The sequence below is a fragment of the Varanus komodoensis genome, unplaced genomic scaffold (assembly GCF_004798865.1).
Source record: "Varanus komodoensis strain SLA01 unplaced genomic scaffold, ASM479886v1 scaffold5, whole genome shotgun sequence".
In the NCBI taxonomy this organism is placed as follows: domain Eukaryota; kingdom Metazoa; phylum Chordata; class Lepidosauria; order Squamata; family Varanidae; genus Varanus; species Varanus komodoensis.
In genome coordinates this window covers 55,612,994-55,756,568 of record NW_025336087.1, presented here as the reverse complement: position 1 = coordinate 55,756,568, position 143,575 = coordinate 55,612,994, and the positions used below count along the sequence as shown (strand labels likewise).

The 143,575-nt window shown below is 43.8% G+C and overlaps 2 protein-coding genes across 2 annotated transcripts; both read right to left on the bottom strand.

The window, feature by feature from the left end:
* Positions 1-22,376: 22,376 nt before the first annotated feature.
* Positions 22,377-47,831, bottom strand: LURAP1L (leucine rich adaptor protein 1 like). Its single transcript, XM_044446592.1, has 2 exons — positions 47,470-47,831; positions 22,377-23,120 (listed from the first exon to the last, which is right to left on the bottom strand). Exons 1-2 carry the CDS (start codon positions 47,734-47,736, stop codon positions 22,743-22,745), a joined length of 645 nt encoding a protein of 214 aa, XP_044302527.1. The 5' UTR covers positions 47,737-47,831; the 3' UTR covers positions 22,377-22,742.
* Positions 47,832-71,709: 23,878 nt separating this feature from the next.
* Positions 71,710-88,048, bottom strand: TYRP1 (tyrosinase related protein 1). The gene is made up of 7 exons (XM_044446492.1): positions 87,685-88,048; positions 83,221-83,543; positions 81,126-81,330; positions 79,403-79,570; positions 75,774-75,953; positions 73,156-73,302; positions 71,710-71,915 (listed from the first exon to the last, which is right to left on the bottom strand). Exons 1-7 carry the CDS (start codon positions 88,046-88,048, stop codon positions 71,710-71,712), a joined length of 1,593 nt encoding a protein of 530 aa, XP_044302427.1.
* Positions 88,049-143,575: the final 55,527 nt, after the last annotated feature.

Here is a 143,575-nt window from a genome sequence, read left to right as displayed (position 1 = left end):
CAAAGGAACAATTGCCCTATGTTAGGGTTAGGGATTTTCACCAGGCTCGGGTTAGGGTAAGAAAAACTAGGTGTCCGGGGACAATTTTGATGGTTGCATTGGGCCGGGAATGGGAAGAAATGTTTAGCTGTGCAAAAAACCCAACCCTGGGAGGATTTTTAAAAAATCGCATGGTCTTCAATGGAACAATCGCCCTATGTCAGGGTTAGGGATTTTCACCAGGCTAGGGTTAGGGTTAGAAAACCAACGTGTCCAGGCTTGATTTTGATGGTTGCATTGGGCTTGGAATAGGAAGAAATGTTGAGCTGTGCAAAAAAACCAACTCTGGGAGGGTTTTTAAAAAATCGCATTGTTTTCAAAGGAACAATCGCCCCATATTAGGGTTAGGGATTTTACCCAGGCTAGGGTTAGGGTAATAAAAACTGGGTGTCCGGGGACAATTTTCATGGTTGCATTGGGCTGGGAATGGGAAGAAATGTTGAGCTCTGCAAAAAAACCAACTCTGGGAGGGTTTTTAAAAAATTGCATTTTTTCAATGGAAGAATCGCCCTATATTAGGGTTAGGGATTTTCACCAGGCTGGGGTTAGGGTTAGAAAAGCTAGGTATCCTGGAACAATTTTGATGGTTGCATTGGGCTGGGAATGGGAAGAAATGTTGAGCTGTGCAAAAAACCCAACTCTGCGAGGGTTTTTAAAACATCGCACTGTTTTCAACAGTACAATCGCCCTATATTAGGGTCAGGGATTTTCACCAGGCTAGGGTTAGGGTGAGGAAAACTAGGCGTCCGGGCACAATTTTGATGGTTGCATTGGGCCGGGAATGGGAAGAACTTTTTAGCTGTTCAAAAAAACCAACTCTGGGAGGGTTTTTAAAAAATCGCATTGTTTTCACTTGAACAATCGCCCTATGTCAGGGTTAGGGATTTTCACCAGGCTAGGGTTAGGGTAAGAAAAACTAGGTGTACTGGGACAATTTTGATGGTTGCATTGGGCCGGGAATGGGAAGAAATTATGAGCTGTGCAAAAAACCCAACCCTGGGAGGGTTTTTAAAAAATTGCATGATATTCAATGGAACAATCACCCTATGTCAGGGTTAGGGATTTTCACCAGTCTAGGGTTAGGGTTAGAAAACCAACGTGTCCAGGCATGATTTTTATGGTTGTGTTGGGCTTGGAATTGGAAGAAATGTTGAGCTGTGCAAAAAAACCAACTCTGCTAGGGTTTTTAAAAAATCGCATTGTTTTCAATGGAACAATCGCCCTATATTAGGGTTAGGGATTTTCACCGAGCTAGGGTTAGGGTTAGAAATCCAAGGTGTCCTGCCACGATTTTGATGGTTGCATTGGGCCGGGAATGGGAAGGAATGTTGAGCTGTGCAAAAAAAACAACTCTGGGAGGGTTTTTAAAAAATCGCATTGTTTTGAATGGAACAATCGCCCTGTATTAGGGTATGGGATTTTCACCAGGCTAGGGTTAGGGTTAGAAAAACTAGGTGTCTGGGGACAATTTTGATGGTTGCATTCGTTGATTTTTTTTTTTTTTTAGGTTGAAATTTTTTATTTAAATAAAAACAAACTACAAAAGTTACATAAATGCGCAAAATTTTCAACAGTACAGAAATAGAAAAGTACCCCATCCGTTATTTACATGGTATTAAAATGCCAAATGTACACACATTTACAGGATTCCCAAGCTTTACAAATCATATTTACAAAAAGAATGTTCTATGGACTTCTCCTTGACAGGTGGATGCCATGTGCCTCACAACATGTGTGAGCAGTTTACGTACATTATGTGATCGGGCATGAGCCCCACTCAACCACGGCCACAATTTCCTCCACCGACTGGGCGGCATCCTCCTTTTTGCCTCGCGGCTCAACCAAAAAATCTTCTCTTGGACAAATTTGACTGAGCCGGCCACGTCAGCCACCTTTTGTTTCTTTATCTCTCTGTGGCGTTGGAGGGACAGCGCCAACAGAACGTACAGATTTATCAGCCTAATTGTGGACCACGGCACAGTCCAGTACGTCTTGGGTGCCGTGGTCTCTCTCCACCGCCGCTTCCTGGACACTGTCCTCCTGGGTCCCTTCAGTGGAGGAGTGGGTTCTGTGCCAGACACGACCGATTCCCAGTCCTGGGAGCCCAGGTCTGGCCAGTCCAGTGCTTCAGACACCGCCTTCCACGTGGCGTGGAAGTGGGGCAATCACTGACAAAGTGCCTCACTGTCTCCTTTTGCACCGTCCCGTTCGCGACAGCCCCGTTCTTACACTGCAGTCTGGGGCAGGCCTGCGCCCTCTCGGGAAGCCAGGGTCTGGTCCCTTGCAGGTCATACACCTGATGATACAACCTCCACCTGATGTCCCACAGCCGGAACGGAACCCTCCTGTCTTGAAAATATTCTATCGGGTAAGTCAGTTCCCTCAGGTATTGAGAGAGGCTCTCCCTCCCCGCATTCTTGACGACCTGTGGTCTGAAATAGGCCACCTCTAGCAGCTCTCTATACACCGCTTGTTTGGTACTCCGCAGGTCCCCCCGGCTAGTACCAAACCATTCTGCATGGACTTTATGCTGCTTAATGAAGCTGTAGAGTTCTCTCAGATATTCGGGCCCCGTGCACCGCATCGTGGCCAAGAGGGTAAAGTCGAGGGTGTGCTCCCCCCACCAGGTTTCCGCCCACGGTTTACCCACCCAGTGCTGCGCAAACTGAACAACCCACATGTGAGGTTGGTCCCCTTCCTCCTCCCATTGAGCATATTTACCAAAGTTGTAACTCAGGAAGGTGGTGAACATCCTCAGACGGAGAGCCGGGAGGTCCAAACCCGCCTGGTCTATCTGTCTATAGGCCACCGCCCTCGCCAGAGGGAAGGTGGCCATTCCCCAGAGGAATTTGAAGAGCTCCTTCTCCAGTTCCTTCATCACGGCTCCCGGAGGGGGGTAGACCACCGCTATGTTGTGCGCTACCGGCAACACGTACGTGCGTACATAAACCGCCTTTTGATACACGGTCAGTTGCCACTTCCTCCACATCCCAATTTTTTCCTTAAACTTTTGAAGCCAAGCGAACCAGTTCCTCTTCCACCCTTCCTTGGCTATGGAATAGTAAATCCCCAGAATCTTCACCTCCTCTACCTTCTGCTCATTCCTGCCCTCTCCCTCTTGGTCTGTTTCCATGGGAGCAATCTTAAGCTGCTCGTCCTCGGGGTCAAAAGATATAAGGTAACTTTTCTTCCTGTTTATCTGAGAACCCGAGGCACGTGCGTACGTATCAAAGATCCGCTGCACACTCCTGACCTCTCTGTCGTCATTCAGGAGCAGCGAGATGTCATCGGCATGGGCCACGAACTTGATCCGTATGGGAGCACCGGTAGGAAGGGCCGAATGGATCCCCGCTATCTCCTCCTCGAGCTGTATGCGGCACAGGACAGCGTCCAGAGCCAATACGTAGAGGAGTGGGCTCAACGGACATCCCTGCCTTACTCCTGATTGTAAATTGATGCGACTTCTCCTGTGTCCATTGATCTGGGGAGTGACGGTGGCTTCGGCATACAGCAGTTTGAGGAACCCAACATAGGAGGGTGGGAGGCCCTTCCATCGCAGAACCCTCCACAAGAAGGAGTGGTGGACGTTATCGAATGCCTTGCTCTGATCTAACAGGAGAATCCATCCCGCCCATTTCCTGTCCCGCACCAACTGGAAGATCTCCCGCATTAGACAGAGGGAGTCTGTCATAGCTCTCCCTGGCACTGCACTGGTCTGGCACCCCACGACCAATTTGTGTGCCACGCTAGCCAGTCTCCTGTTCAGTATCTTCGCTAGGAGGCGATAATCCATGTTGGTCAATGCTATGGGCCTCCAATTAGCCGGCAGCGTCAGGTCCCCTTTCTTAGGGAAGAAAATCAGAGTGCCCTGATAAAAGGATTCGATGAGTCACTCTCGGGCCAGTAATGAGTTAAACACTCTTGTCAGAGGGGGGACGAGCCATTCCCGAAATATCTTATAAAATTCATATCCCAGCCCATCTGCTCCAGGGGCGGAATTTCCTTTCGCCGTCACGATGGCTCGCCTCACCTCTTCTTCTTCAATAGGTGCCTCTAACATCTGACTCTCCGCTTCTGTCAGTTTCCCATAAAGAGAGCCTGCTTTCTCTCTGGGAATGTCCTCCAAGAAGCATTCCACCTCGCGGGAGTCAATGTCCTTAGGAGCGAAAAGCTGCTGGTAATACCACCCCATGATAGCAACATCTCCTGCGGGTGGAAGGCGACCGCGTCTCCTTCCTTCTCTCGCAGACCTTTCATCTCTATGGGTGTCTTTGGACTGCGAGCCTTCGCCCACTCCTCTACGTCAACAGCGGAGCCCTTTATAGAGTGAATCTCTATAATCTTTTTTAGTTTATAATAATTTAGAATAATTATAATCTCTATAGTTTAGCCAGTTCCTCCTTTGGGTGTAGTGGAATTCTGCGATGACTTTCCTAGACCAGACCAAAACCCCTTCGTCGTATGGTCGTTCCTGATTCATTCTGCTGCGGCACTGTAAGAAGTGAAAGACGGCCTCCTGGTAGTGCTGGAGTCCTCGCCTATTCACCTTAAACTCATACTTGCGGCAGCTGTTCCTAATCGCCCTCTTGGTCCTTTCCCACCATTCCAGTAACTCATCGAAATAGTTGTCACGCAGGGTCAACATATTGGCCAAAACGTTAGCCATGTTGTCCCTGCAAGACGCGTCCAGCATCTTGGGTCTGAGTCTCCACAGGGGTCTGCCCCTAGGGTATACCTGCCCAAAGCTCAGCTCGACAGCCAGAATGGTGTGATCTGACCACGGGGTGACAACGATGTTGCATTTCTCTGTCTTGACCTCCTTTGGGGCTCTGAACCGGTCTAACCTGCTTGCTGTTTTCCCCGAATAGTAAGTGAACCTCACCCCATCTGTAGTGGGAAAAGTATCCAGAAACGCCTTCCTGCAAGGCACAGGGAAGAAGTTCAACGAGTTAGGCACCTCCAAGTCTTTATCCTGGAGTCCTTGACTCATCAGAATTTTTCTAGGTCCCTTTCCTCTGCACTCAGGGCCAGTGCTCTGCTCTGAGCGGGGGAGTTGACCGCACGAATCCTGTCGGATACTTTAGTCCTATTGTTGAAGTCTCCCGCTATTATCAAATGGCGCTGCATGAAGCAGAAATTCTTGAGGTTTTCCCAAAACCCTTTCCTCCGGGAACTATCGACAGGCGCGTAGAGACCACATAAGCGAAAGGGCCTCGAGATCTCCAGGCCATCTGCCGACAAATCTTTTAAGGAGAAATCGATCACGATCAATCTCCCCGGGAGGGCCTCTAAAATGTTGTCAATATGGAGATTATGTTTTTCCCTAAATAGTACAGCTATCCCTGCACCACGTTCTTCTCCATAGGACCACACTGACGGTCCCGGGGACCATAATCTCTGAGCGTGGCTCCTCTGCTGCTCATTGCATATGTGCGTCTCCTGTAAGACCGTGATATCATAGGGAAGCTTAGCTAGTTGTGGGATGATCTCCTCCCTTCTCTTTGGTTGCCGCAGACCTCGTGTGTTCCAAGTTGAAAGGCTAAGTGTTGCCATAAGTGTGAATAGATAAAGGAATTGGTGCGGTCTATCCAGTATTCAAGGAATTGTAAAAGATCTTAATCTGCACCACTTCCTGAAAGACACGAGCCCCGCTTCAATGGGGACCGCTATCCTCACGTCTCAGTTCTTGTTCCGCTCTCTCTGAGGAAACTTCTACCTCCTCGGACAAAGCCCGAGGTGTAGCTCTACCGTCAAGTGTGGGTTAGGAAGGGTTGTCAGGAGGGTGGAGAGGGTGAGGTGGGTCTGGCGTGAGATCTGGGGTAAGGTCTGAAGGAAGGTCAGAGGGCGGACCTGAGGGAAGGGTTGAAAGAGCTTGGACCTGGGGGGGCGCATCTGGGGGGATGGCCACTAGGGTAGTGGAGGACGAGGAATCTGCTTCCAGCAGTGTCTCTGCACGCGGCTGATCACATTCCTGAGATACCGCTATCAGCATGCCATGCGGCACAGCCCCTTGCTCAGGAAGATTGGTCTCCTGGCGCCCTTTCCTCTCTTTCCTTTTGCCGTGTACCCTTTGCTCTTTTGGCGGGGTGCCTTTCGGACCTCCTACCAAATCATCTTCTTGGACACGTTCACCCCCCAATGCGCCATCCACCTCTATTCCGTCCTCCTCATCCTCTCTCAGAAGATGGAACCTATTAGAATTTGCTTCTACGCTCTGCGAAACTCCCCTCCCTGCCGTACCAGCAGGTGCAATGTTCTTTCCTTTTCTCTGGGAACTGACTACTTTCCAGCTCTGATCTTCCTGACGTGTGTCCATGCCCTCCAAATGGTTAGCCCCCGTGCTCATTTCCCGCTCTCCAGCACCCACTCCCTGGGAATCATCCACATTCTTCCTCATCATCTGCTCTCTTGCCCAGGCCTTCTCTCTGCCCGCCTGTGCCATCTTTTCCGCCTTACTTAGCTTCTCGGCGTCTTGCCAGTTATAATAAGCTTGAGGACACCAGTAATATGTATGGCCGGCCTCCTCACAGAAATTGCATCGGATGCCCCTTTGGCAGGCGAGCGTGGAGTGCCCTTTGCCACAGCAGCGTGAACACAACTGTGTGGTGCACGTCCTCCTGTAATGTTCATAGGAACCACAATGGTAACACGCGGAAGGTTGCCCGCTGTACCTGGTGATTCCACGTTCTGCTCCCAGAAAGAAATACTTCGGGATCTTCCCTTGCCTGTTATCCTGGCTCTGATTTTTAAAGGACACCACACAACGGTACTCGCCCGTCCAAAAACCCTCCTCATCGATCCTCTTATATGGCCCATTCAGTATCACAGCATACCTGGAGACCCACCGGGCCACATCCTCCTCCAGGATGGTGGTGGTGCAAAAGATCACAGTCAGGATTCTGCTATCATCCTTGAAGAGGGGGGCTACCTCGAAACCTTCCAATAAGGAGGGGTTCGCCCTTTGTGCCGCTTTACACTTTGCCCAAAATTTCCAGTAGGCTAGCTCAGAGGCTAGACACACGTCGGTCTCCCTAGACCCCGGTAACTGAATCACAGCCACGACCTGTTCTTTTTCAATCTTTAGGACCTCCCTCATAAGAGTCTTTGTCAGATAGATCCTGGTGTCTCTGTTGGGGTCAGATCCGACGTATCGGAAGCGGACCACAAACCTTTTTCGGGGGTCCCTTGTATCTGAAGCAGCCTTGAGGTACTGCGCGATGTGCGCATCCTCCTCTTCCTCAAAGGCCGCTCCAAAGAAAGGGCCTCCCATCCTTCTGGTCTCCGGTTCTCTCTGATTGTTAGCAACACTGGCTTATGTCTTGGGTCTAGGTAGAGTACCTGTGTGTGTTTGTGTGGGTTCCCGTTCGGCAGCATTACTCACTCCATCCCGATCCCGTCCATGCAAAATGTTTGTACTAATAGACTCCGTACGCAGCTTTTCCTTCCCACCCCGATTCGGTTCCCTTTGAGCACCCTTGGGCCTAGCCCCCTTGTCCATATCTGTCAAAGAGGTCTGCTGCCTTTGCTTTCTCCCGATCGCGGATTCTTCATCTCTCGATGAAGTTTTCCTCTCACTGAAAGCAGAAACAGAACCACAAGGCCCAGTATGGTGTTCCACGGTTTTCCCTGCCTCAATCCCCTGCCCTTTCTCACTCACTCCCATCCCTTCCCCAGCAGCAGAACCCGTCGCTTGACTCTCCGTCCCCACCCCTCCTTTAGCACCCCTGCCCTCACTTTTGTTTACAGGATTATGTAGTCGTGGCCTCTTATTTTCGGCCTCCCCCATCTCTCCCTCTGCACTGCTTAGAAGTTCCTGATCCTGCCCCTGTTCCCCCTCCTCCCCCGTATCAATATCTGAGAGATTACCACCCCTCTTTTCTCCCTTCTTCTGAACCTCTCCCCCTTCCCACTCCCTCGGCATTTTCTCTGAGTGTATCACCTCACCGATTAGAGGGGGTGGCACCGAAGCACACACCCCCAACCTTTGGTCCAGAGCTGTCTCAGCCATCGGGGAAGCCTCCCTCAGCCGCGTCACATTCGCTACCGTTTGCATCTCGCTCGGTGGGACTCGCTTGCTCCTCGGCCTTTCCTCTTGCTGTTGTTTCTTGATCTTCATCCTGTTCTGCAGCATTATGATCATCTGATCCAGCCACTCCTTAAACCTGTCTCGTGTCATCATGCTCGATGTATCATAGAGACATTCCCAAAAAGGTGGGGATTGATGTTCTCGAGCCGTGTCCCACGTCCTTTTTATATCTTGAATGATCCTCACCATATTCTTTTCCTCCAACCACTCCAAGGGTCTAGGCTGGACTTTTTTGGTTTTTGTGGTTTTTGTGCCAGCAGCAGCCTGTACACCGCTTGTGCGGCTAGCGATTTAATAGCTGCCTTCTGCTTGTTTGTCTTCGCTTCTGCGACGTACAAGCCAGCCATCAGACTCTTCAAAATCTGTGATGTTTTGTCGAGGTGTTCCCATACTTTATACTGAGCCAGTTTGGTTAAATCGTTGGTCTTTACCGAGGAGAAGGCCAGATGCGCCACCATATATCCCCACAACTTCAGCATGTCGTTCTCAGCAAACTCTTTGGGGATGATGATGTCACCTACCCGATCGACAGGTGTGTACAGGTTTCAGTCCAGTTCTGTATGATCCCAAACTCTCTGGTCTTCCATGAGCTATCGTTAGTCTCTGAGACTTCAGAATCCCCCAACATCGACAGGTCTGTCTCCAGGTCCGTATTATAAGCACGGATGTCAAAATCCGAGTTTATCTCATCCCCCGAGGAGTGAGGGATCCCACCTCGGCCCACTCCCTTCCCTAAACAAAACTCCATGTCGCTGTCAGTTGACGACTCTTCCCCTGAAGAGAGTCCCATCTCCATCTCCTCTTGCCTCCCGTTCTCCTGTTGTGGCAGTGGAGACTCTCCCCTCCGGTTCTGCGGTTCAAGGTTGCGACTGGGCGCCTTCCCCGTCTTGAGTCTAGAGGCTGCATCTGTCACCCAAGATAGAGGCTCATCATGGGTTATAGCAGAGGCGTCTTTTCTCCTTACAGGGAAATCGCTATCCTTTGAATATTCCCCCTTGTTCATCCTTACTGGAGATCTGTCACGTTCATTGTCCTTTAATTCAGGCTTAGACAATCTTTGGAGTGATGAAAACTTTCCCTTCCCATATCTTTTCCGTCCCTTAAGTGTTGCACACTGGCTCATTTTCTCCTCTAGCACAGGTCCCATCTGTGCCTGTCCAGGACATGCCTGTGTCTCTTCTCCCATTTCTTGAAAAGACAGGTTTACTTGTGGATTGGAGTAACTGTCCCAACAGAGAGAACCTCTTCCTCCTAATAATGCTGTCAACATTTTATATTGTTGCTCCAGTGCTATCCTGATAGGCTCTGTCTGTTTCAATTTTTCCTGAAGCTCTTGCACCCCTTCTTGAGTCTCGCTGCATCTAATTTGCATCTCCACCTGCTCCTCTTGCAATACAACTGCCTGCCATCTCTCCTTCAGAGCATCCAGCCGCTTCTGAACATCAGCTTTAAATGTTTCATGCTGCTGCTGGTCTGTGACAGGGACTCCTCTCTCTTGCAGCATGTTCCCTGAGTGCTCATACTGCTCCTGGACCTCCACCCCCATGTCCCCCTTTCTAGGACCAAGAACCCGTTGCTAGGGTCTTAGTAAACATTGCCCCACTCCCATTGAAACAGTAAACGGCATGGCCTGAGGCTGTTGTGAAATTTTCTGCAGCACGTTTCCTTGTTGCTGGGAAAGGAGGTTGTGGGGGGGGGGGCTTTTTCTGCTTCCATGGGGTTCTCCTTTGCACATTCCTCTCTCTGGGCATGGGGTAAAGATTCTCCACTGTCCACCCCACAGTATTGTCCACTTTGGGTTGTCTGTACACTTTGTTTTAAAGCGGAAAACTCGCTCTGATTTTCCTTTACAGCAGCAGCCGGGACAAGCCCGGGCTTGCCTTTTAAAGAGCCGTTGTCCGATTCCAAGCTGGGGGGGACCTTTTCTCCGAGTCTTTTAAGAGAAACTACGGGGTACCCCCGATTCATTCCACCATCCAAGGACTCCCCAGAGTTGAGCCTACAAACACTGACCTGGCTTTGATCATTTCTCTTCCCACGAGTCCTGGAAGCAGACCTTCTTTGCCGAAGCTCCAACTCGCTGGGAGCAGACATGCTGGGCTTGCTTTGTGGCAGAGGCAGCTGCAAGCCTGGTTCCTCTGCACCCAATTTCTGTCCAAAAGTGGGGTTCCCCAGGTGCCCCTCTTGCACCTCTGGGTCCCCCATGCTCTCTCTGACTACCCCAACATTTTGGGGCTCAGCAGTCTGAGAATTTGTACCAAAAGTAGCCGTTTTTGTAATCCCAAACCAGGAGCTCCTCCAACATGCGACTGCACCAGGGTAGGGTTAGGGTTAGAAAAATGGTGTGTCTTGGTACGATTATGATGGTTGGAATGTCGTTAGAATGGGCAGAAATGTTGGATGTGAGGGCAATCTGGCTGCGGCATTTGTCACCCCATTGGTCGCCAGGGTTGATTCAGCCAATCTGGCTGGCTAGGTGGGTGTCTCCTTCCTCCCTCCCTTTTGCACGTGCGTCCCTCCTGAAGCTGCGCACTACTATCCCAGATAGGAGGAATGTACCATTCTTCGGTCCAGGTTATACGACAGCTGTGCTCCCCTGCTAGAACCTCCAAAAAAGCTCTCAAGGCCCATTTGTGGGAGATGGTAGGGTAGTCATGCTTCCAAGACTCGAGACACATCCAAGTGAGGCGCTGCATGTGTCGGTTTGCCATTCTAAACAAAAAGTCTTCCGGTTTGCATCATTGCGGAGCGGCTGTGAATATCGGCGACTCTCGCTATCACGCCGATGTTTGTTTGGCAGAGAGCCGTGGGAGGCTCCTCCGAGCCCTGTCGCAGCAAAGATAGATTGTCCAGGCACTCTTCTAATTGTGCGGGGCGGCGGCGCCATATTTATTGGAAGAGGCTCGGGCTTTTCTCAATTGGACAACACAGGGGAAAGATAAGCCCTCTGCAAGTCATCGACAGCTGGATAATTAGCATATTTAATTAGCTGAAAGTTCATCGGACTGCTGGGTCAGCATTTTTATCTTGTTTTTTTCTATATCACCCATGAAAGAGCAACACAGCTTATAAGTTGGCATAAAGAAGAAAGGGGAAGCCCTTTGATGGAGGGAGGAATCCCCCCCCCCACATTGTTCTAAGCGGTGACTGATTTGGGGGAGAGGAGTGGGCGTTCTTTTTGAAAGTTTGAGGTTTGAGAGAAAGACCATTTTTTCTCTAACATCCCCAGGGGCCAAGAATCAGAATAAATCATTATTTTGAAATAAAGTGATAGATGATAAAAATTACACTGATTGGCCATTCTCTCTCTCTTTTTCTTGGACTCTTGCCAAAAACAACTGGACTTTTGCCAAATTGGAACAGGCAATTTTCTTTCCTGAACAAAAGATTGTAAAGAAAGTATGCTATTTGCTGCCACCCGGTGGCTACTTCAATATAGCAAGTATTTTTACTCTCTCCTATATTTTTTCCGCTGCTGTCTTGTAATCTTTGCTGAAAATTCTTACCACTATGAAAGAGCTAAAGACGACACTCCTGGCAATACAGGAATCCTTATCAGCTTTGCAATTATCCCAAGAGGCGATGTTAATACAAAGGAAATCTTTTCAATTGAACAAAAAGAATATTTTGATAAACTTGATATTTCTTTTAAGGAAGCTTTGGTAGATGTACAACCCAAAATTGAACAGAATATAGAAAAAATACAACCAGTATATGAAAAATTTGAAACCGTGAATAAAGAAACAAAATTAGCAGAACCAATAAATAAGGTATCATGGGATTCACTTGTTATATTAGAGAGAGAGAGAATCGATTCTAGCAATCAAAAGAAGGAACATTTCCTCCTGGGAAAAAAGGAGGAGGGATGGATCCTGAATTAACTACATATTATTTAGAGGAAGAAGAAACAGGAAAGATTGATTTGCAGCAAGAAAGTCAGTTATTGGAAATGAAAATTGATTTACAACAAGTGCTGCACCTACTGAAAACAAAGCAAGAAATAGTGAATATTGATTTGCAACAAGAAATACAGACATTGAAGAATACTGATTTACAAGAAGCACTACAGCTACTGAAAACAAAGGAAGAGAGATGGGGAAGGGGTGTAAAGAAGAAAGGAGAGAATTTCTTGTTTTAAAAAGGAATGATTTAAATGGGTTGGTATGTTCATATGTAGTATGGAAAGGCTAAGTTATATGATTATTTTGTTCTTAAGTTACTATACTAGAAAATTATTAATGTTGGTGTAGGAAAAGTTGTTCTTTCTTTCTTTCTTTCTTTCTTTCTTTCTTTTTACCCATGGAAACTTCTCTGTATCTAAATGCAGTGAATTCTGAAGGGATCATAAGATACGATCTAAACTGAGCTAAGAAATATAAGAAAAGGGAGTTGATCTTTTTCTTTGCTGGTGACATAAGGGGTAGATACAATCGAGATATGTTAACAGGGTGCACCAGGCTAGGGTTTGGGTTAGAAAATTTTTCAATGAAACAATCACCTTATATTAGAGTTAGGGGGGTGCACCAGGCTAGGGTTAGGGTGAGATAAAGAGGGTGTTCTGGCACGATTTTGATGGTAGGAATGTGTTTAAAATGGGCAGAAATATTGAGGTGTGCAGAGAAAGCTACTCAAGGAAGGCTGTTAAAATATCGCATTGTTTTCAATGGAACAATCGCCCTATATTAGGGTTAGGGGTGTGCACGAGGTTAGGGTTTGGCTAGAAAAATGGGGTGTCCTGGCACGATTTTGATGGTTGGAATGTGTTTAGAATGGGCAGAAATGTTGACCTGTGCAGAAAAGGCTACTCAGGGAGGGCTTTTTAAAAATGGCATGGTTTTTAATGGAACAATCGCCGTATATTAGGGTTAGGGGTGTGAACCAGGCTAGGGTTAGCTGTAGAAAAACGGGGCGTCCTGGCATGATTTTGATGGTTGGAATATGTTTAGAATGGGCAGAAATGTGGACACCCCATTTTTCTAACCCTAACCCTAGCCCGGTTCACACCACTTATTCTAATATAGGGAGATGGTTGTATTGATAACAATGCGACTTCTAAAAAGCCTTCCTTCAGTAGCTGTTTCTGCACAGCTCAACATTTCAGCCCAGTATAAACAAATTCCAACCATCAAAATCATGCCAGGATACCCCGTTTACTAACCCAAACCCTAGCCTGGTGCACACTCCTAACCCTAATATAGTGTGCTTGTTCCATTAAAAACCATGCAATTTTTAAAAAGTCTTCCTTGAATAACTTTTTCTGCACAGCTCAACATTTCTGTCCATTGCAAACACATTCCAACCATCAAAATCATGCCAGGACACCGCCTTTTTCTGACCCTAATCCTAGCCTGGTGCCCATCTCTAACCCTAATATAGGGCAATTGTTCCATTGAAGAGAATGCGAATTTTAAAAACCTTCCTTGAGTAGCTTTTTCTGCACAGCTCAATATTTCTTCTCATTCTGAACATATTCCAAGCATCAAAATCATTGCGGGATTCCTCATTTTTCTAATCCTATCCCAGTGATGGTGAATCTTTCAGAGACTAAGTGACTAAACTGCTACCCAGAACCCTCTTATTTATCTTACAGTGCTAACACTCCAATAAAGCCTGAAAGCAGCCAGTCAAAGTAAATATCCATATATATCCTTGGACGTGCAGTGACCAGCCATGTGAAAGCTCGGACAAGGGCTGTCTAATGTTTTGCCTCTTGGGACCCCAGTGCCTGGCACCACTACTCCTTTCCCAGCATGCACAAGGCCCCAGGGTGCGCTGTTATCTGATGCTCGGCTGCTGGGGCGATGCTGGGGCTTCTTGGGTCGTTTGCTGACTTGGAGGGCTCTATGTGCCCATCGTGGCACACGTGCCATAGGTTCGCCAGCACTGTTATATATGGTTCAGGGTAGTTTACAATTCCATGTAAAAATTACCAGTAAAATCCAATAGCAAAACTTACTTACTAATTAAGACAGCCTAGCATTAACATTAAAACCGGAACTCTCAGCAGCCCCACTCAGACCAGACATTTTCAGAGTCCCAGCCTGTGGCTCTGCTCATCAACTGCTCATGGTGAGCCACCAGTCTTTTCAACTCATCAGTTGGCCAACCTTTCAATTTATCAACTTGTCTGTGAGCTTCAATTTTTTATGCTCAGCATCTTAATTTAAAGGGGCACCATTTAAAAAATAATCTCTGTGGTTACAAAAATAAAATTTAACCTTTGCGGCGAGAGCAGAGGTTCTTAAGAGCAATCTTGCTAATGACAACAAGGGTGGGAGCAAACAGTAGTTCCACCTGTTTCCTGTGCCTTCTCCTCCACTGTTTCTCAGGGGTTGCCATGCTCCAGAGAAAATGCTGCAGACGTGGGGGCAGAAAAAGCCACTTGAGTTTCTCCTGGGTTTTCCAGCCTTCTGAGATGCTATTCACTTGGAATCAATTGCAAAATATGACACTGGAAAGGATCCTTTGCAGCAGATCCTCCAGGCTATGGGTTAACCTCAGTGCCTGGTGAAAATCGCAAGTTGTTTCATGTGTTGCGAGAACCTGACCAGGGTATGTGAACAGAAGTTAACAGGTTTCCTATGCTTTGCTTCTGAACCATCTCCCTCAGAATAAACAGAACTGGAAACCTGAACATACTCCTATTCTCTACTTGTAAAATTAAATAATTTTATAGAGCTCAGCTGAATGAAAGGCCAAAAATAACATGCTAGAGGTCTGAAAGTTTTGTATTTCCAACAGTGTGGTGCCAGCTCCACACCCTTTCAAGGTATTTGTTTTAAACAGGGTTTCAGATTAGATCTTGACTTATCTGGAGATTGAAAGGCATCACTTTTTAATTGTCTCATTTTTACCTATTGAAATATCCTTTGGTACTTTTTGGCTTGGTTTGGTGTATTCTCAATGGTACCTAATTTAAAAGGCCAGGTTAGTAATTAGTTGGTGGATTTGTGCCTGAATATATTATTTGGTGGAACTGGAAAACTTCCAGAAGCTGCATGGTTTTCTAAAAATAAAATAAAGGAAGACAACTTTTCCTTTGTTTGTGTTGCCCACTAGATTTTGAGAATGTATAGACTCTGCCAATTGGCTTGATTTTGTTGCTTCAACTCATGAGCAGAACTTGATGATAGGTCTGGATTAGATAGGACATGAACAAGAAAAAGCACAAACCCTTTTGCATACGCATTGATAAGCATATTATAGTCATGAAAGTGAGCATTGTCACAACAGCCAATGCTGCATTGCTTCTCCAGTGCACAGATTTTTGCCTCAACCCACTGGTCAGATGGTTGCATGGTTCCCATGGTAACATGCTTTCTATGCACCTGCACGCTCAGCATGCATTCTGGGAAGTTCTGTGAGCAAATCCCCATCAGCCCTGCATTGCTCCCTGTGGGCCTCCACTGCCCCTTCCAGAGTGGTCCTCTGAGGCAGGTTCGTCCCCTTTTCCCTCCTGAGTGTTCCTGCATCCCTACAATGCTTCCCAGTGCCTCCAGCCCCCAATGGTTTGTTTTAAAATTATAATAAAATAATCGCTTTTGCTGCAATGCCCCCTTCTCCTTCCATGCATTGATTTGCTTTCTCGTGCTTTCAGAGAGTAAACACAGTGAGGGCACATTCCTCTGCCAATCCAAACAAAGGGAGAGTGTTGTTAGGGAGCTGTGGGTGGTAAGGACCAGATGCCTAGAGCAGCCCCTTCCACCGCTGCTCTTTCCTTGGGACTCTATGGTGTTTTCTCACCACCAATGCCAAAATGGAGCCCCTGGGCAGGGTTCGGATAATCACTTGTGGAATCTGTCCTTCCAGAATCCATGGACTTTCTCTTATGCTTGGCCCAAAGCAAGGTGAGCCAAGAGGAACTCCCTAAAAGCCTGTGGACCCATGGTTGCACCACCAGCAACCTTCCCCGTCAGAAGCGGCCACAGGATGTGAAAGGGGGGCATCGTGAAAAGCTGCTCCAGCCACCATTCCAGAAACTAAACTTCTTCCCCAGTCACTGCTGCCAGTGGGCACTGAGGAATGATGCCACTGTACAGCAGGCAGGCCTTGATGTCTGGTGAGTGCCTGGGCACACTCACGAGAAACTTGGACTCTGGGCAGCTCCAATGCCATCTGGAGTCCAGGAAGCTGAAACAAGGGAATCCTCACACATCCCTATTCCTGGATCTGGGTATCACAAGAAGCCGCAGTGAAGTGTGGAGACTTTAGATCCAGCCATTGAATCTCTCCATGGCTAAAAAAACCATGATGGGTTTCTAACAACATAACCACAGCTTCTTGTAACATGCAAACTCCAAGCCACAGGTAACCATAATGTAGATAACCTTTGCTGCCCAGAAAGATTTGCAATAAGCATATCACCCAAAGATGGCGAAAGGCACTTTGTGCCACAGGAGCTGCATATGCCTCCTTTGATGATGCTGGATCACTGAGCACCCATAAATTGTGGGTCCTCAAGGAGCATGCCTGGCCATCCAGAACTATTTTAAAGCAATCAACTATGGAACAAGGACCACCTGCCAAAAGCATCTTCGTCTTGTCCAGGTGGGACTCAATATATAGGTCCTTGCTGAGTCAGTTTCAGCACTTCCATAGTCTCTCTTGATTTAATGCTGGATGTGAAGCAATGAAACAAGATAAAAAGTGAGTTGGGTGGGGGTGGGGGGGAGAAAGCTGATGATGGTGGAAAAGATCCAAACTCTGCAGTTTGTAACAATCTTAAGATGCAGTGCAGTTGATGTTATACAAACCTAATTAGTTTAGATCTAAACTAATTAAGCTACTGGGACAAAAGGAACAATGACTGCTTTTCCTGAAAGCCTGCATTTATTTAGCTTTGCCTCCAGCAGAAAGCTTAGCCTTCATTTTCTCCTCTATTTTACTGATATTACCATTTCTGCCTTGTTGTTTTGGACCTCTGTAAGATTTATCCTCCCTACCTCCAAAGTTCTAATAGATTTTGTTTTGTTTTGTTTTATATATTATTTATATTATATTTATATAGCAAGTAAGTGCTGCTTTCCCCAGTCATGAACAGATACAAGAGCATCTTGAGTGGTCAATCCCAAATTGTATTTTGAAGTTATCCATTATGAACAACGGAAGAATAAATCCAGCAAGGCAATTGTCTGAACTTGGGCGAGGGTGAGACAGATTCAAATACCCAGTCAGCCATGAGGTCCACTTGGCAATCTTAGGCTAGTAACTTTCTGCCACCCTAATACCATGATAAGAACATAAGGACATATGAAAAGCTGTGCAGGATCAGTCCAAGGGTCCGTCTGGTTCAGCACACCATACTCACAATATGTGGCCAGACCAGCTGCCACAGGATTGCTCACGCAGGATGGGTGCAAGGCCTTCGCCCTTCTGAGGAAGGAGGCAGCACACCACCAGAAAGTCTAGTAACCACCAAAAGCCGCCTCCTCCATGAATCTGTCCAATCCATTTTAAACGCCATTCAAATTGGTGGCCATCATCACTTTCTTTGACAACAAACTGCATAGTTTAACTATGCATTCTGTGAAAAGGTATTTTCTTTTGTTTGACCTAAACCTTCTACCAGTCACTTCATGAGATGATCCCAGGTTCAAATGTTATGGAAGAGGGAGAAAAATGTTGCAATTTTCTCAAGCGTGTGCAGTCCCAGTTGTTGTAGCTGCTCCTCATAGGAGAGCTGCTCCAGCCCCCTGATATTTTTTTTACCCTTTTTCCAACTCAGTAGTGTCCTTTTTCTGGTAAGGTGACCAGAACTGAACGCATCATTTTAAGTGCAGTTGTACCCAGTGGTTTTTTTTTGTGAGAAAAAAGGTGCCGGAACTCATGAAATTATTTACCTTTCTCATGTAGTCAATCACTGTACACACACCCACACCCATCAGTTGTGTAACGAAACATAACAGTCGCGGCCCGCAGTAAGCACTCAGCACGCGACCACACGACCGATCACAAGCCAAGCAGCGCCATCACAACCAGCGCAGACCAAGTATGCATGCATCGGATTTGACACACAAGCAGCCCGCACGCACCATTTTAATGATTTTGCCGCCGACCTGCTACGCTTGACAGGGCGATTCAAATCCATGTGGACCAAACATCAAATTTTCAAAAGTTACTTTCAAAACTTGGAAAATCTGTTGAAAAAAGGTGCCAGAACTCTGTTCCAGTGCGTTCTATGACACAAAAGGCTCTGGTTGTACCATACCAAGGATTTGGTGAATGGGGCGGCATAAAAATGTTTTAATAAATAAATAAATTTGTATAAGAGGAGTAAAATCCTGGCAGTTCTATTTTCTATTCTGTTCCTAATTATGCCTAGCATGGAGTTTGCCTTCTTCACAGCATCTGAGCACGGGCCTGACATTTCTATTGAAATGCCCCGTACTATCCCAAGATCCCTTTCTTGCTCAGTCACTGCTAGCTCAGACTCTGTCAGCCAATGCTTGAGGTTGGGTTTGTTTGTTTTGAACCCCAATATGCATTACTCTACCCTTGCTGATACTGAACTGCATTTGCCATGTCGATGCCCATTATCCCACCTTGGAGAGATCCTGTTGGAACTCCTCACATCCCCTTATGATGGTGAACTCCTTTCAGCTTGGGGGCCTCTCACCGGCTGCATTCCAGGGGTGGGTGTGGATGAAGACAAAAAGGGGAATCCAGGATGGGTGGAAGCTCTTACTGCCAGGAACTGAGCACTGAGTGAGTGTAGAAAGTGCACAGAAGCCAGGAAGCCACCAAATGACTCATGGTTGGGGGAAAGTGGTGAGGCTGGAGAAGGGGGCTTGACCATCTCGGAGCCCCAGGCTGGATTTGCCCCGCAGGCGTGAGGGGCTGCACCCCTGACTTAAAAGGCTGAGCACAGGCTATGCTCCCAGGTCCATTGCCCTGGGATCTCCAGGCAGATCTGGGAATGTCCTCTCCCTGAAATCCTGGGAAGCTGCTGCCAGTCAGTGTTGACAGAATAGGCTAGAAGGGCCGATGGACTGATAAGATAAGCTGCCTGTGCTGCTACCTCATAAGACAAACCCATGTTCTGCTTTCTCGGTGCTCAAATGGTTGGGTACAAAAAGTGAGGCCTGAAAATAAAGCAGAGATGTAAAGGCCTTTGCTGCACATCTTTCCCTTTTCACATGCTCCCCCAGTCCCTCTTCCACCGCTGTTTTAGTCCAAATGTGCTCTGGCTGCAGAGGAAGCAGCCTACCGTTGTCCAAACACTGCAGTCCCATGCAGGCACATCCGAAAGCAAGCGCAGCTCCCTTCCATACTGCCAAGGCAACAGCAAATTTGTGTGGCTCCTAACAGCAGCACACATTGCACCCTGCTTCTAGCAGACAGAAGCTGTTTCTGTGGTCAGAGAACATCTAATCTATCTAAAAAAAGCAACCCCCATGCTTAGGCACTGGGCATATTAGCCATATTTGGGTTGGGGGGTGGAGAACCGCCGACAGCCTGGTTCATCAGCCATCATTAAAATGTTTCAATAAAGATAGGATGTCTCTCAACAGACCATATCTACTTTCAAATCACTAGTGTTAGCAGAAGCCAGAGCAGTCAGGTTTCTGCGATTATTTTTGTGTGCACAGCTAGATGAGTTTATGGCCATCCTCCTTTAAAATACACTCATCTTTAGGCCTTAGAAGATAATGCTTTCAGTAAAACAATCAACTCTGTTATTTAGACATCAGGACTGGCCATCCCAGGAGTGGCCTGCTAGCATAAAATATATGCATGAATCAGAACCATCCTGCAATAGTTTTTTTTAAGTGCCCAGACTTTGTGCAGCTAAACCAAATGTCCTCAAAGGGAGCAGAAATAGATCAGACTTACAAGGCTTCCAGGTGAGCAGGTGCGGGGGCTCGAGGCCACTGCAGGATGCTCTTCTGCCCCCCAGCCTCATATCTGCCGTCTCCACTCATCGGTACTTCCTGCTCTGATATGTCTCCCTGAACAGCTGCTGTGAAGCACAGGGCTGGATTTGCGGCTGTGTGTGGTGGCCTCCACACTCTTTGCTCTGGCTTCCCTATGGAAATGCAGGGCTTCCCTGTCTTCTTGGAGACGGAGGCCAAACACAGTTCTCCACTATAGAATTACATATTTCTTTACAAGATTGTTATACCCCTCCAGATCCACTAATATTCCCAAGCAGGGAACAATAAACAAAAGGAAGCAACATGACAATTCTGACTTAAAACAAAAATGAAGCCTTAATGTCTAAACATTACATGGGGGGCCTACAAAGAAGTTGCGATGTGGTACACATTTTCAGGGTGTTGGTCAGCCTTGACTTTTCCCAGGATGTTGGAGGGCTGTACCAGAAGGCTGAGGCTGCAGACCCAAATCCAGCCCCATGGAGTTCTCCCAATATCCACACCACCTTCCTCCAGTCCCCCTTTCCCCTGACTACCAAATATTTGGCAGTGTTCCAGCTCTTGTTAAGCTTTTTGTCCCTTCTGAAAGGTCTAAAATGTCTCTTCTAAGGCCCAGCCACTGTCAGTAACAGATCTAAGCTAAATGTGGCTAGCATTTGGGGGACTTTAGCTGCTCCCTTTTCGCAGTGCAGCCCTGGGAGTGAAAGAGGTTCAACGCCCTTGCTGGTTCAGCACTCTTCCCCTTCCCCCAGGAATGTCCCGTTTAGAAAATGACCCAGCAAATAAACCATGTGACAGAATGGAAATGGCATGTTCACATACTTAAAGAGCTCTACCCGCAAAGGAGCCACGTGAAAACAAAGAGGCTGTGCTTTAGTCTCACCCCACAGCCAGCAATGGGATCCGGCTGGTTTCCTTAGGGCATTGATGAAAGCCCACGATGGGAGACTAGGGTATGGCCAGATGCCCCTGGTACAGGGGCAGGCTTTTTTTTGCAGAGCCGCCAGAGGGCTGTCTCAGTGGAAGGCATCCTGCATTGGCAAGGCAGTCCAGTCCAAGCCCTGTTTTAATATAATGAGCCAGAAGCACTGACTGTCTCCCTTCAAGCGTTAGCACCTGGGCAGCAGTCTGGACAGGCCGGCACACAGGGTCACAGGCTTCCATGGTCCAGGGAGATGGGCTGCATTGCCATTTAAATAGTAGCATTTTGCAATGTTTGTAAAATTTGTACAAAAATGTGTAGCTTCACATCTAAATTAGCATATGTGTTGGCATGCAAGTCAGTGTCCTCTCTTTTGGGTGATGCATTTCCTCTTCTTGGGAGATTTGCCGGTGGCATCGTAAGCCTCATATAGACACCTGCAGGATTTAGAAGCCCGGAGAGCCAGTGTTCTAAACTGCGCTGTGTGCACATGTGAGTCAAAAGGGTTCCCACTGCAGATGCTCGTCCTAAACATGTGGGGAATGGAGGAAGTTACACCTCAAAGAGGGCATGGCTACAGGCATGGTCTTACCACCCAGTTGTACTCATGTTGCTTCTCCATGTGAGTAACTCCTGCACCGGGTCTAAGACGGTGGGTCAACTAATTTAAGTTTCAGCTGGATGCATCTAAGCTCAGAAATGTAGACTTAATGAAGGTCAATTACATTGCCTAAGATCTGGAGGCTCTGAAGCAGAAATGGTGAATAGGAACACAAAAACTTCACTAAAAGTTCTGTCACAGCTGGGGCGGGTCAAGGCACCAGGAATTTTTGAGCAGGACAAAGTGACACGTTGGGTGGAAGAGACAACAGTGATGACAATAAGCCAGTCTACACATTTAAAAGGTTTTACACATTTTTAAAAATAAAAGCATGCTTTATAGCTTTTGGAATGCTAATGAGAAACATGAATTCTTGAATGCCGTTCTATTCCTTCTAGTATATCAGAAAATGATACTGTTTTAGCTTTCTCTTTGATATATTAGATTTCCCTGTCCTTCATTCTGGGCTGGTAAAAACTCAGCAAGGCATTCTTGCAAAAGACTTTTGTGAATGTGTGTGTTAGATTTATGTAGAAGGTGTGTGACCTTCCCCTCTGACTCCAAGCCACCTAAATCACTGAATCCCCAGTATTAGGATATTTTCCTAGACACTTCCCAGCAGAGTTATGGAACAGCTGATAGTTTTTATTCAGTCTCTTCCAGATTCAGAAGCTTCCTTTTGTTTAAGGTTTTTAGACTGCACACCTGAGGGCCAGAGTTGTCCTGTTATTATTCTACATAAGATGCTCTAGAGCCTTTTCTGGCTGAGAAACCAGGTAAAAGTGCTAATCATTGCAATCAACAATATCAGAATAATCAAAAATGCTATTAGTCAAGAATACTTAAGTCTGTAGATAATAGAAAGTGATTTATTGTCAGTCAAGTGTAAAATTCAGTAAATCCTCATTTTCACGCTTTGCATTGAAGATCAAGTTAATTTCCCTCACCTTTATTTTTTTTAAAAAAAGAATCAAAAATAGTATTATAAAAGAGAACAGAGAAATCACAGCAATAAATTATGACGACGAAAAGATGAGGAAAACCACTCAGGAGCGGAGGGCAAGGGAAATCTAGGAGTGATGGCAGAGAGATAGACTTAAGCAGATTTAATTAAAATAGGTTATCTTTTATAAAGGTGCTTTAAAAATGCTTAAAACAAATAGCAGCATAGAAGAATCATAAATACAAGTGCACATGTGTCTCTTCTAAAGTTTCATCTTATCAACCAAAACAGTAGTACTCGTCAGACTCAATCTTGTTATGTTTATGTAGGGACTGAGGGTCATCTACGAAAGAAGAGTCACTGAGCTGGTCCATGTCCGAAGGAGTGCGCTGGCCTGGGATGTCATCGGCCAAAGTGTCCAGGTAACTCCCCACAGATATTCCATCTAGTCCGTCACTGCAGTCTTGCAAGCTGTTGTAGCTGCCTCTCAAAGAGGTCTCCTGACTTTCCAGCAAACTGCAGAGACTTCCACTCAAGCTGCTGCCCCTACTGGTAATGGCTCCTTTTTCTTCCATTATCCACTTAATTGATTCAATGCTTTCGTTGATGATCAGTAGCTGTCGCATTAGCTTGACATCAGTAGCTCGCAGATCCACCTGAGTACAGAAGAACAGCTGATAATCAGTCTGCTCAAGAATGTAGAACTTAAGCTCAGGGAAAAATCAGGCCCTCCAAGAGTTCCTCTTTCCCCCAGCCATCAAATGCTTGTTAGTTTCCCAGCTTTTATGCAATTTTTCACATTCTAAAAGGCTGAAATGCTTTGTAGTTACTGGCAGAGTTTTATGCTAAAACAGACAGGTATTTTTGCTGTTTTGGACACATCCCCCAGAAGAATTTTTCCCCCAAAAGTTTCTCTGGAATCTGGTCAAGGCCATTTCAATCTATTGCATCTGGAAACACACATGCAGAATTTTACAAGATCCAACACTGAATTTAAGAAAACAAAACAAAAACACCCCTCTCCCATGCACTATTACAAGATAGGGGATACTTGGCAGAACAATACTGCAAGTGAGAAGAATTGTTTTAGATCAGAAACAGAATAGGAGTCTGCGATGTGATGTGACTGCAAAAGGGGCAAATTCTATTTTAGGCTGCATTAATCGAAGTATCACTTCCAAATCATGTGAAGCACTAGTTCCCCTCCACTCAGCACTGGTTAGGCTCATCTGGAGTACTAGATGTTTGGCCACCACAATTTAAGAAAGACACAAACAAGCTGAAAAGGGTTCAGAGGAGGGAACAGGGATAATCCAGGGACTCTGTGAGAAGAGACTGAAAGAAGTGAGCATCTTTAGCCTCAAGAAAAGAATACTGTGAAGAAATATGATAGCACCCTTCCAGTACTTGAAATGCTGTCACAAAAGGAAGGCCAGGGTCTCTAATTGATCATCTCAGAGTGCAGGACACAAGAATACAAGGCTCGTATTACAGTGCCAGGTTCCAGCTAAACATCAAAAAGAACTTCCAGTTAGAGCAATATGACAATCTAACCAATTACCTAGGGAGGTTGTGGGTTCTCTCACACTGCAGGCTTTTTAGATGCAACTGGACAACCATCTGAGAGGGATGGTTCAACACGGAGACCTGCACTGAGCAGGGGTTGGACCCAATGGTCTTCTTGGCCTCAGTCAACTCTACTATTCTGTGATTCTATCAACAGTGCAGTTCTGCTTGGGCATGGCTGTTTACGGAATTCCACAGATTCACATTTCAGATTAGCAATAATCAGCTTCGTATACCTTTGGCAAAATGAGGACTGTTTGTTCTGTGAAAATATATGCACAGGTATTTGAGCTGTGTCAGGGATGACAGAGAGTAGGATAATCAGAATTGCACAGGGCCTGTCTAATTAGTTCTGTTTCCCTGTAATTTATCAGTTACATTCTCTTTACTGTACAAGAAGCAAAAATAGCCCAGTGCTAAAATGAACATTCCACACAGCACTCCTCCCTTCCTAAGCTAAGCTCTCCAGGGTAACTGCTTCCATGGGTCACTAATAGTTAGCAAAATGCCCAGCAAAAGCTGGAACGTGTGAAAGAACTGTTACGGGTGTGAGGGAGGGCCAGCGCAGGCCCCAAATGCCTTCTTTTACTGCCTGATTTATTGATGAAGGTGGCAATCTTATACATGCTGACTAGGTTGTAAATACCAGAGAACTGGATGGGACTCTTCTGAGTAGACAGGTATAGGATTGTAGCACTGCACATGATTTTCACCTTGCCTTTCTCTCCCATTTAATGGGATTTGCAAGGTGGCTCATAGCAAAGTATTTAAAAACCCGATCAATAAAATCTGGAACGTCCACCAACGCTGGTACTGCCCCACCTACCTTTCCTTAGCCCATCTCCATCATTTATTCTCTTGGTCCCTGTGGTTCTGTTTCCGATCCCCCCTGGCTTCTTCCCTTTGGCTTTTGCCTCTTGCCTCCCCTATTTAGCCTGCCCTATCTTGCTTTGTTTTGCTCTTTCTTTCACTGCATGTGTGTTTCAAGGTTACCTGTTTCTTTCATCACTTCTTTGCCCCATCACTCCCATCTACACGGGAGGTGGAAGTGGCATCCCACCTACAGGAGCCTTCAGGGCCTTCTCCTTGTGTGCTCAGTCCTACTGAGGGAGGGACAGATGTTATGAATGAGGCAAACAGCTGTGGGCCAAAGGAGGGGATGTGGTTCACACCCCCTTTCCGTCACCTGCCCTTTAAGGTGGGCCAGTGGTGATTCTCCTTCTGTCTGCTTTCTGCAAGGCACTTCAGGAAAAGAAAGCCATGGGATGGTTCTAGCTAGGGCTTATATCATGCCATTTCCTTGACTCCTCCATGGTGCCTTGCACTCATGACCCTGCCGTGCTTTCCCAGTGCTGCCTCTGTCTTTTTTCCTTCCATCAAGGAAGAAAAAACAATGAGATGCACAATGCATTGTACTGGCTAGTCCTAGGACACCTCCATCTGGAAGCAGGCACAGACTCTCTTATACAGAAGACTCTCACAAGCAAAAGGTGGCACTCGTGATCAATTAGACCCTTCCTTCCCCAAAGAAATGTGGATGGAAGTATGTATCAAAAAATAAGGCTCATGTGCAGACAGGCACATAAGCTACTTCTCATTACTGCAAAATGTATAGAAAACCTAACCCATCTTCTGGGTCTCTAGGAGCTTGTTTGCAATGCTAATGAGAAAAAATCTGAATATCTGCATTTTTATTTTCAGAGAACCAAGGTCCTCCTAGACCCAACAGTTGGGGGACTGTGTTCAACACACCTTCACTGAACCTCACACACGGGTGTCTCTGTGTAGGAGGCAACTTTCATAAATAAGGATGTGGAGAAAACTGATTTCCAGAAATTGGATGGCATATTCTGCAGAACTGAAAAGATCATTCTTCAAAATTGAAGAGATCATTCATTTTTGCCACGTTTTGCACAGGGGTGTGTTTCAATTTTCTGAATGTGAATCAGCAGCAAGTTTGATTAAACCAAAACAACTTGAGGTCTTTAGTCAAACGCAAACACTGAAAAATACACTGTCTCCAACCAATAGCATATATAATTTATTAATCATCCAGTGGCATACCCCATTTAATGATTAAATCTGATCCAGTAAATACTGAAGACATGTTGATATTCTAAGTGGCTTTAGCCAACAAAGTTTCTTTTAAATGAATACCATCTATTGTGTACTACAGCCTTTCATACAGTTCTCTCCAGCCCTCTGTTTTTCTATATATGACTATAACATCTGCATTGTACACTCACAATGAGCTGGAGAAAAAAATAATAATTCCAGACTGGGAGGAAGTGAGCTCTTTATCTTGTTTTGGCAAGTTGCCTTTTCTTTTTGCATATAATTCTTTCCATGGAGTCTTTTAAAATCTCAAGTCCATCAAAATATCCTGAATTACACAGTGCCTCCTTTCTTAAATGCACTGCTGCAGTGGTTTAGATCAATGGTTCCTAAGCATTGACCAAAGGACTGGGGCATTCTTCCTCTTCCTCCACAATTCCCACAGCTGTTCTATTCTCTCCTCGGTTTGTATTGCCCTCATGTTTCATGAACCCTCCACAATGGTTTCCTCCATCGCTTTCCATGCTCCACCCTCGTCTTCTGTGGCACCCAGCCCCCCTTCCCAGGGCCGTTGCTTCATCTTGCAGCCTCGTTCATTCTTCCTACTCCCACTGACTTGAAGCCCTTTTATAGTTGCATAATCCTACGTTTACACTCTGGATCCAATTTGTAGTAAGATATACTGGCTGGTATAATTCAAGTTGGGAATGGGAAGAGTGATACCGGTAAGAAATATCTGGTTGAGATACCTGTGTGCTTCTCTCTTCTCCCTTCTAGCGCATCACCTCATCAAAGGGGATGACTGGAGCCCAGCGTTTTGCCTGGGAGTTGCAGAAGAGCCAGGCTGCATCAAAGCAGAGGCTTATCTAGCCCAGCATTCTGGTCACACAGTGGGCCACCAGCTCTCCCCAGCAAAACCAGAGCAGGACAGGAGTGCTGCAGCAGCCTCCTGCTCCCCAGAACCTGGTGTGCACAGCCATAGTGGCTCTGATACCAGAAGTTGCATGGAGTCCTCAGGACTTGCAGCCCGAAAGCTTTCTCCTCTATGGCTTTGTCCAAAGCCCTTTGAACACTGTCCAGATTGGGGACCATCAACTACTTCTTGTGGAAGTCAATTCCATAGTTTAACTATGCTCTGTGTGAAGGAGTACTTTCTTTTTATCAGTCCCGAATCTCCCACCAGTCAGCTTCATGGGATGAGTCTGGTTTCTAGCATTTTGAGAAAGGGAGCAAAATGTTTCCCTATCCACTTTCTCCACAACTTGTATCATTTTGGGCGCCTCTAACGTGTTCTTCCCTCCCTGCCTTTTTCCTTAACTAGAGAGACCCAGGTGTTGTAAGCTTTCCTTACAGGGGTTTTGTTCCAGCCCCAGGTACTGTGCATGTTTCTAGGCATTCATTCATTCATTCATTCATTCATTCATTCATTCATTCATTCATTCAAAGTTTTTCTAAGCTGTCCCATTACTAAAAAGTCTCTGGGTGGCTTACAAAGGACAAAAAAACCAAGAACAAAATCCTTAACAACAACCATTGTGCCAGCCTTCATCCCACCTACCTTCCTGCCATGTCAGGAACTGGAATTTGCATCCTATAAGCCAAAATAGAGAAAAGTACATCTTTCAGAAATATCACTAGTATCAGTTCTGAATTTATAATGCCCTTGTTGGTGTTCATATCACTGATCTCCATGAAAACAATTTTTAAGTTATCACCAGCATAGCTTCAGCTACTCTAATCAGGCCATGGATCCTGAAATACATTTAATGGCATTGTGAACTATAACTGCAATTATATTCCCAACCTATCATTATGTTAGAAACAGAATGCTATTGTGATTAAGGACTCACCTTTCCTGCCCCAGCTTGCAGAAACAGACTTCCATACGGCAAATAGTGATGCACAGCATGATGGGAAGTCATCATCATTATCTCCACCACCACAAAGAGCCACCCAAGTGCAAAGGGCTATCCTTAGGACATGGCCAAATTTCCTCCTTTGTTTAATAGTAGCTTGTGAGCAAGGTGGGTAGTTTCCCAATTGCTCACCTTGCTCCCAAGTCAAATACCTACCAGCCAGTGAAAACTGATCTACTTTATAGCATGACCCTACACATGTCAACTTGGAAGCAAGTTCCATCAATTTGCTTGGGGGAACTTTTTATGGCGATTGTCGTAAGAGTGCCAGTGTGCCGTGGTGGTGAGAGTGCTGGACTGGAAAACTGGGAGATCCAGATTGTAGTCTCCACTTGGCCACAAAACTCACTGGGAGACTTTAAGCCAGTCACTCACTCATAGCCTACCCTACCTCACGGGGTGTTTGCTCTGAGGATAAAATGGAGTGGGGGAAGCCACTGTGTGAGCCACTTCAAACAGGAAAAAAGCAGGATACACATGCAATATAATATAAATAATATTACAACTGGGAGGCTTAAATTTCCCCTCTCTCTGTAATGTACTGCCACTGACTATAGTGATTGCCATGGCTGGCATTTAATTTAAGAAATCAACAAGGTGATTAGAATCGTATCACATGCAGGTGGGCTGCTAATCATCAAACTGGTTAAAACTGCCTAAACAGCGAGAAATATACAATATTTTAAAGAAAGGAAACTGCCTTGTTTTCATAAGATTATGCATGATTTTTACAGTACTTACTCCCAAGTGTATCTAGAAAATGAGCTGTATTGTTGGTTCTGTGCCATATGTGGCCTGAGGTTTATAAAAAAAAACAAAACAGAACTGTACAAGTTCAATGCTGAAGTGCTGCATGCAGTCAGCCCTGCCTGCTGTTTACTCCTAGCCTAACAAAATAATTTTGAAGTACATTGTTTAGTGTTGTTAAAGTCAAAAGTGGCCAGTAGGTAGGAGCTTTAGACAACCTGGCAATACCACCTTGGTGCAGGATTTTTAGCATGCACACAGAACTGCTGAGCCGCTGGGCTCGTCAATCGAAAGGTCGACAGTTCGAATCCGCAGACAGGGTGAGCTCCCTTACTCTGTCCCAGCTCCTGCCAACCTTGCACTTCGAAAGCATGCAAATGCAAGTAGATAAATAGGTACCACTTTGGTGGGAAGGTAACAGCGTTCCGTGCACTTCGGTGTTTAGTCATGCCAGCCACATGACCACGGAGACTGTCTGTGGACAAACGCTGCCTCCCTCGGCTAGGAAACAGAGATGAGCACCGTCCCCTAGAGTCAGACATGACAGGACTTTAATGTCATGGGGAAACCTTTACCTTTACCTTAGAGGTTCCTGGTGTACATAGCCTCACACTATCATTTCTAACTGCCTTCCTGGTCTTCTACAATAACATGAGAAGCTGCCAACAACACAGGAGGAGTCAAACTTCAGTTTGTCCCCACAACAGATTTGATCCCATTCCCAGGACAGGGAGCACTGATGGGGGAAAGAGATGCAGTATGGACTTGTGGCCTAGAATAGCTTTCTCTAGTTTGATTACAACTCCCACTGTAGTCTGGAAATCATAGGAGTTGTAGTCAGACACATCTGGAGCTTTGGAGAAGCCTAGAACATCTTGCCTTGAACAAGAAGTACTTTACTAGCTTCCTTGCCCCCAGCATAACTGATCGATGGGATCAAGATGAAACCCAAATACCTTGTGGGGTTACAGCCTTTAGAACTTGGTGCAAATGGAACAAGCGCAAGATTATAACTGAAGGAAGCCTGGTTCAAATCACCACACAGCCATGAAGCTTAATGGCTGATCTTGGACCAATCGCTGTCTTTTAGCCTTGCTTACCTCACAAGGCTCTAGTGAGGATAAATGGAGAATGGGTGATAGAAAGAACCATGAATGCTGCCCTGGACTCCTTGGAGAAGGGCCAAGGTAGAAATTCAACATATAAACAAGTATATTTCTTAAGCGCTGATTCTATTTCAAGAGAACCTAACAGGTTGGACATGATGTTAAACTGTACCCTGGGCAGAAACGCTCATCTTGGAAAAACTCTAGTCAGCCCATCTGTAAGCTGCTCAATACTTCTAGATGCCACAGTACAAAGTTGCCTCCTTCAGACAGGATTAATCTCCCTTAGGGGAATTACTATATCACACTCCTGATAAAATGGATGGTCTTGGTATTTCAGTCTAGACATAACTGGACTGCATCCAGTTGTTTAAACATTACCACTGGAACCAGTTTAGTAAACAGCGATGCTGAAGTCAATTCAATTTATGTGAATCAACAAAATAGCATCCTATTCAGTTTGTCAGCTACATAAATTACAACTCAGTACCAGATGTATTTTTACAGAAAGAACCAGACTCAAATAGGTTCATATTGAAATACATAATTTTCATGGTACAGTTGTTTATAATTAGAAGTCATGGGCAACACAATCTTTCAGCTCTTATATTCAAACAGCCAGATTATGAGAAATCATAGCATGATCCAATCAAAGTAAAAAGAAAACAGAACAACCCTTTGATTTCAGGCTGTAATCCTGAACAGACTTTCTCAGGAGTAAGTCCCCCACCAAGTAACATGCATAGAATTACAATGTTAAGCACACGTTACATTGTCCCATTGAATTCAGCTGGAATTAAAAGTGCTTAACTTGGTTATATTGTGTCATTTATTTATTAAGTTTACTAATAAGTAAAGTCATTATTTAATTCAAGTAAGGGGCATATGACATCATTTGTCACTGTCATTGCTATATACATTTGATTCCTGGTTCTTGGTTCCTGGTTCCTAACCGAGCAGATCAGAGGAAGCTGCCTCAGCTGATCTCGGGGCTCTAGGATACAAGCAGCCAAGTTCCCAGGGAGTAAGGGACCAAGGTGAAAAAAGAGGAGGAGAAATTCTCCCTCGCCTTCTCTTATTCCCCCTCCCCGCTTGTTCCTTGTAACACACTCCCATTTACTGGTAGGACTGGGTCACTAACACAGTGGAAGTGTTGCAGTAGACAAAGGCATAGGCAAAGGGGTGAGGGCCCCAGATAGTCCAACAACAGTCTTGTCCAAGAGGCCGTGTGCTTCTGAGCGCTACCACTGAAGTGGCCCGATGACTAGCTGCAGCTGTGTGGGACAGGATGCTCAGTTTGGTTCCTGGCTCCTAGCTGAGCAGATCTACAAGTCCTTGAAAGGCCTTGTAGGAAGGCAGGATCTAGTCTTGATCATACCAGATGACACAACATGGAAGAACAGGCTCCAGAAGCCAGATTCTGGGTAGATATCAGGAAAAATTTCCTGACAGGGCAGCACGACAGTGGAACCAATGACCTAGGGGAGTTGTAGGCCCTTCCTCACTAGAGGCGTTCAAGATACGACTGGCCAGCCATCTGAGAGAGATGCTTTAACCCGAAGGCCTGCACTGAGCAGGGAGTGCTCAGTGCAGGCCTTCTGGCTCCTTCCAACTCTACTATTCTATGACTGTATTAGCTAATATAACGTATTTTATACTATTTCATACATTTTACCATGTATAAGCCACTTACAAAATTATCCTCAGGATCATTTTGGATTTATGAGATAATATGCTATGTCCTTTACAGTGGCAGAATAATTTTCAGATCCAAATCTCATCAGCCAAGCAAACTAGCTAGTCAATGTATCAATAATACAATGGCACATCCTTAAAAATCACATTACATTTCATTTATGCGAGCTCACATTAGGGCTTCACTCTAAAACGTGTTCTGAAGACAGCAGAACACTTGAAAGCTTTCAGATGTGTGGATTTATAAGAAAGAAGTTAGTCTGATCATGTTCAGCATAATTTCTAGCATCACATTTCCAGCATTCCAGGTTTACTCATGCACAGTGATCACTCAAGAGCAGCAAAGAATGCCTAGCACAGTGGGATCTGCCACTGAAGGCCAATCCCTAAAGACCATCCCTATCACCCACAAAACACAACACTTTTGAGTGGCTTTAGATGATGAACAAGCTAGTGAGAATACAGCCAGGCCTCTGGATTTGGAAGAAAGGACTTATAAGTCAGGAATCTGAGAGAGCCTGAGCCACAACTTGGTTGCTATTTTTTTTAAAACAGGGAACACAAGTAAGTGGTTTTGAGAATACTGGTTGAGTATATGTAGTCTGCTAGGGCTCATTTACTGGCATGAAGAAAGGACAGGATTTGGCAAGCTGTTATTTCTGCACACATGGAAGGGCAAAGAAGGCCTTCCGAAGAACTTTGCATTAACTGCGCAACACGCAGCTGATGCTAAGTCTGATCTGAATCAGGTCCACCCAGCTGCCTTTCCATCGCCACCAGCAGAAGTCGTCTTCTTTCTTTAGCTCCTGCTGGAAGGGAGTTGAACTTAGTTGGGGAAGCAGCTGCAGGCCCCACATGCTTACTTAAAGCTTTTAAAATGTCACATTCTGCTCTATGGTATCCATTTAACACAGCATGCCATTTAAACCAGAGTCTACAAAACAGAGGAAATACTACATTTGAACACGGTTATCACTAAATTTGAATGATGGGCATACACCAGTAAGCTCTATTGAGTCCCAGTGTTTTACTTGGAGACATTTAAGCATATATAAAACAATAGAAGTGGAACATTCCCTATTTTGTCTGTATTCTGCTGTATTTTATTACATGTTTCCATTCATGATGTTTATCAAAAAGTTAGCACTTTATTTTTCTATTGTAATGTTTTTATTCATGTCTTATCTATATTGAAAATATTTCTGACAGCACACATACATAATTCCTATTTTTATGTTTGTTTTGCATAAAACGGTGTAGATTTTCCAAACTCTAACAGCAAAACAAAAGACAAGATGTGGACCCTTTTGGTACAATACTATAAATATCTACACAGCAGTACATCTCACTGAATTCAGTGGGGCTTACTTCCAAGTACATGGGTACCGGACTGAAGGATTGTGGCCTTTGTTTTTTAAGAACTATTATTTAGTTAAGAAATCATGTAGTGAATGTGATTTTCTCCAGTATGGATCATTCTGGGGTTTTCCAGAAAAAGTAGAACTGGAAAATTTTCTAGTGCTCTAAACGGTGCTACCTGATTTAGCTTGCTAGCTTGAGTCATTTTAACTCCCCAGCACACTTTCTCCCTCAATAAGCATACACAATAGCTCATACTTAGTAATAGAACTAAAAATGTAATCCTTGTCAATTTTATGTCCAGTTTAAATATATCAACATTTTTCCCAGTACAGTTGGAACAAAATATTTGAGCCAAAATATTTGCTTTGGAAAAAATTAAATTAACCAAATAATAAAGTTTAACTGTTAGATTCAAAGCACTTGGTAAACATTATTTTATTGGAATATTTGTTTAAAAAAAGGGTAAGGCAGTTTCAGCTTCACTCACTTTCTGCACTGTTCTCAAATTGAGAAAAATATGATTCAGAACAACTAGCGGAACGTCCGGTTTTGCTCAAGGGTGCACATGGACCTAGTCTGAACCAGCAAAGCTCTTCCAACGCTCTTGAGCGAAAGGGACAATAACCATAGCCTTCGATTCAGTTCTCCTTCAGATTGTTATTGGGGAATGTTAGCAATGGCAGACAGAGGAAGATGATGTATAAATCCGGACCAGACCCAACCAGGAGCCAACTGCACTGTTCCTGGAAGGGGTTGCCATGCCGTATTTTTCAGTGCCCCCCTTGGGAAAATGAGTACAAGCATTTGCATATGTTTGCCCTTAGAAGAATAACTTCCAGAAATGCACAACCTATATGTAGTTCATCTACCATGACTGACTGCAGTACAACAGCCCAGAAAACTACAGGTATGTATGGTATGGAAAAATGTCTATGGAAAAATACAGCATTGGGGAATTTTCTGCCCCATCTCACTGATCATCACTGCTCTTGCTTGTGTTACAGGGGATTGTAGAAATGGGTTATAACAATACAAATAATGAATCAGCAGTCTGGTGAAATCTGGATTAAGTGTAAGCACAGTCAGATCTTGAATATCATTCTCTCCAGCAAGTGTACTCGAGCAGAGCAGGGCAGGATATTTCAGAAGGCATTCATTCACAGAGTCGCCATTAAGTAGGAGACAATTTGACACCATGTAGCTACAAGACAGGTATATGCGCACCCGTGTTCTGCAGGACGTAAAACATGGTGTGAAATACCTAAGGTTGAAGCTGCAGCTGTATATTCACATGTTATACTTATGGAACCCAGTCCAACAAAAAGATTATCCATTGATGTGTGCTAAGCTGCATGGCTTTCTTCCTTACTTACCCTTAAGTTAACTCAGGGGCCCAAACTGGATCAAAACCCTAGCATGGGAGTGGGGAGGCTTTAATGCTCCCCCCCTGTAATCCTTATTGTTATAATTTAGGGGCAAAAAGCTCTTTGGGCCCATGGGCACATCTGACCCTTCGAAAAAAATCTCCTGAGAGCACCATGCATTTCCTTGGGGAGCCCTCCGGTTTCTCTTTTCTTACTTCCCTCAGCCATTTTTTGGTAGGCCTTCACTGATTTTAATAGAGGTTGAAAACAGGTTTCTCTGCTTTAAACAAAAAACAAGAGGGTGAGAAACAAACACCCCACAGAAGAGCTTGTTGCCACAACAGACAATTACAGATTGACTTTAATAGGTGTAGAGGAAAGCATCGAAGTATCAAATTTCACGGCCAAAACAGACATTTCTTTAAAGAGGTAGTTAGCGTCTTTAAAGTAGATCTAGTTTTATTTATTTTTATTCTCGAGTAAGCAAGAGGGTATGAGCTTTACAATCCAATCCTGATTAGAGGGCCTGCACATGCAATTTCTATTGCAAATTTTTTGTTGTTACGTGCCATCAAGCCATCTCTGTAATGTATAGAGCAAATGGATTACTATTTTGCAATAGAGATTACAGATGTGAGCCCCCTAATCTGCTTTGAGCCTGTAGCATGGGGCAGCAGAAAAGGAATGCTTCCTTATACCCCCACCCCATGCTAGAGTCCACAACTGCTGTGCACTCAATAGTAAAAGTATAATAACAACAATGCTTTCTGTTTTGGCTCTGAAACATCCAAGAATGTGAAATCAGTACAGCATTGAAATTTATGGCCTATTTACAGCATGGACTCTGTATGTATGTATGCATGCATGCATAGATGAGATGTCTGTGATGGGATGCTATACTGCACCAAAAATGTGCAGGTATAGATAGTTAAAGGCACACAAAATACTTATACATTTTAATTAATTCATAAAGTGATGTGGAAAAGGGATCATGTAACAAATGTAAGTTAGCAGAAATGAGAAACTGAATGGAATTGAAATTGACAGGTTCATCCATTTTTACTGAAGACCCTTCACTCCACCACCTTCTTCCTCCACAACGGTCTCCCCTAATCTCAGTACCGGCTTTCTGGTACCCTGCCACGTGCCCCCTCTTTTCTTTGCCCAGTCACAGGTATTTCTGCACACCACTTTTCCTCCTCCAGTCCTCCTCCTCTCTTTGATAATCCTGCCGGATCTTTCTTATCTCTGCTGCCCCTCTCAATGGCCACAGTATACAAGGCGTTTGCTCTTCCAGCAATTCAAACTGTGTAGGAAAGCAACAGGCTGGAAAAACTGGCTGCAACTCCACCCTTGTCTTGGAATCCAGGGAGAAGAGCAGGCATTCTTCCATCCCCACCCACACTTTTATGGGCTTGGGTGGCCCCTACATGTTCCCACAAAGATGTGGAACACAGCGAAAACAAAGTGCAGCGCAGCCCTTAAAGTCTGGAAAAACCCACTGATGTCAGGGCTCACATGTAAAGTCAAAGATGTAGCTGAAGGCAATATTCAGATTATTAAAATCTGTATAAAAGGTTACTTAGTAATAGGTGAAAAATATAAACAGGGGCTATTTCAGGACTTCAGGGATAGTAGTCTAGGTTGTATGTTATAAAAGGCAAATGTCTGGCATATGGGACCAGGAACATCACCAGAGCCTGAAGAGAGCCAGTGAAACTCAAATGTTTCCCTTCCCCTTTCATGTCCTTGGAAAACAGGGATGGAGCTAGTCAGGTGGACTGGAAATCTTCAAAGCTGCCCTGAATTAGTACAGCTGACACTGCAGCTGTTTAATGGAAAGCAGGAGAGGAGCAAACTACATTGTCGCACACATTTTTCATCATGTGGAAGCAAAAGACGCGCTCAGAAAATCCCAAATACAAATGTACTGATGTTGTCAGACATGGTAACACAAGTGTAAACATTTAGGTCAAAGCCCAGCAATCAGAGGCGGCTGCCGGTGTCAGAAAATTTCAGGGCAGATGGTATGTGATAGATTCATTATGATGTGCTCTGGACATCTGTCTAGAGCAGCAAGACTGAACTGCCGCTGAACGAGATAAACATTCAGGGAGATCTCCTTGAAACCTGCACATTATCCCTAACTATCTTGCAAAATAAACCTGACGCTGCCGGTTCACTGGAGTCAAAGCAAATGCTCCGCAAGGCAACATGTGTGGCCTGCGTGGGACACCTTTTGCTTGTGCCTGATTTTGGATCGGTAAATGAGGCCTCCGAGCTGCTTATCCCTCTTAATCTAATGGGTTTAAAGCCTCGCACTGGGGACTTGAGAATGTTCCTTCACGAGAAATGGCTGAATTCAAGTTTAAAAATAGATGTTCACGCATATACACAAAGCATAGCTGGAGCGTTAAATAGCTAGCCTGCAGGGGTCTTCTGATGCACAAGGAAGTCATGTGGACCAAGTTCAGTATTGGGACCCTGGAAGCCACAAGCCTGCCAGCTTGGTGGCTAGGGGGTACTTGTCCATGCCTTTGCTGCTATGGCTGGGCCTGTTTAGCTTAGAAAAGAGATGAGTCAGGAGAGACATGGCAGAGGTGTACAAAATGATGCATGGGGTGAAAAAGTGCAGATTGTCATTAGCATATTGACACCAATACCCGTTCTTTCTTCCTCTTGCAAGGAACTCAAGGCAGGCTACAAGTTCTCCTCCTCTCCATTTCATTCTCACAACAACCCTGCAAGGTAGGTTAGGCTGCACGTGACTGTCCCAGTGAGCTCCATGGCTGAGCGGGCACTTGAACCCAGATCTCCCAGGCCCCCAGACCAGCACTCTCAACACCACACCAGTTTTCTGCTTCCTCATAGTGAACCAGTCGCCCCATGAAGCTTTAGCTTTAGTGGGCGCTTCAGGGCAGAAAACAGAAAGCACTTCTTAAGAAAACACTGCTAGAAAAGCTACTGCTCGTCCCCGGTCTGGATGGCCTTAAAAGGGCAGTGGCCACATTTCTGGACGAGAAGGCTATTAATGGCTCTCCGCTACCTCTCGGATGCCAGGCAGGAGGCCTCTGCAGGCCAGCTGCTGGGGAACCAAGGCAGGGGGGGAGCTGCTGCACTCCCGTCCTGCGTGTGAGTCTCCCTTGCACAGCCGGCTGGCTCCTGTGTGAGCAGAAGGCTGGGCTGCGGGGGCCCTGCTTTGATCTCGGGACAAGCACCAGCCGCCACTGGAGACCTATTAAAATTGCATTGCAGAGGAAATAGTCGTGCTACAGCCTTCCCCAACTTGGTGCCCTGCACATGCGTTGAACTACAGCTCCCACAGTCATTGGCCAAGCTGGACAGGGGTGTTGGAGGTTCTCTGTCCACATTATCTGGAGGGCAGTAAGCTGGGGACAGCTGTGGCATCCTGTTCTCTTTCTGCTTCCAAGGTCACCTCAGTGCCTCTCCTAGGGCAGTATTTTGCTGCCACCAGGTGAGCATGGCAAAGGCTGGTATCACTCCGGCAGCCACGCAGGTGGGTCACAAGAGGCTGTGGGCGCTCCTTTGCCACTGCTGCTCCCATGGTTGGCAAGCACCTTGTTTCAGCACAATGCACTATTCGGGAGATTTTATGGCATCCCGTGTGGTTTCTCCCACACTGCTCTACAGCCACGCAAGGTGGGGAAGCATCCAGCCGTAAAAAGCATCAGTTGGGTCACATGCTCTCTAGTCAGGATACTGCTGTGTAGAGGAGTGGGCTTCAGAGCACCACACCCCCTGCTTGCAACTAGAACATGTTGCAGACATGTCTGTGCAGTGCTTCATATCCCCACACGCTTCCACAGCTTCTGTTGTGGGGAGGGGGGAGGACGACACTCCACTTGCATGTGCACAGATTGCACCCATGCATGGTGCATGCAGTCTTTCCAGGCGTGAGACTATGTCAAGCGGCCCATAGCGCTCAGTGGTATACAGGCAATTTGGTTGTGCCAATCCCGCAAGGAAATAATCCTTCATCCCAGCATCCCCATTAAATTAAATTCAATCACCATTGCTCTACAGCACATCTGGAGAATGTGTGGCCTCCAGCTGTGGCTGCACTCCAACACCCATCAGCCCCAGTCCAAATGGCCAATGGACAGGGTGATGGGAAGTGGAATTCCACAATCTGAAGGGGTCCAGGTTTCCCACTGCTGTTCTATAGATTTCTTGAGTATCTGCTTGGATCATGGGGTTTCCAACATTTGGGGGCCGGTGGGCACATTTGGAAAGTCAGCAAGCCCAGACATCTCTACAAAATGGCTCCCACAGGAGGCATGGTTAGCGCTTAATTACAGGCTATGTGTCAGAGGTGAGGTCGGAAGCCCAATGCACCAAACAACTCCTTTGACCTCAGGGTTTTTCCTGCTAACAGAAACCCATTTCACAGAAGGCAAACTTTTTCTCCTCTGCCAGCCGACTCATTCCTGCACCATTTCTCATACTCTGGATCACCAGCTGTGCACTCCCTCCCACACGCACACAAACCCATGCAAGCAAGCATGCAAGCTCGTGCAAAATCACAATCACTCTTTGTCAGCATCCTGCAGATCTGCTCCTTCTCCACTGTCGGCTTCCTGGTGAGCAGGTGGCCCACTTTCACGATCCTGGTAAATAATACCTAGCTTGGAAGTGTGCTAGGTACATCTGAGTGTCCATTTCTGAGTGTCTATTTGGTGGTATAGCTGAGCTCATGGTAAGCACAAGTGCTCATCTCAGGAATGGTGATGCAGGCAGGTTACAAAGAGTTTCAAACTTCAAGGTTACATGAAAGCAAAATCTACCCTTTTCCTTTCCTGCAGAGACAGCATTTCAAAAAAATCACAAGGAGTGCCCATTGTTCACCAAATAGTTCCTTGGCTGGATATGCGTATGTTGTTCTTTCCCAAACAGATTTTCAACTCTAAACAAGACCTTATGGAAATTAAGGGACCAAAAATGGGGGGAAAATTATATTCCCTGCAATAATGTTTACATGGCGCTTTCAACATTACTGTTGATTTATATTGCCTGAAGTTCAGAGGCTTCAATTCAACAATGCATTAAATAAGTATAAAATAATATTAGCTATCACATTCCCCATGACTTTGAGGCGCATTGATCCGGGCTCTTTAAAACACATTCAGCTGCTTTTAAGAGCCCAGAGGAGAACTGTTGTCTTTCCTTCAAATATTAGAAACAGCTTCCTTGAAAATGAATGCCATATAAAAACAAACAGAATTTAAAAGGTCACTGCTACTTCGGGGACATTATGGGCTCAGGGGAACAAAACCAGTGATGAGAAGTATTTAAAAACCCACACACAGCTGTAAAAGCCAAAAACAAGCCCCAAAAGACAATATTTCCAATGCATTTTCACATTAGCCTCTGTACCATGGGAAATTCTTCACTTGCTGCACTCATGAGAAAGGCACAGAAGGCCAACCTGTCTCCTAGCTTGCACAGGGCAGGACCAGAAGAGGTAAATTCTAACTGCACGAAAACAAAACTGATTTCCAATTAACTCCCAGGCTTTTAGTAAGATTTACAGCAGGGCTGGGGAACCTGTGGCCTTCCAGATGTTGATGATCCGGAACTATTATTCCCATCATCCCTCCCCACTGGCCAGTTTGACAAGGGCTTCTGGGGAATGAAGGCCAACATCGTGTGGAGAGCCTCAGGCTGCCTGGTCGTGATTTACACCAAGCGACTCTTCTGGCAATGGCACAGAATGGAGTCTGCGATAGCAAGCACCTTCCCTTATCGCACAGACCCCTACAGGGCTTCCACAGGGCACCATCTGCTTTGAGTCTGGCCATCCAGCTTCACATGGCCTGCGCCAACCTCTCCCAACCTGGCACCATCCTGATGTGATTTCTACTCACATCAGCCCCAGCCAGCATGGCCAATGGTCAGGGATGATAGCGGTTGTTGTCCAAAGCTTCTAGAGGGCACCATGTGGGGAAGGCCAGTCCGTTCCATCCGGCAGTAGCTCTCCAGGGTTCCAGGCAGACAGCTCCTTCTCATTGCTTGCATTCTCATAGTTGAGAGTTGTCAGGGACCGTATCTGGCTTTTGTGCAAATTTGCATGGTGTTGGTTCTACTTTTGAGTCATGCCTGTTCTCAAGGAAAGAGGATGGCTTTTCCCTTCTACCTGTGGGATTTCTAAGGGTGCTGGCAGTCTTTTTCTCTAGGGGAACACTGTGGGCTACCTGTCTCGCTTCCTTTATGACATCATCAAACTACTACAAAAATATACCATACCATACCTGTTAGGCATATAACAAATGAGAGTATGGGTTACTGCCCAGAGCTTACCTGTGATTAGACAATCGTGTAACATTTTATTTTATATTTATTTATATTGCGATTTATATCGTGCCTTTTTCCTTCAAAGGGCTCAAGGCAGCTTACATCATCTCTCCACCTCCATCTTATCCCCACAACAACAACCCTGTGAGGTAGGTTGGGCTGATAGTCTGTGACTGGCCCAAAGTCACCCAGTTGGCTCCATGGCTGAGCAGGGACTAGAACCCAGATCCTCTGAGTCCCAGTCCCATTCTCTTAACCACTACACCACCCTGACTCTCTCCCCACCCCCAGTTCATGCTTTGTTCTATTTCGTCCCCTGCTCCCTGCCTGATTAGTTTTAGACAACACAATAAACCACACTTAAGACTAGAATGTGGATTGTCACTGAACTGTATATTGTTGTTGTTGCTGAAATGGGGTTCTTGTGTTGTCTGAACCCAGTGGAGATAACAACCCATTATGAAAAAAACACAGATCATAATCCTGGGCTGTCTTCAGGGGTTGTTTGTGATTAACAAGCTATGGTTTGTTATGCTGCTGGGTTCAGACAGCAAAATAATCTGAATTTCAACAACATCCTGAATTTCAACAACAACCTGCTCTAAACCCTTAAGTATGGATTATCATGCTGTGTGGATCCAGTCCTTGAATCATAAATACAGCTTTTGAGATTCTGCAGTGCTGTCACGTATAGTGACGAGATGTTTTGATCACCACCTCTGTAGCCTGGAAAACAATCCATGGTTCTGCGTTCAAGCATAACACCCATTGTTAAAACTATCCAAACTTCACAAACTAACAATAACCAACGGGCTCTCTTCCTGGGTTGCTCAGAGGAAAAACCAATAGTTTCAGGTTTGCATGTACCAACAACCTAGGATTCAACAACACATAGTCCAGGTTGTTGTGATGTGTGAACTAGGGTGTATCCGGGGAAAAGGAAGCACAGTCACCTCTATTACTATCGTACCAAGTTATTCTTCTGAGAAAAAAGAATTGTGTACAAAAGTGTTCCCTGATCTCTCTCTCGTTCTCTCTCTCTCTCTCCCCACCCCAACAGAGAGAGGGAGAGAGAGAGAGAGAGAGAGAGAGAGGGAGAGAGGGAGGAGGGGGCATAAGAACTAATGCAAAACAATCATGTTTCAAACTTATTGAACAAACAACTCTAAGAACATGGTTAACTGAAATTCAGCCCTCCACCCCCCCCCCCCGAATGATAACATTTCTGCTTATTCAGTTGCCCTCTTACATATTTTAATACACATTTCCTAGGAGACTTTGCATGTCTTCAGTTATTCCATCCATAGGCCCTTGCAACAAAACTACTAAAGAAAAGTAATACTAGTTGCCAGCAATGTGATGCAGCTGCAAAAAGGGCAAATGCTACTTTGAGGTGCATTAGAGAAGTATTACTTCCAAATCATGAGAAGTAATAGTTCCCCTATATTCTTCACTAGTCAGACCTCATCTGGAATACTGTGCCCAGTGGTAGGCACCAAGATTTAAGAAAAGTACAGGGAAATTTAGAAAGGATCCAGAGGAGAGCAACAAAAATGATCCAGGGTTTGAAAACACTGCCCTCTGAGGAGAGACTGAGAGAACTGGGCATGTTCAGCCTTGAGAAGAGAAGCCTGAGGGGGGACATGATACCCCTCTATAAGTACCTCAAAGGCTGTCACAAAGAGAAAGATCAAGATCTCTCCTTGCTGATACCAGAGTGCAGGACACAGAATAATCAATTCGAGTTGTGATGACCCAGATTCAGACTAGATATCAGGAAAAGCTTCCTCGCTGTCAGAGCAATACGACAGGGGAACCAGCTGCCTAGGGAGGTGCTGGGCTCTCCCTCACCAGAGACATTCAAAAAGAAACTGGACAGCCATCTGAGTGGACTGCTGTAAGCTGGTGTCCTGCAACAGCAGGGGGGGTGGACCCAATCGCCTTCATAGCCCCTTCCAACTCTACTGTTCTATGATTCTAATTAGTAGAAACACACAGTGTTAAAGTGTTAATGTTTGACTGTGGACAGAAGACCAGGAACACTCTACAGATTCTTAATGCAGCCAAGGCAAATCAGTGTTTATATTCTAATTTAATACATTCTCAAGGGAGAGCTAAAACTATCTTTCTATAGTTTGGATGTAGAAAAAGAAAAAAAATCTGCAGGTCTTTTGAAGTTCAGAATGTTTCACAACTCTTCACAACAGCAATTAAGGTTTGGGAAGTAACAGGTCTACTTACTTTCCCTAAACTACTCCTACTAGTACTGCACTGCAAAGTAAAGTAGTGCATAATGAATTTTCTGGGGACAGACATGTGGGAAGATATTGTGATAGGGAGAGCCAGAACATAAAAGCAGGTAGCTGAAGTTATTTAATTATGTTAAATATTACTATAGTATAATGAAATCGCATAACTTTTTAAAAGCTGTCCATCCCAATGCACTTGCATCCCTGGGCAGACAGTAAAAACCAGGACTTCATATAGAGTGACATGTGTATTAGTGCTTGCATGTTTTACCTGATACCAAGGCTACTTCCAAGTTACAGGACCTCCAGAAACATGTGGAGGGTTGGGCACACACGCTTGCTTCCATGTTCGCCTCCCTGATGTGTGTTTACCTGCTAGCAGGGCTATGTCCAGGAAGTTACAGGCCATTCAAATTTTATGGCAATGCCATGTTAGGTTCCCCAGGGTTTGTGAGAAAACTGGAACTACTTCTCAGATGCTGTCATTGTTGCGAGAGGGGCTAGGAGCATGAGAGAGCAAAATGGCAGTACCTGTGCTTGTGGGTGCTCAGTGCTGCTACCTCTCACCTTCCTAAGTAAAACAGTGAAGGCAAAACCAGGATTGTTACCCCTAGAGGAGTTCACATTGCCATAGAAAAGCAAATAGTATCTAGGATGAATCCAAAAGAGACAGTGAGGGTGTGTGTGCCTGAAGCAAGCTTGAATCACATGTTCTAGTTGGCAAGTGAGGTGTTACTACTGCAAGATAACAATGATCAACAGAGTAAAAGTACAGAACACGGGCGCCTGCCTCAGAGGTCTATGAGATTCATGCCTTCGCAGGTTCTATAAGAACATGCACATTTACTTTGAAGTTTATGCATTTGTTACACTGATAGCGTGTCTTTTCCTCCAAGGGGCCAAAAAAGCATGGCTCCTCCTCCTCTCTATTTCATCTTTAGAAGCATCCTGCGAGGTAGGCTGGGCAGAGAGTGAGCCACTAGCCCAAGGTCTCCCAGTGAGCTTCATGGACACTCTGATCCTAGGCCTCACTGATTCCCCACATGTTGTATGGCTGGCCCTGGAGGGGAGGGTGCCATCCACCCAGACCGGCATTGTTTCTCAGGGGCCTTTCAAATGCCTCCAGAAGCGTCTAATGAGGCAGGAATGTCATGATGATCAGTCGCCCTCACAATTTGTTCCTGTATGTCTGGTGCTCAAGGTACTCTGCCACTGAAGATGGAAGTTCCACTTTTCGGTTGTCAGGGATAATAATCACCGACAAAACCAGACTTTCTTCAACTATATCACTGAACAGGAAAGCAGGAGGATAGCACACATCTGTGTGTGTGTGTGTGTGTGTGTGTGTGTGTGTGTGATTCCACAAGCACAGCTGTCTGGGGCTCAGATGTCTGCTGCAATTCAAAAACCTGGATTAGGTCTGGGAAAGCAGGCTGCTATGGGCTACTGCAGGGGTCCCAGACCAGCCCTCCAGAAAAGTCGGCTTTCTGTTCCCTGAGCACAGATTATTTTGTGCTTACCCAGCGTTTGCATGTTCCTCCACTCTAAAAGGTTGAAACGCTTCTTCTAAAGTTTGGTTGCTGGCAGTAAAGGATTGCAGCTAGAACATGCCAGCCTGTTTTGCATGTTCGCCGTACTCATTTGCCTTTCGTCAGACCCATCACTGGAATGCTACTCGAGAGCTTTTCCAAAAGTGAATATGCCCCTCAGGCAGAAAGAGACTCGACAGCCCTAGACTACTGGATTGGGGGAATGTTCCTTCCAAAGGAACCTTGAAGCCTGTTTATGTGGTAGATCATAATGTGCTGGACTGGGGCAAATTCCTTTCATTAGGCCAGTCCTCACTGGTGGGACTGCCTATGGCTTTAGAGAGATGTTTACTAAGTGTGGGTAGAACCTACAACTGGCCAGGTTTACTGGATAAAGGAGTATGCTATCATCTCTGCAGAGTACGTAGCAGCCGAGTAGAAAACTAGGCTGCCTAAATGCCACCAGATTGCACATTCCACCGCATCTCTCCTCAGTCACAACACAACATGCCTCTTCAAAGCTAGCCTCCGAGAGCCACTTTCAACAGCTCAGCAGTGCGCTATGGCGCAATCTGGCACCTGCTGTCCTGGCGGCTGCACTGTGGCAGCTTTGCTGAGTGTGTGTGATCAGGGCAGCCGCCTTGTGCATGCTCTCCAGGTGCTCCTTTCCGCAGCATGCGCCAGTGAGGGATTTACCAACTCAAGTCATGCTGAACGGGTCGAGCCAGGAGGGAAGGGCCTTGCTACACCACACGCTCCACCACATCTAGACACTAAATAAGCTGCTCATCTTGCCATCTGGGAAGGAATGGAAAATACATGTAGCAGCAGCAGAGTGATCAGAACTGGTGCTGTCTGCGTGGGCAAGAACAGGTCAGCCACACCCCTATTTTCTGGAAAGAACAAAGCTATAAAAAGTAAGACTGAAACTGGCAGATACGATCCAGCAAACACAGCAGGTGAACAGCCATTTCCACAGGGACCCAGCCAGCAACTACTCTGGCCAGAGAACTCCTTTAAGGAGGGGTAAAAGACAGTAGGCCAAGCGTCCTGCTTCTGCACACCTGATGGTCTCTTGGAAAGTCTCTCTTCAACAGCTCTTGCTCCCTCCTCTTGCTCTTCCTGGTTTGCAACAGATCTGGCCAATTAGCATACCCCCCATTACCGGGGGCTTGCTCAGAAACCCGCGCAAGGGGTGCTGTTGCGAATGCAGTCTGCGCTGTGTTCACAGCGTGGGCTACGCTCAGTCTGCGGAGAAAACACTGGGGAATTGTACTTCCAAAATAGTTCTGAGTAAACAGACAACCTGCCTCAGAAAGAATGTAGAATGCATGCATATTTTTATGGGAACTATTTCATTTCTAAAACACAGGCCAGTGTTTTGCAAAGTAGAAGGCAGTGTGGCTTTAAAAACAAGATGTGCCATTAATGCACGGGGAACCTGAGCCTATCGCAGTGTTGAACTCTGACTCCTGTCAGCTCCAGCCAGTAGGGCTAATGCTCAGGGATTATGGGAGCTGTAGTCCAACAACTTTTAGAGGTTACAGGTTAAGGAGTACTTTGGGAACACTGTCAGCATCCATACTTTTTGCTCTTGTGTTCCTTTGCAAAAACGTCCAGTCATCTCACATGCATTATTTAACCTCACATATAAACTAATGATTTTCAAAGGATACGTATAAACAGGGCAGTTCTGCTTAATTCCATGTTTAAAGGAATTAAGTGGCCCCAGTGAACTAAGAGCTTGGCTGTGGTTGTTCAGCTGAAAAGAAAATATACTCTGCATATGCCCAGTGACCTTTCTTCACAATTACATCATAACATTCCAGGAACTAGCCATGGTACTGAGAAGAGATTCGAGATTATGACTGGGTGCAAATTAAGGCCTTGAGAATAGTGCAAGAGACAGACAGGGATGGAGCTGTGGGAGTACAGTTCATTTCCAGAACCAAAGGGATGGAAATAAATGAATTCCAAATTTAGACAAAAAATAAGTTGGCAAGCCTCTTAAGTTGGGAAACATCTGACTGAAGAAACAGCCCTCTCTTTAAATAGTTTATATTTCCATTTTGTATTGAGCAGAAAACTGATCTGTGATAAGAAATGTGCCAACCTCATCCTTAGGGAGTATCCCTTGTTTTTGAGGCATGTATTCCTTTTGATAAAAGCTGTATTTTATATTAAGGAGCTTCCAAGCTTGTGATAATAGAGTAAGAGATCATGTTCAGTTAACCACCACTGAAAGATTATGCCAATAAAAGACGCAAATTCATGACAAACTGTAGTTAGCCACGCACATGTGCAATAACAGACACATAAACATGCATGGGGCACGGCTCCAAAAGGATTTCCGATATTCCTGAGTCTAGTCTTTTGGAACAAAGCTGTCTGTGTGGCAGTCCAGGAGCAAAAGTGTCATGTGGAATGAGAATTTTCACACCCCGTTCCCACATTTTGGATTAGTCTGCTTTCCCCCTCAACTGTTGCCCATAACTCTTCTGCATGCAGGTAGCTTGCTTTGCCTTCAAGTGCTGAAAGTGAACCCCTGTAATCACAACTTGCTTTTGCACCTGCAGTTAGCATACTGATAATCTCTCTTGAGGCTCCTCACTTCTAAAAAGGGAAGAATTGGGCTTCAGGGTTCAGGTTGGCAGCACCCTGTAACTTTACGATACAGAAGTCTGGCTATTAAGCAAGATGGGTACACTTCAGATCACGATGACTCCGAAAAAAAAGAAAATCTTTCTGTACATGCTCAGGGGTAAACTGGCTATTTCACTGGCATTCCAAAGGGAAGAGGGAGAGTATCCTGCTCCAAGCCCTACATTTTAAGCAGTCCTAGTTCGAATCAAAACTGAAGCATCGCTGAACAGGTTGCACCCCGTTTTTTTGTTTCTGAAAATTATGATCTGGCAGAGAAAAGTGAGCAGAAAAATGAAGGGGCGGGTCTGAAATGTGCAAAAGAATCCCACGTATTCGAACGCTTCCCAAAAAAGCAAAGCGAAGGCTTGCAGGGTTCGGCTAGGAGAGGAAGTGGTGAGTAGTGGTCACCCCAGCGGCCACCTCGCTGCCTGCCTGTGCGTGCGCGTGAGAATGCTACTCACCATTTCCTGCCTGAGGAGGTGAAGTTTGGTCTCCAGTCTCTCCAGGGCGCTGGAGTTGCCGCTGAGTATGGCGGCTCGCGGGGGCACCAGGGCGGCGGAGAAGCCGGTGGCGCCAGGACCGCCGCCGGCTTGCTCGCGGTCCTTCTCCCTGTCGCGGGCGACGGCCGGCTCCTCCCCCCGCAAGGAGCGCACCAGGCTCTCGGGGACTTTGCGCCCCAGCTTGAGCTCGATGTCTCGGAGATCTGGCAGCAGGGCGCAGTCTTCCATGGCTTGTTAATCAAGCAGGCTTTTCGGATTAAGGGAGCTGCGATCGGCGGCGGCGGCGGCGGCGGCGAAGACGAGATCCAAGCCTTCAGCCGCACCGCCCGGCACTCGCCGACTTCTCCATGTTAGCCCCGTTTAGGTAATCCGCCACAGCAGCGCCAGTCAGAGGCGGGGGCGGGCGGGAGCGGAACCACAACAAGCCGGCCAGGTGACCCGCCGCGGGAGACGGCCGGAGTAGCCGCCGCTCCTGCTGCTTTCCGGCAGCAGCTGCATTATCTGGACTGCAAACTCCAGCCGTTGGGGGGTTGCATGAGCAAAACGCCCAAACCAAACAAAAAGCCGGAGCACAATGCGAGGCGGACGCGCGGTCAGGCGGCCGCGGAACGCGGGCAGCGCGCAGTGGAGACTTTTTCTCGCGCGTGTGTCGAGTTGGCGCTAGCCGTGCGCGGGCAAGCGGCGATCCCCCTGGAGGATCGGGTGGCAAAACGGGGCTCACGAGATTCGCTCGCTCGCTCGCTCGCTCCCTCCCCCTCCCCCGCCTTTTCTTTCCAGTGGCCTGGTGTTATACTGAAGTGAGCGTCCCGGATTAATAGGAGCTCAGCCCGATGACCGCTTTCAGTGCGCGCCTGTGCGTAGAGCTCCCTCTGTATTCCCCAGCAATTATGCAAGCGCTGCTCTTCCTCGCCGAGGCAACCGGACTGGCTTGGCGATATTGCCAGTTCCATAGGAGTCGTTGGCGTTCGCCTGAAAAAGCCTGAAACTTTAAACCGTAGTGGCAGGTGGACCTGAGAAGGGACAACCTTCTACCGTAATGTCTAGACAAGGAGCTCCTCCGCGGCTTCCCCAGACCCGCGCACGAAGTGGGGGTTTGCTGCAGACGATCTTCACCTACCTGCCTGGACGCGACGGCGCAGAGGGGTCCCTGGGTAATTCAAGCCCTGGACTTCACGGCCTTGCGGGAGCGCCGGCTTTTGCAACTACAGCTTCATTCCTGGGACGTTAGAGCTGGGCAGGGAATCTGTGGTCCGCCAGTGTGTGGGACTCCAGTTCCTAGCAGCCCCAGCAAACTCAGCCATCGGTAAGGAGAAATGGAAAGAGAAGTTAATTAGCAACAACAGCTTTCCAGGACCCTAAATTCGAGCAGAAGAGAATAGCATCTCTCTGCTCTGAACACCAACAGGCACACATTTTAAATGCTCTTAAATCATGGAACAAGCACAATTAAGGGAAAAATGGAGACTGGGGATGCTTTAGAATCCTTCAGCTGTAGTTTTGTTTCCAGACTCCTTTTTATATATATCTTATATATATATCTTATATCTGCAAACCCTGAAGTCCCCTGCAGCTTTGGATAACTCACTTTGCAGTGTGACCTTTCAGAAAACGAGTTTGCAGTTAGTGTATAAGCAAGGCAGCTAGCTGGAGACCCTCCAGCTCCCTCAGCCTAGCAAATAGTTGGGGTGCTGGGAATTGTAGTCCAAAACATCTGAAAGGCAGCAGGTTGCCTATCCCTGGTGTATAGGATCTAATCAGTATGTACATAGGCAGTGTTATCTACATAATTAATAATGATAATACTTTGACTACGACTAATATATGCACAGCAATAAAGGGAAATCAACTGCTGTAAAATGTAGAATGTTTTTAATGTTCTTTTTTTCTCTTACTTAAATTGGACATGGAATTATAGACTTGGAAGTGATCTCAAAAGTCATTTAATCTACCCACCTTCTAATGCAGGACCTGGTTTAGCCAAATTGATCTTTGCATTTAGAATGAAATATTGCAAACAGCACTGGCAAGTATGGGAATTAAAAGACATCTGAATGAGGCATTTAACCCTTTTCTCTTGTCCAGGCCCTCTTCTGGGGTGGGGGGGGGGGAGAAGAGTCCTTGTTAACCCTACTAAGTGCTGTGCAGTCTTGTACACCATTTTCTGACCTGGTCACCCAGCCCACCAGAATAAAATGGAGCGAAAGACTCATAGAGCTCCTGTGTCTGCTGGCTGACATCTTCTAATGTTCTGCAGCCTCTCCTGGTCAGCCTTTCTCAAAAAAAAATCTATCACATTCTTTGCTCCTCGCTTATAGCCTACCTTATCCCAACACTTTCTGTGCTGTTTTTCCAGGTAACAAAGGCTGGCCTTCATTCAGAGACAGCTGTCAGTGTGACTTCTTTCTTCCTAAGGAATGCTGCAACGGGGGCCTGACACAGGGCAGCACATGGGTGGGCAGTGGTAAATGGATGGTCTGCAGATTTCTGTATGGCCTTCTCTCACCTCCCTAAGGGATTGTGCTCCTGGGCTGCATAGCTCAGAGGCACTGCCCTGTGATCAGGGGTCAGGAAGCCATATTGCGTACCGTTCCAGATACTGACGCCTGTGGGCCTGCCACTCCACCGATATACTGGCAGCTAGAAACATTACCCTGATGGAGGAAGTACACCTGCCTGCAGGCTCCCTGGTGTGACAAGCCTGGGGGAATTCCAGAAACATCACTACCACTCCGGAATGAAGTGGTGAAGAATGGCTAAGGCCAGAAGGGGCAGGACAGAATCCATCCCATTATGTTAACAAAACCCCCCTGCAAGCAAAAGCTAGGCATATCAGAAAGCAGGCCTCGTCCCCGTCCCCCCCAAGTGCTTCTGTCTAGTGTGTTTGTTCATTTTAACATTCTAGAAGGAACTGGAAACATCTGAAACAGCACCCTACCTAAAATATAAACTGGCACATTCCACTCAGGACTATTGCACTGCTAGAAGGAGGGTGGCTGTCTATTGCTTCAGCAGTATCCTTCTAGAGCCCAAAAAGACTGACAACTTCAGTACTAATATACATAATGTTTGGTGTGTAAGAGTGAAGCGTTAATTAAAGGTAAAGGTTTCCCCTTGGCATTAAGTCCAGTCATGCCTGACTCTAGGGGGTGGTGCTCATCTCCGTTTCCTAGCGGAGGGAGGCAGCGTTTGTCCGCAGACAGTCTCCGTGGTCATGTGGCCGGCATGACTAAACACCAAAGTGCACGGAACGCTGTTACCTGCCCACCAAAGTGGTACCTTTCTATCTACTTGCATTTGCATGCTTTCGAACTGCAAGGTTGGCAGGAGCTGGGACGGAGCAATGGGAACTCACCCTGTTGTGCACATTCGAACCGGCAACCGTTTGATCAACCAGCTCAGCAGCACAGTGATTTAAACCACTGCACCACCTGCTGTCCCAAAGTGTTAATACAATCATGTTGATATAAAAAGAAAAACCTGCCCCAGAGGTCAGATGTGTGCAGAATGCTGTTCTGTGCACACCTTTCCAGAGCGGTGTGCCTTAATTCCCGTGGCACTGCTCTATCACATGTGAATCTGGTGTTGCTGCCATGTAGCTCTTTTCTGAGGTTTCCCACATGAACTGTCTGCTAATTGCTCATCAGGAAAGATTTCTGGCCCATCAAGGAGCACAACAACTGAATTCTTCCGTGTGCCTGAAATCATTAAAAAGGCATTGCTGCTACCTGTACATGGGTGACAGACCTGAGGGCCTAATCAAACCTCCTTCGCCTGCTGTCTTTTCTTCTTCCACTTAGGCTGAAGAAAAAGGATTCCCCTGAATTTATTACATGAGTGCTGTGTGATAGGGAACGTGGAGCAGGGTCACAGGGGCACTTTTCGCTGCTCTTTAAGAGTAGCAGCTGATCTGCTTCCTGCCCCCACCGCTGGCCCCGCCACAGGGAGGCCTCAACCCACAGGGATGGAACATAATATTGTCTTTGTCATGGAGAATGAAAAACCGTAATCCAAAACATCACAGGGCAGCTAATCTCTTTACATCATCAGGACACACGCCCATTGTTAAAATAATCTGCAAGGCTACCTACGTGTAGGGACAAAAGGACATGTGACACTTGTGATGACTCCATCTTTTTTTTTTCTTTGTTCAAAAACTAAAGAATAAGACCAGCACATGTACCTTTGCTTGTAAACCTTTGCCTCTGTGCTCTTTCTCTCTAAATATTACTGACTGTCAAGTTTAATTTCTTTAATACTACCCAGAGCCTATGGGAATGGGGCAGTACAGAAATATTAAGATAAATGCATATCACCCCCCCCCCCACACACACACACACATTTCCCTGCTACATGGGTTGGCAGTTGGACTGACCAGTGGTCAGGGATGACAGATGTTGTGGTCCACAGTTTTCTCACCCCGTCTTAGATAAATCAGAATCTACCCTTTGTTGAAAACTCCCATTAGAATTAATGGGCTGCATTGTAGTGGCTTAGAACAACTTTGATGCCAAATTATCACAGCATGCAATTATCTTAACAGGAGAACAACTGCTATCGATACTGGAATGAAGATAGCATCTTTTTGTTCACGCTTCTGACAAGCACACTTTCAAGGAAAGAAAGAACACAACAGAAATTGTCAAAAGAGGATAAGAGAAGGGAAATTAATTAGAACGAAGGACTGATAACATGGTAGTTAAGCAGGGGTTTATACACAGCATCTAAATTATATTGTCATTCTCTGACGGGTGCTTCTCTTACCATAATGTCAGCCCTTTTATGTCTCTCCTGTTTTCTTCTTGTGAGGAACTCAAAGCTGTTTCCATGGTTCTTCTTTCCATGTTATCCTCATAAGAACAACACTGCGAGGTAGGCTAGGCTGAGAATCAGTGACTGGCCCAGAGTTACCCAAAGGGCTTCTGAGGCTAGTGGGCCAAGAACCCAATCCCTCAGGTCCCCAGTTCTACACTCTCAGCACAGTACCAAGTCAGCTCCCACAATGACAACCTCAGTTCTGCTGGTACAAGATCTTCAGCCAGAACCACACCACACATGCACAGGACGAGTGTCACAGGAGAAAGGGAAGCAAGGACTTCAAAGCACGTCAAAACTGCAAAGCACCTCTTAGGGGGAAAAGCCCCTCTGGGTGGGAACCCCAAAACAGCCTAATGAGGATTGAGTCAGAATGCTGGCTGATGGTTTGTGGGGGACAAACCAATGGTGCGGGGGGAGAAGGGATGGAATAGAGTAGTGGAGATTGTGTATGGCAGAAGCAGGGATTGTGTACAGCAGAAGCAGGCAAGCTGTGCCCTGAAGATGTTTTGGACTACAGCTTCCATAATCCATGAGCACTTTGCGATTTGCCATTCAAAACATCTGGTGTAGACCAGAATGCCTACCCTGCTGTACAGGAAGCACTTCTCATTTTGTTGCTGCTTCCATATGTTTGTAACTATTCGTGACATTCCTGTTGCCTCTAAATACTGAGCACTTCCAAGCATTTTCATTTGTAATCCTAAATACATATGAGTTTCTCTTTGTTGCTATTTGTGTAAAAGCTTGGAGTGGGGTAGAACATGGAAGTGATCCCCTTAAAGTCAGATGAAAATTCTAGCCAATGCAGGCTTTACATTCTTGTCACATCCTTATGAGGCCTTGTTATTTTGCTGAGACGATTACTCTTGAGGGAGTTTCACGATGATTAGTCCAGGTTCCTAACACTCTTTTGCTAGACATGATCTTACAAATCCAAAAGTGATCTGACCATTCCAGCACCAACCACCACTGCAACCCAATCCCTGCTTTCTGTAAGCCGTCCTGAGGCTGCTGCAAAGGATGGCATATAATTGTTTAAAACTAATTTAATTTAAAAATTAAATTAAATTGCAGTCCTAAGCAAAGCTAAGGCAGGACCAAACCGCTCTTCCCCATGCGGGATTCACAATAAAAACTAGACCTGCCATTTAATAAAATAAAGTAAAGGAAGATGTAGGAATATAAATGTATAAATGTGCAGTCTGATAATGAGCCTGGGTTCTGCTGGCATTTTTTTCTAGGCTGAGCTCCAAAAATGGAAGTGAACTTTCCTGGAGGAATCTGGTGCAAGCTGGCGGGCAGGCTGATGGGTGGCAGGAGGGAATTAATCTCCCTTCAGACATATGCATGTGCCCCTTCCAGTCTATGAATCAGAAGGCACACTCTGTTCTAGGTCTGATTGCATCAGTACCGGGCTGCTGCATTTGTTTGGTCATTACGTAGTCAAGTCCCACCATGCCTTGCTATTGGCTCTGTCAAGTAGGCATTGCAGTCCATCAACTCTGGAGAGCTGCATGTTCCACACATTCTAGCCTTATCTAGTGAGGCTTCAAAGTCCTGCATTATTTGACCTTGTTCATCCTGTATGGGTTTTTTGCCCTGAGCTTTTCTCCCATTGAGTGTCTCCACTTCAAACTGAATTCTGGAAAGTTCTTTGAAATGGAATTAATGTGAGGATGAACCTACCTGGCAGAAACATATCTTGACCTAATGTTAGGAGGCATACAATTCCAGGGAGGCTTTTCTTACCCCCTTTCCCCTTTAACCTATTGTCTGTGTCCGAGAAAATCCCTTTTCTTTGGGGTCAAAGATTTCCTCAGAGAATGGCCGAGTTGATATTTAACCTGACATTACATCATGCTGAAATGGATATGGGTTAGGGAAAAAACCTTCTGGAGGCAGCCACTGTTTCTCAGGTCTTTTTATTTTTATTTTTATTTTTCCTGAGCCTTGCTGTGTGTGTTTCCTAATTACATAAGTTTACACTTTTTAAAATAGTGGCTCAGATGTAGCCACATTTGAAAAAGAAGAAATTCAGAACAGAGCAAGGCTCCAACTGTACATGGGAAAGTCCTTTCTAAACCAAAGTCAATGAGTGTTTAGCTAAGGCTGCTTTCAAAGAAGCAGTACCTCCGACTGGAGTCTGACTGGCAAGCAACTTTATACAGTACACCAGCCCAAATGGGTGCCTGTAACCCTCCTAACTCAGAGGATTTGGGGCACACAATACTCTTCCCTTCTCCCACAAAGCAGCTCTGGGGTTGATCTTGTGACCTTGGAGTCACAGATGGACTCTAGCAGCCACAGGACTATGTCCCTAAAATACAAATTTTAGTTGTGGGCATACAGATTTGCTGAATCCATTCTGTCTATATTTCATGGATTGTCAGGTCGTGTTGTTCCATCATCTGCTCCTTGACTGATACTGATTTTTATACCAGATTTTCATTCTCCTAGTGCTAATTTGCATTCATTTCCATGTGCGTTGGTTAATATGCATTACCACTAACGCACATTAGCACAAGTTCCCCCTTCAATGGGAAAAATAGTGTAGAAATAAACAGAAGCTGTATAATTTGGAAAAGACCAGTCCACTCTGGCATCCTTAGGTCAGATTCACAGACATCTGACCTCATTTGAATCAGTTGCAAATTTCATTTTGACACACAAAGAAGACAGTTTCATCTTTTAAGCAAATAGTATCTTGTCCAGACTTCCATAATTTGTGTGGAGGGCTTTTCTCACAGTTTCGATGCTTCATATCCTAGGAAGAGCAAAAATTCACCCAGAAAACCTTTTCATAAGATACAATATGTTCTATCAGCTTAAGGTTTCTAAAACAAGAATGAAGGGGTGAGATTGCAATCTTTGCAGAGACAAAACAACTAATTATTGAACAGGATTGACTTAGCTTAGGATTCCCAGTACATAATTTCAATGAAATACATAAATCTATATAGAGCACATATGAGCAACTCTAAACCACACTTCACTATGCAGCACAGCGTTATTGTAATTAGACCAGCAAGAGTTGCTGATTCAGTTTCTTCGGTCTGATCCTTTAGCCTGTTGTTGCTGGCTTCTGTTGTGGGGGTCCGCTCTTACTCTCTAGTTGCAGGTTGCTTTGTCTGTCTGTTTCTTTTCAGTACTGCACTGTTGCCTTCCCGGAACTTCCTTCTCAGCTGCACCCCTTTACTCTCTTACTGCCACCTCCTCTTTCCCAGCCCTTCCCTTCCTAGCACCAACTGTAGTTTTCAACCTTCCTTCCATTCTCCTTGCTCACCTTTATGTGTTCCTCTCACCTTATTCAAGCCCTTGTGGGACAGGTATTACCTTATTAGACAGGGGCCTGTTCTAAAGTGCTGGTATCGGCCTTGAAAGTCCTGAACAGTTTGGGTCCAGTTTCTTGAAGGGGTCCCTCTTCACCCACACAAACTTCTCTGGCTCTGAGCTCAGCACTGAGGCCATGTATATGGGGCTGCAGGACATGAAGATTAGGACAGTCCCAAAACTGATCTCCTGCTTACACAACACTCTTCTAACCAATGGCTCCATCATTGGAGGCCTTCAAGCAGGCCCTAAAGACTCATCCGGTCAATTATCAGCCAATAACTGATTTAGGACTCTGCTGTGAGTATTGTACAAAGGGTGCTCTCTGGATGTAACTATTCCTTTTGATTTTATCATTGCTGTTATTGTTTTATTATGCTTAATGGTTTAACATTTGTTGTATCATCATTAGGAAGATTTAGCCTAAATGGAGGCATATGCATCTTTTAACTAAGTATATGGTGTTGTTGCATTGGATCAATACACTTTGCAAACAGATCTGAGGAACACAAAGAAATCAAGCAATTCCCTTTTCTCTTCAGGCTCTGTTCCTCATTCTGCAGGGCATCTGAGTCCCCCAATACACTTTTTGATCTGCCTTGGTGGCCAGGATCTCTTACTTCTCCTCCCACCCCAGGCCAATTCACTTCAATTCACATATGTGTACCACGCAAAGTATTCCAAGTATTTATCCTAATTTATACAGTCCACCCTGCATGAAGTTCAGCTGAATGTATAGATCACAGGTAACCCTTTTGCTTTCCATTATATGAGGTGATCTGGAATTCTCTCTGTCTCATTTGACCTTCCAGGATGACTCACCCACTTGATGCTGATGTCTTCAAGTGATAAACACACCTCTATGAAAGCAATCCTTAGATGACTCATCATGCCTGTCAGGGTGTCTTCTGGATCAAAGAGGAGAATGCTATCTGGATCAAGAATAGCCAGCCCATCCAGACTTGGAGTCAAGCTTTCTGATACTACTGCACTGGTGGCTGAGAAGTCAAAAAGTAAATCATCTCTCTCTCTCTCTCTCTCTCTCTCTCTCTCTCTCTCTCTCTCTCTCTCACTCATAAATCCTTGGGGTAATTCAGCAGGGTATAGTTCTGCCTATGGCATGACTTGGTCAGCATACTCAGCAAGCCAGAATACCATAGAGCTGGGTAAGATGAGGATATTAATAGGAAGTTTTACTGTGGTGATGTCTGGGAGGATTTGAAATGTGTGTGGGAAAAGGAGCTCAGTCTAGATGCTCTTAGTAGCAAAGCTACCTATCCCTTTATGATGTGGGCACCAAGACAATATACATGGTATAAAGATGTGTGAAGGAAAACTTTTCCTTTCTCTACAAGGCCTCTATGCTCCCGAAACAACTTTTCATATTGCTACGAGTGAATGACGTGAATATCACATATTGACGTGAATGAACTGCCTGCTCATCTCACATGTCGCAGTGGGGTCTGACTTCTAAATGTTTAGCAACAGCAGCAACAAAAAAAGTTCTTTCCCTTCTGAGTTAGGTGTAGGGTGGCCACTTAAAGAAATGGTTTACCACAAAAGATGGCACTGATTTGCATAAAATGTGCATATGCTATTCTATATGTGTATGTTAATATTCATAAATAATTATTTATAAAATAGAAGTGCAGTACATCTTGCCAGAGTGCAGATGACTGTGTCCAGGTGACCTGTGAACACTTTAGGGCCAAATGAAACATTCTTCTAATCACACATAGTGATGCTGGATGTGATACATTTCCTTACTGCTGTGTGAACCTGGGTGAGCCTGATTTGGATTGGGAATGTGGTACTCGGGGATGTACACTAATCCCTCTGCTGCTTTTGTTTGTTGGGCCGGGGTGGAGGGTGAAAAGAAAAAAAGTAGTTTGACTCAAAGGGATTCACTGTCTGTGCTTGGAACACATTTGGTTTGCTCCTCTGTTTGCTGTTGAGGTGCAAACTCTTGATGAGTGAAAGTTCTTCTGGCTGTTTGTCTTTAAACTGGCTTTCAACTAGAAAGGTGCCTGGGTACCCCTCTAATGACTGACCTCTGTAAAAGAGAACACAGAGATGGAAGAAAGGCGGTGGGAGCGGGGAAGGTAGGAATGGATTTTTGTGTGGCAGTGCAATTCTGGTACTGCGAACAGGGCTGTCTTAACGCATGGGCCTGATGGGCACTTGCCCGTGGGCCCCATACTAATCTGGGTATGTTAACCCTTGGAAAATTGGAAAACTTCCAAAATTAACAGTAGTTGTAGTTGTCGTAGGGGCCCCAGTACACTGCTTTGCCCAGGGCCCATAATGCTGTTAAGACAGCCCTGACTGCAAGCAAATTACTGGGCTGACTATGCACTTGGGGGCATCCTTGTTCCCCTCATTCAAAGGCCTTCTGTCTGCATCCAGATCCAGTTGGTGGATATTGGGGTTCTAGAAAATGAGAGCGAGTGAGGGCAAGACAGAACCACCTGTGTTCTGCCTACTCTTGTCTTACAGGACTAAGCCTTTCATCTGTTCATGAAGAAACCTTAAAATATGAAGGCTATTTAAAATGCAGGATGCAGAAGGAAGAATTCTTACATCCAGAAATTGACTTTCTTAAAAACATCTCTGTTAAAAGATGGCAGATGTATCCACTTTCTGAAATTAGCTAACACCTATTACTAGGAAGAGGAAAATGATGAGTTCAGGAATGGGATTTGCTGGGTTGAGTTAATGTTTATGACTGGACTCTGTCATCATTAGCCATAAGAGATACTCCTTAACTCTGACTCATATTGCTGAAATTAATGGAATCCTTTTTAGTTTAAAGAAGAATGTGTCACAGTGATATATAAAGTGTAGAAGATAGGTGGGATCTCGTTCCTGATAGCTAAGTTGATCCAAGCTACTATATAACTTTGAGGAAACAACATTTATTACTTGCTTTCCTTTTGGGTTTTGTGTGTGTGTTCTCATCTAGAACAAAAGACAGAAGTCTGCTGAAAAAGCGGGGATGAAAGAACTAATGCATACCCACCTTGAATGTTCCTATATCTGGCCTTGAGGCGATTCACCACCTGGGAAGGGCGAGCTGTAACTCCAAAGGCCACGAAGATCCTTATGTGTGTTTGTTTGTTTTCCGATTTATACCCTGCCTTTTTCCTACAAAGGGCTCAAGGCAACTTACATCATTCTCCTCCTCCATCTTATCCCCACAACCACAACCCTGTGAGGTAGGTTGGGCTGAGAGTCTGTGACTGGCCCAAAGTCACCCAGCTGGCTCCATGGCCGAGCGGGGACTAGAACCCAGATCGCCTGAGTCCCAGTCCCACGCTCTTAACCACTATGCCACTCTGGATCTCCGGTGTTGTCAGAATTACTTCTGAATAAACACCCCAGACCCTCATCTGATACAGCACAGGCTTGCAATTCTTTGCAAGTAAGTCCCCTGTCGCACTTGCAGCTTGCAGCACTGCCTGCCCTGTGGAAGGGCTGCAGCTAAGTCTTGCTCAGTCCTGGAATTGTTTCAGCTCCATGTGGCAGGGGTGGGTGCTTCAGAAGACCACACGGCAAGGAGACGGGGTGCTCCAGGGCAGCTGAAGCCTTTCTCTGTCAGGAGTTCTCTTCCAGGCCATCCTCAGGAGCAGATCCACTGGCTGGGATGACATCAGCATGCAGTTGCTGCAGGCAGATTGGGAGCCCTTCGTATTGAGTGGATTTACTTCCGAGAAGGTGGGCAATGATCCTCCTGAACTCTGTTCAGACAGCATGCAGAACATCACGGGGGGTGGGGGAGGATTTTTGAAGGCAGGGTTCAGGGTTGAAAGGATCCTGGGTAAACCAGTGAGACCCCTCCTATGTCTGTGAAGCCCGGCAGCATTGCCTAATGCTGCAGCGTGTGCCAAGCAGCTTGGAGCTGCCATTTCATTTCTAAATATTTTCTGCCTTTCTACATATTCTGTTAAACAACCACTACATGGCACCGTGATAAAACTGCAGTATAGCAGATTCTCCTCTTTTCCTGAGGCCTTCTGTACCCGTTTGTCACAATTTAACATTTAATGCCTATTTTCCCTCATTTTAAAATAACCCATAGAAAAGGACAGAAAACTCAAGAGAGGCCCTGGAGGACTATTTATTTATTTATTTACCGTTCTTGTATCCCGTCCTTCATAATGTCTCAGGGCAACAATGAGATTGAGAAAAGACTCCGCAACTTCCATAAGTGAAGGATCGCACAAGCACAATAAGTCTCAAGTAGAGAAGACATACTGTGTAGCGTGACCCTTCCAAGGAAGCCTTCAGGTGTTCAGGCACACTGGACTAGCTGATTACGCGGATGCTGACCTTGCCTTCATGAAACTGGACCTGAACTCTGAGCTGACCAGATCTGAGATTTGGCAACCATAACATCGAATATCCCTCAAAGGCAAGATGTGATATCACTATGCTCAGACTTACCTACTCCAGTTCCAGTCTGTGGGTTGCTGCATGTAATGGTGCACTCATGGGAAGAATGCTGAATATAATGAGATTACAACAGGCATTTCTTTGACTAGAGGCTACCAGGAAAATATGGGCATGGGGGTGGGGGTAAGGGGGTAACCTGAGTTTAGAGCAGCCATGTCTTCCTGTGAGCGTCTACCTTCTGGAGGCTGTTCTTCTGAATGCCACCAATTAGAAGTAGCCTTCAAGTGTGCAGCTGATTTATCAAAGGCACCAAGTGATCACCACCCAGTGGCTGTCATTGCTTTAATTGAATTCCTGTTCCCTGTATTGTTCCATGCCCATGGCTTTGTACGGCATTACAGAGTGTGAATGAGTATTGTATTCCTGTCATTTGCTGTGACAGATGGCATCAGAAAGTACTTCCCCTCAGCCACTGCTTGCATCTGTTTCCTGACTCACTGACGAGCAGAACAAAAGAGGACCATGTTTGGAGACACAGAGGGGTTTGTGATCAGCGCAACTTTTTTGAGGTGGAATTGTCTTAAAAAGGAGTGGTAACATGAGAAGTGTCATTCCATGGGCAACAATGAATGGATCCAAGCTAAAATGTCAACACAAGACCTCAGGCTGTAATCTGAAAGGAGAATGGAACATTACTCATGTTCCTACCGGCTGTATTTACCAAGGACAACATGGGTGCATTTGTGCTTCACTTTCTAGACAACCAGAACTTTTTATTCATATAATGGTTTGGGTCCATATTTAATCAAAGATCCACTGAAATCAGTACAAATTAACTTAGTAATAACTGATGGAAATCTTATTCATTTCAGTATGTCTACTCCAAATCTAAATCTGGATCCAACCCAAGATCGAATTCAAAGTAAAATAGTAAGAAAAATCTATGGGCTGAAAAGTTATACTTCCTTTCAGACTTACAAATCAAGGATGGGAGGCTCAGGAAACCAAACAGGACAGATCCATTTAAATGAGGAATAGGCAAGCTTATGGGAATTGTAGTCAAGAACACCTGGCAAACATCTAAGCCTGCCTTAAATTATTATCAGTGAGGCCCAGAATTTCTGAAGTTAAAATATACTTTTCTGAGAAACTGACTTTTCAAAAACTCTGCAAGCTTCTGTTAGTCATGGTTACAAAGGGGGTTCCTATGGGTCATACTCAATTAGGTGCCACTTCAACACATTCTCAAGAGAAATTGTGAGGCTGTCTGAGAAGAGATGCCAAGTTCTTTCTTGATTTCCTCCTCTGGAACTTTCCTGTCCTTTCATATTTATAGAATGGCTATAATGTTGTATTGTCAGGTGGCTGTTCCAATTGCTATCTGTAACAATACAGAGTTACAGATGGCTGTCCAATATTACCAAATTCTATAATTCATTTTGTTCATCCCAATAGAACCACCAGCTGGAAAAGCTCAAATGTAGTTCTGGAAAACATCAATAAAATAAAATCTATACAGAACAATGTGCTCATTCTCTGCTACGCAAACATGGAAGACAGGACTGCTGTCTGGGGATATCTTGTCAAATGAAACATGAAGGGGATCAAGGTCAAATGATCTCTCTCTCTCTCTCTCTCTCTCTCTCTCTCTGTGTGCGCGCGCGCACGTGCATAGCAAAGTTGTATCCTTGTCTCTTCTAGATGTTTGCAAAATAATTTCTGCTTTAAGTTTGCTTCATTATAGATATTTCTTAAGCATACTGAAAATTAGAGACCTTTGGAGAAAGCAGTGTCTCTCAGTATAGACTTGCCAGTAACTAAAAACGCACTGCAGGAGACTTTGGCACGGTTCACAAGCCAGTTTGCCTCTGTTGGCCTACTGATGATCTCAGCTTGAATCCAAGGCCTAGTTCATAGGAGCATGTACAGTATGTAATCAGATTCCTATATTTATGGTGGATTACTATATATTTATGCTTTCCCATACTATATTTATGCTTTTCCATGTATATCTACTTTTCAACCAGGGATACTCAGCAGTAACTTGATGTCTGGTAGATGTAAATATACACACTGGGAAGTGTGGTATTTGAAGCGGGAAGATGAGATATTCATGTTCTGTCTGTGTGGGGTGACCTGCTGCCCTGTTTTACAGAGGACAGTCCTCTGTGATCCAAGGTATTTTCATTTTGAAGGGCTGTCTAGCCCAAGCCTGTTTCAAAGATAACTGGGAAACAGGGGCCATCAGCAGTTAGCAACTGGACAGCAAACTAGACAAGCACGTGCAGTTCGGCTGTAACTGTATTTAAATTATAGTAAGTAATTCTAAAGTTGAACACACACACACACACACACACACACACACATTATGTGAAGCTGTGCCTTCTTTTGCCTTCTTACTGGGAGCTGCATTTCTTCCATTCTGGTCACCCTCTATCTACTTGAAGCTTCTGTCATCAGATGAAAAGGAAGTGCAGCAGCTTAACTGAACTGTGCGATCATGTATGTATGTATTTATTTATTTTAGAATTTTTGTATCTCATCCCAGCAGGGCATCCAATATTTGTTTGTTTTAGGTTGCTCAAAATCCCCAACTCATAGATTCATTTTGGTTTAGGTCTCAAGTTTTTGTAATTTATGGCCAATTGACCTGCTACATCTTCAGCTGGACTCAGTCAGACTTCCAGAGATGACTTCCTTTCATTGTTGGCTAGTTAGGAACAGAGAGGAGGGATAGCTTCGTCTTTGCAGGGCCAGGTCACTGTGCTTGAATTCTGAGCCTTGAGGTCCCAACTGTGAAAAGCAATGCAACAGTAACATTTTGGAAGGAATTGCCATGTGAGACACTTGATGAAAGTGAAAATATTTTGAATATTGTGCTCAGGGATGGGTGGTTGGATGGATAACTCTGCTTTCAGTCCATTTCACTTTCAAATGCGTTTATCCATACATCTGTTCTAGTCTGCTGTTTCGGTTTTAATCAGTGATTTCATTTTTTAAAGAATATATGTGAGAATTCACATTTAAATAACGTGTGAAATCTGGTGGATGTGTGCATTCCCAGCCAAAGATTCGACCAGAGGGTAAAGATTAGAGTTATTTTAGAATTTGCAAAGACTGACTGTCCCAGACATGTATAACACTTTCTCTTTCCATGGTAGAGGACTTGGCAGACCACCTCCCTAGTGATGATCTTGAGAAGTTCCTTTGGACTTCAAAACCACTGTAGGCAGAGTGTTGGAGAAACTGTCCCAGTTGCCAACCATCTCTCTAGAACACAGTCGTAAAAGTAACCACTTACGGATGCAGAGGGTTGGCAGCATTGGCAGTGATGTGAGAATCGGTGTCATGTGGTGTTGAATATATGTTCAATTCTGTTCTGCAGCAATTTCCCATGTTAGATACGTTTCAGTGATGCCCAAACACAACTTTGTGTTTTAATCGTTTTATATTTTCTTTATACGTAGATCACCCCAGGAATGTTTATTGAAGGATGTCGTGAAGAAGTGCTGAGGTTTTGTACGTATTTGCAGACTGAAGGTGTAACATCACTGAGCAGGCCAGAAGCCTAGCTTGCTTCTGTGCAGGTATTGCCTGTAAGACAGCAGTGGCTGCCTTGGTTACGGTTGCTGTGGGAAGGTGTTTTCAAATGACTGGGACTTCTCTTTGCATTAGCTGGGGCCCTGTTAACAGATAAGGTGACACTTAGAAGTGCCATGAGGAATTGGATCAGGCAGGAGGAGTCAGAGGTTCTACCAGGACTTTAGAAAGAAAAATCTCCCTTGAGGAGTACAGGGAAAGAGCAGAGCTGAGGAAGAGGATGGTAGTAGAAGGGGGGAGAAGTCAGAGCTGGGAAAAGGACACGGCCAGGCTAGAGCCCTTTCATGGGAAGTGACCGAGCATCCAGAGTTGGTGGATGAGGAGAGCAGGAGGCCAGGCTGTGGGGTGCGGCAGGCTGCAGAGCCCAGGGCTGGGCTTTTTTGAGATCATCAAAAGACCTCAAAGGGGACCTTGGCAAGTAATGCTTGAATGTGAATCATCCTGCAAGCCAGAAGCAGGAGAAGGAGTCTAGCATCCACCCTTGGTTATGAGGGATTGGCTAGGTTGGCGTTCAGGGAAATCAAAATGCTACTTAGTGGGGAAAGACTCTTACCTTTGAAACCCATTCTGTGTAAGTGCATTTAAGAAATCGCACCCTTTTATTCATTCATTTTGTAAACAACCTCAGTCTGCATCTTAGTTTTGTTCATCGTGTTTCTTGTGGTGGTATGCATTCCACTTTTATACCAAAGGAACCGGGCTAGTAGGTTTCTAAAAGTTACAAAGGGGTTTTAGTGGCAGTTCCTAAAATTTTATAGCTGAGACAGCCTTGAAGCAGGGAGTTCCATAGAAACAAGTTTCATCATTTTAATAAGGCAGCAAAACCCATGTGGTTTTCCTAGATGCTGTATTAAAAATATTTAGGATGTATCAATAATGCTAATAAATACATGGAATGGTTCCTATCATTCTGTGGCAAAGTATACATAATTTCTCAGTTCTCAAGTAATGACTGGTGCATTTCTTTGTCTTTTGGATCTAAGTTTTTTCCCTCTCTGCTCTCTTTGGCTGTATAGAGATTATAGGTTTTTCGAAGCACAGATGTGGTATATTCCCTCAGTTGGAACCTGTACTTCATTTTTGACGTACCGATGGAGAGCTATTTTAGATGTAAAGTGTGTGTAATCAGGATGCAGTCTGTGGTACTGAGAAATTGTATTCATCCAAAGTGGAAACTAAATGTTCACTGAGAATGTATAGTTTACATGCTTGAGGCATGCAAACTATTACTGCAATTGTACTAAGAAGTATGCATTAAAAGTTGTAGATTCTGTGTATGCTCAAAAATCCTACTGTTTCCTTTCATTTCCGGTTTGGATAAATGCCTGGGATTTCAGATGTGCATCCAAAGTTCCCAAGCCAAATCGATCTCTCTGGTGTAAAAGTCCATTGACCTTATGCGAGTTGCATCATTGATCAATTTAGAGCACAAGGATTGCATTAAAAGTTTTTCTTTTTTCTTTTTAAAGGAAAATCCCATGGGAAAAATGGTCTCTTAAAACCTACCATATTTGAGTGGGCTTGTACCATAGGTGACTCTTTGCAATATATGCTGTTGTACTAGCTCATAAGAAACATCAGAATTAAATGTAGGCGCAGGGACAAATGAGAAAGTAAAAAAAAATAATTTGCATTTTCTCTTTGAGTAATGGGAAATAGATCTTGGAATGGTTACCGTTTCATCATAAAAGTTGGAAGAGGCTTAGTGGAAGCTGGAATGGACCCAACAGATCATCTAGTTCAAGGTTGATCAGAACCAGACAGGGGATACATGGGAATGCCTTTCTTCATAACTGCACTACTGGCCTATCCTTTTCTTAAGCATACGGCATTTCATAAACTTTCTGTTTTTGAGCTGCTATTATTTGTAGTCACTAAATGGGTCAAATGAGTATTTTAGAGCTATGTGAAAAGGAACAATAATTTTACTCCCTGAAAATACGTATCATTTCTTTCACCAATTTTAGTATTATTATAGAGCCTAGGTCTACCTTTAAAAACTGCCAAATTATATGGTTAGTCCATGGTTCTTTCAAGTGAATGACGCATAAGATGCATTTATGTAGATTAAAGGATGTGCATAACTCAAGGAGTACGATTTTGAAGTCTCAGGTTCAAAGTATGCATGATGACTGCAGTGCTGGTTCTTGAATCCCTGGTCAGCCCCAGTCATGATGAAAGTGGAAGCAAGAGTTCATAGAGTTCATGAACAAAAGGGCAGCATCCTCTACACCAAGGGTGGCAACAAAATGGGATGTTGGGAGTTGCAGGTGAAAACATATAGAGAGTCACAGTTTGCTCACTCCTGTTCTAGTCCTTCCCCACAGCTCACCTTTCCCCTACTTACCTGGGTTTGTTTCCAGTATCAGACCTACCTTGAAGAAAGGTTGGGGCAAGTGAAATTGACAGTAAGGAAATTGTGATGAGGGGAGACTTTAACATTCTCCATCCTTTCCCCTCTTTTATTCTAAAAACTGGGCTTTCCTCCTCATTTTATCTGTGATTGGGAGGACCTTGGTTCAAGCAAGCAGGTCGCTGCTACCAGTTGTAGTCTGCGGTTTAGAGCTCTCTATCAGTCAAAGCCTTCCTGAAGGGAAGAACTCTTATACCTAATGTATACAAAATAAGTACCTGCTAGCGACCTTATCTTTAAAGCCACCACTGAGAGTGATTTCTAAAGAGTTTACTTATGATAGAATCATAGAACACTAGAGCTGGAAGGCACCAACAAAGCCATTGGCCCATATTTTCACAGTATTTGTACAGTTAACTTTTAAACTTTAGTTTTAATATTGCATTTTAACCCTACAGCTGCTGTATCTCTGTGTCGATTTGGTTGCAATTGCTGTTTTTATTGTGTTATGTTAATTTCCCCCACCCTCTCTCTTGTTTGTTTTTAACTTTTGTTAATTGCCCAGAGAGCCTCAACTATTGGGCAGCATAAAAAGGAAATAAATAAATAGATACATAAATAAATAGGGCCATCCCCCTGCTCATTGCAAGAATCCAAGTTAAAGCACCCCTGTTAGATGGCTGCCTAGCTGCGCTCTGAATGCCTTCAGGGTGGGATAGCCCTAGGGCATTGGTTCTAGATACCTGGTTATCTGGAAATGTAAAGTTTAGTTTCTCCAAGCTACAGTGAGTCCTGAGCAGAAGTGTTGCCGCTCCCCACATTACACAGGCTGCTACACTGAGAGAGCCAGTTCAGAGATTGTGGACCACAGACAAGGACAAAGTATTCACCTCACTTGCCACCAGTGGTAACCCCCCACCCTCTGCACCTGCACTTAACAGGGTAGAAAACCTTAGAAAATGCCATTGGTTCACACCATGGCACAAAAATGGCTCCAGAATCATACAAACAGCCAAATGAAAAGATGACTATGAGGACAATCTTGTGAGGCCTTCCTAAAAATCACAGGTTAGTGCTTGACAGATTTATTATTTAATTTCTATACTACCCATTGATCAAGATGACTCCCTGGGTGGTTTACACAATCGAAATGTACAAATAAAAAACAATACATTAAAATCAAGGATAAATAACACATCAACACTAAAATAGCACCAATAGGCCCACAACAAACCCCCAACAGTAATGTCCAAGTTAATCCAAGGTGCAGCAGCAGTTAAATATAATAGCACAATATAGATAAAATAGAGTTTTTAAAAAGATAATTAAATTGTTAAAATATTGGGTGAATATTGAGTGAACAAAAAGATTTTTTACCTGGCGCCAGAAGGCATAAAGAGTGTGCCAGATTTTCAAAAGCAGGGTCAGGTGAAGATCATTGTGGGCCCTGTGGCTGTTTGTAGTGGGCCTTCTATCCTGCCCCCAGTACTGACTTTACACGTGACATTTGTGCACACACACAGGCTGGGTTCACATGACATAAGGGTGGTTAAGAAGCCATGCTGGCTTGTTAGCCACTCCCACACATGCTGGTTGTGTGCCAACTCATTTTCCTAATTACCCATGATTGGCACACCTTGTCATGTTGCCTGAACCCGGCAAGGGTGGCTGCTGTATTGGTTAACAAACCACCCAGAATTCATGGACTGTTGCAGGGTTTGTTAAGCCTCCAGTAAACCATGGTTGCCAGATTCAGACAGCCTGAGAAGCCAAGGGTGGTGATATAAATTGGTGAGCTAATGCCTGCAGGTCAAAAATAAGTCATGATGGGCTGTGGTGATCATGCAAAGCAGACGCTTGACTACATGGCATTTTCTACACAGTTATTAAAGGTACAGTAGCCCCTGTTTCTTTGATAGGCCACCTGGTCATCCCAAGGCAAGTGTGGGCAGACAGTAGAGTTTCAGAGTTTTGGACTTCAGCTCCCAGAAGCCCCTGACAACTTACACAGGGATCAAGATGATGGGAGTTGAAATCTAAAACATCTGGAGGTCCCTTTTATGCTCAACTTGTTCTCAAAAATCCAGAATATTAAACAAACACTAAGCAGCTGTTTCAGTGACTTGTGGTCCTTGGGCTAAAATCAGCCTTCACTGAGGCACTCGCTGTACCACCGAGATTCCAGCACAAGGGCAGAAAAGAGATATAGAAAGGAAATGATTTGTGGTTAAAAGTATGTTGCCAGATAATTTGTAAGGAATTAAAGCTTCACTCTTCATTTCTTGAATCCATTCTTAAAGTGGGCCTCCAAGAAATACAAATGCTATGTATGAGCTATGATCATCAACATCAATGCCAGATCAATGTTGCTCATGTCAATATTTAATTTTTATACATTTCTGTATTATTTTATTTCCCCATATGGTATGTCCTTAACTTGCCTGTCACAGTGCTAGCATTTCTGGTTTGCAAGTGAAAGAGGAAAATGTACATCACAGTTACTAGGATGATAGATGCCTTTAAACTTTGTTATTCCTTGGCCTGGATTATGCTCCTCAGAAGTTCAGAATGTTAGCCCTAAAAACAATACATATAATATGACTCTCGTGTTCTTTTCCATCTGGATTGTACTCTAAGATCTTTTTCCTGATCCTCCTCAACCATTGCTCACAATCATTGGTCCCAAGCCAAATCAGGCCTTGGGAAGCTCCTCCACCTTGCTCTAGATATTTCTGTTTGTGGTGAAATAATTAATTTGCTATCACAAGTTAATGTGGATAGCATTAATGTGGGCTGGGAAATAAAGGAGACAGACTAGGAAATGATGTCATAGATACATAGACTGACTACTACGGCTTACCCCAACTTGGTGTCCTCCAGATGTGTTACTCCAACCCAATATGTTAGGATGATACCAGTATACATTACTCCCATGGCAATCCATGGCTGAGAATGCCACTACCTTGGGTAATGCTTAAAAAGCATAAAATTTGTTTGCAAACCAACTCTAGTCAGAGAAGACATTCGGATATATAAAAATAATGAGCTGCAATGTTTGGCTTTTTATTGCTACAGGAAAAAGTGCTCTTGAATTTGGGGTATCATACAAATGAGCAATGCAAAATAATGTATTTCGGGCTACTAATCAATGCAGCAAAAGAATCAGCAAGCAATTGTATTCACACAGCTGTTTGCACTGAGATAGACAAGAGTGATCACACTGTTTACAAGTGCAGTATAAAAACATTTAAATGTGGCTGTTGAGAAGTTAGCAGTAACCAAAATGCCTTCGACTGATTCCAACAGGTGCTTATGTTTTGAATAGGGCAACTCTTCTGAGGGGGAGGGATCCACAGTTGTAGGGTGCTGGGATACTGGGATTGTCTTCCTATCTTAAATTAGTAATGGGAAAGAAATACTGAGAGGGCATTTTGGCTAGGTCGTAAAGATTAAAATGCCATGCCATATGTGATCTTCTTGCTGTGAATGACACTAATTTAAAACTAAAACTAAAGCAGAACAAGGGGGAATCAGGTAGAGAATCCTGAAGAGGGATCCATGATGTAAACCCAAAACCAAAATGGCAAGTACACCAGTTTTTTCCCACATGTTTTGCAATTTGTCCTTTACTGAAGGATATTCTTCAGTTTTTTCCTAAGAAATGGAAGGGTTATCTCACTCAAGGAAGATTACTTTCTGTTCCGTTTATATAGGAATTAAATTTTTAGTATATTTAGTATATTTTTATATAGTAAATTTTTGCAAGTGCTTTTTTAAACCCTTCTTCCATTCTCATTCATCCTCATTCATACATAATCATTTTCAGAGAAAACCTGGAGTGTCATACTTGAAGATTTTAAACATTTCAGCAAATATTACAATTCTTCTTTAAGGAGAGAAATTATAGCCCTTATATCTGTAAATATTAAATAACACACAAGATATCCTTTCTGCATGCAATCTATTGTAATGAATAGGTTTGGTTGATTTGGGGTGGGGGGGGACTAAAATTGCTCTGTGCACTGCCATCTTGCGGCAGTTTTACATAATTATCTTTAATTTAAATAAATAAATAAATTCCCAAAGAAGATGTGTCTGTATTTTGGCTCTGTAGGAAAATGAAAAGGTCGAATGCACTAATTTTATGAAGAACTGCCTGATTATTTCAGGATGTAAGGAAGGAATAAACACAATTGTGTGTACATATAATATTTGTATTATTTTGGAGGCGTGTGTGTGGAGTGGAGTGGCGGGGTAGGATACCAGCAAGACCAGATTAGATTTTAAAGTAGGATTTGATTGTTTGGTAAGGATAGTACAGTATATCCCCGTGAAATCACGGTTCAGCGTTCGCGGCCTCAGTCTTTCATGGAATTTTCCTTGCCGGGCGGTGGCTTGCTCGCGAGGAGATCTTTTTCTCCGAGCAAGTCCAAACTGATCTCCTTGAGACCAAGCCGGTGCCTCGAGATTGTTTCTCTGAGCGAGTCCAAACCGATCTCCTTGTGAGCCTCGCAAGGAGATTGGTTTGGACTCACTTGGAGAAAATTACCTCTGCCCGTGCCTGCCCCTGCCTCGCTCCGCACGCGCGCCAGTCCCCCGGCCCGGCCCTCACCCCTCGCCTGCACCACCTTGGTGGCCCGTGCCCATCGCCAGCACCTTTCAACTGCCCCCCAAAAAAGTTTGAGGACCCCTGTTCTAAGGCTTCTGGCAATGAACCTTTACCACATTCAAAATGTGCAGTTTTTCACAATTCACGGGTGCTCTAGGAACACAACCCCTGCGAATTTCGGGGGACTGCTGTATCTTTGTTTTGTTTGTTCAGATATTTTGATTTTCGGGCTGAAAGCACTGTTTGAAGGGGACAAATACATTTTGTGCAAAAGCCCTGAAATCTGAGATTGCTTCCATATGTGTACATTCATACATAAAGTTGTTGGCATTCTTTCACCTATCTGCTGTAGCTTCTCTGCTACTTTTCCTAGCCAAGATGCTTTCTTCCTTTCACCAAAGTCATTCCAGGCACTGGATATGATGGCACACTAGTACTATATAACCAATTAGATTTTATTGAAAATTGATTTTACTGTGGGAAAAAAGCCACTTTAGAATGAAGGCAATGCTACCTCGACAGGTCACATAGGTGATCTTAGTCAGGAATGACTGAGGGCAAATACAGCTCATTCAGAGTGAGGGCAAGACATTCTAAATAAGTGAATTTATCCCCTTTCACTGTTATCCACACCATGCTATTGAAATTGTGGGTGCTTTTTAATACTGTTGACAACGTTAAAGGAACATACCCATTCATTTAAACTCAGCCCTAATCTCTGCGTAATTCTCCACACGCAGAACAAAAAATCAAATTCTACCAAAACAAACAAACAAAAGATACCCCCACAAATAAACTCTAAATGGGAGAAGCGTACCCAGTATGTCCAAGCCTCTGCATAAAATGTGCACATTCAGCCTATTACACTCTGATGGAGCACACCTTTATTTTTTATGATGGCTGGCTAAGTGGCAAAGCCACATAGTAGGTGAAACCAACAGGGATTCTGATAAGCTCTTAACAAAGAAAACACATTACTGACACAAATGACTTAAGGTGTCCCTGCTGAGATGTGATGTAGCAAGGCTGGGCCATGCTTAATGTTCCTTATCATCAGTGAGAGCAGAAAGATGTCAGGGAGCACAGGTAAGCAGCTGCCGTGTCACACCACAGACTGGCTTGGGGTTGGTATGCTGTCGTAATCATCTGAGTAGGACTGATACTGGTCAGTGAGAAGAGGCTGATGAAATTCATCTCTTTTTCTCCTGGCATACACTATGCATGTAGCACTGACAAATACAATTGCAACCAGGATCAGTGCAGCCACAATGGCAATGGATATGATTTCAGTGATCTGGAGGGCCCGAGCTAGAAAGAAGAAAAGGCAGATGGTGTTAAAATCTGATATAGAGAAAAGGATGATCTACTGGACTACCTTACTTTAGAGCAGGGGTGGGCAACTCTGGCTACCAGGGCCAATTCCCTCTTTGCTGAAACCCAGTCTTTGCCACTGCCAAAATTGCTGCTACCCAGTGCAGTTATGCTACTGAAATTCAACAGCACAGCACTGACAAAACACCACTAAGTTCCTTTAAAAAGCAAGATATGTAAGGAGCACATACCCTGATTTCATGCAAAATTAAAGTTCTAGTGGGCTTCCAAGGGCACAGTTTTGCTTGAAACAAGGTACTGCATGCTGGGAATCCCTGCTTTAGAAATTGTGGATATTACCAAGCACCAACCATTTCCATTTACTCTTCATTGCATCACTATCCCACTTGAATTTAGCCTTCTTGAACATCTCCCACTGAATTGCCTGAATTCCAGAACAGTAGACTTTGCTGATCTTTAGCCATTCAGATATTATGTTGTTTGTGATGCTTCCCTAAAAATGAAGTCTTATGCAAGTTTACTCAGAAATAAACCTCACTGATTACACTGTGGTTTACTTCCTTGTGAAAGTGGCTCGGAGAGCAGCCTCAGAGGCTTAATGCAAGAAATCAGCCTGAGCAGTTTGCTCTGAGAATCAGAACAAGGAAACACTCTTTATTTATAGACAAAGATTAGAAGAGCTGGCACTCATACATGTAAATACCTCAGCTGACTTTCCTTGGAAAAAAGCATGAATTGCTTGGAACTCCAAATCAGAACACAGAGTTAGAAATCATGGGCAAACTGATTAAGGGGTGGAGTTATCCTTCTCAATGTATAACGTATCATTGTTGGCTTACTATTTTCCTTTACCAAATAAAGTGGCTTTTTGTTTTGCTTTTGCTTTGTTTTGGTGTTGGGCCCGTGGACTTGGTTATTACATCTTGGAAGTTCAATTTTATTGTATGTCAATGACGTAAATGAATGTTTTTCCTCTACCCTCTTTCTTTGTTGATTAAAACAGGTCAAGCAGATAACACAGATTGAAAAACCAGTATTTTTGATGGGCTTCAACTGGCATTTTATGGATGCTGTCCAACTCAAAGAGCTGTAGAAACAGAACAGCCCTTGGCGTTATGATGCATTTGTAAATACTAGTAAGCCAACTTTTGAACCACTTAATTAGAGAATAAAAAGAGTGAGTTATATAATCAAGAGGATAGATCACATAACTTACTTGGCCACTGAATGTCATAACTGTAGCCCAGATTTTCTGGTGCTGTAACAAACATCTCATTGTTGGTCACAGGAGGCCAGAAGGGTACCATGTTGTACTGTCTGTTATGTCCAATGGGGGCATTCTCCAGTGGGTATATTGAGATATCTATAGATAAAAAGTTTGTTCAGTTTCTAGACCCTAATATAGGCAGCCCGGTAAGCGTTATCTTCATGTTCTCTTTACTTAGGATGAAAGGCCCCACTAAGTGGGGTTAAAAGTTTGTTCAAGTACTTACCGTCCAGAATCCATATTATTAAAGTGGGTATGGGTTACCATTAAGGTAGATTGGATTTAAATAAAATCAATTTAAATCACTAGTCAGTAAAACTAGATTCAGATCATCATTTTACACACATCTGCCTTATCCATAAGCAGAGGAACATCATTAAAACATTTCCAAACTGGGTCTCTTTTATGGCCTACCATTTTAGGTTTTCTCCTCCAGGAAAAGAATAATATGATAAACCTCAGGCTATACACAAAAAGATCCAAAGACTTGTGGAGTATTCAGCTCAAAAGGTTTCACTTTCATATTTACTGCTTGCCCCTCCTTCCTCACACTTAGCTTCTTGTACAGATTATTCCACTCCCAACAATCTTCTATTCATTTAAGTTTTTGAAACGTAGCACTTGAGAGGTAAGGGGCTGATTCTGTGTACATAGATTTGCAAAGGAAAAAATGGGATTAAGGCTCTTTTTCAACTCTGTATGCTTATTTTATGACTTTTTTGCTGTGAAGAAGTGGCATGTGATCTCTGCAGACACAAATTCACAGTTTTGAAAACCATAAAACCAAGCACCTGTGATAACATCTTCTAGATAGACAGACTGCCCAATAATCTTACTGAAAATTCTGGAAGAGCATGACATTGTGAATGGATTAATGGAATTAATTTACCAAAAAATTTAAACATTGCATGAATGTACAGCCTCATGTTACATAATTAAAAACTAACCCTTATTTCATGATGAATAATCTTTGGACTATAATATATCTCAAACAGAAAACTATCTTTAGATAGATTTTTCCTCAGAAAGCATTTTATTTAAAAAATACAATTTAAATTTTAAAAAATCCAATTTATATTTTAAAAAATCCAATTCAACTTTACAAATTTGTTTTTTTTAATCAGAGTTTTTTTTAGCACCCTGGTTACCATATACCTGAAATGATTACTAGATGGTTAGTGTTTGAATAAAGAATCAGCTTTACTACCTGGGCCTTCAGCAATAGGTAATAATTCTATCCATCTTTTTACAGTCACTATAGCTCTCAAAATTTAAGGCAGGATCAAGGACAGCCCAAACCAAAATGCTATCATTATTTTGTCTGTCAAGCAGAGAGATTGGTTCTTGAGGTAGAAGGCTAATGCCATAAAACAAATAAGCATGGCTGGATAACCATGATGACAACGATGAAGAATTCGTTTGATGAAAAACAAAAACATTATTGCTCAGATTTTCTACCTTTAGAATATTTTGGTCTCTAGGCCGAGAAGCTCCTGTGCATCCTCTACAGAAACTCTGCAGATTGAAAAGTGTTCTGGAACATGCTTTAAAGTACACAATGAATATCAAGGATGTCCATCTAACCTTGCTGCTGTCACACACAAACTGAAAATGTTTCCATGTCTAATAATTTTCAGTACAGGGGGAAATCTGTAGGCATGAACAAGTAGTTGATCAGGGAAATACATCCATCTGCCAGTTTCCTCAGATAATCTTCCTAGATCCCCCAAAAGCGGTTAGAAAACCACTGCCTTCAAGCTGTTCTGGAACCTAGGGCATTAGCCAATGTTAGTCCTAGACAAGAGCTATTGCAATGTATGGGACTTAACTTACACTGGAGGGAACCCTGTATCTCTCTGCCCTGTTTTTGCTGTGCCGTTGCCCAGACCAGCAACGAGACTGACTGCTTCCTCCTCCTATGCCATCTGCTTTTGTTTTGCATTTGTTTAAGAAGCATCTTGAACTTATGTGATTTTACAGCAGTAACAAACAGCCCTTTTGAGCTTGCCATCATTATACTTGATTTTCTATAAAAAATCATTGCTGTATGATAGAAATACCTGCAAAAAAGCTGCCTAAATAAATAAATAAATAAATAAATGCTGGCCTGCAACACTGAGTCCATTGTTTAGTGTGTCTGTGTGTGTGTTTGCGGGGGTGGTCGTTAGAAGGATTACAGAAAGCAGTGCCTGGCTTAAATATGTGAAGTTATGAGAGGGAGGGAAAAGAATGCGGCTATTTCTGTTACCCTGGTCAGCTGACATGGGAAAATGCCTCATGATTTTGTGATCACTTGGTGCGATTTATCCTGCATAATCAGCAAACACAAGAACTCCTTCTAGGGCTGCATTATTTTCTGCTTCCAGAGATAGGAAGACAATGATGGAATTGTGCCACGGAGCTTGGCTGCACTGCTGCAATGGGATCTTAGCATTAGCACAGGCAGAGACGGGTGGCTGACCAATTGATCTGAACTGTACTGAAGGAGCATCATGGAGGTGTGTTGCAGTGGATAAACCATTTCTTTGATTCAGTGTGGCCAAATAACACAAGCCGAAGCGTCTCACCATGATTGTGCCTTCTCAGCCATTCATCGAAGAGAGCATCGGTGAAAGTGTGCAGGAGGACAAAAATAGGGTCATTTGGGGACAAGTGGGTTTGCCCTCCAGTCCCATTCAAAAACAGATGAGCTAGGTTGTGCAGACTGCGTACTGCTGGATCATACTTTCCAGAGGGATTGCTGTAGCCTGAACATAAAAAGAGAGAAGAGGGTGAAATCAGTAGTGGAAATCTTCTGTCCAAGCACCATTCTCAGCCGGATGTTTGTTTGAATTGCATGAGGACAGGCAGCTGGCTTGACTTGCATGGCTTCTCCCATATAATTGTCTCCTCAAACCACTTCTGGCCTGATGGCGTAACCTGGCCTGCAGAGGCATTGGGTCTCTCTATGGGGCTTGACTGCTCCCTTCCCGGAGTCATGCCACTACACCTGGAGGCACCTGGAATTTTGGGAGGAAGTGCAGCACAGGACTCCCCTGTTATCTTTTCTTTGTGATATCTGCTGTACCCTTGCATGGTGACCTTGGAGATCCAAGGCACAAGGTGAGGCCCCAACCATGACATCACTGGCAAGGTCTTTCCCCTGATGTCATCGAGCGTCTAAAGGGGCCTGGAGGGACAGGTCAATCCTCAGTGGAAATATGGCTTCTCATCCCTGAATTAAACATAGGAATGCAATTCCCCTAGAAAAGTCAATGTTGACATTAAATGGACCTGAATCATACTAGATCAAGAGGTGACTTGCTTGCTTCCATGTGTGTGCTAAAACAAAAGTGATGCCATACTCCGACAGTGATGAAATACAAAAATCTGTTTCCTTTATAAGCATGAACTTAAGGCTTTTTCTTTTGAATTAAAATTGCACTGGACGTAACAGAAACTATTACATGCACTTTCTAGTGGCTCAACCAGTGTCAAGGTGTTGTAATCTCTCCTAATGGGCCAGCTCTTTCCTTACTTCCCCACATGTCTTTTCCTGACTGACTGCTGGCGGATTGACTTTGGAAAGGGACCTGATGCTTCAGGAGTCCAAAAATTCTCTCTCCTGGTTCTACAGTACTGCTGAGCTTATTTTTTGGAATGTAAGAATCTCGGTTTTCAGAAGACTTAAAATACTTCTATGAGGAAAATCCCTGAAACTGGAATGAATGAAATTAAGTGTTGTTATGCTTGGCACAATAAAGGACTCTACTATTTCTGCAATATATTCCTTCCTTTGAGCTTCATTCCTGCAGAAATTCTCTGCCCCAGCATCTCCTATGTTTTTAATATCTCTGTCCAACTGATCTTGCCGCTCGTTACTCATAGAAGCCCAGCAAGTCAGAAGGGGCCTCCTGGGCCATCTAGTCTGGGACGCCTGGCTCCAGCCAGCTCCACTCCTGCAATACCCCTGGGGGAGAACAGGTCACAGCCCTCTTCTGTGTGAAACCCCTGACATACCTATAAGATCCCCTCAGAGTCTCCTCTTCTCCAGGCCGAAATGACCCAGTTCCCTCAGTCTCATCTCAGCTGGCATCCAATTCAGCTACCATCCTTGTGACCCTGTCCTTAACCGATTCTAACATAGCTGTGTCCCTCTCATCACTCTTATAATTCCTTCGTAGAACTCTGTCTACAAATGTGTTTCTCATAGGTGCAGAACCCCTGGCCCACAGGCCTCATTGGGCCCTCTGGGCTCCCCATTTCAGCCCATGAAACCTCCAGGGATTCCCTTAGGGGCTGAGGCATGGAATCTCCTGCCTCTTGTCCCTTCTCCCAATAGCGAATAGGTGACAACAGCTTTGAGTGTGGCCATGCCCACTGTGATCAAGTGGCCCATGGAGGCTTTGGGGGGGGGGGAGGCAATCCAGTTGCCCACCCCAAAAAAAATGTCCCATACCTCTATTTGGTGCCCGAAGCTCCTTTTAGAGCACTGTCACAAAATTAACCCATCAGAACCCATCTCCAAATTCAATCAAGCCCATCCATGTGTAAATGCCTTTGTAGTCATCCCATTCTGCCCTTGACTAACCCACCCATTGACTTTTGCTGCCTTCCCACTTACTACCTTAAATGTTCAGGAACCAACCATATTGATTATAAAACCATGTAAAGTATTTTTCACAGTAATGTTTACAAGTATGTAAAAAAGTAAATAAAACATGAAATATATTTCACTATCAAGTGCTGCCAGATTGTGAGGTTAGGAGACCAACAACATGCACCATGGGGTTCTGTGGAAATGATTAAAATAGAAAATAGGAAGCATGGCCTCCTTGGAATTTGAACGATCACAGCAGTGGGTGAAAGTATGACATCTTGTTTCATTACTACCAGATCTCGTGGCTCTGACCTTGCCCTCTTCTAGTTAGAGAATGTAGCTCAGAAGATAAAGTCAAGTCTGTTCATTTTAAGAGCAAGTTAAAGATGAAGTTTCCTCAGGAGAAAGTTGTATCTGTGTTTGGGGTTGTATTTGTCATTTGGCCTATTAGTGGGAGGTATGGCAGGGATGCACAGAATGGCTCTCAATGTGTTGATTTGTCGATACGTTATTAGAATGCTGCCTTAAACATTGCTGCATCTGCTTTCTGTGCACGGACCTGCTGGAACAAACAATAAATAAGAATGTCCAGCAGGGGTGAGGGGCTCCTTGGGAGTTGCCCACCTGGCCTGTGCAGGCTCCTCCTCTTCCCCCAAACCTGCACTCCTTCCAGAAGCGGCTCTAGGCACTCCTCAGAAAAGGTGAGTGGCTCCTTCAGGATTCACCACCTGAAGACACCATGGCACAATTGCTTCTCAAGGTTTCACGTGCCCCAAGCTCATTCCTCTTGGGAAAAGTCAGTGGGATGCTGGCAGAGCTCCCAGGGAGTCATTGCTTCGGGGCACCCAGAAACTTCTGAAGATGTGGTTCCTGAAGGTGCAACTCTGGAACTGCATGAATGTGTGGGAATAAGGTGCCTGTGTGAAAGTAATCTAAAGAAAAGAATGCTGAAAAATGTATGCATACACACATAGACATATATTGCTAATATGCATTTATTTTGTGGTGGATAAATTAATATTATTGTATTTAGCTCCCAGATTTTTGCTTTTGAGGACCTCAAGGTGGCTTGCATTATCTGCCTTCTTTTCTCAATTTTATCCTCACAAAAACCCTGTGAGGTAAGTTAGACTGACAGACAGTGACTAGCCCAAAATCTCCCAGTGAGCTTTGTGGTTTAGTGGAGACTAGAATTCAGAATTGCTGGACCCCGGCTGAACACTCTAACCATTGCATTACACAGCCTCTCAGAATGAAAAATACTGATTACTCTAAACCAATATTTAGGCATGGAAAATATTACTTTTCAATGTTGAGAAAATTGCATTTCATTTGTTTATATTTTTCTAATGGGATAAAATGATAAGTGATTCAGGGAATTACTCTTTTTAGTATCAAGGAGATATTTATAATCTTTTTCCAGCTGAATAACATCTCACTCTCTTATTTTCCAAACCTTGGATTCCTCACATAACCATGCATCTGGGGCTAGGGCGGGTGGAGCGGACAAAGGAATGTGATGTCCTAAATAGGTTTTTTCTCTTTCTGTGAAAAAAATGACTTGCTTTTGTTCAATGCCAACACCATAAGCACAGAGGAGTCTCGATCGTTACTTGCCTTCCAGTGTATTACGAAAGCTGTCCGTTGAATTTGAATAGAAGGGAGGCGTATCAAATAAGCCGACTTCTAAGCAAAGAGCAACATCCTGTGGCTCAGGGAGGCGCTGCACCATTGGCCGAGCAACATTTCCAGCCGGATTTCGTCTGATTGGGCCACCTTCTGTGCCTGACAGGAACGAAGGGAAAAAGAAGAGGGCTTGTGCAGAGAGTACTGCAAACTCTAGGAAATGCAGCCGCGAACCAGACCAAGGCAAACACCTAAATTCTCCCTGCCTGCCACAAGAACATTCTGGCTATCGTAAGTGATTTTTCAGTGACAATAGCATAACCCAGATACAGAGGTGAGGCATATAGCCCATGGGGTTCCAACCAGCTGGGAACACTGGCCCTAAGATGCTCTAAAGTCCTAGTCAATAGAGGCGGAGTAGATGTTCATCACACCGCATGGGCATCTGGCAAGGTGGAACTCATAGGTACCGAGACTGCAAGCCACCACCTTGAGCACTGCAATCATACTGGTTTTATTAATGTGAATACATAGTATTAAATGTGAGTTATGTTTGGGGTTAGAATGATTTACACAGGGAATCCAAAACATTGGACGTAAGCAATAATTTGAGAATTACGTGCTAGGAGTAACTATTCCTTTCAGGATCCTAGATTCTGAACTAGAATATATATGAAACAATCCCAAGATAATAACTAGACTACTGTATTCTGTGGAAACACAACTGTGTGTCCATCAAGCAGTTTCATGTTTTACTGTAACTTTGCTTGGTGACAAATCACATTCGGTCTATCAAGGTCCCCTTCACACCTGTATTCTGTACTTGAAATGTCATTTGATTCGGAGGGACTGTGGTGCAAAGGAAAGGCAAGACAAGCTGACATATTATGGTAGTCCTCCCAGGAAGAAGCCCCTCTGTTGTTCCTCCATGCTACTTCCTAGCCCTAGAACCAGGGAGAGTCAGAAGTCTTATGATGTACCCCTTCTACCTATATTATTGTACAATATGGATGAGGTGCTGGCATTTTTCTCTTTTCTTTCTATGCAGCCAAATTGTAGGATGCATACTCTTAATGTCTGCTGAAACAGACTAGCTGAAGGCAGCTTGGGACTTAGTGAAGGACAGTATATAAAAGCTTTAAATGAATAAATAAATCTGCAACCCACCGAAGTGAACACAGCCCATGCATCATATACAGTACCCTTCTACTTTTGCTGGGCAGGGGTGGAGGGGAGGGGAGTCCTTGAATACCTGGCGTGCTTGGTGAACTCTATTTTCCTTGACAGATTCCAAAAATTGTGCAAGTGTTGACCCCATTTGCCTGCTATGTCCATGGAGTACAAAAAACAAGCCTTAATACTGTCATCATCCAGGATATTTGGAGCAAGAATCACTTGCCCAAATCCCAGTTTCTGCATCTAAAGTAGAAATCTTAGAGACAGCTGAATGTTCCTTAACTCTCCAAAGCTAAGACATTTCACATTCTATCTGTCCTGCCTTGATTTATTATAAAATAATCTATCCATCCTTGGAAGCTCTGAAAATAGCACCTCCTTCTTCTAGAAACAAGGTTAAGAAAAGGAATAAATCAGCTAAGTTTTGTATCACAGCCAAGCAGAACCTTTAACATGGCCTGGTATTTGTTAAAATGTTAGCTTTCACAGAGAAAGTGGCCTAGCAACAGCTAAGTACACTTGATAAATCCAGGCTTACTGTTGCAAATGGTTCCCAGAGTATCGTAGTCATCAATATTTTCACACAGAACATTCCATTGAGAGAAGATTGAGTTTGGGCTTATAAGAGAGGCATCGAAGTTGCTTCTAGCTCCCATTAGATCATCTGTGCAGATGTCACAGGTGTTTCTACCTGTTGCAAAGTTCCAGTAGGGAAGTGCAAAAGAGGGATCCTGAATCATATCCTGATGAATAGAAGAATGGATTAATAGTGAGCTACATTGTGTTGCAGAAATAACCTGATGGAATCCTGAGATAGCTGAATCATTACCACAGTGGAAGGTGAGCACTTCTTTCTATGCAACGCTGGTAAAGTCTGAAGATGTGGCCAGTAATATGAATAACTAGACATTTCCCTATTCCTATCCATGTAACTGACTCCATAAAAAGAAGCTGCCCTATTCACTACTTCAAGGTTCAATTTTTAAATGTGGAGTATAGAAATTTTCTGAAATAATAATTATTGGTTCATCTAGCTTGGTATTATTTACACCCAGATGGACAGAAAATAAACCTCTCTACATGTTTAGGACTTTGATTCCTAGCATCCTTTACCATTGGCCATGCTAGCAGGGCCTTCCGGGTGCTGACATGGAAAATAGCTGGATCAGGCAGGGGTCTTTTGCAGCCTGACTTGAAGATGCTAGGGATCAAATCTGGGACCTTATGCATACAATGCAACACTGAACTACCAATCCTCCCCAAATATTAACTATCAAATATTAATATTAATACAGAATATTAACTGTACTGTAGCTCAAATCTTTTCAAGATAACATGCCACCTATATTTGATTATGATAAATTGCAGCCTCCCTGCAACTTCAATAGAACTATATTTCAGGGATGGTGGGTCACACATATATGCAGTCACTTGACTATCCACCCAATAATAGATGACTTGCAGCTGACTGCATTGAGAAATATGATTGAGTGAACTCCAGATGATCAAAAGTTCCCTTTGTGGTGATTTTTCCATTCCATTTCCATGTGAACCAGTGTGTGATACTTTGCTCATCCAGATGTGTGTGTGTGTGGAGAAAGTGTGGCTGAAAACCTGGAAGAGTCATAATGCATAAAAGGAAAGGAACGGAATGGCGAAGGGGTGTTATTGGGGACCAAGTCAGGAAAACCCATAAAGAAAAGAAGAGTTTACACAAGAGGTGATCAGTCATGGAGGAAATGGGAAAATCTTTGTGGGGCTGAGGGCATACTGAGCATTGCAAGTGGCATGGATCTATGGCTGCTCAGGGCATCTTCTCTTCCTAGCCTTTCCTTCTCACTAATGTCGAGGCTAATACAAATTATGGCATGGAAAACTGGCATGGCATCTCTCTCTTGCCTGCCACTGACAGCCAATCACCTGCAGCTGGCCGGGCCGAGGGAAGCACGTGGCATGATGCCATCACATTGCAGGTTGTATAAAACTACATTACGGGGAGCAAAAGAGTAGCAGTGGTTCCATGTTGCTTGTAATGCCAAATCTCATTGTGGAGTGAGAGCACTTGTTTCAAATGGAAGACTGTGTTCTGCCTGCTCCTCAAAATAGAGGGCTGTCTTCTGTAAGGTGGGATGCATGTTGGCCATCCTAACCAACAGCGCTATGGAAAGGAAGCCCCTAAATCCATGTGGAGCATCTTTTTGATAAAACTTCAGGACCACTGTCAACATGCATGACAAAAAATGCTTACATTGTCCTGGAAAAATTAAACTGAACTTGTTCAAAAGCCTGGAATGGGAATATCAACTCACAGAACTGCCACGCAAGCACTATGCAAAGAACATTTCCTTTCCTGCTATTCCACAGCATCCCCTCTAGGTGGCACAGTGGCATACCAGAATTACAGACATTTAACAAGTATTTTCCTTCATTTTCAGAAGCAATGCTTCATTTTCCTCCATTAAAAAAATTTACTCCGAGTGCTCTTTAAAAACCGGATGTGACACTGGAGGGCCACATCGTCATCCGAAGAACTGGTTAACAATTGTTAGTTGGGAACCACGAGGGCCCAATAAATGCCTTATGCAGAAAAGCTTTCATGTGCCAGCATAGGATGCACATAATGGAACCTTTACCTGCATGTCTCTCTCTAGCTGCAGTAGATGGTATCTGTGCCAGGTGAGGAATGCTGGCCCTTCATGGGAGAAATCTATCCCACCAAAACTCTGCTGACCTGGCCCAAGGAAAGTTTTTCTGACCGAGTAATAGTGGGACCACACAAAGTAATTATAAATGGTCACATTTTCAAATTGTGGTGTATTTCCCCCTGGGCCCATGATCTCCTCACGCCTCCTTGTGGCAATCACAATGTCTGGGTGCACGGTGTTCTTGGCCTGCTGCAAGACTCTTAAGAACCGACTTCTCTCCTCATCATTCAGATCCAGGAGGTTTCTTCTGACTAAAGGTTAAACGGAAAAAAGTGTTAAGAAATGAAAGTAAATATAATACAAGATGGATATTTCATACGTATAAATCTCCTATGTAAAAAGTGAAATCTAGGTATTAGTGAAAGGTATTAAATCACTCAAATTCAGAATTTGGCCTTTGTAAAAAGATAAGTTTGTTATAAATTATTATTAAGTTATATTGACATTCTGCCTTTTTCCCTCTTGCAAGGTATCCAGGGTCGCTTACACAGCCCTCTTCTGCATTTATCCTCACAACAACAACCCTGCAAGGGAGGTCAGGCTGAGAGTCAGTGACTGACCCAAAGTGATCTTCATGGCTGAGTGGAGGCTAGAACCTGACTTTCCTGGGTCCCAGTCCAACACTCTAAAAACAATAGACAGTGGCTCACAAATATATGTATATCTTGAAGTATCTACTTTGAATATAACTGGTTGTGCAAACCTTCTATGCACATTACAGCAGGAGCAGCCAATATTTATTTATTTTATTTCATTTCTATACCACCCTACAGTCAAAGCATTCTGAGTGGTTTACACAGTCCATAAAACAGACAAGAGTACAATAAAATGTCATGAATTCAGAAAAAATATTAAAATGTTTAAAACAGCTAAAACAGATAATAACAATAGACAATTATAAGGAATAATGAGAGAGAGAGAGAGAGAGAGAGAGAGAGAGAGAAGAAAAAAAGAAAAGAAATTAAGATGTATACCAAATATTATTTTTGAAGCCAGATGAGGTAATATGGGCAGAGATGGAACAACAGGAAATTGAGCAATCATTTTTAAACATTTTCTTTAAATGATAAGAAGATGGTAAAAAGGATAGAAAATCCCTTTTAAAAATGATACAAATTTGGGAGAAGTATAGGGCAGAATTTATGTCAATCATCTCACCAATAACCCCACTTACAGAGATTAGAAGATTTCCAGAAAAATTGAGGGATAGTTTAAGAAAGGTATTAAAAGAAAAACAAATATTTAGGGTAAAAGATTGGATGGAGAAAATGGATAATAAGGAAAGCATAAAGAAAATTAAAAATTATCTGGAAAATTAATTTGGTTTAATCTTATGCAGTTGGAACAATGGACTAGAGGATAGTTGCAGAAAAATGGTAAGTGTAGAGATCTTACCAAATTTGAGGAGACTGTGATGAATAGGGAGACTCAAGATGGAATGTAAACTGGGGGGGGGGGGGTCATAAGGGAGATATAAGATTTTATTAGAGGAGATATAAATGATCTCTTAAAAATTTCATGGGAAATGGATTCAGCAAAAGATATAGACAAGGATAATTGGGGGGAAATATGAGATAAGAATATTAAAAAGTGTGTCAGTTAAAATTAAGGAAAATTTTATGTATTAGTATGGGAATGGAATATGACCCCAGTTAAATTATTTTATATGGATAATAAAAATTCTAATTTATGTTGATGCTGTGGATGAAATACGGATACCTATTTCTGTATGTGGTGAGAACATGAAAGTATCAAAAATTCTGGATAATGATTTTTGAGATTATTATGATATTGAATCTAAAAGTTGAAGCCAATCCTGAAAGCATTGTTGCTAATTTTTAGTGAGAAGAAATGGAGATGGAATATCAAAGAATTAATAATAAATTTGGTATGTGCAACAAAACTGGCAATAGCAAAGAATTGGAAGGAAAATGGGATCTCCTATTAATTGAGTGGTATAAAGAAGTTTGGAATATAGCAGTTAATGACAAGTTTATGTGTGCGATAAGGGAGAAAGAAGGATTGGTAAAGAAGAATGATTTTAATAATATATGGGGTATGTTTATTGAATATGTAGCAATAAAAGGGGAGGGTAATAAACCCTTAAAGGATGTATTACAATTTTGGTTGGAAGGAGGTATTTCAGAAAAACTGGAAGGAAGGAAGGACAGAAGGAAGAAAGACAGAATATTAGGCAGCTATGGTCCCAGTGGAGGGGTGCACTAAGGGTGATTTCTGGGGTGTGTTTTTTTTTAAATCAATTTTGTGTATTGAGAGTTTTTTCTTTATTATATGATTTTTGTACTTGTTTAAAATTTAAATAAAAAATTAAACAAGAAAGAAAAGAGATCAAGAAATGTGGCTCCCGCCTTCCTCCTGAAATTCCTCCTTTCCTGCTAACTGGTTGCTTTTTGGGTTGCATAGCAGTTTCAGATGCTATTTTATTTTTTAAATGTCCTTATTTTTAGTGCCTATGAGAGAGAGAGAGGGCATCTGGGGAAGGGAAAAAATTGCACCCAGACCTCTTGAATTTTTCCATGGTAAAATCTGAGTGATGGTGAAATGTGGGCCTATCTGCTACTTCTCATGGTGCTGCTGTGGACACTTGTGTCACAGATGATTGTCCCATGACAGACAGTGTGATAAGTGGTTTGAATACTGACCTAGGCAGTAGGAACCGAGATTCAAATCTCCACTCAGCTATGAAGCCCACTGGGTCAATTCACCATGCCTAAACCTATCCCAGTTGCCGTGAAGTTAAAATGGTGGATGGAGAACTATGGACAAATTCCTGGAGGAAGGTGGGAGATAGATATAATGAGGAAGAAGATTTAGGCTCCTTCCCCCCACTTCCCATATTTCTGGTAATCATTCAACAAGCAAAGAGCATCAAAATCTACTCTATGAACATGTTTGGAATGGGCCATTTTCACATACCAATCTCTAAAATCAGTGTTCATGGGTTTGCAAGAGGTACCAAGACAATTATCAATTTATAAGAAGGAGTGGAGCATGTGTAAATTAGCCCTATTTACTTGTCCAGTCTACTTGTAATCTTATGTAATACAATAATATCCCTTTTCATTGAATCTTCTTTACACCAAAGGCTTCGCTTAGCATCTCCCTGATCTTTACATTGCTCTTCTCTAGATGTTTTGTTTTTACGAAGCAAACACACTAGCATACAGTACTCAGTATGTGAATGCACCATTGATTTTACATAGCATTGCATCTTCCTTTTTTTTTTTTTGGTATCTGCTGTGTATTGAAAGATGGCACCCACATCTCATTCTGTCTCTGTTATTATTTAACAAACAATGCAGATAACCTAGGGCAGTATCCAGTGTGCCACTCTGCTTCCTCCTTGGTGTAGTGCTAGAATAAGCCGTCTCTAGAAACGCACTAAAAGGGAATGCGAGAGTGATGGGTTTCCCCGCAAAATGCGTTACCGCAACAAACACTGCTCCATTGCACCAGAACTTGCTTATGTGTGTGCTGCATCAATTCCATGAGTGAAGCAGCAGTGTTGGATACTCCCCACAGTATGCTTAAGTCTGTCCCCATGCCTGCTTACTTCCCAGCTTGGCCCAGCCCATCAGTGGGCAAATGAATAATGTCCCCACATCCATGCAGCCTTCTACTAGACATTCACATTTGAGAACTGGGATGCAAATCCCACAAAACCATTAACATTTTGGAGAAAACCATATCGACTTACCAAATCTTCTCTCCCTACCCCCCACCCCCACCATTCAAGTAGGAATGATGTTCAAATGGAGCTATTGCCTCCCTTACAAAGTGGACTGAGAAGCAACAATTTTTGCCCTAACTTACCAATCCACCCATGTAAGACATACATTTCTAAAAGATAATGTACCAGGAGTCTTCAAAAAGTTTCCACGCTTTTATATTTTAGAAATATATTTTATATATTTTTTGCTGATGGCATTAAGAAGTTGGTACAGTGCTGAGAAAAATGCATTGCAAAGGAAGGTGACTATGTAGAAAGGTGATGCAATTTGTTTTTGAAATTCTTAATAAATAGAGTTTTAAAAAGTGGAAACTTTTTGAAGAACCCTTCTATTTACATTTTATTTGTTTAACATATATTCTGTTTTTCTTTATGCTATAGCAACTCAAAACTTCTGCTAAGAAAAATATGCAGAGTCACATGCCAGCACATTTGAAATTTCTTATTTGGTTTGCAAGTTCACAGAAGATATGAAAACTGAATCATTATGGAGAATTCATTTCCAGAGAAATACCAAGCTATTATAGCTAGGTGTTATAGTAACTATTTAGCTCTTACACATACTGCAATCTTCCTTTTAAAAGGGAGGCAGCTTTGTGCTAAAACACAAAACAGAAGTATGACTCTTCTCTTGCCCTTACCTATTTGTGTCGGATGGTCACAGGCGGGTCCACTCCAGCCAGGTTGACAGGACCCACAGTTGTAGCCATAGAAATTTCTATTGCACCTGCAGGTTCGGTTGAAGAAACGTAGAGGCCATTCTTCGCGGTCGTCCCGACCATCATGCATGTACTGGGGTCCATGGGGTCGTGAATCTGCCATCACTTGTACACATTCACCCCTTCCAGAAGACAACCCACAGCGGTCTGTCCCAGGAATCACCACTGGAGACAGGTCTGGACAACATTCACCTCTAGTCAGTGCATCAACTGTGGCGCACTGCCGAGGAAACTGAGCACTCATTGCTCTCAACAGGATGAAGAGAAGTAGGATGGAAAGATGCATCATAAAAGTCCAGCTTCAGCAAAAACAAGGATCTGAGATAATGTCTGTTCTTTTGAGCCAGTAGCCCGAAAGCTCACTTTTTTCTGCCTAGTGATGTAAATAGTAAAACTGAGGAACAAGAAAAGAGGAAGAAATTTAAATTCTTTAGAAGATGCCATAACAAATTGCTTCACCAATGGAAATAAATCCTATCAGCTTCCAATCTATTTTTCATATGTTTAAAGGATAGTTAATAAAATCATCATCGTCTTCATCAATCACAATAATCACAGGGTCTGTCCTTTGGAAAATCTAGAACATGCCATGTCTTGATAGACATACAAACTTAAAGTGTAATACCTGAGATAACAGGAAGATGCAATGTTATTGACTGCAAGTTGAAAAGAAAACATTAAGCTAAATTACTTACAATGGAGAGCTTTCTTTGCAAGGGCAGAAATTTTGTGAAATAGGTACATATTAATCCAGATATTACTGCCCTTGCCCTCCTGCTATACCCCTTACTGCAACATAAGCAATCACAATTAAATCTCTGTGTGAGCATGCATTCACATTTTCCCAGGCCATCAAGCAAGAAAGTTTTCCATGCACTATTTATTGTGGACGACCTGGCAGTCAGTTACTTGCAGTATCTCATTATACTTTACTGCTTTAGCAAATGCGTCTCAGAATTGTCCACAGTCCCCAGATTCCAAAGAATCAAACTGATCATTACATACGTTAGTATTTCGTAATGCTTATTTTCTGTTAAGACTGAAAATTTCTACTAGGTATATTTTAAAGAAGATCTCCAGCTTGTACCTTTAAAAATGTTTTTTTGCTGATTTCCTATGCTCTTCTTGGCTGATTGTTCTTTTAGTTCCAGTTTTTTACTGTTGCTCCAGCCCTGAAACAAGCAGTGTTCATTTCTTTTGGGTTTCTGTCTGCTATTTAAGCCTGGCCTTGCCAACAATTTGGTTTGGCATGACCCCCCCCCCCAATCCCTTTCTACTTCAGTGAGTTTCCCTGGATAAGCACTGCAACAGCACATGACTCTTTTCATGCTGATCTCCTTGTGATTTAACAAATTTTAGGAAAGGTCAGAGGCAAGTAATTGAAATGAAAACAGCACCCTGCGCTGAAGAGGCTCTTTATTCTTCATGCAAAGGAAGGTCCACAAAGAGACTGAGGAGAGGGAAATGAAGCAAAAGCATATTGCCACAGAGCAGAAGGAAGTTCTTTGTTGAAAACAAAGAGGTACAATGTCACACGGGATACAGTGCAGACTTCAACTTCCTGATGGTGATGCCCCACTTGACTCTTCTGCAGTAGAGTAACACATGGCAAATGCGTTCAAATTGGTGATATTTCAAGCGTGTTGAGCAATCTATCAGGGCTCCTGCACCTTAGACATGCGTTAGGTGCCCCACTAGGGTTACCACTGATCCACAGACATACTTGGAAAAGTTCTGCTACCTTGGTGGGTTTTCAACATTGGACATTTAACATTTGGGTGCAAACTACCTGGCCATTCTTATTACAGTTGCAGGATCTGAGCAAGAATACAATACACAGCCTTTGAAAATTTCCCAATGGACAGTGCCCATTGAGGACATGTTTTAAAATCACCTCACTTGTTTTGGGGGGAAAAAATTAGCTTAAGTGAAGCCTGGCACTCTTCTCATATGTTGCAGTAGTCCCTACAGAGTAGGGTACATAGTGACATGCTTTTGTTTCATGGTTTTTCCTTGCCCTCGAAGCGATGTGCAAGGCAGAGGTGAGAACTGAGCTCGAAAACACAAATGCACACTTTTGAACCCAAGTCACTGGTACTCGTGGACAGCACGTTTCTTTGTAGCATGCCAGCCTCCAGTTTTTTGTAAGTTGAAAAATGCAGTTGAAATCTGGGTGAGGGGAGGGAACCTCGTGGCCGCCGAGAGATGTCTGTAGTTACATTCATGTCCATGTTTGCCATCCTGGAAAATGGCATTCTGCCTCCTATCCTACTTTTTAACATGGGTGACTTTATTTCCTCTGGAGGCACCCCTTCTTGACCCTTTTTTAAGTACCCCCAAGCATTATACATTTTTGCTGACTATTGGCTGCAAGATGGCCTGTTCCCCTCTTCCCCCTTTCTGAGGAGATGGATAACACCTCTTGCCCCGTTTGGGGATGGGTAGACTTAGTAAAGCACTTAGGAGGGAAAAACTTCATAAACATGGCTGAAAAAATGCTAAGTATAAGAAGCAACTTGGAATTTTTGAAACACACAACAGCTATTGATCTTTGCTGGGGATTATTAGCCCCTGAGCCTCCCCACCCCTTGTTTTTATGGAAATTCCAGCCTTTAGGACTACTGGGTATAGATTCCAGTTCTCACAATAGAGAATCAAGTTTTCAAAGAAAGGCTATAGTTAGATTCTTTTTCCGCCATCTCCCAAGAGAACATTTTATGAAGACATATTCCCTCCATGCTTAATTTGCTGAAGGGTCTGAGGTTTTGCTACTGATCACCATGAGATTTGATCTTCATTAACTCAACCACTTCCAAGTGGTTAATCAAAGAACGTTCATCAGCTGCCGTGAATCTGATTGCATTGCACCAATCAGCAGTTCACATAGGATTTGGCTGGATCCCAAATCCTAATGGAATGGAACTGATCTGGACAGGTTTAAGACATGCTTAGACTGAAGAGGAGCTCTTCAGAAGTGGACAAAATCCAAATCTGAATGCTTTTGAAAATTTGGAGGGGCACAGAGACCTGCTTCATATGATTGCAGGTGGTTAATAAGGCACAATGGTTTGTTCAGCAAGATGTGCATGTGTGCCACCATGTTTGCATCATTAGTCTTGCTGGTCAGAGCTTGTCATGCTGTCTGAACCCGGAGAGGATGGGAGATTGAAGTGGTTGACAAAGCATCCAGCAGCCTTACCACAGCCTGGCATTTTTGTAATGATTGTCCTCAAAAAAACATAAGGGGATAAGCAAAATCTGTAGTTGGAAGCTCCGAAATCCCAGAGGTTGCTCTTGCACAAATAAACTTCAATCAATTCCCTAGAAACTTGGCAGGCTTGAGTTCCTCAGAAAGGGCTCTTACCTTGTTGTTGTTGTTGTTGTTATATTATTCTGTCAAGAAATAAAACTATTGGCAGATCCATTTTAAAGAAATTGAAATAGAATGGCATATAGCACAATCCCCCACTTATTTGTCTGAAATGCAGCAGATATAATTCCGTCATAAAATCTCTTCATATCTATAGGTTTCATCCACTTCTGACAAACGGACAAAAATTATAGCTATTGGTTTATTTCTAAAAATAGGCAAAGGGAAGCATCAAGACTTGGATTTCTGACTCAAGGCTTGGGTTCAGGTCAGAATGTTCAGAATCTGAATTAATCCATGCTGAACCCCGATCTAAACCGAATCTTGTCATTGTTGTACATCCTATATTGTGGTTCCATCTGAGGCAGATTGTATAGTCATGGGTTTTGAGGGGCTCAGACCAAGATGCACACTGGCAATTTAGCTTTCCTTGCATGAAGGCACTAAGGGTTCCACTGAAAAGTGTGTGTATGTGTGTGTGCGTGTGTGCATGCTCATGTGCTTGAAGCAGCATTATGTAATTATGCATTCAATAGTACAACTGGCCAATTAAGGAAGTAGAGGAAAGCACACAGAAATGGAGGTGGAGAGAAGTGGCTGTCGCAATTTCTCAACATTCACCAGAGAGAATGGCCTAAAGAGGGTTTATATATGTATGGAAAACAAGTCTCTTGGTGTTGTGCAGTTAATTGAAAATAAGACAATAGTCCACTAAATACACATTTAGATCATTTCTGCCTGCTTGTTGAGATTCTCAAAGTCTGGTGTGGCCGGACTACCCTGTGAAGAAGCCAAGTCCATTCTTTTCCAGAGAGGCTTGTTCTTTCTCATGTTTAACAATTCTAGTTTTAGCTAGATTTGGGCCTCTAATTCCTCCCCCCTCCCCATACACACTCTAGGGCACTTTCAAGAAATATAATGTTGCTCTAGCTACCTTCTAAACTTTCAGTAAAGACTTTTGACTACCAAAACATGGATCAGCCTTCTTATCTACATGATTTTGACACAGTCATTTTTATTAGAAAATATGTCCAGGTTGAATACATAAATTTGCCTGGTGTATGCAAACTTATACATATTGTAATATGTATAATGTCCACATTGTTCTGGGAAGACAGTTACATCCATAGGATTAATCATGTCCCTAATTGCAGCCTCTCCAGCCCTTTTTGAAGCCCCCATTTGAGGCCGCTAAGTGGCTGCCAGTGAATTACTGCCGAAATCTGGCAGCATGGCCCATTTTCACAGTCAAGCAGGGGGAGTATTACCTTGTTCTAATGTAAAAATGCACTGCTGGGGATTCTGGGAATGCGATTATGCATTCAAATGGTCATTTTAGCAGCAGATTGATGAGAGTGCTTTTGGCCGCATGCGTGTGGCACCCGGTGGGTTCTGGTGCTGGGAGGTTGACTAGCCCTGCCCAGTGGCCTGAGTGCAGACACGTAAGTTCAAGTCCCTGCCTGTCTTAGAAATTCTCTGGAGACGTTCAATCCCTCTTCCCACTTAGTTCACGTCACAGAGTTGCTATAAAAGTAAAATAGGGACCATTCTATGCTGTCCCGAGCAACCTGGACTTAAGGGCAAGGTAAAAATTCAATTAATATCAGTATTTGGGACCTGACACTGCAAGCTAATTTTGTGCCATGTAATATCAAAAGTTGTAATGCGAGTGACTGAGCTGGCTGTTTCAATTAGCAATAATTGCAGTTTAGGTTAATTCCATTGGCTTTCATTCTGACCATAGACAAAGTTAGATGAGCAATGCTGGAGGATTTTTGCTTAAGCTTTGGGGTCCTACAACACTCATCTTGTCCCCACACTATTAAATATCTTCATGAAACTTCTAAGTGAGGTTATTTAGTGATTAACATGCATACAGTGGTACCTCGGCTCACGAACGCCTCAGTTCACAACCAAATTGGGGCGTGGACAAAAATTTCATAAAACTTTTGACTCAGGTTGCGAACTCCACATTGGGTGGTGACTGCGATTGTGGCCATCTCCCCCCCCCCCCTGGCAGGGGGGGGGATGGCCGCGATCATGCGGGGGGGGGGGGGGGGAGATGGCCGGGATTGCGCCCGTCTTTCCTGCAGGAGCACAACTGCAATTCTGGCCATCTCCCCGCCCCCCCACCGAGCACGATTGCACTCATCTCTCCCCACCCAGTGCGCCCACGATCGCACCCGTCTCCCCCCCGCTCCAGCACGCCAGGATGATGGAGGCGTGCAGGGATGACGGGTGCGATCGTGGCTGTGCTGGGGGGTGGGGAGATGGCCGGGCTCATGCTTGGGGTGGTGGTGGGGAGATGGTCGCGATCTTTGTCGTTCTTTGTCACTTTGCTTCACATTTTTCTGATTTAAAAAAAAAAATGTTACAGAATGGATTAACCTTATTTACATTGAACCTTATGGGGAAATTTAACTTGGCTCGCAACCAATTTGGGTCACGACCAGAGTCCTGGAATGGATTAAGTTCGTGAGCCAAGGTACCCCTGTACCTCACTTTTTCATCAGATCCAAGTCAGGCAATGGAAAAAAGCCCTTCCCAGAAAGGTCAACCTGTTACCACCTTTACCGAGCATGTTTGGGGCCGGGATATTACCTTTTTATTTTCTCAAGCCTGATTACACTTCCCCTGCCAAAATGTATCTTAAAATTGTTTCTTAGAGTTGTTTCAAACACAAATCGGAGGGTGTTTAATCTTTTAGCATTTGCTGGTTTTGGTATATTGACTCTTCACTATTTTTAAACTGCAATTGTAGTTGCTCTTAGGGTTGTGTTCTTTTTCGGGGCTGTATTTCACTGGACTATATTCTTTTATTTTCTATTTTTTATTTGGCTTTCACATGTTAGATGGATGGATGTATGGATAAAAAAAATCTTGTTAACCGAATATTAAATAAAGAAATAACATTGTCGCTTGGCAGGCTTGGCAGTTTGCTGATTTTCTGTGCCGTAACGTAGAGGCGAAAGACTTTGTAATACCTTGTTGGTATTTTAATGCTTGCATGAATTTGATACTTTATAAATGATAAATAATGAAATCAGCTAAAATATGACTTGTTTATTATTGATTTCATGAAATGTTTGAAAACCAACATCCCCAGCTGAGTTGACTCTAGACCACAATGAAAATGGAGGTTATATGCCTAAATTCCTTTCATATTGATAGGACTGACTCCCAGGTACATATGGTTAGGAATGGATCGGTCTGAAAGCCACTCAGATTTAGGTCAAGAATGAATTGATAATATGATTTGGCTTCCTTCCAACATGTGGACTGAAGCTGGAGGGAATTGAGAGCTTGGCTTCTGAGATTTTTGTTTGTTAAAGTTATCGTGTGCTGGATTGCTGGTTTCATGCTTGAATTAATCTCCTCAGTGTCAGTGACTGGAGCCTGCGCTGAACAGTGTATTAATGGGTCAAAGCATATCTGGCTTTTCAGAAAGATGTATGATAGGTGACAAATTGGGGGCCATTGAGGCCTGCAGGAGACTGGGAAGCATATCGCAGCTAGGTGTAAATTAAAAGAAAGTGTCAGTTTTAGACACTTTGAAAGATTTCCAAAATAGTGGCTGTCACCATGACCCCTGGAGGTTCTGATTTGTATGATGTAAGTGCCAAGTGTTTCTCACTAGTTTTGAAGTCCCAAATGCTGTACCAATGGAAATGCAGGCACAGACGCTGGATTAAGCTTCCCAAGAAGTTGCTTGTTCTTCAAAGTATCAATCCATAAGAGCCCAAGACCAATTTCTTAGTATCTTAGCATGGAAACATGACTCTTATATAGAAATGAATGGGGGTTCTGAAATTACTGAAAGTCCAGAGCACTCTTCTATGCTTGTTAATTAGGAAATGTCACTTGGAGCAAAGTCTGGCAACTTAGCAGTAACTAAAGCCCAATTTAAATAGGATCCTGGCCATAGAAACAGAGCAAGTCAGAAGGGGCCTCCCGAGCCATTTAGTCATGCATTTTTCTGCATTGGGATGGACTGCCATCTGCATGGAGCATTTGTATTGTATTGTGAGAACTCCATGGGTAGGCATTTCATCTCAGTGTGTTTACTGTGTGTAGGGTGACCAGGTGTCCTATATTACAAAAGGCAAGTCTCTGCTTGAAGAGGGATTAGAAGACAGCTGCGTATTTGAAGGTGTTCTCTGTTCAATAGGCTAGCGAGGCCACATCTGGTGAAAAGTTGAAGCTCTGGAAAGGAAAGCAGGGGCCTTGAAAAGTGCCCATCAAGGGCCTGAGGAGAGTGGGCAGCAGAGTGAATTGGCACAGGGGCCGTGCAAGCTTCAACCCGAGTGTGAGCTTGCCCTGATGCATCATGCCTTTGCCATTTGCGGCTTGAAAGTGTGGGGCTTGACCTCAAGATCCCTGCTTGCAAGCAACAGCTTTGGGCACCCATGAAGAGGCCTGTGTAGCTGCCATCCATTTGATGGGGAGGGGCTCTACCTTTGAGATGCTGAAACAGAGGCCAGCCCAAATGTGTGCAGCATTCACAGCCCCATGCTAAGCTTGTATGCCTGTTGGCTTCCCCATGCAGTCAGGGGAACCAAGTGAGCATTGTCAAAAAGGAAGATGCACATTGTCAAAACAGAGGATACTAACTGGCATTACACTTGCAAGTATATCTAGAAATGTGTGTTCATAGATAAAGATTGCATTTTACATGTGGAAGCACAGGTGGACTTTTTGGCTTGGAATACCATTTATCAGTTGAGGCTGATGCACCGATTGCAACCCAAACTCAACAGAGCGAGCCATGTGGCAGTTAATTATGCTCTGGCAAGCTCCTGTTTCCAACATGTTATGACTGGATTTGCCTAAACAGGAAGCTAGACTGCTAATTGGGACTAACCAATGGGATCCTGTCATGCTGATGCCTCTCTGTCTGCACTGGATGTCTGTCCATTCCTGGGCCCAGTTCAAAGTGCTGATTTTGACTCTTAAATCTTTAAACAGCTTGGAGCCAGATTGCCTGAACATTTCTCCCAAATGTACCTTCCCAGACATTAAGTTCCTCACCTGAAACCCTCCTCCAGGTTTCTCCATGAAGTGAGTGGCTATAAGAGGCAGGGTGTTTTTAGTGGTGGCACCTCAGTTGCGCAATGCCTTCCCCAAAGGGGTTTGTTTGCTGCCTACATTGTAGTCTCCTCAGGGTCAGGTGAAGGCATGGCAATTATTCCAGGCACTTAATTTTTTAAAATGCCTTTAGTGTTTATTCTGGAGCTCATTTTAATTTGGTTGAGAGAATTTTCTTCATTACTATTATTGTTGTCTTGGTCTTATTCTGGGCTATTTTACTGTGTGGTTTGATGTTGTACTTTATGTTTTTATTGCATACTGCCAAGACTACAGTGATCAATAAATAAATCTGGTTTATTTTCCTCAGGCTCAGACCCTACCTTTGAGTAATTGCCCTGCCTCATAATCATTCTCTTAGACTGGTCGCTTGTCCCTTACCTTGCCTCCCCATAGCATCCATTTAGTGGTGGTGCCTAGGACAGCTTCTCAGGCTGCCAAATGTGCCCACGGTCACCTAACCTAAACTATGGGACATGACTGGAGACAACCTACATATGCCTACACAGAAGTAAGTGCTACAGAGTTCACTGGGGCTTAATCTTAATTAAAAGGTTATAACATTGCACTCATTGCACTAATTTTCTTGTTAGACTTGCATGTATTCCATTTTTCAAAGGGACATCCTGGAAACACAACTTGTTAAAGATGATGTGTGAAATGTTCACAGACTGACAATCCACCCAGTCTGCATATCCTCATTTTATTTGTTCCAATTTTAAACTTGTGCTTTTCCCTCTGTTGCTGCATGGGATCACTTGCAACAGCAGGAGAGAATGTTTCATCGTGCTCCAGGGAGCACCTGAAAGACAAAAATAGTAGCTCACAAAATGTTCAGAAAGAAGTGTGAATTTTAAATTGCTGTAAAGATACCACTATTTTAGGAAGGCTATGCGCTGCTGAAGACATTCTTCTCTGAAGTGCCATGTGCCGTGTGTTTGTAAGTGTTCAAACTACATCAACACTTTGTACTCCACCAGAAAGACCTAATTGTTTGGGATATTATATACTTATTTACACCTAAGCATCAGGTTGGCATTCTCCATGTTGCAGAATCCAACATTAAGCATTAAGTCAGTAGGAATGGGCGAACACCCATCTGCTCGCCTCAAATCCGTTAGGGATGTATAACATTCCTTGCAAGTCTTCACACCTTTGGGGCTGGGGCTTTGCAAGTGCTTTCAACAGTTCCTCCCATAGAAGGGAGCCACTGCATCCCTCTCAGAGCAGGCTGCCCCTAGGCAGCTGTCACCACCGAAGGCCTTTGTCAAGGCAGCCTCCATCACTGGGCTGATGTTTGCCTCCTACTAGCCATTTCAGGCATGTGGCCTCTTTAACTCGGCCTGTTGAGATCACTAGTGACACTGATGAATGAGCCTGCTATAGACTGATTCAAGGTGGAAGACATGCTCAAGCCTTTTTCTTTTGACGCTTACCCCCTTTTGGTAGCAGGGCTGATATCAAGGGTGGGCACGGATGGGCACATGACCTTGCTTCTCCTCTTCATCTCTGCAGACTTGGTTCACCTGCCGCATACTGTGGCTCAGACCAGTGGTGGCCAGTGGTGGCCGTCTCCCGATGCTGTGTCATGGGATCAGGGACTGACCAGGCTCCTCTTGCTCCTCTACCATATCCTCTTCCAGCACTTCCAGCCCCTGTCGGTTCCCAAAGCCCCCTGAACACCTGGGGAAAGCTTTGACATAACTTGTCCCTCTTCTGCAACAGACGTTTCTAAGAGAGATGCAGAGAAATATAAAAGAAAGCAGAAACCAGTTAATGACAACAGCCTGAGTGCTTTATATGGAAAAGTGGCTTTGAGAAGGAAATACATACGTTTCCAAGGCCTTCCATTGCCTCCAAAGAAAGCATGGGAAGAAAGAGGATTCTGCGGCTTGACTTTTAGGATAACTGGGCAAAATGATTAATGAAATCTTGTGAGATATTACCGGAAATGTGCATGTGAGAGAGTTGGAACAGATGCTGCAGGCACTCTCATGCACCAGTACTTCTAGAAAAGAAGCTATGGAGGAAAATGGAAGAAAATGAATAAATAAAAATATAACTGAAAGCTAACAGACTTACAAAATAAACTGTTAGCCAAATGTTTCATGTTTTAAATATTGGTTTTTTTGAAAAGAAAATATAATAGTCCTTGGCCAGCACAGATTTAGCTGCATTGATTTCATTATTTCCCATTCTGTTCTGGGTTTTGGCTCTGATTTTATACAGTGTACATGCTCTTACGTCAAATTAACCTACTTACAGTAGGAAAAACAATATGCTAGCCAAGAAATAAGGCAACCTGTGTAACTTGTACTGAATTGCTTCTGATAACCCAGAAGAAAACTATATTGTGAAGTTTATTTATTTATTTCTTTAGGATATTTGTATGCCATCCTTTGCAAGAGCCTCAGGAGGGCTTACACAAATAAAATACAAATATCCAACATAACATAAATTAATTAACGACCCACTCAGGCTGCAATTAAAATATGATGATAAAATTCAGTATTAAAACTTATCAAAATATTGATTAAATAAAAAGGTCTTAACCTGGCGCCGAAAAACATATAATGATGACACCAGGCGGACCTCTCTGGGGAGCACATTGCATAGATGGGGTGCCACCATAGAGAAGGCCCTCCTCCGGGTACTCTGTCTCCTGACATCTTTCACAGAGGGTTCCCGGAGGAGGGCTTCTGCTGCTGATCTCAGGGGGTGGGAGGGCAAATAGGGAAGAAGGCGTTTAAGGCCCTATCTGATATATGCCTGATATATTTTGCATGGACTGATTAAACCTGACCTGCATTTGATGCCACCTTTGCACGTAAATACCACTCAGCTGATATTGATATGACTCTTCTATCTTTCGTAACAATGATGGAATCACAATTCACTCGATTCAGAGATTCTAAACATTTTAAGAGTTTTTATGTCCCATAGCAAGATTCTTTGAATAAGCTTTTATATTATTCACAGTCATATGCTTATACATCATCCCACATTGGTCAAATTGGTGATGACTTCTCATCTTTTGATGCAAGAAACTCTTCGTTTCTATCATTGCTATAACCATATATTGTAATAGAAGAATTAAAGGCAAACATTAATTTTAATGTTTAGTAACAGCTTAGTTCAAAATGTACTTACTCCAGAGGAGCGCAATTGATATAAGCTCTGGGATATATGAGCTGCAAATTGAAGCACACATCACTGAAATCACAGCTGAGGAACATGTGGCTGCCCAGATGTTGCTGGAGTGCAACTCCTATCAGTCCTAAACTATAACCAATAGTGAAGGTTAATGGGAATTGCAGTTCAGTAACATTTGGAGGGCCACATCTTCTCCATCCCTAATATAACCAAAGCTTTCAGAGATGCTGGTTAAGAATGTAGGAGAAGCTGTGCTGAATCAGACCAAGCATCCATCTGATCCATTGTTTTGTTCACACAGTGGCCAGCTAGCTGTCTACAAGAAACACAAAGCAGGATATGAATACAACAGCACCCTCCTGCTCATGCTCTCCAGAAGACACAGGCAAACTTTTTTAAAAAATTGAAATTGATTCCATGCTACTTATGGAGAATTTTTCAGGTTTCAGTAGGTTCTTATCAACAATTAACTCAAAGAAATGTTCACCCATTTGCCCTACCCAAATTCAATGGGCATAACTTTCCCAACATGAAGAGGCACATACCTAGTTAGCAGTCAGATCACTGGGGTTGGTTCTAGGGGAAGGGAGCATGGCCTTCTGGGGAACTACAGAAGGCTGAATTGAGACCCAAGTGGGATAAATTTGGCTGCAAGGCTTATAGTTCAACAACTTAATGTAAAGTGTGTGTCATATTCTGGAGTGATGGTCCTACCTGCCTCTACGTCTGTGGCCATTACTGCATCTGATGGCAGTGAATGCCATATATTGGCTGGGTTCAGACAAGGTAATAAACCATACTCAACCTGAGTGTGGGTTGAGTGTGGGATGTTGCATTGTTTGGATCCAGTCTTTAATTACATGCTGAGTGACGTGCTATATTCCCCTGTCTGTCCTGATTTTGCTCATATATCTTTCTCTTCAAGGAGGCTCACATTAGATATTTGAACAAAGCTTCATAACAAAAGTTTTCTATCCTATTACTTGCTCAATATATTGGCCCTGAAAACAAGATCTAATGTCAGAAAGATCTTATGTCTGACTCTAGAAGTCAGAAAGTGTCCTTTTAGACTTGCAGTGGTTAGATTAGGAAGCTGGAATTCCTGCAAGTATTAAAGAACTCTGTGTGATACTAGTCATGAGTTTATCTCATGGAGAAGGTTAAGTACACTGCAGGAAAGCAACAAGAAACAAAAAATATTCTCCTAGCAAAGAAAGTCATTTTTTTTTTTACTTTCTTTTTTCTAAACACTTTGATTGTATTTTCTAGAGTTGGGCTAAAATAAATCAACAACAGCACAGTCAGTTTTATTTGCACCTAGGAATAATATTATCAGAACTAGCTGCATGAATTCTGCCATTGTATGAAAGCACTGGATTTGGTACAAGATGCAAAATTCAACCTCCTAACAATCTTACAGTCAAATTACAATTATGCAAAAGATTGTGTTTTTTTTTTTCAATGTAGCTGAAGGACAACCAGCCTCCATTTGGATTCCTTTGGTGATATCCCTGCACCATGGTCTTAACGTGGTCTACCTAGAAGGGAAGCTGCTATTGGGTGCCAATAACAACTTCTCCGCTGGGGCAAATAGCAGCTTCAAGTGTATGTGCATGTGTGTTTGTATCAATATCAGTTGGGCCTGTGTACTAATCCATGATTCCAATGTGTTTGCCTTATTTGTTTGTTTATAGCTGGTTCAAAGACACAAGCACAAATTATGCCTTTAATGGAATGTGAACGTTTGCCCTTTGCTTTGATCCTGCTTGCAAATGCATACCATGTAGGTGATGGGGAAGACACCCTCGCAGCATTCAGCCTGTTCCTATTAAGCATGGCAGTTCTCCTCTCGGAATGGATTCCGTGAAAACTGTTGTCAACAGTTTGTAGCAGAAACCAGCTACTCACAGCACATGTCACAATCCCACCTCCCACCCCAAGAGCAGTTTTGCAACTTGTTTAAGCATTGATACTCCTTTAAAAAATATAGGGAGACAAAAGACAATAACAACCACAAATCTATGCGTGTTTAGACAGAAAAAAGTCTTATAATGTCCAGCAAGCCCAACTGGCCAGCGTGCCGTGGTAGTTGGCATGGTAGGAGCACTGTGGTAGTTACAGGAGGTTTTGATGTCTTAACATGCATAGATTTGGGCCCTTAAATTAGTAGATATCCATTAAGTGATTAATGGCACAATCCTATGCAAATTTAAACAGGAAAAAAAAAACAGAAAAACAAAAAAAAATGTAGACAGCTTTCAGGAAGTTCACAACTGCTCCTTAAATTTCAAGGGTCAGAAAGAAGGTTATGGAGTGGGGGTGGGGGGGAATGGCAATGCCTTTGGTGAACATCTGAATACAAACAAGGTTTCTAGCCCTTATGGGTCTAAATTAGGCTTGAAAGTGTGCTGACAATGTAAGTCAATTAAGGCTCCAAACGCTACACAATTGAACTGATTGAGACTTATTACTGAGAAGACATAGATAGAATTGTACAGTAATTTAAAGTAATGGAGTAGCTGATTTATTATTTATTTAACACTAATGTATTATTTAAAATATTTATATGCTTCTCATTGTTACAATGAATTTCAGGCTGCTGTATAATGCTAATTTATAAGTAAAACAACAAATTATAACTGGAACTAGCAGCATGTCCTGAGGCATCCTAAGTATCATCATCAGATCTTTACAAAGAATTTTGGCATTTGGAGAGAAAGTCTGGTTGCATAATACCAGCATTTCATAAAAGAGGGATTTCATAACTCTGAACAGTCCATTACACAGTAATGCGTAAAAATCATAGGATGTTTCAGAATTTCAGATTAAACCAACTCACCATTGTGAAATAACTGAAGACTCGATGGGTAAATCTAATTGAAGGAGGTTTGGATTTGTTTCATTAGAATATGGTTTCATTTCTGGAGGAATACTGAGTAGATATCGTACTATAGCTAAGACTTCCTATAGTACTAGTCTTCAGTGAAACTGATCCTCTAGACCCATTTCAGTTGGGCTTCAGGCCTGGTTTTGGAATGAAAAAAGGCTTAGTCACTCAATGGGATGACCTTTGCTAAAGACAGGGACAAGAGGAATGCAAGCCTCTTGATTTGCTTGTTTCTCTCATAGCTTTCAATGTCATTGATCAGGTCGCCTTCCGGACAGGTAGTCTGGGTTGGGGGCTGGAGGCACTGTATTGCCATGCTTCCATTCCTTCTTGGATGGCCAATCCAAAAAAATGGTGCTGGGGACTATTGCCCTATGCCTTGGTAGCCATGCCATGGGACTCTATGGGGCTTTTCTTCTGTCCCCCATGCAGAGGGAGTTTTAAAGGCTGTCCACTCGGGAGCACCAAATCTCTGAGAGGCCATCTGCCTCACTGCCTGCTGTCCATGAGACTTGCTGAAGTAAAGGCACGAGGGCCCTGGTAATCTCTCCTGCAGCTGATCTCCTGGATTAGCTGGATGCTTGGCCACCTATGCTTCACGTTCTGCTGCTACCCCTTGCATCTTCCAGTAAAGGTTTTTTTCTGTAAGCAAATGCCTTCCTCACCCCGTCCATGCACTACTTCTTACAAAGAGGTCCTTTAAAGATACCCAGCCACTCAGACACTTTAGAGCTCATGTCCATTAGCACAGGCAATGTCATACTTTTCATTCATTCATTCATTCATTCATTCATTCATTCATGTATTTATTTATTTTGATCCTCTGGGCCTGAGCGCCAGATATTTCTGGTACCCAACACCGCCCCTGCTCCTATGCTGGTCAACATCTACATGAAACCACTGAGGTCATTTATTCAGTGGTGTGGGCTGAGATATCATCCATATGAGCAGAATACCCAGCTTTATCTTCCCTTTTCATCAAATCCAGAGGTAGTTGCTGTCTTGAATCAGCACCTGGGTTTGGTACAGGACTGGATGAGGGTCCATAGACTCAAACTCAATCCAGGCAAGACAGAAGTGCTGTTGGTGGGCTGTTCTTCTGGTCAACTGATTATTGTCATTTCAGAATATAGAAGCTACAGTAGGTAGCATGTATTGGGTGAGAAAGCTGTTGATATTACAGTTCCAAATTTTTGTATGAAAAATTATTATTGTCACATAAGACAGCTGGGAAATAAAGGAGTCAGGCTGGAAACATGGTAGCGTAAAATTTAATAACGCTCCGGGGTAGAACCTGGTCTTCATACATCATTCTGCATGTTAATGAAATGGTTGTCAGACACACGTTTCCCATAGCTTACAATTACAAACTTCACATAAACCCTTAATGGCTGTTTGACTGTGACACTGATTAAGGGAATAAATAATGGCATCTTAATTTAGAGCTAGGTGATTAATAACTTCATTAACCTATCCTGTCATTAAAATTAATGAAGATGCATTGTCCTTGGCCTTCGCACACAAACATCCCTTCGTTCTCTTGCATGTAGCCACTGATCCAAGCGACTTTTTCCCTAAACTCAGAGCCAGTCTGGCTCCATTGCTGCTGCCCTTTCTCACCTCCAGCCCACTTTTAAGAAGAGGTGTGGAAAATCTATAAGTATAAGCAGTGCTTTTTTTGTAAAAAAAAAAAAAGGTGCCGGAACTCACGTCTTGGGGTCACACTTTTACACTAAAAAAGATTTTCAATTCACCAACTTTTTTTGAAATAAAGAACTTATTTACCTTTTGCACGTAGCCAGTCACTCTACACACACACAAACATAATGGTCGCCGCCAGCAGTAAGCACTCAGCGCGCGACCACATGACCGATCCCAAGCTGAGCAGCGCCCTCACAAGCAGCGCCAACACACAAGCAGCCCCCAGGCGCTATGTTAATGCTTTTTGCCGCCGACCTGCTACTCCCGACAGGGCGGTTCAAAATCACTTAGAAAAATCCCTTGAAAAAATCCGTCAAAAAATGGTGCCGGAACGCCGTTCCTGTGCGTCCTATGACAAAAAAAGCCCTGAGTATAAGGGAGGAAAGGGAATGGGTTACACTAGCTACAGACAGGGAGGGTTGAAGCAGTTTGTAGCCAGTCCATGTCAGTTTCAGTGTATCACACTCCTTCCATCCAGTTGTGCTATCAGTCTGTGAATGGTCTGCCTGTTTTACAAAAAGGCATGAACAGGTCAATTGATTTTCATATAAAACTTTCCCTATTGGACACCTTTCTGTATGCAATTTTTGAGCTGGAAATGCTAACACAAAAGTTGAATAGACACACAATCTAAAGGTGCACCAGTTGGCTTAACCCTCCTCCCCTCTCAAAAGAACCCCAACAGGTCTCGCTTCTGGGTGAGTTTATAATCACAGGAGAAAGTGCCCAAAAGTGTAAAATTCTAAAAACCTTTGCTCTGGCTGCAATTTTCACTCATGAGGTTGTAATCAGCATTACAGTGGTTTTCAGTTATCAGCAAGCACTAGTAAATTATGTTTAATTCTTCCTAGAGCTATGCAAACTAAGATAATTTGCATAACAATAGCAAGCCCACTGACTTTTCTCTGTGTAACAATGTTTTGGTGTACTGACTTTAAAACTTCATAGCAAAGCTCTTTCTCAATGATTTTCATTCTGTTTGCTGGAGGTTTTTGGTTAAAATTTTAGCTTTAAAATGAACTGAACTGAATTGAGCATTGGTTTCTGCCTTTGGGGGGGCATTTGAGGGGGTCACAAAATCACCCCACCCAGCTATTCCCATGGAGCTTCCCATGGAGTGACTTTGTAACTCCAAGTATTTTTCTTTTATTAAAAAAAGTGAGAAGTTAGGAAGCTGAACTTTGGGGATCATAGAAGGTAGGAAGCTGAACTTTGGGGATCATATGTTGTGAGCCGCCCCGAGGCTTCGGCGAATGGGGCGGCATATAAATGTTTTAATAAATAAATAAAAATAAATAAATAAATAGAATAGTAGAGCTGGAAGGCCACTGGGTCCACCGCCCTGCTGTTGCAGGACACCACGTTACACCATCCCACCCAGATGACTTTCCAGTTTCTTTTTGAAAGTCTCTAGTGTGAGAGAGATGTTTTAGACATTGTGATGATGTCATAAAAGAATCAGTAGGGTGACTCATATGTACATTACAGTATAGAATGTATACCTGGTATATTAAAATCACCCCACAATATGGGATGAGTTATATATACGGACCAAATGCAGGTGAGTGGCAGGTGTACTTGTACATAGAAGGAACTGAGTTAGAAAGGGTCCAGAGAAGGGCAACAAAAATGATCCAGGGTTTGGAAACACTGCCCTGTGAGGAGAGACTGAGAGAACAGGGCATGCTCAGCCTTGAGAAGAAAACACTGAGGAGGGACATGATATCCCTCTATAAGTACCTCAAAAGCTGTCACAAAGAGGAAGGTCAAAATCTCTTCATGCTGAGGCCAGAGTGGAGGACACGAAATCATCAATTCAAGCTGGAACAACCCAGATTCAGGCTGGACATCAGGAAAGGTTTCCTCACTGTCAGAACCATACGACAGTGGAACTAACTGCCTAGGGAGGTGGTGGGCTCCCCCACAATAGAGATATTCAAAAAGAAACTGGACAGCCATCTGAGTGGGATGGTGTAAATTGGTGTCCTGCAACAGCAGGGGGGTGGACCCGATGGCTTTTGTGGTCCCTTCCATAGAACTATTCTATGATTCTTAACCAGCTGGTCAATTACACTGAAAGCCTCCAAGGCAGAATTATGATAGGGATATCACTTACAGTCCTTAAGGATGATGTCTTGCTATTGAAAAAAAAAAACTATCAGTAGTTTCATGCTATTTGAAATCAGGAAATCATAATCCATTTCACTGATTATGCTTGGGAAAGGGGATCAAATATATGGCGTGTAACTAGTTCTAGCCAAATCTTGGAAGTAGTTGATTTCCTTAATCCATTTCATCCCAGGTTTAAAGCAGTTTTTGGAATGCAGCTGTTTGATGTCTGTACTTGAAACAGCACAGGAACAATGCTTGATATCTCAGCCACTTTGGATAATTTCAGAATATCAGATTGTTATAGACCTCTTGTGATAGTTGTTGGGAACTCAAAGCACTGGTTCGTAATTACCATGGTGCCTCATACTTCAAACAACTCTAACTTCGAATGATCTTGAGTTTAAATGTTCAAGTCGAGATGAAATTGTTCTGAAGTTCAAACAATGCTTCTATGTTTGAACTGCACATGAAGTGAAAAAAATGCAGTCACAGTGTAAATGTCATCTGTTGTGCGCCTAAGTTGTCTCTTGCTGTGAAGCATCTCTTGCATAATGCTTGTACATTTCCAGTGGGTGCATTTTCGTGAGTTTTCAGTGCTTTTTTTGTTGTTGTTGTTGTTGCTTTTTTGGGGTTCTATATAACCACTCCTCATTAAGGTACAGTAAATGCACTAATATAACATTGCTAACATAAATTCTTACACAATGGTGCCTTGTACTTTGAACTTAATTTGTTTCAGGAGGTCACATTTGGTGTTTAAATTTATCGAAATGGGTATTGCTTGGGTATGGGAACAGATTAATTCACTTTCCATTTTTTCTAGTGGGGAACATTGATTTGGACTTTGAACGATTCAGAGTTCAAACAGCCTCCTAAAACAAATTAAGTTTGAAGTATGAGACACCACTGTACAGTAATACTGTGTTACAAGTTTATCATATAAGGTTTTAATAGGTGACTATTGTTTGACCCGTGGCCATTATTCTATGGAATTCCTCACGGGTTTTTTTTTTTGTATCATCTGTATTACTTTAAATCTACACAAATACCTGTGACATATTTACAAAGATTTAGAGAAAGGTGGCATGAACATATTTTTTCATTAACATCTGGTTCAGAACAAGTAATCATAATCACAGAATCATAATCTTGAACCCATGCCTACTATGAGGGCTTACACACTAAAACAGAGTAGCAGCTTACTTGTTGTAAGGAAAGGATGGGGAGCACATGTCTTCATGTTGTTTGTAGTGCTTTTAATCTGGGCATCTGGTACTCCTTTAATATTTAAATAATTTAATTATATTTCTAACTTTTGTACATTTTAATGTATGATTTGTATAAGATTTTAAAGTGAGCTGCCTGCGTCCCAGTTACTACAAATAGGCACAAGAAGAAAAAGGAGGAGAAGGTGGCTCTCTAGATGGCTTGGCCATCACCCTTGCTGCTGTCTGTGTTGTCTGGCTGATGGGCTAAGCCAAAAAATATATAGGACCACAATTTGCTCACCCCTGATGTAAAGAAGCAAGATTTGTCTTTTTTGAATGGATTCCTATTGTCCCTGAAGACCAAATAAAGTGTTTGTGCATGTTTCTGGACTTTATGTTTTTGCTGTATATTTGTGGATGCTTTATCTCTGAGATGGCCAGGTGGTGACTGTGTCCTTGAATGTCTCATATCGACCTGCCCATGTCTGGAGATATCTTATTTATTTATTAGGGTTATTTCTAATTACTGTAAGTTTCTGGACAACTTACAAATCTTCAGATGCACTGTTCAAATTGTTCTTATCATTTGAGGTGAAGTGGGTAGCAAATGGGGAAAAAGGAACTTCTCCGCCATGATGCCCCGGCTAGGGAATATTTCTGGGAAGTATTTCAGCAGTTCACCTGCCACCTAAGATAATGTCTTCTTGGTAGAGCAGGACTGAAAATTCACCCCAGCTGAAATTGTAGTAACTGGACAGTTACATTTATTTACAAGGCGCTCTGAGAACCCGAAGTGCTATCTAGTCCAGCATTCTGCTTTCACAGTGGCCAGCCAGCACACAAGCTCATGGTGCAAGACCATCTTCCTGCTTGTCCACAGTGGCAACAGGGGAGGCCATTTCATCTTCTATTGGTAGCTTTATAGGAGCCATCTATGGTGCTCCATGGTGGGGAAACTATTTTGGAGATGGAGTTCAGCACCATGTATACTTCCTCTAAAGCTCAGAAGCGGTAATGGATGAGGAGCCTTCCCGACTCCCCTGCCTAGTAACTCGTATTTAAGATTACCAGCCTTTGACAGGTTTATTCTTCATTTCATCAGTCCAGAATCTCCCACTTTTTAACTCAATTGGATGATCCTGGCATCTAGTATTATAAAAGAACCAGAGAAATGCCTCTCTATCCCTTTTCTTCACCCAGCTCTGCTTTTTGGTGCAAGATCATTTTACCGATCTCATTCTTTTATTTTGCTAGGTCTGAATACTGTATGCTCCTCCCTTTTTCTTCACTCCCCTGCTCTATTATTTTCTGTCTTTTAATGTGAACCACCCTGAAATTCCTCATGAAGACTGGCATATAAATGTATTAAATCTTCATAAACAAATGTATACACTCGTCACAGGCTTTTAATAATTGAAACAAACAATTTGAAATCTTGATTTAGGACCCCTGGAGGGTTTTGCAGGGGCTGAAGGATACTGTGTACTCCTACTTCTGTGGGAACGCAGAAGTACCTGCCCACCAAAGTGGTACCTTTTTATCTACTTGCATTTACATGCTTTCGAACTGCAAGGTTGACAGGAGCTGGGATGGAGCAATGGGAACTCACCCCGTTTGTGCAGATTCGAACCGACGACCTTTTGATCAACCAGCCCAGCTGCACAGCAGTTTAAACCACTGCACCACCTGCATCCCTTGAGATGTATTGTATTCTCATTTAATTATACTACATTTGCATTTAGACAAATAAATTAGCATGTGCACATGTTCTGCAAATCTCTCTCCTCTTCATTTCTCTGGTTTAGCAATGCATTTGCTCTTCTTTGACAATTTGCAAACAGTTACATTACCAGTGAGGCTATTCTCTCTCCCACTGGCATCAGAGGAAAGGGAGGCAAGGGATGCTGGGAATCCCCCTCCACAATCTTCCACCCAACTGATACAGGTTTGGCAGTGCATAGGAAGTAGCAATTCCTTTGCTCCCCCACCAGCCCAGATTACTTCCCCTGCCTTTTAAAAATTTTATGATGTAGCAAATGTTTTATAGAAATTACAAAATAAGGAAAAGAAATGAAAAAGCCATTTAAAGGATGATCAATCAGTGCAGTTCATTCCCATTGCATCTTAAATAATCTTCTTGCTTCACATTTTTATGTGGTTTAATTTTTTAAAACCAAGAAATGATAAAGGTATGCCAAATATGACTGCTGTAGTTCTTTGATATGCTATCAACTCTCTTTTTGATTGAAAAGACAAAATATGACTTTCAGGAATAATCACTCAGGCTGAGCATGTTCGAAGTTGAAATATTTATCCCCCAGAATTTTCTGTTCTGGTTTACTGCCACATCTTATAGATGTATATTCTGTTAATTTCCACAGTCCATGTGCAGACACTTGAACTCATTAAATGTTTCTATAATATGTATAGGTCAGTCAGCATTGCTTGTTTAATTAATAAACCTCCCAAAAAACCTAGCTCAGTCAGAGGAAAGAAAAATCCATATCACGTGCTTTAGGTATGGCTCTAAGGAAATAATCATTGCTTAACAACAATATGAAATACCACAGAGAAGCAGACCAGCTGGTACAGCACTTCAGTGCTTCCAGGGTTCTCACGTGATTGCCGCATGTATCACAAATCTACTTTCAAATTACAATTTCCCCTTTCATGTCTTCTGAACTGCAGATGATCCTAGAATAATTCCTTTTATGGCAGAAACTGACAATTTAAAGTGTGCATATAACTTTACAAAGGAAACAATTTCAGTCTCGGTTTAGGTTCTTTTCTCATCTGCTGAAATATGCTTCATCAAATGCCATGTTAATAGAGTGTAGTATGACAGCTGTTTTGTAGGGAATGAAAGTTTTAAAATGCTTCTTCTGACTTAAAAACCTGACTAAGGGTTAAATTACATGTCACATAAATAACATGTCCTTCTATGTTTTTTATTTATTCATTTATTCTCAAGGAAGCATGTGGGGTTTCATCCAGATTAGGACCCTTGCATACAGAAAGGAAATATTTATTCCTTCTCACCCTAGCTGCTTCTGCCCCCAAACCCTTCCCACTTTAGGTCAATTTATTTTTAAAAAAGAGTCTTCACTGGACTGGATTAAAGAAAAAGTAGAAAGAGAGCCTCATGCTGCAATGAATGTAATGTGTAGCTTGGCCCTTAGACAAAATGATGGGGGTGTTTCAGGCACTATTTAATATGCTGTGTGTATGGTACATTTTGATGGGAACGTTTTTAATGATATATGAATGGAAGCAAAAGAGCAACTAAGGCAGAGAGACGAACTGTTTCTTTTTATAAATTCTGAGGACTTTGATCAGTTAGGGATCCTTTCAGTTACATTCCTTCAGTAAGCAAGGGGTTAGACTCCATGGTCTACATAACCCCTGCTAGATTTTTGATTTCAGCAATTCTGTTTCTGAGGTAGCAAATGGTGGTTGTGCAGGTGGGAGAAAAACTGGGCATGCCCACACCCTGCTGAATCCTTGCATCCTTGAATGATGAATGAAGGGGTAAGGGAAGCAAGTCCTCATAGGCCTGGCAGAAATTGAATGCTCCTTACACGAGAATTCAGAGGGGCTGAGAAGATCCTTGGAATAATAGGGAATATAAACAGAGGAAGACCTGGCTGGCACATTATGTGAAACCACTGTAGGTCAATTTCCCTATGGGGCTTCTTCCTGTGGTAAAAGCAACCGTTTTGAATATTTGGGTTACCGGAAGGGGAGACATTATGCTTCTTGTTAACAAGTAACTTCTTGTTATTGAGAGCCAATGTGGTGTAGTGGTTAAGAGCACAGGTCTGGGACTCAGACGATCTGGGTTCTGGTTCCTGCTTGGCTATGGAGACAACTAGGTCACAGACTCTCAACCCCACGTACCTCCCAGGGGATAAGATTGAGTGCAGGAGGAAGATTATTATATAAGCTGCTGCTTTTTTCCTTTGTTAAAAGAAAAAAAAAGAAAATGAGCTTAATGATGCTACTGATGCTGCTGTATAAATCAGACAAGAGCGGTTTGTTGGGGTGGTTAGCAAGCTATCTGCAATGTTAAAACCCCCATGGGTTCCTCATGGCTTGTCAGCCATCCCAATGACCTCTCCTTACTGGGTTCACATGTAATGAGAAGTTGCAGAACCCATCGTGGTTAATGATATACAAAAAAATAGGTATCACTTTCATTGGTTAAAGCGTGCAGTCACTGACTCATAACAAGACCTGAGAAAAATCTGTTCTCTAGAAATTGGCATGTGTGCGTTCTTGAAATGTAGCAGACACTGACCAGGTCCCAGTCCAGAGAGGCAGGCAGGCGCTCCCTCACAAAGGACTGATTGCTTGGCTCAAGCTGCCTTATGGCAGGGCAGACCTCGTACTAGGTGAGTGACAAATGGCTTCTCGGTGCTATTCCCTGTCCCTTGGGTACTCCTTCAATCTTACATGTTTCATGTTGTTGTTGTGTGCCGGCAATTTGTCCCCAACTTATTGTGGACCTTGGAATGAATGTCCTCCAGAATGTCCTCGACAGTCCCACTGAACTCTTTTCTCTCTGGGGGCCCATATAAATCCTGTGAGCTCGCTGCCTTCCTCTCTTCTGGGAATCTTAGGGTCAAAAGACACTTCAAGTTAATTGTGTACTGCATAGATGAGCCTTGCCTTGCCTATCTTATTTCCTAACTCCAGTAACTGCATCTGGCCCTGATTCAGATCAGGAGTAGCAAACACCAGGAGGAGAGAGTCAAACCTGCTTCTCCCATTGTTTGCTTCCTGTCAACTCCACCCCCACATCTCTGCAGGAGTTAGGAAAAAAAAGGGTCTTCATTGGAGTCAATGGAACCTTAAAAAATTCCTGCAGGGGGCCAAGAAGAGGGTGGAAAGGTTTAATCCTCATCTATTGGTGTACACTGGCCCTAATCTGAATTGGGGGTTGGGGGCACACTAAGTAGGGGTGGGGAACTTCCACTCCCCAAGGCCCTGCCAGGGGTCAAAACCCTGGTCCCCAGCACTGCATCACTCCAAAATCTGGCAGAGCTGGCAGAAGCTTCCCTTTAAAAGCAGAAAAATCAGGTTTCTGCTGGACTGCCAAAGTTCAGCACCATATTACATGCTTTTGTTTTTAAAAGGAAACTCCCCCTCACCCCCGCTGCTGTGCCACAGCATGTTGGTGTCTTGGTACTGGTGGGGGCAGTGGAGGGGATTAAAGAAAATGCCACATACTGCCCCACGCTCCTTTACTGTAGGAAAAAAAAATAAGGGTCAGCTACATGCTGCACAATTAACATATATTATGAAATTCTAACAGGTTTTGATGTTTGGTTTTTACAATCAGAGAGATAGAATTCCTTAGGACAAAGCAGAAACTGGCTAGGTATTTTTACATTGCAAAGGAGGCACACCTGCCCCATCAGCTTGCAACATTGTTTCAATTGTTTGGCTGGGCAATCAGGAGCTATCTGAGAGCAGGTGGATCATTTGCATAGGTTGGGGCTGTTTTCCCTTTTCCCAGAAAAGGAACTAGAAAGGAAAAGCCCTGCAAATGGTGGGGGTGGGGAGATGATGATAAGCTCTCCCTATTTTAATGTGTAAAACTTTTAACTTTTAATAGGGCAACTCCAACAGTGGCAAACATCACTCCTGCCGTGGCTCACTCAGCCATTGGATGCATGTAAGCCTCTGAGTTTAGAGGCTTACGTGCATTGAAGTGGGGGCAATAGGATTGCGCTCTTTGTTGTCTTGGTACAGAAACAAATTAAGATACTCAGCCAGCAATGTTCAGACTTAACATAAACACCAATCCCTTAGTGAGACATGAAATATCTTCACACCTCTCATTTCAGATGGTATTCATCTGTCTCTTGAGTTTTATTTTTAAGCACTGAGTGAAAATATATTTTGGTATGATTCCTAACAATATACCCTTTGGGATATGTTTCTAAATTAAGTATTCAAACAATTTCCTAAGAAGGGTATATGAAGCTAAGCTCCTTAGCTCTTTATGAGTTTACAAGGGAGTTTCTGAATGAGGTTTTCAAGTGATACTTTGTCTTGAATATGTTGGTGGAAAGAATTCATGGAAGTAATTTTTCTTAAGGATAAGCACTTCCTATTGGCCCAGGTTTAATAAAGGAGGTCACAGCCTTTCTTTTTTTCTTGTTGGCAAAGCTCATGACCCAAGTATCATAACCCTGGTGGCAGCAGTCACTGGTGTTAACAATAATTATAATTATGTACACGGTGAAGCGATATATTAATTAGCAGGTAGCTCTTAGGACAAGCCATTGTTATGACTACTGTACTGGGTGGCAGAGAATGGTCCTGACTGAAGATGCTGGAAGAAATGTGCCTCCATGGACAACAAGATGCTGCTAGCCTTTTACTACTTAAATGGGAGTTAGGAAAATGAAAGGAAATGCTATTCTGCTCTGGAGTGGACTGAGGCATGAGCAGAAAAAGACAGTATCCAGGAACTGAAACTTACAGGGACGTCTGACAATAAGGATATTTATTTATTTATTTATTTATTAAAACATTTTTATGCCGCCCCATTCACCGAAGCGAATTGAAATTATTAGGCATGTTGCCACAAAAGCATGGCTGTTGACTAGAAATGATGAGCTTACACGTTTTGATTTAACTCCAGTGATCTCCCAGGTAGATAGTTGGGTCAGAGTCACTATGGTTAAACAGTAATTGCCCCAAAAAAGAAGAAACAAATCTCCAAAAACAAGGCACTGATTTGCATTATGATTTGCATATGTTAGCATATATATAAATGCAAATTTATTGCTAATAACAAAAATGTTGATAGAAATATAATGCATCTCACCATGGTGAGGAAGTTTGGCCAAGTGACTTGTGTATCTACTCATTCGACTGTCCTGGTGCTTGATAGGAACCTGCCCATTGACGTAAAGTTCCTCATCTTCACACTAGACATGATCTTGATGGACCAGTAAAATAAAGGGCACATTCAATGAAAGGACTAGGCCCTCATAATTCCTCAAACAGAGATATATTCTCGACTATGGGGCAGTATAGAAATGAAAATAACAATAATAATACGTAGGATATCTTGCCGTGCAAATCCAATGGTCACCTGAGTTATGGATGATGAAGCAGGCTGGGAGATGATTAGAGTACAGATGGAGGCAATCATGGCATGAATCTGATCGCACACACTGGCGTGCTCTTTGTGCTTTGTGCTTTGAGGGCGGCAAAGAGGCAATACTTCTCCACTTCTATTGCCTCCTCACAGTGCCGTCTAGTGCAGCTTTTTCAAGTGGTGCATGGCCTATTACATTCTGGCCCTAAAAAGGGCCCTATGACACCCTCGGTAGCCCGTTGTGATGACTTTTCCCAGCACATCGCTCAGATCAGTCACGAACTGGATTCCACAGTTGATAGGGATCCATTATGGGAAGTGTCCAGAGCCCCGTCTGGTCCATCATTGTTGGATGAATTTCAGTTGTTGCGGCCTGATGATGTGGACAAGGTGCTTGGATTGGTCCACCTACCACCTGCTTACTTGACCCTTGACCTTTGTGGCTCCTTACTAAAGCCAAACACGGGATTGGTACCTGGGTCCAGGAGGACAACAACACACCGAGGGAGGGCCGGGTCCCTGCCCCCTTTGAAGGAGGCGGTGATCTGGTCTGTCCTGAAGAAGGCATCCCTGGACCCAGAGGTGGTTGCCAATTTTAGACCGGTGGCCAACATTCCATTTTTGGGCAAGGTGTTAGAGTGGGTGGAGGCGGGACAACTCCAAGCACCCTTGGATTAAACGGATTATCTGGACCCATTTCAGTCTGGCTTCAGACCTGGTTATGGTACTTAGTCTGTCTTGGTTGCCCTGGATGATGTCCTATGCAGGGACAGGGGAGTGCATCCCTGTTGGTTCTCCTGGACCTCTCAGCAGCTATCGATACCATCAACCATGGTATCCCTCTGGATAGGCTGGCCTCGTTAGGGGTAGGAGGCTCTGCTTGGCAGTGGTTCCGTTCCTATCTGGCTGGCTGATTCCAGAAGGTGGTGCTGGGGGACTATGGATCTGCGCCATGGAAACTCTGCCATGGAGTCCTGCAGGGTTCCATTTTGTCCCCTTTGCTATTCAACATCTACATGAAACCACCGGGAGAGGACATCAGGAGGTTTGGGCTGTGGAGTCAACAGTACGCTGGTGACATCCTGCTCTACCTCTCTTTTACAACCTATCCAGGTGAGGCAGTGGCTGTCCTGAACTGGTGCCTGGTTGATGTAATGGGCTGGATGAGGGCCAATAAACTGAAATTCAATCCAGACAAGACAGAGGTCCTTTTGGTAGATGGTTCAGGTTTCCAGGTAAGTGATTTTGGCCCCATCCTGGACAGGGTTGCACTCCCTCTAAAGGACAGGGTCCATAGCTTGGGAGTGCTCCTTGACCCAGAGCTGTCCCTGGAGGCCCAGGTAGTGGCGGTGGCAAGGAGCACTTTCCTTCAGCTTCGGCTGATCCATCAGCTGCGTCCTTACCTAATTATATAACTGTTTATTTATGTTTATTTATTAATGTTGTAAGCCGCCCCAAGGCTTTTTGTGAATGGGGTGGCATAGAAATGGTTTAAATAAATAAATAAATAAAATACCTGGGCAAGCACTGCCTAGCAACAGTGACACACGCTCTGGTAACCTCCCGGTTGGACTATTGTAACGTGCTCTACATGGGGCTGCCCTTGAAGATGGCCCGGATACTTCAACTAGTACAAAATAGAGCTGCCAGATTGCTGTAGGGGACTGGTCGTTATTCTCATATAACACCGGTCCTCTATCAGCTTCACTGGCTTCCCATTGAAGTCCGGACCCAATTTAAGGTGCTGGTTATGACCTATAAAGTCCTAAACGACTTGGGATCAGGATACGTAAAGGAACATCTCTTCCCCTATGTGCCCTCCCACCCCTTAACATCTGCACCAGAGGCCCTGCTCTGGGAACCCTCCTTGAAGGAGATTAGGAGACAGAATAACCAGAGGAGGGCTTTCTCTGCAGTGGCACCCTGGCTATGGAATGCACTCCCCAGAGAGGTCCACCTGGCACCGACATTATATGCTTTCTGGTGCCAGGTCAAGACCTTTTTATTCACCCAGTATTTTAAAGTTTAAAATTTTAATTGTGTTTTTAAGTACCAGTCATGGGTCCTTAGTGTTATTATTATTGTTCAGGCTATTAATATGATGTTTTACATTGTTGAATCATTGTAAGCCATCCTAAGACACTTACTGATTGGACGGGATAGAACTATCCCAAACAAACAAACAAACAAACAAACAAATAAATAAATAAATGGTCACCCAATGGTTATTTGATAATATTGCTGTGCTTCCAATTAATGGGTCACCATGTCACTGGCTAGATTGCTTTGTAAAGTTCCGAGGTTGTCTGCTGATCTGTAATCGGGAATCAAATTTGCTGTAGAATCAGATTCACTGTAAATACAGTTACATCTTGCCATGTTAAAATGTTATATGAATTGGTTTCTGTAATAAAAAAAACTTGTCAAATCTGTATTTTTCCACAGGCACACCACAGCCAGTATCCTAGCACAGGAAGAAACACTAAGTGGAATATTAACTAATAAAAAATAACACAGAGATCTCCAAATTTCAATTCAAGCCAGGTTTCTACATTGGTCCCCATGGTATATGTACAAGGAAAATGGCAGATTTTATCCAGGTCAGTAAGCAGAACACAAGTTTGATCACCACGCATGACTTGATTTGATAATGGCATGCTCAGTGCCTTTTTGGTACATCTGATTCTGTTAACCAAACTAAAATCTGAACAGAGAAAAGGGTTTTCCACTGCTTACTGCTAGCTGATAGTCGCTAGTTTTTGACAACTTCTCCATTCAATAAGACAACCGGGCCAATCATTAGAGACCAAATCATTAGTCTAATGATTTCTAACCAGAATGCAAGCCACAGTTCCCACTGAACTGAAAGGTAATTACTGTATGTACTCCCACTTTTGCCATGAAAAATTTAGCCTGACACCTACTCACTACCACGGCAGACTTTTTAAAAAGAATGAACACAGAAACTGAAGCTCTGTATAAATTGCAAGAACATAAAACTCATTACGGATCGAATTGTGGCATGAGAGGTGATTCAATCTGGAGCTGTATATATTCAAATCCATTTCATCTATTTCTCATTGAGAGCATTATGCTCAACAAAGCCTTGGTATAGATGATCTCTAAAGCTGACATAACAGAACATTCCCAGGGAATCCATGTTATTTCCAAACACAGGGTGACAGACAAGAGGTTGGATCCAGCTTTATGCTGGATCAGTAGTGCTGACAAAAGTGGACTTCTCTTTTGACCAAATAGGCTATGTCCTGCTGGGTATATGCCCAAAATACACATACCTATTACCTTGCACATGATCTCCATCCCCCCACCCCTGGCTTGAAAATTTAAAGACCGAGAATCAGGGGCAGATCTACACTGGACCTCCTGAGGAAACACAATCATGGTATTTGTGCAAAATGTGCTTATTTTTTAATGGAAAGGAGAAGAACATTTGCAAATCAGAGAGAAAAGTCACAGGGTGACACAGAAAAGCAACTGAAGGATCTCTGAACTGCTGCCAAAGCTCCAATACAATCCTTCTCCTTCCCTCCAGGCCCACAGGCCACCAGAGGCCTTAAACAAATCTTCCTGGTCCCAGAACAATAGCAGGAGTTTAGCACATATGGAGATACAAATTGGGAGAAAACCACAACATACTGTACAAGAAAGCCATGAAAGAACAGGCCTAAATAAATCAAGGATATATTAGCAGAAATCACATTAGGAGAATGGGTTGTGGTGAGTGTCATGTGACACGCCAGTGAATCCAGTGTTACAACACACACACACATGCGCGCGCCACCACACACACACAAATGCCTAGTCTCAATTGTTCCTGGAGAGCCAGGCTGAAAGGGCTGGGCTGTTGGTGAGGGGTGATCCCCCAACATTTCTGCTAGCAAAGCTCTTCCTCTCACTGAGGGCAGAACCCGGATTCAGCCTCAGGCTTGTATTATGCCAATGCACTGCCTCATTCATGGGTTGTACATAGGATCTAGATGTTGTTGTCTTCCACTCATAGCATTTCTGTTTTGCTACCACTTCTTCTTCCTTTTTTTTTATCTCATCATAGAAAATCTGTACATGATGAGCATAAAATTGTGGCACTAGTGCCTTCTTTTTGGTAGCATTAGGATCCCTCCATCTGGAAGCACCACTGGTTATGATTATTCAGAAGGGATTTTTTTAAAAAGCACATTAAATAGCACTCATTTCTTAATCATTCTCCCTAAGTTCTCTGGCTGATTTGTACCAATGAAAGTACAGTTCTGAGAATAAACCCGGAGTATAGACAGTGGCTTGTACCGCAGCCTACAGTTCAGCCTTTTGTTTATAATTTACCATGATGGAATATACTTAGAAATGATAATCTACAGATTAATCTTTTTAATGGCTTCATCTATTCATGTATTTATTTTAATTGGCTTGCTATCAAATGCCCCAGTGGTCAATGTATTGAAAACAAAGGAACAACCCAGTTTTATCATACTAAATATTTTTTTATGGCCTAAAATGAATGTTCTATTAATGACTATGCCCTATAAATTCATACACTTTCCCAGTCATCCAGTAAAACTCAGTTGTGAATCTTGTCACCAGGAGAGGTCTCCACAAGCTCAGAATTGGAAAATATCCGTGCAAAAAACCACGCTGCTGCCCATTAAGGAAACGCAGTTCAGAACGGTGTCGTACAGATTGCCTGTTATGTAGGTGCATTTACTTAGGGGTAAATGGCATTTTATAGATTTTGCCTTGGTTAAAACTGGGCAGGGTCATTATTTAATATCCGAAATGAAGTTCCTAAATGCTCTTTAAATACCCTCAGCTGGACAATATTTTCCCCATCAGCTTGCTCTTCCTCTGACAGTTTACTAAAAGCCAGCTCATTACGTTCCTTCTTGTTTTCTCATTGCAGCTGTATTAAGAGATGCACCTGCCTGCTCATATCGGTGTCTGAAGAATTCAAAACACACCATTGGCTGATGAAAAAAACCCCTCCAGACTCATTAGGAGCAAAAGTTCCATGAATGGCAGGGATCCAGCTTAATAATACTCATTGTATTTCTAAACATATCACTGAGAATACACACACACACACACACACACACACACATTTATATATCACCCCTCACACCAGTGTGTTCCACTGCAATTTGTTAAGTCCCCTCTGGCTATCTTCTATTAATATCTAGCTAAGGGGCTTAGTTTGGACAGTCTGTCCCTACCAATGACATTCACATCCATCTATTTCCATGTTCCCTGGGTAACCAATCACATTTTCCCCCATGCCACCTGAATTTTTGTGACATTCTTTTTCCTAAGAAGAGCTTTAAACACCGTGCAATTGAGGGCACCATCCAGTGGGAAGCCACCAGGCAAACAGCTCCTGCGCCCATTCATTTTAATGGGACATGTGCAGGAGATTTTCCAACTTGTCTGGGTCCGCAGATATTTGTTATTCTTGTTGCTACATGTTCTTCCCGCCTACTTCCCATCTTCTCTTCCATCTATGTTCAGTATGACTTTCTGGATTACAAACTTGGGTCATAAATTAAATTCCACAACTGAATTTACATAAACCTTGTGTCACATAGAAGGATTGTGGGTGCTTCTGCCTGCCCCCGCCCCATAGGCTAATATTATTTTCAACATAATGCTCATGAACTTTGATGCTGAGTTAGTGTTTACTCTGCGTGCTGATCAGAGAGATGCTAAATGTTCTTGCTAGGATGGGTCACTTGGGAAAACAATGCTTACATTAAGCACATGCTGTGATCAGCCATTTGTGAGCACTTTCGGTGCAGAAAATACTACAGTTAGTTATTGTTTCCCATCTGCAGAACTGTAAAATTAATCAAATAATTCTATGCATTTAATCCCATATGTTAACAAGTCCTATCACTTTTATACGGCATTTTCATCTTTTATTACAAAGTTTAGAATCACAGGGACCCTGGAGCACATTAATGGGATGCTTATTGGGATGGATCAGGTTATCTGCAGATTTAATGAGGACAAGCAATGTGGTGGTTAGGAGTATTGGTGGTAAGCCAGGAGAAGATGGATCCAGATTTCTGTTTTGCCAGGAAACATGCTTGGTGGTCTCTTAATTCGGCTAGCAATAATCGCCTAACCTCCTTCATAGAATTGTATTGTCATTTTGTCACAACAACTCTATGAGCTAACTAAGGACATATTAATTTATTAAGTAGGTAGCACTTCTTTCAAAGTAACTTTTAAAAAGCAAGAGCAATCACCCCTCAAAAACCACTTCATTGATCATTATTAACTAATTCTAAAGATGTCTAGAAATCAGTCCCAGAAAACATTTTGAACTTCATGTATGTATTTGCCATGTCATCCATCTTTTAAATAGAAACTCCCTCCAGACACAAGGAAGGAATAGACATGACACAAAAGCAATGAAGAGGACATTGTAAGCATCATATTCTTTAGTAGCCAATGGCCCATCAGATCTTGAAGTGGGGTGTTCACAGCCCTGTTTCCCATTTCTTTGCTCAAGGCCTTCCTAGTTCTCTTTTCTCCAGCCTCCTTGTCTCACTCTTCTCAGCCCCCGCTCTCTGCAATGATTCCTCTTGTCTCCTTGCTACCGCAAACTGTGGCATGGATGCAGAGAAAGGATGCAGAGCCTAACAGAAGAATTAACAAAATAATTTAAAGAAACAAAATGAAAGAAGAGATCATTACTACATTTTGTGTGAAATCACTGTTTTTTCTCAGCCCTAGCAAATGTAATTTCTTGCTGTCTGATACCTGTCCAGAATATAGAAATACTACTTTTGTTTTCTGAATTCTTGAACTGGAATTGAAGGCTGCCTGTTGCCTTCCATTTCCACCTGCCCTATGGCACTTGCTGGACCTGTATTCTCCTGACCTCTCCATGGGCTCAGTTTTGCCAGCTACAAGCAGCTATGCAACAAGAGCATTCACAGTGGCCTGAGAATGCTAGAGCAAATATATTTTGTCTTAAGATGGCCGTGTGCATGATAGGCAGGTCATGAGTGGAGCCAGGTGGAGCTGGGGGTCAGACTAGATGGCCCAGGAGGTCCCTTCTGACTCATTCTGTTTCTTTGTTTCTAAGATGGCATCATCCTCTAGGAAACAAATGGCTTTTCTAGGCAATTTTCACAATCCTGGGCCTTTAGAAAGGAGGAGGAGGAAGTGCTGCTTGCATGGGATATGGCAGCCATGCCAAGAAGAGGACAGGGTTGGCAGGTTCAAGTACATCCCCTACCAGGCCGCATCACAGTTTCCTTCCCATCTTCTGGCCCGTCTTTCCCAGTCCAGGCAGACAGTAGGAAAGCTTTTGGAATGGTGGTCCCATTTTAGCCTGTGGTGAGGCCTCCTTTCCCATCAGCTGCCCTACTACTTCTACTGACATCACATTCTCATCTGGACAAGGCAAAGGGGATCAAAATGGGAGAAGATAAAATACTGACAATACTAGCATACTTTAATTATGTATGTATTAAATAATGCACTTAACATATGAAATCAAGCCTTTATAATTGGGGGGGGGGGGCTGTACCAAAGCCAGAAAGCCACCAAATGATTTGGGGTTGGAGGAAAGGGGCGTGGCCTTCTGGAAAGTGGTGTGGCCTTCTTTCTGGTCCAATTAGGACCCTAGGAGGGCTGGTTCTGGCCCCAGGCATGAGATTCAAGCACCCATGTTCTACAGCAAAGGTACATGGCCCCAATTTAGATGAGGACCACAGTGCACCAAGACTGGAGAAAATATATATATATATATATTTCTCCCCTTCCTTACGGATAAAACACTACTCACCCATTTTGTTTCCTGAAACTCTAGCCTATGTGGGGGTTCTTGGTTTATCCCTCATGGAGGTGGGAATTTTAGGGAGTGGGACCTTTATCCTCTTCTGGTGTGTAGTTCTGATCCACATCAGGACTGTGAGCACTTAGAATGCCCAAAGGGCAGTCCCATGATCTGCCACCACTGAAAAAAGATGCAAAGGGGGGAAATGCCCCAGAAACCAGCTCCATGGCTCTTTCCATGGAAGTCTCGCTCACTGAGTGCCCCCGGACTTCTTCAGGTTCCTGCCAGCTTCTTAGCCTGCTCTGGAAAGAGGCTTCTATAGCTGGAACCATGGAGAACATTCCCAGAATATTTATTTGGTGACTGGGTTGTGGTACCTGGGGAGTGGCGGGGGGGTTCAACCTCTTGCTGCTATGGGACTCTTTACAGAGCACTAAAGAATGCCTACTCTTAGTTCTTCCTGTGAATGCAGAATAATTAACCTCAGTACTTAATTGCAACTGCAACTGATCAAAGACCAGCTCTTTCAAAAATATGAGAGGCTTAAATGTATCCAGTTCCATAAATGGGCTTTAAACGGCACGATTCCCACTTATATTAATTGGAGTCATGCAGCTAAATCCTCATAGATCACAGAGACTGCTATTTACCATCTAAATTTAGAAGTGAACATACAGTTAATGAATATTTTCTCTTGCACTATCTCTTACAGAGAGTGGTAGCAGAGGAAACAGAGGCTGTGCATCTGTTCTTTCGCAGCTGGACTTTGGTGTTTCAGAGTGCTTTTTCTAAGTTATGTGACAACTCATTAACTGCTTACACATTGATCCTACAAGTGAACACATGTATTTTTAAATCATTACAGGAGGAGGCCCTGCTAAAAAGTTCATTTTGGGAAATATTCCATATACTTAAATGGGTTGAGAATTTAAAAGTGCATTCATGTAACTATACTATATGAACAAATCTTTATGTACACACACAGAAAATGCACACTCAAAAGATGCAAGTCCCGTTGAATTCAATGGGGATTCCTTCAAGTTAAGTGGGCAGTCTTAATAAGTAAGATGGCATCCACTGAGTGCAAATGAACTGTTCACAGGTTGATGGCCAATTGAGAGGGGAGAAACACTCACGGCCCATCTTTATAATATTGCTGCTGATTCGCTTAGCACAGGTAAAAGGTGACCTTGTGTTCAATACATGTGGGATTCCCTCATTTTAGTCCTGATTCCTTCCTGTGGGCAACTATCAAGGCAAGAAAGGTGCTCCAATGACAGAAAATGCTCCATCTTGCATCCTGAGCATGTATCTGAGGCCAGCCCAGATGTAGACAGTGCGGTAGGTCCTCAAGCACTCTTTCGGTAAGATTACGAAGAGATGGCCAGTAGGCCGGCCTTTGTATAAAGCAACATTTTGCGTGGGGATGTGTGTCTGATACTTTGCTGCTTTAGCTTTATGGTAATGAAGAAAAACAGATGTTCAGACAATGACACTTGATCATCATGACATATTTATCAGAAGATAATTTTCAGAATATACCTGATTTAAAATAAATATCCTTACAAGATATAACTTTGATTCTAAATTAAATAGTATCTTAAGCCCCACCAATACATTCTGAACATCCTCTGACCTCGGGAAAAGTCTCTGATGAATACATCAGAATACTGATCTGATGTATGAGACAAATTAGTGCTGCTTAAAATTCGCACACTTTTCTTTCCTTGTGTGTCATTGGGCACACAGCTTAAACACTCATCCCATAATAAGGAGGAGTTTTTAAAACGTCTTCTATTTTAATCCGAACCTGAACCCTAACCTTAGGAATATCATCCATTTGATAAGAGCTTATGATTTTATTCTTCTATTATCCTTAGAGCTTATGGCATGCCCTGCCTTCTCCCACACAAATTTGTTCAGTGTTTACCTTGAATATTATGAGAACTTGAGAACTCCTTGGCAGAGGACTGAGTGGGAGCTGCTAATGCAGCCTGGACTGTCAAAATGAGATCCATTATCACATGCATAATAAGATAAGCCACACTGACAAGGAGTTGCACAAATTATTAAGATGTTAGATTTTTTTTTCCGACTGGCATGCAATTAGCCCTGCCTCCAGGCATTCGTGAAAACTACAGTACAAGTGCAGCTTGTATAATAATTACTGCTGGTTGTGTGTCCTCGAAATATGTAAAACTAATGAGGGTTGGGATATTTTCTCATTAAAACCAAAGAAACATAATACTTGTTCTCTCCTCTGCAATTCCTGTAGTTATAGGTTCCTGACAGAAGGGGCCGTGTATGGCTGACTCTCCCAATTACCCTGACACTCCTGCATAATTGCTTGCTTTTTGTAACGACTCTGAAAAGAGGCTGTGGATGCAACTATTGTTTTTATTCCCACTTCTACTACATTTATATTCCACCTTTTTCCTCTTGTGAGGAACCCAAGGTGGCTTACATAACTCCACTGTATCCTCACAATAACAGCCCTGTGAGGTAGATTAGGCTGAGAGCGAATGACTGGCACAGGGTCACCCTGGGAGCTTCATAGCTGAGTGGGGACTAGAACCCAGATCTTCATGGCTCCACCGACTTTCTTTTCGAAGGACTATCTGCTCATGACAATGAATGAAAGAGTGTCTCATTAGGCCCTTTTGCCAGAGAAGAAGGAACTTTATTGAGTTTGCCCTTCTGTACCATAATAAGCTGCGGTGCTGCCTTTCACCTCAATGAAATCCATACCTGATTATTTACATTTGCAAGTATATCAGTCAGCAGTAAAGCAAACAAAAGCAAACCATGGTCTTTCCTGGAAAGCAGACCTGCTAGGTGAATCATATAGCTTTTCTTTCTTGCACACGCACACACACACACACACACACAGTTTCTCTCCGAAATATTAAGAAGGTTACAGATTTTGGTAAATCCTTATCAAAAATGCATGAGAAATTCTCACCCGTCTGAACTAGCCAGATTGTGTGCTATTCCCAGTGTGGAATGACCATGTTGTTCCTGCCTGCCTTGTAACTGTTGAGATGATGCACCTAATTCAGCACTACAAACATGACTGAACAGGCAGGGATTCGAACCCAGACCTCAAAGAGCAAAGTGCTCAACATCCTGGACCTGCATGGATTAACCTGTCAACTTAAATTCCTCCCACATTTATAAAAAACAGAACATAGCTGTTTGAGGAGTAGTGGACAGATTTTAGCAAATGTTTGTCAAAGCCAAAATGATATAAAGTCCTCACCTCTGCCTACTGCAGCCTGCTGGAGCCAGAGCCCGTTGCTGTTGATGGTCTGCTCAAGAGGAGGAGAAAGGGGACAAAGAAGACTGCAGCCTACTGCATCACCAGGTTCCTTCTGCATGGAAAGGTGGCACATTTCTTTGTGAGATCCAACACATGTCTGCAGAGGCAATGGAGATGAGCTCCTCACCTTGTTTTGCACACTTTGCTACTCAACACAGGAAGTTCTTTTGAGAAGCTTGCCTGGAGACATTTGGGAAAGGGTTTGGGTGCCGATTCCTGCTCCATTACACCGGTTCAACTCTCATGGGCTGGCGGATGGCTCACACCAATGTCAAGCTATGATCCAACCTTCCAGGCCCCACCGAGCTGTCGTGCCTGGCCAGGCCCCTCTCAGGCCAGATCTGCCCACCAAAGGCCCTTCTGCATTTTAATTTTGAAATCTGGCTTTAAAAGCATTCCCCTGCACCCAAAATCTGGAGCGTGCTCTGTACACTGACATGTTCCTTCGTTCACAGATTGCTTTGTGAATTTCTTTCTGCAAATTTTATGCAGAGGAAACATTTGGCAACTTCGTGGCTGGGAACCAAATGGAGAAGAAACTTGTGTGTCTATTTCCCCTTCTTTCGGTTCCCAGCCATGTTTAACTTTCCCCTTCATTTACTTCCCAGCTATGATAGCTGCATAATTTCCCACTGCTTTTTAAGTGAAAAAATGTCCAGAGCATTAAAATAAAAGATATGGCTGAACTGGATGGAGCACCTGCTCAGCTGCCTCCTTGGGGGTTCTTCTTAGACCTTTCAGGGAACTGCAGTGTGTGCTCTGAAAGGACACCATGAAAGGGCAGATGGAAAGTCACTATCTCCCCTTTCTGGAGTAGCTGGAGCCTGGGGAGGGGCTGTCAGTTCAACACTTGAAATGGAAAGGATTACATTGCTAAGTGGCAGCTCCTGTCACCAACCCCCCTTTTAAAGGTATTTTCATTGTGTGTTACAAAAACAAAAAGCAAGCCATGCCATAAAGAGGGGGGAAGGAGAAAATAAACTAAAACATTACATTAATTCAGGCAAAACATGTAATAGAAAGCTCTTTAATATTGAATGATACATGTGTCCTTTTGAATTACCTACCTATCTCTTGGAATTTAATGCAAAGTCAACACAAATGGATTTTCCGCACCCTTTTGACAGCTAAAAGGCTAATGCTACAACAGTTGAAGGATAAACGGCTACCTGCAATAACAGAGTGAATGGAGGATTTAATGACACTTTAGAGTTTTCAACGAATGGTCTACAAATGGACAAATAAATGGATATTTGCTGCAATTTATACGTAATTGTTTTTTAATAATGGTAGTATGCTCTGTTATATACTAATTCATAGGGACATGATATATGTGTATATATAAAACTAGTCTTATGGATCTTTCTGAAGCTTATCCCAAAATTGTCACCAGCCCCTTTCCAGTTCACCTACTTCTCATGCTTTCCTCCCCTTTACCAGTGATTTTCAATGACAGCTTGGCAACTGTGTGCAATTTAGCCTGTATGCAGTTTCACCTTGTCAATTTCCATCTACAGTATGTCACTATCTGTACTTTTCTCCCTTTGACAGCTGAAATCTACAAAAACATTGACCAGGCAGGAGTACATACATTGGACAGGAAGGTGTTCACTTGCGCACCTGCAAAAGGATGACATTTTCAAAAGAGACACTTGTGCATCTTATTTTATTTTATTTTATTTTATTTTATTTTATTTTATTTTATTTTATTTTATTTTATTTTATTTTATTTTATTTGGAAGGTAGCAAGCCAGTGATGGCGGCTCCAAAGTGCAGCTTGGGTGTCAGGAGAGGGGATGTCACTGAGGGCAGCACGGCTGGAATTGGGAGGAGCACTGAAAGGACCTGGCAGTTCCTGCTGAGTGGTTTGGTATCCTGCAACCCATCATGGAATGGGTTTCCTGGATTCAGACGACACGTCAACTCATTATGGGTCAAACCTAGGACAAGCCGTAACTTGCAAGGGGGAGACATGCACTCGAAGGGTATTCAGTTGTTTGAGCACATTCCCTGCCTTAGACTGACCTGGGTATATGTTGAAGCCCCTTCCCACACACCTCCTTCCATCTCCACCCTCAACCGGTTGTATAAGAAGCTGTGTCAATGTTGGCAGTGCAGCGCACCTGTACTTGGGCTTACAGCTCGGTGGGAAAGGCTGCCAGACGACCTGTTGCAGTTAGCATCTCTGAGTATCATTCTGCTTGTCTTTGCTCTCGGGTCAGGTTCACAGAGGAGAAAGGAATGGCTTGCCTGCTTGATCAGGTGCACCTCCAAGCCCACCAGCAGCAGCCGATTACTCAGGCTACTGTTGTGACATATTGTCCAATGTATTCCATGTGGTTCTGTGGAAACTGAGACACAAGATGACAGCTGCATTTCACTCGCATGGGAAACTGTGCATGTAGTACTTTGTTTTGCATAACTACTCTGCCTCTCCCACCCTCAACCTCAGGCTCAACACGGGGGGGGGGGGGAGAGAGAGAGAGAGAGAGAGAGAGAGAGAGAATTTATTTATTTATTTAAAGCTTTTATATCTCACCCTTCACAGTGTCTCAGAGAAGGAATGCAAACTTCAGCTTCTAAATTATTGCCTGCATTTTTGGCTATTTAAAATATTAATTTGCATTGTGAGATTCTCTGAACTCTAACCAAAATAAAGAGAATTGAAATGGAATTAGACTATATCAAAAGAAATTGTGTGTGTGTGTGTGTGTGTGTGTGTGTGTAAGCCCTGCCAGTCCAGGACCAAAGTTAAGGTGATCTCAGTTTGGCTCAAGTTCCAGAAAGCCAGGAAACTGAACTGATGCTCTGTGATCAGCAATGGTGTTGTGCAACATCCAAAACTACACTTATGGAGAGCCTGGGACTAGCCTAGTGGCCGCAGTGGTTCTGTATTGCCCCATGAAGCGTTTGAGCCTTACTGTGCCACTAAAGGAATCCTCCTGTGAGTTGAGCCATGCCCACTGTCTGCTTGTGAGGAACATCGGGGAGCCAGAGCCAGACTCCGAGCCTGTGAAATGTAGCTTGCTTCCTCGAAATGAAAACATCCCCCAGTGTGGCAGGAATGCCCTCATCTTACAGGGTAACCTGAATACCTTTCTGTTCTACTTCCCTGCTCCCTCCAGCCCATGTGTCCTTAGCCCCACCCTGCTGGGTATCTGGAAGTAAAAGTACAGCAACTTCTTGCAGTTTTCCACTGATACAAAGCACATTGCTTTGTTGCGTGCTACTGGTTATATATGGAAAAAGTGGACTGATGGTACCTTTTAAAAAAATCAGATACACAAATGAGCCTTTAAAAGCAATCACTCTTCACTAATTGGAGTCCTTTGTGGGAGATGCTGTGTCTCAACAAAGAGCTTTATGGAGCTTTATTCATATCATTATGTATCTTACATATTCTGTCAGGCTTTTTATCCCTGCAGATTATGGGGTTTGGGTTTTTTTATAATATGTTTGTAAAGATAATGTGTTATGGACCCAGGGGAAAACAATCATTTGAATGATATGTCTTGTGCAACATTTCAAATCATCCTGATTTGAGGCTGTTTTCCTTCCTCCCTGGAACAGCAGGCAATTGCATTAAATGCACAATCACATCTAAGTTGGGATGGAGAATCAATGTCAGCTACTTTGGAACATCATTCAAAGTAAAGATAAGAGGGCTGTGAACTGACAAGTTTCCAACAACTGACATGTGGTTGTCAGCTAAATTATACATCTTAATCTTCTTTGCATTGTGCTGTAGATTTTGAAGCTCATTCTGATGTATAATACAAGCAGATGGAAACTGCATGAAGAGAATGACACCTGTCATTACACTGCTATATTAGGCTGAATGTTGCAAAATTTTTTAGGTTGATTGCCCTTTGTAATGTCTGAATACATCAATATTAGTGCCATAACCATAAACTCCCAGACCAGAAAGGGTTTTTAAGGCCACAGGCCATGTTGGGGAGACTTGAATTCAGGAAGGAAGGACCTAGGATCCTGGGCTAGCCTGTGTCAGAGAAGAATGAATGCTGGAATTCTTGTGGGCACAAGATCAGGCATTTCTCTCTTTAAGCAACAAAATCCTGCAAGAAGGATGACCCATTGTCCTGAGGCACCTGGAAATTGCCTCACCTATAGCACCGAGCCAACTAGACAAGGGGCTCACCTCTTACTCTGAGAAACGATACTAAAGGGCCCATCTGGAAGTCATCAAGCCCCATTCCAACAATGGCTTTGGAATCATCCTTCCCATAAGCTGCATGTTCTGACTGTGTTCTGGGACATGCAAATGGTAGGTGTGTCATGAGTGGAACTGGCTGTAGCCAGGGGTCAGACTAGATTGTCCAGGAGAAGCTTTCTGACTTGCTCTGTTTCTGTGTTTCAGCGGGAAATAGTATAAGACCTGTCTTGGCTTTAAATAAGACCGGCTCTCTTCCTGCTTCCTTCTGCAAGAGTTCTGCACATCCAAGCCCACCTGTTGCAGGACAGGTAACGCCTCCCCCCGTTTCTGTCAGTTTCTCTCTCTATATTAGGTAGGAGGCGCTTTGGGAATATTTGCAGCCTGGACCACATGGGGCTAGTGTTTGTGCCCGATCTTTATTTTTCTGATGAATAGACTGTCCTTTTCCTTACTAAGTGCTGTGTATGTTTGGGTGAATGCAAAGACAGGGCTTGTTCTTTAAGGCTGCATGTGTTAAAACCCCAGCAAAAGATCCTAAACCTTGTAAGGCAATCTGGAGGACAAGCGCCTCCTTTGGAGATGTGTTGCTCCTCAAGATCACCTGGCGTAACACCTCATCCTAAGGCTGCTGAATGTCTGAATGAGAAGCAATGCAATGCCCATGGAGGTAGTGGATATAGTTGGCAGTGTCCTTTGATAAATGTTGACCTGAGCGCACAAGATGGAAACAGCCAACTTCTGAGCAGAAGTTAGCAAGGGCTAAACCAGGCTCCCCAAGCTGGTGTTCTGTATGGGGGCTGGATGCAACTCCCATCAATCCCTGCTAGCAATGGGCTGTTCCCAATTGGCTAGGAGTAATGGGAATCCCAGTCAATCGCATTTGGGGGCCACAAGGTTGGGGAAGGCTGTACTGGAGCCTTAGTGTGGAATGTGTGAAATTCCTACAGTTTATGAATATGTGATAATTAACCACGGATCATTGCCATTATTTTATTTTTTAAATTAGGGCATTTATATACCACTTAAGTAGAATGAAATCTGTGGGGGGTTTTTGTCTCAGGCATTTAAGTAGCAATGAAGTTGCTGGATCATCTCCTGAAAAATGTGAAAAAACTGAACTTTCAATTTGGCTCATTAGCTTTTTGCCAAGAAGGAATGGACTATATCACTTTGTCTAATCTTTCTGTCACACATATTTGAGTCCTTGCGTCTTCACCAGGCAAGATATTATTTAGTATTGTTCTTTATAGATCCCAGTCCTATTTTGCCCTCCCTCAGAATGTTTCCATAGTCTGCAGTTCTTTTTCACCTGAAAGGGTTTAACATTCAGTACTCATCTTTTCAGCATAGCAAGAAATCCTTTCGGACTCCAGGGCTGTAATATTGAAGTCAGGGTCAGCTCTACCATTAGGTGGAGTGAGATGGCTGCCTCCAGCAGCAGATGATAAGAAGTGGCCAAAGTCCTTTGCTGATGGGCCAGTGGCTGTACCCATGTTCCTTACTTGGCCCTCTGGTGGCAGTAATGCTAACAGCTGCTGGCTTAGAATCATAGAACAGTAGAGTTGGAAGGGGCCATGAAGGTCATCAGGTCCAACCCCCTGTTGTTGCAGGACACCACTTTATAGGATCCTGCTCAGATGATGGTCGAGTTTCACCTTGAATGTCTCTAGAGTGCAGAGTCCACAACCTCCTTACGCACCTCACTCCTATAGCTCTGGCAGTGAGGAAACTTTACCTGATATCTAGCCTGAATCTGGTTGTTGCAGCTTGAATGGATTATTCTGTGTCCTCCACTCTGGCCTCAGCAAGAAGAGATCTTGAGCTTCCTCTTTGTGACAGCCTTTGAGGTACTTATAGAGGGGTATCTTGTCCCCCCCCCCCACTTCTCTTCTCAAGGCTGAACATGCCCAGTTCTCTCAGTCTCTCCTCAGAGGGCAGCATTTCCAAATCCTGGATCACTTCTGTTGCCCTCCTCTGCACCCTTTCTAATTTTTCTGCATCTTTCTCAAATCTTGGTTCCCAGAACCAGATACAGTATTCCAGATGAGGTCTGTCCAGTGAGGAGTATAGGGAAACTACCGCTTCTCCCAGTGCATCACAGGCTCTGGTCACGTGAGCAGCTGAAGAGGGAGACAACCGGAGACACGCACTGGAAAAAACTCAGTTCCTGCCCATGCTGCACTCGGATCACATGACACACGGTGGAGCCACCAGTGCAGCCCCACAGCCGGCTGGAAGGGGCACTGAGCAGCCCCTGGGTCAGCAGTGCAATGTGCTTGGAGACGGGGTTGTGTGCACCAAATGGCTCGCCCTGGATCCCCAAAGCCGCCCTGCTGCCCTTAGGCGCGGTGGAGGATGCCGCGCCATCGCCACATGTTGAAGTAGGTGTCTCCTGTCAGCCTGGTCTCCTTTTACACAGGGACATCTTGTCCTTTCCCTTAAGCGAAGTGAAATGACTTTGGCTGGCTGGCCCTGCTTCATTAAGCACTGAGGTGATGATGTGTCAGTCTTCCCTTGAGGCTTTTAGTGTCACAGTGCTCAGCTGGAAGTTCCAGATGCTGCCATCTGGACAACTGTTTTTGTAGGAGTTACGAGTATTCGTGCATAGTGTTGGTGCGTGCCATATAGCTGGTACAAAATGAAATTATGTCCCTTGGGATATAGAACTGCTCAGCTTTCCTACAGTACTGTTAAACTGTTCACAGTGCCTTACTATTAATTATTTGCATTTATGAGATACCAGTCAAATGAATTTGCTAGGCATTGTACAATCATTCTAAAGCAGGACGCTCCTAGACAGTGAAGCTTTGCAAGATGGTAGTCAAGCTTGGTGTGCAGAGCTGGAAAATAAGCACAAATACATCGAGGTCTTTTTAAATGTTAGCAAGAGTGCTCACTTGGTACCTCGAACCAGCAGTCTGGTCAGGCATACAGGAACATCTGTGAGATAATCACATGTGCTGCACAAAACATTTTGGAAGGTCACACACAGTAACAGGTAAGAGAATGATACTCGAACCTCATTTCCTAAGGGTGCAATCCTATGCATGTTTGAACAGGAAAAATGTCTGGTGCCTCCCAGCATTCCCCTGCCAGCCATGGGAGGTGGTGGGATATTTTTCCTGTCTAACATGCATAGGATTGCACCTTAAATGAACTAAGCTGCAGTCCTACACCAATTTATGTAGAAGTAAGTCTGATTGAACTCAATGGGTTTTGCTTCTGCCTAGCGTTCTGCTTGTCTGCAGGCTGCAGCTCTGGGCCTCACTGATAATATATGTGTGCTGCTGGGTTGGGATATCGCAAACAAATGTCGAAATGAGATGCTCCACTGTCACCATGGTACATATCCAAGCAATAGAAGGTTGATAGAAGATGCAGAATACACTTCGTGCTGCCTGTACAGGCAGCTCTGGCTTGATGGATCTCTGCTCCCTTAAGGGCTCTAAAGAAAAGGTGTGGGGGGAACCAGAGCTCTGCACGGTAATAGCTGGGATATGTAGGCTGTAATTGGATTATTATACAGAAACAACGTGGCTGTTTTCTAAACTACAGGTGAGCATCATTTATTTGCCAGAAGGTGGCAGCTTTAGACCATCCTGAAATCGGAATTGACCTCCTTTGCATCCTTCATGGGTTGGCTATTAATGCAGGTTCTAAGACATTCAGGCCAGGAACCATCCAAAGGATGTTTTTTAAATGATTTATTTTCTCATATAATCTAGATGAAAAATGACCTTTCAGAGCTAGAGTAATATGTTTGGTCCCATTTGGCTGCAATCTGAATGCAAGGGCCACTATTCAGAAAGCAGTCACTTTTTAAATTTTTATTTTAAAGCAAGTCAATTTATAGGATGTGACTTTTAGAAATGTTAAAAATTTTACATCTTCATGTAAAATATTCATTGCAGTGACCCTGGAACTTAGAGAAGAATCTGAATTGTCATTGCAGTTGCTGTTGCATCTGAATACAAAATTGCAAATTTAGGGCAGCGGCTATTAAATGCCGATGGTACATGCTATTACTAATGTCTTAGTAGTGCTGTGAGTGCGTTAATCCCCCTTCCCACATTTTAGATTTCTCACTTGCTCATTCTGAGCACACATTGCCAAAAAAACAGAGAGAGAGAGAGAGAGAGAGAGAGAGAGAGAGAGAGAGAGAGAGCGCTATCCAGCTCTGCATAGACTGTCATGAAGCATGGTCCTTCTCCTGAGTGAACACACTACTTCAGAGTCCCTTTTCTCCATGCTTTATTGCTACACATCCTTTTTGTCAAACATCGGTGAGTTCACCCAGGGTGAAGTGTTGAATCCTCTCCGAACCCTCCCATTAATCTGTGTCCTGTTTCTCCATTGCCAGCTCGGGGGGAGGGGCTGGCACTCCTTGCCCTCCGGCAGCTCCAACGACCGAATCTCCCACCTGTGCTGCCTCCCAGCCACCAGCAACACCTCCTTGCCAGGAGGGGCCTCTACACCTGACAGACTACTCAGCTCTTGGTGCCCGCCCTGGGCAGAGCCCGAACCTGCCTCTCGTTCTCCCATGGCCAGATCAGAGCTCTCGGCATCTTCCACCCTCCATTCTCCTTGCTGGGCTCTCTCTCCATTCCCACGGGTTGGTTGGTCTTTCCTCTGGCTGGTGGCACGGCTGCCCCGTGCTCACAACCGTGACAAGGAGTGGAGAGGCCACCCCTCCCACGGCTGGAGACTTCCCCTTGAGCAGGAGGCCGGGTCTGCTGGGCCATCGCCCTGTGCTTGCACAACAGATTGCGGGGAGTGGAGTGGATCAAGAGGCAGTGCTCAAACAGGTGGGGATCCACTCTGCCCAGCGGCAAGCCCCAAGTTCTGGTGTTGGGGCACCAGGGATCAAGTCCTGCTTCACTGGCGCTGCCACCTCAAGGCCTTTCAGCTCTTGGCAGTGGCAAGGGCAGGTGCAACCCAGCTGGCTAGGCGGCCTGCTGGAGCGACGGCTGTCCCCCATTCCTCCCCATTGCGATCCAAGGCATGAGCCCTATTTGCAGGACAGGGATCAGCTGACAGCCCCAGCAAGATGAAGTTAGCTCGTGATCATGGCTGTGGGGCTCAGGAACCTGGTCTCCATGGGGTACTGCCTGGAGGAATAAGAAGGAAGGAGGAGGAGAGAGAGCAGCACCCCTGGGGACCCCCATGGTCTGCCCTGCTCACCAGGGTTGTGTGGGGGGGTTGCCTTGGCAGCTCACTGTTCTATGCAGATCCCTCTCTGTTGCTCTTCTCTTAAAAAGCAAGCCATAAAATAAAGTAATTCCACAAAGGACACTGGAATAGAAACGAAAATACAACCTGAATTTTTTAAAACTCTGTGTTTTAGTCATTGCCTCCATCACGTTAGCAGAGGCACCCACAATTGTCAGAGAAATCATTTACTTGACAGAAAGTACAGCTGCTGTGAGTGCCAGGCAGAAAAATCTGAGGTAATGGTCCGCCGTGAAATTTTTCTTTCAATGCAGAATTAATTCTGTCAACACAAGTGATGTGAACTGATTGCCTGTACCATGGCGCCGTTGCCTATGTGAAATATAAATAATCTACAGATTCATATACTCTTGTGTTGAAATGGCCTGGTTAGTCAACAGGCAAGCAGAAAAGTATTTCTGCAAGCCAGAGGAATGAACTCAAACGGGTGCCAATGTCAGCCTGTAAAAGAACTCATTTGGAATAGTTCAGAAGTACAGAAGTACAAAGGTAACCTAAATTTCCTGAATCTAGTTCAGGTTTTTTTCTGGGCCAGAGGACTTGCATGAGATACACATTCCAAGAAGCATATGTGCACCTGTATGCACATATCCTTCCAAATTCTGCACGATGGTTTCTAGAAAAGGCCATGAGCAGAAACGATTGCATGGATGTTCTGCCGCAGGAGGGTTCCTCCGGGCGACAAGTGGAGACATGCAAGGGTTTACTTCATTTGTTCTGATAGATTACTGGCATAGAGCAATGATGGATGGACACAGGAGCATCCACCTGTGCTATGATTCCTGAGGGCCATTTTCAGGCAGCTGAGATTTAGAAAGCTGCCACGAAACACGCGCCTGCTTTCTAGATGGAAGAGCACCTTAAGTGCAGTGCCAGGTTTGAGGGAACCTGGCCTGGACAAGGATCCCTTGCCCTGTGCTTTCCTTCCCTGCACTGCCACTCTCTGCTGCACCGGCCTGATCCCTTACTCTCCCCTCCCCGATCCTTCCCCCGCACCAAAAAAAAAAAAAAAGGAACAGAATTGGAAAGGGGAGCAGGGAAAAAAAAAAGAAAGGGACCCATTTCTTCCCTTCCCGCCTTCTGCAAAGAGAGCCTTTCTGGCTAATGGGAAGGGTAGACATCAAACAAACAGACAAAGTAGAAGTGGGGGGACAAAGGGAATGAACAGGTCACTTTTTATCTTGTAACCCCCTCTTTTCCCTCCTCCTCCCCTCCCCTCCTCTCCCCCAGATGTTTACACCTGGAGCCAGAGCATTCAACACCATCTTTACTCATTTTTGAGGGAAGAGAAGAAAGTGGGTCAGTTGGTTGCCTGTGTCACATGCCCTGGAGCAACTCCGTGATTTGTGCCCAGACATGCTGAGCAGAACGGGGAGACGTCTGTGCCACTGCTCAGCATCCTTCCTCAGTAGGCTCTTTGGTAGGGGATCGGCTAGGACTGGGGCTTGTGACTGGCAGAAATCCTCTTCTAGAGGAGAAATTAGAAAAGAAATGAGAGAGGAGGAGAGAAGAGAGCCAGTGTGGTGTAGTGGTTAAGAGCCCGGGACTGGGACTCCGGTGATCCAGGTTCTAGCCCCACTTCAGCCATAGACCCAACTGGGTGGCTTTGGGCCAGTCACAGATTCACAACCCTCACAGGGTGGTTGTTGTGAGGATAAGACAGAGGGCAGCAGGAGGAGAATGTTGTAAGCCTCCTTGAGTTCATTGTGAGAAAAAAAAGGGATTTTTTGCCTCAAGGCTAATCAGCATGTGCACACTAGGAAGAGTAGTGATTGTTGCTCCTTTTTCTCCCTTACAGGGGGAAGGAGTGAAACCCAGGCTAGGAAGGGAGCACATCATGCCAGATGGCAGCCTACCAGGGGGCTGGGGGCCTACCACAAGTCACAGGGTCTGCAAAAACTCCAGGTTCACAAAAACCACAATTTCCAATCCTCCTCGCCTAGACCACAAGGATCCACCCACTTGGAAGCTAGCCTGTATTTCTGTCTGCTCCTCCAGTGTTATCAGCTTTCTGGCTCAGCACATTAGAGGTAAAACTAGAGCAAGGCACTTGCGTGGCATATGAGGCTTGGTTTTCATACTCTCAACTTATCAAAACAGTAGGCCACTACTGAGTTAGAGTGTTGCTTTCCAAGTCACAGCTAGAGTGCCACCAACCACACATCACTGCTAACAGAGGAACAAAATGAAAACTCTTCCAGATCACAGATCCTCCGTATCATGTTCAGTTGAGCCATGAGTCACAGTGTCATGAGCTGGGGTTCCTCCTTCGTGCATTCAGAAGCCACAGACCTTTTCCTTGCAATGTTATTTATTGGCCAAAAGCATAAAATACCCAGAATGAAACTTAGAGCATGCACAGAGCAGTTGGACTAGTTTAGTATTCACCTCCAGGAACTCTCCTTAGGAGTCTCAGCATGGCCCACATTCCCAGCCCCTCCCCCCCACCTCACAGCTCTGCTTCACATTATGAGAGCCAGTGTGGCGTAGTGGTTAAGAGCGTGGGACTGGGACTCAGGAGACCTGGGATCTATTCCCCGCTCAGCCATGGAGCCAACTGGGTGACTTTGGGCCAGTCACAGACTCTCAACCCAACCTACATCACAGGGTTGTTGTTGTGGGGGATAAGATGGAAGAGGAGAATGATGTAAGCTGCCTTGAGCCCTTGGTAGGAAAAAGGCAGGGTATAAATTGAGAAATAAATAAATAAATAAATAAAAATTATGATTCTGAATCTTCTGAAGCCAAGCCAGCAGTCCTTGAGCGCCCAAAGCAGTCCACTCCCAACAGAGAGGCTGGCCATGTGTCTTACCTTACAAAGGGCAGCCCTCCATTGTAAGGTCTTATACAGGACTGTCCTCTACATGATGGCATCCTTTATTTGCAAGGCTAAGTCTGGCTTAAAAATAAAGAACCACAGGAAGACCAAAGCCTTGAAGCTGCCCATCAGCAGTTAGCACATGGACAGCAGATAGGGCTGACATGCATGTCACCTGGTCACAGTCCTTCCACTGTGTTGAGAATATCTTGTATTTCTATTTACATTACAGCACTTCTTGCAGCTATACACACATATTAGCATATGCAAATATTTTGCAAATCTGTGCCCTCTTTTTCGATGATGCAAAGTGGTTAGTATTCTGAGAAAGCAAAGCAGTGGTGGTGATGGTAGAAAATGAAAGCAGAACATATTTTTCCTGTAATTCTGATCTCCCTGAATACAACATTCTATGCAACACAGAGTACTTTTAAAAAAACCTTCTGTTTTATTAAATGATGTTGAAGTAGTTCTGTGTTCTAGGAACAGTAAATGCCACACTGTTCAGCTTCCAGTATTCCCATTAACTTTTGCAATTAAGGATTAGCCCAAATCGTACCTTTCTTGAATGTGTTCTCAGAACACCTAAAATTGAGAGTGGGTGTTTTCTCTTAAAGAGTAGATGTCAAAGGCTGGCTGGCTGGCTGGCTGGCTGACCATCTTTCTTTCTTTCTTTCTTTCTTTCTTTCTTTCTTTCTTTCTTTCTTTCTTTCCTGCTCTTTCAAGTGATGGCTAGGCAGCCCTCAGCAGCCTGGTGGTGTTCCCTTTCTAATTTGGGCCAGGTCCTGGGTCCCATGACACAACAGCCTATTGAAGGGCCATGATGTGCACTAGCCATCATTTTGAATATGCAGCCCTCAGCTGGGGGTTATCACATGAGCCAGCCCTCATGGTTAAGCAAGGGTTAAACAACTCTCATATAATTAATGACTGGGCTCACATGACACAAGAACCCCCTTCTAGGCACTGAATATGCAAATTGGTGTAGATGGAAGAAGCAGCTTGCAGGTTAAATAACCCACAAGAAGCAGCTTGTGGGTTAAATAACCCATGGTGGGCCATGGCTTGTTGTGTGAACCAGGTTAATATGATTTCAGGGACATTCTTCTCCAGGGAAAAGATGGCACCTTATATTGGCTAATGAAATGCCATCCTAAAAGAGTAATCCAATCTTGGGGTGTTTTTTCTCCCCTGCCCAAAATGGCAAAACACAGGAAAAATTCTGGGTCAACTACTTTGTCCTAGCTCTATTTACAGCAGAAACTAAAATGTCATTTTCACAGGTTTGTACTTATGTTGTTTGTTTAATCTCCCTGATCTTCTTTACTGCTAAGCATTCATAAATAACCCACTTTTAGTAGAGGGCTATTTTGCAGTTTCCATACACAGCGTTGACTGGATCTTTAGGCATTCATTCACTTATTTTGTCAAGATGCTTTGGATTAAATAGAAAGGAGAGAGCTAAATTACTTGGAGATTGAAAAGCAGTTGCTAACCCATCAGGAGAGCTGTCAAGAGATTACACCATTATTTTAAAGGACAGATATAGACCCTTGAAAGAGCTGAGCCAAATGACTGTCAAAGCAATAAAGTAAATTTTGAACGGTGAGTGGTCCATACGTTGTATCATTTTGGTGGCTTAGAAATTCACCCCCTCCTCTTTTTTATTATTGTGAACAGAAAATGCTGTACAGTGCAAATTGTCTGGGTTCAGGCAGAGTATTACAGTTGGAATGAGGTTTGTTTCTTATCCCCAGGGCTTTCATAGTTGAGGCAACGGAAACTATAAGTCGTTCCAGGACAGCACCGGCTTTGAAGACCAGTGGCAAAGTGGGGGCAGTCCCAAGGTTATGCTGGGCTATGCTGGGCATTTGTGAGGTGCCCCAGTTTTAATTTTTGTGCCTCTACACTGCAAGCATTGTGGGACATAAAAATGGCAGCTAGACCAAGCCTGAAGCACCAGGCTAGGAATATGTTTAAATGGCTTAGAGAAGGTGTTTTTGCGGGGTCTTGCCAGTGAGCTGGGACCTGAGCAGTTCCTGGGTGCTGATGCTAAGCCCACAGCTGCTGATTAAAAGAAGAGCTATTTTTATAAGAGTTGCACATCAAAGCAAATGGCCAAACACACAAACATGAAAGAAGTGGTTTTCTTTTGAAAGCTCAGTAGATTGTTTCATAAAAGCACCCTACAATGAAATAGCTGGCGGAGCAATTATTAGACCAGAACTCTGAAATTATTTCTCATTATTGTCCCCACTGAAATTAATGGAAATTCTTGTAAGAAGGACTTGGCTTCCGATGTGGCCATGGGACAAGAAGACACCATGACATTTCTTTCCTTTGTCTATCTGTTGTTGATCTTGCACGGCTTGCTTCACTCTTCCTCTGGACAAAAACAACAGAAGACACAAACAGATGAAAAAAGTAACCAGTAGGTTAAGCTCAGGCGCAACCATGACATCTAGGGCCTTTGTATTGATGCTAATGCTTATTTTGGGCATCCTACACCATATGGCTGGATCTATGGTGACTCAGGGCCACTTTAATTTGGCCCTGGCTAACGCTACGGCAGAGTCTCCGGAGCACTATGGAGATTTCATTGGCTCCCCCTCAATGGAAGCCTCTGTTCTAATCTCCCACAATGCCCTTGAGTGACACTGTGTGAAACACAAAAATTGCCACCTGCTCCCGCCAATGCTGTTAGGTAATCCCACAGCTAGCCACCCATATAGGAGTGAGGGTCTACAGAAATCTTGATCTGGCCCTGGTTATGCCAAATGGTTCATCAGGTAGTGAAGTGCTTGGGCGACTGGTTCCCCACATGTCCCTTCATAACTCAAGCCACATCCATGGGGTGCAGTAATGTGGGATGAGCTCTCACGCCACTTACTCATCACATGCCTCACTTAGTGGAGATCCACCCAACACTCTGGAGTCTGAAGGAGGATTTGTGAGACAGCTGCTGGAAAGCAATAGCCTCCAAAACAGATGCTCTTTGAGATCCTGGCCAGTTCCATCGGGCTTGCCGAGCTTGTGGATTTACTAGGCATTGTTTTCCAAGCATGCTTGTTGGCCACCTGGGCTTGGGAAACCCGATACTGCTGCTTGAAGAACAGGATGCTTCTTTGGCATCTGTCAGATCGCAGTCTACCACTGGTGGACCAAATTCAGCGTTGTGGGCCAAAGCTTGTATAGGACTAATTGACTCCTTAAAGATGCTCTATTTTATCTGTTGTGGGGAATGGCGACAGCTTCATTTAAACACTACTACAAACCCTCTTCTTAGTTAATGTTATCAATTTGTATTCTCTGGGCGATACCATGATGATATGATGCTCAGTTTTGTTTTCACATTCTGTTTTCTGTTTTCCTTTTGTTGCCTCTCCTCCTTCATCCTCCAGACTAAAAGTGACCTCCCAGCAGCGTGTGTACTTCTTTCTCCCCTGCTTTTACCAGCTTATGATCTATGTCCTCTAGTTTCTTGAAGATTTTCTTCTGTCTTTTCCCTTTTCTTTCTGACTGCTGCTCCTCCTTCATGGAAAAAGGAGGCCAACATTCCAGCTGGTAGAAGTTGCATACAAAGGGGCATGTCTATTTTTACATTTCTTCCCTGCACTTTCAAACAGTAAGCATTCTGATTAAAGTAGTTAACCCAAGGTCATCTTTCATATCTGATGAATTCTGATGTGTTGATGTGGGATTTACAGAATGTTTTAGAACATGAGGTGGTTTTCTGGGGGTCACCTTCTCTCATGCACAGAACTAGGCCACAGTAACTTCTTATACTGGTTATTTGTCAAGCTTGTATTGCCCCCATAAGGGCCCCTTCCACAACTGAGATCCATATCTATAAGTGTGTGTGAGAGAGAAAATGTGTCTGTTCCTCTTGTGGAGATGGTAAGATAAATCACACTGAGCTGGTTTGTGCAACACATTCAGCCTCTTGTGAGTTGTTCAGCCACAATAAAGGAAGATCTGTGAACATGCAATCCTTGACTTGGGTACTTGGAATGCATCACACAGTGTGAACCCAGCCCTCGTGGCTTATATAAGGGTTAGGCAAACCTCATGCCTAATGCACGCACTAATCAAAGGTTATGTGAGACTTGTTTAACCCTTTAATAAACCACAGTGGGTGAGTTTGCACAGCGCCACAATGGCTGGGGTTGCACATTTAGAATGAATGCTTGCACCTGTCATGAGCCACCCATGTTGCTCAAACCAGGTCCCTGTTATGTGAACACAAGTGAAGATAGCTTTCCATGGGGGGAGAAAGATTTGTGCTGCACATGGTGTGGAAGAAGGCTGCTGGGTCGCCACCAGACTTCCTGGAGTGTTTGTGGACTTTCCCTTGGCTCTGTTCACTTCCTGAGCATGAGAAGAGGTGTGACAGACAGAAGAGGGATGGATTGCAGGGGGTATTGTTGCACCCGGACTCCCTGGCCCCCAGTCCAATACTCTAAGCACCACACCACATGGACTTTCACTTGAGGTAAGTGCAGAACTGCAGTAATGGATCTGCAGATAATTGATTGAAAACACTGATTACTTGAATAATCTAGAGTCATCTTGGGCCAGGGACTGCTTCTCCATCTAACCTACCTCACAGATCATTGGGAGAATTAAATAGAAAGGAGAGAGGAAGATCTCTATGGACCACCTTGAGCTTCTCATTAGAAATGGGCCTATGATAAACAAATGGAAAATGAAGTTTCCATGGGGCATTTCACATACTGCAGTGGTTTTTGAGTCTCTGTGAAGTGTTAGCTGCACTCTAACGAGATTTGTGTGTAACTGTTGCACAGGTATAGAGTTGGGTGTGTTCCTTGTGACACAAGAGAGTGAACCCTTGCGATGGCAAGCACAAGCGAAAGAGTGACACAGGGTGGCTGCACCAGACTAAGAGGCCCCAAAGGCCCAGCTAAGGGATCAGGCCTGCATGTCTATAGGCCTCGTCTGCACAGTGCTGAAGCCCATGCTCCCACTCTGCCAGTCAGGGACCAATCACCCCTCAACATTGAAGTGAAGGGGCCATAATAAGGTTGGGCATCAATGCCCCTAATCAGCTCTTAATTCCTGATAGGTCTGGCCCACCAGAACAAGGCACAGATGAAGAACAACCTGGTATTGCTACAAATGGTGAGGAGGAAAAGACCAGAGGCAAGCATGACCCACCATCAAAGTCTGTGATGTGCCTGTGCCCAGCCACTGGCCCAGCAACCAGGCTGCATTTCTAGTCAACTACTTTATTCTGCAAACTGCGGAACAAGCAAGCATTGCCTCAGGCTACAGATGGCATCCGCTTGCAGCAAAAAGAGACAAAACTTCCAGGCAGGCTTTGCATAGCACAGTATCTCACCAACTTCCATTTCTTCCCTGAGAGAGAACATACTGAAGTAAAGTTGTCATGAAATGGATATTGTCTAATCCAGTTCCTCCTACTCAAGCTGAAAGGGGTTACCAAGTCCCTCCCTCAGGGCTGGTTTTTCCTGGGAGTCACCTTCTTGCCTGCAAGTTTGTTTGAGTATCTTGTGATCCTTCAGCTTCACCGTATGCTTACCTCTTGGTTCTTGTATTCATCTTCATTAGAACAGCTTCACTGTCTCTGAAAGATGGGCTTGCTCCTCTGTTTTTCCACTATCCTTGCCCAACTCCTGCTTCCACACCGTTGGCTCCTCCACAACATTTTCTCCCTCTGCGCTGACCAAAGTCCATCCCCATGTCTTGGGCTGTGTCCGCAGAAGTGCCGTGTGTGTGGTCAACATCAGGTTAATGATCAAGAGGGTTGGCAGTCTGCTTGCGGAAGCTGCTCCCTATTGCACAGAGGGCAGTTCTGTATTTGAAA

Coding starts and splice junctions, on each gene's coding strand:
- LURAP1L (XM_044446592.1), bottom strand. CDS start 47,736: ATGGAAGACTGCGCCCTGCTGCCAGATCTCCGAGACATCGAGCTCAAG. Junction 23,121..47,469: donor ACCTCCTCAGGCAGGAAATG/GTGAGTAGCATT, acceptor TTCTGTACTCAG/GTGGATCTGCGAGCTACTGA.
- TYRP1 (XM_044446492.1), bottom strand. CDS start 88,048: ATGCATCTTTCCATCCTACTTCTCTTCATCCTGTTGAGAGCAATGAGT. Junction 83,544..87,684: donor TGACCATCCGACACAAATAG/GTAAGGGCAAGA, acceptor TTTAACCTTTAG/TCAGAAGAAACCTCCTGGAT. Junction 71,916..73,155: donor TTATGACATTCAGTGGCCAA/GTAAGTTATGTG, acceptor TCTTCTTTCTAG/CTCGGGCCCTCCAGATCACT.